Source organism: Cyrtonyx montezumae, unplaced genomic scaffold, assembly GCF_038088225.1.
Source record: "Cyrtonyx montezumae isolate F1298 unplaced genomic scaffold, pur_monq_1.0 scaffold_11, whole genome shotgun sequence".
NCBI classification, from domain to species: domain Eukaryota; kingdom Metazoa; phylum Chordata; class Aves; order Galliformes; family Odontophoridae; genus Cyrtonyx; species Cyrtonyx montezumae.
The window spans coordinates 16033779-16177288 of record NW_027071837.1 but is presented as its reverse complement, the minus strand read 5'-3'; the positions used below and the strand labels follow the sequence as shown (position 1 = coordinate 16177288).

At 43.6% G+C, this 143510-nt stretch overlaps 5 protein-coding genes across 6 annotated transcripts; 3 read left to right on the top strand and 2 right to left on the bottom strand.

Moving 5' to 3' along the window:
- The first annotated feature begins 4397 nt into the window (after positions 1–4397).
- ESX1 (ESX homeobox 1) lies at positions 4398–11640 on the top strand. The gene is given in 4 exon segments (XM_065729831.1): positions 4398–4744; positions 4818–4863; positions 9588–9874; positions 10815–11640. Coding segments are annotated over 4 exon segments (897 nt in total). The 3' UTR covers positions 11032–11640.
- A 24644-nt stretch (positions 11641–36284) lies between these two features.
- Positions 36285–45096, bottom strand: FAM199X (family with sequence similarity 199, X-linked). Its single transcript, XM_065729685.1, has 6 exons — positions 44870–45096; positions 41977–42196; positions 39662–39811; positions 39162–39323; positions 37667–37927; positions 36285–37315 (listed from the first exon to the last, which is right to left on the bottom strand). Exons 1-6 carry the CDS (start codon positions 45049–45051, stop codon positions 37145–37147), a joined length of 1146 nt encoding a protein of 381 aa, XP_065585757.1. The 5' UTR covers positions 45052–45096; the 3' UTR covers positions 36285–37144.
- Positions 45097–45219: 123 nt separating this feature from the next.
- COMMD5 (COMM domain containing 5) lies at positions 45220–64076 on the top strand. The gene is made up of 7 exons (XM_065729721.1): positions 45220–45414; positions 48425–48585; positions 49699–49727; positions 53520–53570; positions 57605–57700; positions 59408–59483; positions 63669–64076. Exons 1-7 carry the CDS (start codon positions 45237–45239, stop codon positions 63768–63770), a joined length of 693 nt encoding a protein of 230 aa, XP_065585793.1. The 5' UTR covers positions 45220–45236; the 3' UTR covers positions 63771–64076.
- Positions 64077–67775: 3699 nt separating this feature from the next.
- Positions 67776–83196, top strand: LONRF3 (LON peptidase N-terminal domain and ring finger 3). 2 transcript variants are annotated; one of them, XM_065729699.1, is made up of 13 exons: positions 67776–68355; positions 68965–69083; positions 69635–69757; positions 71737–71892; positions 73159–73402; positions 74037–74127; positions 76909–77023; positions 77422–77543; positions 78061–78219; positions 79209–79371; positions 79844–79993; positions 80649–80809; positions 83084–83196. In XM_065729699.1, exons 1-12 carry the CDS (start codon positions 67776–67778, stop codon positions 80805–80807), a joined length of 2181 nt encoding a protein of 726 aa, XP_065585771.1. In that variant the 3' UTR covers positions 80808–80809; positions 83084–83196. The 2 variants fall into 2 exon arrangements, with proteins under 2 accessions (XP_065585771.1, XP_065585770.1); XM_065729698.1 differs by lacking the exon at positions 83084–83196 and having other exon boundaries at positions 80649–81094.
- Positions 83197–102022: 18826 nt separating this feature from the next.
- On the bottom strand, positions 102023–136498 carry KIAA1210 (KIAA1210 ortholog). The gene is made up of 12 exons (XM_065729830.1): positions 136409–136498; positions 124344–124420; positions 119646–119814; positions 117992–118121; positions 115314–115472; positions 113946–114011; positions 111711–111920; positions 110839–110941; positions 107779–109323; positions 106881–107032; positions 106168–106270; positions 102023–102602 (listed from the first exon to the last, which is right to left on the bottom strand). The coding sequence occupies exons 1-12, from the start codon at positions 136441–136443 to the stop codon at positions 102430–102432; spliced, it is 2922 nt and encodes a 973-aa protein (XP_065585902.1). The 5' UTR covers positions 136444–136498; the 3' UTR covers positions 102023–102429.
- Positions 136499–143510: the final 7012 nt, after the last annotated feature.

Here is a 143510-nt window from a genome sequence, read left to right as displayed (position 1 = left end):
AGCAGTGAGTTCACTTTCTGCTCCCAAACCATTCAAACTCTTAATTTTTAGTGTTATCAATGTATATAGTTACAATGGAAAAAGGAATCTCAAACCCAGGCAGTTAAAGGTTGTTGCTGACTCTGCCATGAAAAGCTAAAATCCCATTACAGCAGAGTACTCACACAAGTGTTAAGGTCCATTGACTTTTCATCTACAGGAGTTTTAATTACCAATTTTAACACAAGCATCAGACACAGCAACTTGAATAAGTTCACACACTGCTGGGTAAAGATGGACTATAACCAGATGATTTCTGGGAGGAGATGAATTAGACAGAGCCCTCTGACTCACACATTCCTCTTGGATAAGGTGAGATGCTGTAGGTATTTAGCCTTGCTCAAATCCCACAGCTTACTTAGAACATGGATGAGGGATGAGCTCTGCTCAGCTCAGTCTTCCGCTTGGCTGTTTTCTCTTGAAAATTCACTCAGTAGCAGCGTGACCCGCTAGCAGGCCAACACAGATTAGACCTGAATCGCTTTGCATCTGTACTATAATGTTGCATATTAGCAACCACCGTCAGACAGGCGTCAGACAGCCCAGAGCCCAGTCACACTCAGTAACTCAATAAATCCAGCAGAGGGAGTCCCCAACTCACCCAGTGACCAAATGCGAGGCTCTCAGTCCTTTGCCTTAAAGCTGGTTCAAAAGGCAAGAATCAGACAAAGAAAAATCAGACAAAATTTCTGCAAGCCAGAAAACAGTGCAGAGGCCTCACTACAGCTGAATACAGTAGAGCTCCTGGCAGATGAGGAATGCTTTGCTTAGTTTTTGACTGGAGAATGGATGCACACACACTGTGAGTTTCCACAGTTACGCCTACTAGAAAAGTGTTCATATGTTATAAAGTTGGTGGCATTAAAGTTGGTGGCATCTAACAGTTCACCCAGGGCAGCACACACACAGAGCACCACAGTGCTTCTCAGGTATCATTCCATCCCTCCATGCCTTGCTTCCCCATGTAAAACGTCAGCTCTAGCAAAAAGTGCCATAAAGAAAAAGGACGAAGCAGTAACCCTCCAGCTGTGGGAGAGGGACAGAAATAAAACAGCTTGTTTAAGAGCCTCTGCACCTCACCAGACAACTCGTTTTCTTCGAGGTGTTGTGTCTTTGGTCCCTGTTTGCAAAACACAAGTGAGTTGAATGAGCCACAGCACTGCCATGCTCGGGAAGAATCGAGTATCCATTCTTTATCTGCATAAAGGAACCCTGGAAGACCAGTCAGCACTGAAGAACAACATCTGGTAGAAGACGTTTTCTAAAAAAAAAAAAAGAGAGAGAGAAAAAAGTAAGAGAAAAACTATTTTTTTCTTTTTTTTTTTTTTTTACTTTTTCCTTGGACCTCTGGTCCTTCCCTAAGCTCTACCAGATTTTTCAGTTTATCTCCATAAAAGCAAGTCTAAAACCTCCTAGAAGATAAAATATGTATTCTTTTTACTCCCAGAAGAGACGAGAGCCTCGCATAACCCCGTGACCCCAGCAGGGCTGCCTTCAGCAGACCCAGTAATTATTGCCATGCTGTAACAATAGTGCCAGAGCTGCCCATGCAGCAAAGAGCTCTACATTTTTAACCTACCAGGTTTGAGAAATAGTCCGTTGTGCCAGCTACTGGAAGAACACTTAGTGCATCATGTTTAGGTTGTTCAAGGTCTCTCTCACAATACTTAATCATGTAATTCCAACAGGCACCTCTTACAACTTCTTGCACACCAGCCCTACATGAACAATCCCCTTCAAGAACCAAATACACCAAGAAAAGACTGAAGCTCCCTTTATTTCCCATCTAAAACAAAAGGCCTGCAAAGGGAGAACAGCTCTAAAATTCAGACAGCAAAACAGATTTGGACAGTGACACAACAGCGGGCTGCTCCAGGCTGGCTGGTCACAAAGCACACAGTGACAGCAGTGTCCATCATCCCAACACAATGGCTTCTCTGGAGGGAGCCAGCAGTACCACCATTACCATTTGTTTCCCAACCAATAATTTTTACCGTGCTCTTAAATATGCAGCACACAACGGGAAGCAGATTTGCCTTACACTGCGCACACATTCTTTCCAAGCAGTCAGGTATGCCTCGTCAGCAAAAAGCAGTTGCATTATTTTCAGAAGTTATTAAGTGAAATGGGAAACCAGAATACTGTGATGCTATTACAAAACATTTACTGCACTCAAGCACCACTGGTGTAAGAGCTAACAGCTGACTTCAGGCAATCCAGCTAAGCCAAGCAGGGCTCTGTCCCATGAAGTTCAGTCTTCAAGTTCTTCAGTGTTAGGAAATCACCACATAGCCTAGATTTAAACCCATAAAAAGAAGCACCGACCTTCCAGTTCACCCAGACCCTCAAAAAGCTGCATATAACACACATAACTAAATAGCAGTTCAACTAATAACAATGTGAAACAATATGGAGAGGTACCTTGGTATTAAAGATGCTCAGCACCCTTCAGGATCTAGTTCCTAAGGCATCAAGTTGACTCAGAGCTCTCCTCAGAGCCACTTCTGCTTTATCCAAGTTCTGCACTGAAGTAACTGAAGAATGCTGACACTCATGATGTGCCCTTAAAACAAACCAAGAAATATTTCACACACAGCAGGTAACAGGACCCTCTTAAAGTTCCAGCACTGCTGTCATCTCCAAACATACGCATACGCTGCCTTTCATCTTTGCAACACTTTCAAACAAGGATAACTCTGTAATTTCTCTCACACATTTTACCTTGGGAGCCAGAGAAAAGCAAGAAAGCAATAACAGCAAGGTTGGTTAAACATAAAATTATGAAAATATCACTTAAATCACACTTTTTCAGGGCATTTTTCAATGGTGTTGGGCAGCGAGTTAGGAACAGGTTCCCCAGCTCACAACAGGACACAATACAGCTGCAAGAAGTCTAACCAGCAGTGTAAATGGGACTTGGCTGGAGACAACCCAAAAAATCCAAGCAGGAAAGATTAATTTCTAACTGAGAAATAATGGCTCAAACATATTCATCCTTGAAAGGTTCCAGGAATAGCATGATTCACCTAATTGTAAAGAGAGAATGGTATAAAACTAACCCAATAGAACGAAGCACCTTGTAGTGATGTGCAAAAACTCAAATCAGGACTGACTGCCTCATCCAGCCATCAGTGAGAAATGCTATTTTTACCCCAATTTCCAAAGAGAAAGCACAAGTAAAACTTAACTGAAAGATGAAAAATAGCTTTCTGATAAAGAGCTCTGCTGAGGACACTGCAGAAAAATTCCTTCACAAAGATCAGCCTGTGTTGGATGGCTGTTGCTAAACTAGCAAGAAGATAACAGGGCTTTATCTGCTGTTTTGGGTGGCCTTGGATTTGATTTGTTTGGTACAAAGCAGTGGTAAAACACAGCCACTTTTGGCTTTAGGAGATTTCACTGGAGTTCCATCATCTGGTCTCCAAGGTGCAGGATCTTCTCTCTGGGCAAGCAGATGTGTGCACATACAGGCTGGAAGGAAGGTTATGCAGGTGTCGCACACACGACGCATTCACTGTTAAGGGGCAGATCCCTTTTCCTGCTGGCCGTGCTGCTTTGGATGCACACAGGATCCGGATGGCTTTTTGGGCTGCGAGGGCACAGTGCTGGCTCATGCCCAGCTGCCAACCACCAGTACCCACAGGTGCACAGCCCCAGAGAGGTGAGAGAAAAGAGGGGGACAACAGAGCAAGGTGTGGCTTTGTGGGCTACGAAGCCAGGAGGAACCAACAGCTGACTCAGTGACACGTGAGGGTCACAAGCTCAGGAAGCACCGACAGCTTCCCAGAGGCAGGGAGCCCAGAACCCCACAAGCGATGCTGTTCAAGGGTTGGTTTAATAGCTAAGCTTCATTCCTGATAAGTTTGGCTTCAACTTTCAGCCACTGTTTTTTGGATGCGATTTTCTTTGCTGCGTTCCCCGTAAGCCCCCCAGGAAACGGCATTTCACTCTCATCCTCCAAAACCTCGACCTCGGGTGCGCGTCTCCAGCAGCAAGAGCACGGAGCAGCTGCGGGAAGCGGTTCCTCCAGTCGAGGAACCTTTACACACTGAAGACCCCTCGCACGCTTTTGCTCGCTTTCCCGGCGCTTTCCAAACCAGCGCGCTCAAAGTTCAGTAGAAACGACGGAGCCGAAGCCCGGCAGCCGCCCTCCTCCTGCGGAGCGGAGCCCGCTCCCCTCGCACTCCCGCAGCCTGTGGGCACCTGCCCGGCCCGGCTCTTCGCCCGCCCGGGTCCCGGCGCGTCCCACCCCCGGCCCTGACGCCGGCGCGTTAATGAAATGCTAATGCCGGTGCGCGGAGCCGGGCGCTGCCCGCGCCTTTAAAACGCAGCGCGGTGCCGCTCCGCCGCCCGCCGCCATGCAGAGCGCGGCCCCGCCGCCGCTGCACCTCCTCACCTCGTACTTCATCGACGGCATCCTGGGCCGCGGCCCCGCGGCGGGGCGGCACGGTGCGGGGCGGCGGGGCGGGCGGAGGGGTGAGGGCTCCTTCCGGCCGCGCTCACCGCCCGCTTCTGTCCCCCCCTCAGGCGAGGAGCCCGGCCCCGCGGAGGAACCGGCGGCGTCGGAGCGAGCGGAGGGGAGCGGAGCAGCGCCGGCAGCGCTGAAAAGGAAACAGCGGCGGTACCGCACCACCTTCAGCACCTTCCAGCTGGAGGAGCTGGAGCGCGCCTTCCGCAAGTCGCACTACCCCGACGTGTTCACCAGGTAGCGGCGCGGGCGGAGGGCCGGGAGCCCCGGGGCGGTGCGGAGCGGTGGCTAACGGTGCGCTGCCCCGCAGGGAGGAGCTGGCTCTGCGCCTGGAGCTGACGGAGGCCCGCGTGCAGGTGGGTGGCGGCCGCGGGGCCGGGGAGCGCCGCGCTGTCCTCCCGGTGCCCGGAGGCGGACGGCGGCGTCGCTCGGCGGTCGCGTCCCGGGGTCTGAACGCAGGTACCGTGTCCCGAGCGCTGGGAGAGCGGTGTGAAAAAGCGTTACCGCGAGCGAGGTGGTGAGGGAAGCTCGCCCGTTCAGCTTAACTCGTTACGACGGGCGCGGGGGCATTCGGGGAGCAAGGAGGGGATGGTGCAGCCCAGCGCGGCCGGGGTGGAAGCAGCGCCCGTAGAACGCGACGGAGCGCCCCGCAAACGCTCCGCCAGTTCCCCTGACCCAGAGCACTCACGTGGAGTGCTTCCTTGAGAAGTGGCTCATTCGGGTACTAGCGTGAGGTAGAAGCCTCTTTTTGTACAAAAACGAAGTGCTTTGGTGTTGGTTTTTCCTTTTGAACACCTTTCGAACACTGTGAAGGCCTACAAAGTGCTCAGAACCGAAACTGTACTGCATGTGGTTGTGCGGTGTATCGCGCTGAGTGAGCTCCTCTTCCAGCACAGCCCTTATTCCCGAAGGGGCTGACACAGGGGGACAGCCCAGCTAATGACACTTAGCTGTGGTGCTGCCCATGCCAGGCCATTACTTGTATATCTTGGCATTACTTCAGTCACTGGCTCTGCAGTGGTCCGTGCTGGCTGACAGCAGTAGGGCTCTATTTCTTCCTTTTTTTTTTTTTTCCTTAGCTTTTTATTTTAACATAAGGTCCTTAGAAGTATTAACAGCAGTACACAGATGACCCATCTGAGAACAGCTGGATGAACTATTTGTATTTGTGGTGTGGACTTGGAGGAAATGACGTGCTCTTCCCTCTCCCACTACCAATCTCTGCAAGTTCCAGAAATACCCCAGTATCCAGCAATGACACACAGCACCAACAGGTGGAAAAGCTGTTATCTTACCCTGTCACTGTCACATTCACTTCATAGATGCTCACTCTGTAGTTCATTTGACTGGTGAAGGAGTGGTGCAGTGGTAGATGGCAAGGAGGAACTCATCTCCTAGTGTCTCATCTAAAAGACATGGAAATGTTTAGGTCTGAAGCAGTCACAGCAGCACTGACATGGAACATATCTGCAGTTGATGTTGGAAGAAATGACAGAGAGCTTTACCTACGTACTCCTTGTCTGATTCAGATCCTAACAAGTCTCCTGGGCACCCAGTCAGCACAGTTTGCTTAGGGTAAACTTCCAGGGCACAGTGCTTCTGCTTGTGTGGGTGCTCTCGTCCTGTGGTGGACAGGAGACAACTAAGCCTGCAGGTAAGAGCATGCATAGAGATGGCAATGTACCATAAGTTACAAGCTACGCAAAAAGTGATAAAGTTAATTTATTCCAGTGTAACTCCAGGAAACTAATCTTATTAAATGCAGTCAGACCTTTTATTCACCTCAGTGTTTTCAAATTGAGGTCCACTTCTCTGGGAATACTCCCCTGAAAAGCTGAAATAGGTCCAAGCCATTGTGTTGTCCTTCACTCTTATATCTTTGAGGCTTATGTGAAAATAAAGAAGGAAGAAAAATATCCATTAATGTATTCTCATTTCAGCATTGCTTCAAAGAGATCAGCCCCCATTATTTGCTTCTGCAGAGGAAGGGAAGAGCTAGCAGCAAGAATCTTTGCATTCTTTCATACCTGGGAAGAGGAGTGGTGTGAAAAAAGCATTTTTCTAATCTGAACACCTGTGTTGGGAAGCTCCTCAGCACCACTTACATCTGTTCTTGCCATTCAGCTCATAATTCATGTTGCTGCTATGGGAAGAGAATAAGTTGTTAAAGGAATATTTTGTTTTCTTAACATGTAGACCAAACCATTACTTGGGTGTTTTAGCTCTGAAAACTAGATCAGTGTTCAAACACAAGCTTACGAGTGTCACTGATCTAAGTGCCCTCGTGGTATTTTCTGATTAGGGTCCTGTATTTGGATGCAGCAGAAACACAATATGGGTAGTCAGCTCTGTATGTCTTTCTAATCATTGCGAGGTATTACATCAATTAAATATATACATTTAAAGAAAATTACAAGAACGCCAGCCAATTTTACATGCTTACCTTCAATTAAATCTCTTACATCAGGTATGTGCAGTGCTGGCAATTACAAAAATGATCTGGATGACTTTGTGTACAGTTATCTTTCTTTGAGAACTACCCCAGTACTTCAGGGATGCATCTTTTTCCCCCACTGCTGCACTCACACCATAAAGATCTCAAGCCCGGTAAAGCAGTTCCTCTTACATTTAGGTTGGCACTTGAAATATTTATGAAAACAGTAAAGGCAAGTTAAACCTTTCAAAAGAAGCAAAGGAGAATAGCTTAATAAAAGCTTCAAGATGACTAATCTGAATGATAATGACTATAATATGCACTTTGTGTACGAGGCGTGCCTGTGCCCCCTTTATCACTTCAGTTGATGAGCATGTACCAGCTCGGAGTTGAAAGCCAGCTTTTTTCCTGAAGGTAATCATTAGATATCTATGCTGATATTTCCTTCCACTTCAATAAATACAAAATCTGAGAGATAACTAAAAAAGTTTAGTTGTAAACTCCAAACCATCTGTAATAATAAGTTTGAGTCATCAGATGGATCTGCTTAAGGACAGAAGAAGCAGAGCCCACCTTTCATCTTCTTTATGAAGAGACTGAAGAGCAATGCTAAGATTTAGTAAGGGAAGGAGTGCCTTTGCAGCACATTACTTCCTTTTTGGGAAGGCTTTATTTGCATGTGTGCAGCAGAGAGATCACTGCCTTTGTAATTAGATTATTATAACAAAAAATGCTAACACTTTTCAGTTCATGATCTGTAAAATCTCAGCTAAGCTCCTATTAAAAATACTTGGGAATACACTTGCAAATATAAGAGTACTGGTTAAAAAGTAGCATGAAGTAGCCTGTTAGTAGTGGTGAAGCTCATCTTTCCTCCAGCCCTCCTCCAGCAGTCAGAGCCTTCTCCTGTTCCTCTGCTTCAGATACTCCTCCGTAGGACTTGTAGCCATTGCAGTAGCACTTCATCTGGCTTTCAGAATCCCACAGCAAGTGTAGACATCATTGACATGCATAAGAACATCAGTATGAGGACAGCAAGGCCGTGGCATCCTGCAGTACCCTGCTTTGCAGGTGCTTTCCTTCCAAGCACCTGAAGGTCAGTGAGTCACTGTGAATGGTTATTTGCCATTTCTGATTATTAAAGTGGAGCTGGGAACCTCCAAAACCTGATTTTGGATGCTCTACAATAGAAACCTAGAACTCTTAATACTCCTTGACTGAAAGATAATTGCAGATAGAATAATCAGCTATTAAAAAGCACACATCCACAAAAATACAGAGATTTTTATAGTAGATTGTCAGTATAGAATGACTATGTCAGAGGCTCATACCAAAGGAATAACTAAAATAAGCATCTGCTAATCTCTGCAATGTATGATTCTTAGGATTAATTTAGTGACAGTTAGATTCTTATTCTGAAGATAACCACACTGCATGGTGAATGACCTTCATCTTTAAAATCCACCTTTGTCTTCCATTGGAAGTACATTTCAGAAAGCCCCAATTCCATGCAGTAGAAGACAGTCTAAGAACTCTCATTCCTCCTGTTACCATTCTCTACTAAATGCACTATCCTGATCAGAACATCCAGCTATTACATGCAGATACTGGATTGCAACAACAATTCTACACAATTTCTTCACAAACTAATGACTTCCTTCCAAGTTCAGATCCATTTCAGAATCCAGCTGGAGTGGCCCTCAAAGCAGAGGGGACTCAAAGACCTGAGCAGATGAGTACATTTGGATTTTGAGTGTGTGGCATATGCTTACAATTTATTTAATTTTTTTATTTTATTTTTTAAAAGCTGATTCTTTTTCAGGCTGATGCTCCTCACCCTGCTCTTTGCTACCATCCTGGGTCAGCACAGTAAATGCTAAAGAATAACAGTGTGAACAATCAGTTCCCTGATCTATAGATTGGACTGACAAAATTCTTTAAAAGATGCTAAAATAATGACTAATCAGGCTCAAAGAGCATACAGACTCAACAGCTTACTGCACAAAACCAGTCCTAGCTAGAGCTCCATTAGGAACAGCTCCATCCCCTGTTCTAATACAGTTTGCTAGATTTTCTACTTCACTATCTACTGGCTTCCACTACAATGTGATTAATCACTGCCATAACTATCTGTTGTTTACATTCACGGTCGATAACAAAAGCTTCTCGCTTTACTTCTAAATCTCCTGTATAAAAATGGAAGGCCTGGTCATCAAGATAAAAGCACACACTGTATATGTGGCCTTGTTACTCTTACGGTCATTATTTAAGGTGCTTTTTGAGGTATCCCTACAGAAACAGTCACTTTTTGAAAGGCTTCATTGAAATTTAACATTTTCAGTAAATATCTTAGGAAGAATAATCATTTCAATAGCTGAACACAAGTTCTAAGGTGATAGGTTTATATATTACCGTGACTTGAAATCACGTGGAACTATTCAGTCAGAGCTAGAGATATCAGATTTTCAGTATTTATAACCAATTTATTTATTAATAAACCCACTAAGGTATTTATGACTAGATCTTTAATATTAAGACGTGTTTAAAAGCAAATATTTTGCCATCTTTATGACTGCATGCAGCAGCAGCTGGTAAGATAAATTGCAGAGAAAGTTTAGCTAATCCCTTTATCATTTCTTATTCAAGGTCTGGTTCCAAAATAGAAGGGCAAAGTGGAGGAAACGTGAAAAAACTGAAGTTCTGGGGACTGTTCCAGGAATCTCCTTAACACACCCACTCGGACTGTTTTTGGATGTTCCCCTGAGCCATTCTCCCATCCTCGATCACACGTGGAGGTCCATGCCTTTCTCAACATTGGCTGTGCCATCCATGTCTCCGGCCTTTACTTCTTCAACCTTAGGCCCATTTGGCCTCAGCAGCCTTACCTGGACTTCTCTCTTCAGAAATCCCATTTTAAATCCACACTTTGGAAGGTACTGACCCTTTCTCCCCCCCCCCCCCCCAATGTCAAAACTGTTGAAAAATATTGTGTATTAGTTTGATACTCACACATGTTCTCAAACAAATGTGCCCTCAGAGAAATAAGTTCACTGAAGTAGGGCTAGTGTTCCTGTGTGAGAGAGAAAACAAGATTTACTTTCAAGTCACATTAATGAAAACTTAACTCATAACTGCTGTCAGTAGAAGAGCTGTGAGATGTTGGCCTCGCTGAATTTCAGTCCTCACATAGGCTGCTGTAATCTGGGAGGCTTCATCTCCATCCTTACCTTGCCTGCTGACGCAGGTCACGCATCATAAAGATGTGACTGCAGACAGACACTGCTTCCAGGAGATGTGCCAGCATACAAGTTGAAGTCCTTTCTTCACAGGATGTCACAGGGCAGTCCTTAAGATATGAAAAAGCATGTTTGTTGTGTGTGTGTATGGGCGTGTGTATAAACATGCAAACATAGAAGGCAGTGCTCTCCTGTTGAAGCTACAGCCTGTGCCATAGCTCTGCATCAGCAGGCAGAGCCACGCAGACAAACGCTGCAGTTCACATGACATAACTCCTCTGCACAAACTGGCTGCATAAACAGCTTCATACATTGGTCTTTGAGATGATTTGTTGCTTTCACAGAGCAGGTTTGTTCAGAAAGGATTCAGCAGTCCTTAATATTCCAGGTCAGTATTCTAGGTATCTGTGTGCTGTCTCCGATCAGCTCTTATCGCGATTAGAAGTGTTTGCTGGTTTAAAAGCAAGGTGTTTTGTTGCAAAATAAAGCTAAAATATATTCTGCAAAACAAATGGAAACATTTGGAAGAAAGTGGTGATTTTAGCAAATCATTTCCTAGTACTCCTAGCAATTCAATAAGTACTTGTTCTGCAAAACGCTTCTTAGTTTGGATAATATCGATTTCTTTCAAATACAGGTTTCTCAGTGCTTTAAATCCTCTCGTGACAACAGCTTCAGTACTCATGAAAGCCCCCGGGCCCCCGTCAGACCCTGCTCTCACTGCCTTCACTGATCCAGCAGCAGTTGAAAGGAAAACATCGAGCATTGCAGCACTGAGGCTCAGAGCGAAGGAACATTCAGCACAAATCCCTCAGTAAAACCTCATCTCAAACACTAACAAAGAACTTTGTTAGGAGCTCTCCCACAGGCTACAGCCACAGAAGGGAATGCTTTCTCCAGCAAGCATTGCCTCTTAGAGACACTTAAAGAAGGATAACACGCACCCAGCTGCAGTCCCTCCACCTGTAACGGGCAACATGGAATGGGCAGAAAGGAAACAGCATTGCTAAAAATTGTTTTCCTTCATCACAACGTGAAATCATACAGCAAGTTGACTTCTGTCATCATTTCTACCTACATTCAATTTCTGACAATATAGAAGAAAAAAAAAAACGACCCAACCCAGGAACTGTCTCATCTTTATAACTCAGGCTGACGTGAAACTGAAGCTGTGAAAGCCCCAGGGTCACTGGGTGCTGGTCCAAGGGTTCTGAATTCTTTGCAGGAATCACTTCAGTCTTAGAAGTGATTCTTAACTCAGGAGGAACTCTCACATACAGTGTGTAAGAACCAGTACATAGTATGTTCTTAACTTTGAAACCATGCTTCACGTTGAAGTACAGATGCCAGTGAGATCTCCCGTGTTAGGCTTAGCAGGAAGGAGCTGTCAAGTATTTTCAGTATAGGCTTTTGATTCAGAACCAGGTTTGTATAAAGCATATTTTCTTTCAAACTAAAAAAAACAGTTTACGTTCAGTGGCAATGATTTAATAATTAAAACATTTTAAAATCCTTTGTATATGAAAACTGTGTCCTGTGAAAATAGGCTGTTAATGTGCAGTAAATGCTGTGTAGTTCTTCATGTGCAGTTCTACATATCAGTAAGTAGCTAATGGTTGTAAATATGAGGTTACTAAATACTTCTAGCATGACTAGTGGCACATGTTATATTACCAGCCCACTAAGTTAGCAGGTTACTTGTGCATTGCCATGTCTCACGCCTTGAGTAGATTGAGAATTTAAGTGAAAACTAAATGTGAAATGTTAAATTCTTCCTTGAACCGATTCTAGCATAGCTATAAGCAGAGGCCCTGCTGACCACGTGTCCATAGCTCAGCAAAATCCTGGACTCGTTTTCTGGCCTCAGACTGAGTTTTCAGCTGAAGTTTCCCATCCACAAAATGGGACTGAGAACAGCTATCCTATCTCTTGGTCTGCTGCGCGTGAAGCGAGGATAAGCATCATCCTCATTTTGCAGCTTACTTGCCTACCTCACAGGGCTGTTGTGAGGACTGATTAAACCATCATGACAGTGCAAATGGTAGTTATGTAAGTGCTAATTGTTGCTTAGCAATCATCAGAAAGGCCGACAGCTGAGGACACCTGCAGGTTACCTTGCCTACACCTGCAGCAGCAGTCCTAGCAAGCTGCATTTCTGTGGGTCGATGGAACAACATGGAGTGCTCCCACACTGTCTGGTTCCTAAAAACCATTCACAAGCACTAAATTCAGAGGAAATATTTTGTATACTTATAAGTTCATAAGTTCATGTGATCCAAGCAGAGATGGTCAGAGATCTACTCCTCCATCTGAACTGCCACAAGTCCATGGGGCCAGATGGGATCCACCCAAGGGTGCTGAGGGAGCTAGCAGAGGTGATTGCCGAGCCACTTTCTGCCATCTATCAGCATTCCTGGTTATCTGGAGAGGTCCCACAAGATTGGAGGCTTGCCGATGTGACTCCCATCTACAAGAAAGGCCGTAAGGAAGACCCGGGGAACTACAGGCCTGTCAGCCTGACCTCGGTATCAGGGAAAGTTATGGAACAGATAATCTTGAGGGAAATCACACGACACGTGCATGGCAATAAAGGGATCAGACCCAGCCAGCACGGGTTCACCAGGGGCAGGTCGTGCTTGTCCAACCTCATCTCCTATGACTGGGTGACCAGACAGGTAGATGAGGGAAAGGCTGTTGATGTAGTCTACCTGGACTTCAGCAAGGCCTTCGACACGGTCTCCCACAGTATTCTCCTAAGGAAACTGGCAGCCCGTGGTGTGGACAGGTTCACTCTTCTCTGGGTGGAGAACTGGCTGGAGGGCCGTGCCCAGAGGGTAGTGGTTAATGGAGTTAAGTCCAGCTGGCGTCCTGTTACGAGTGGTGTCCCCCAAGGGTCAGTTTTGGGGCCCATCTTGTTTAATATCTTTATTGATGACCTAGACGAGGGAATTGAGTGTACTCTCAGTAAGTTTGCAGATGACACCAAGTTGGGAGGATGTGTCAAACTGCCTGAGGGTAGGGAGGCCCTTCAGAGGGATTTGGATAGGCTGAACAGCTGGGCTGAGCAAAATGGGATGAGGTTCAATAAGACCAAGTGCCGGGTGCTGCACTTTAGCCACAATAACCCCATGCAATGCTATTTTGTATACTTCAGAACTTCCTTCTCACAGCAACTCTAGGACTACTCTTGAAGGTATCAGAGATGCTTTCTAGGCTGCAGTTTGAGTGCAAAGCTCCAGGCAGCCAATGACTGCTGCTTTAGACTTCTCTGAGCTTGTTGTTCTTGCTCAGAAACCTAAACACAGTTTGCTGCATCAGGTAGATCCATTTTTCATTTCCTCTGAACTGCTCTGATTGCCCTCGAGCTATAAGCAAGCACAATTTCTGGATTCATAGAACTCATTGTAGCTCTCACTGGGAGAAGGCGGTGGCATTTTACTGTTAGGAGAAGCAAACTTTCTTCCCAAAGTACACTTTTGCTGCTCAGCCTGCTTGGAAAGCGACGTAACCAAGACCTCTCACAACAAGTCTGTGTGTCTTCCTTCACAACACCTATTCATTTCCACCAAACCACTCCTATCGCCCACTTTGCCCACTGGCAACACAACACAGTACCCACTCAAGCAATGGGTATTTTCCACGTGAACCTTTTAGGTAGGTTAATGGTTTGAAAGCTCGTTACACAGTTCACATTCAGTTTTGTGCATCGTTTTTCCTTGCCAGTGTCCCTCTTGCAATACGAGGAGGTTCCATAGGACAGCAGACTGTGCCATTCTTTCATTCAAAGCAGCATGAACTGCCATGCATTCACCGTGAGCCATTCAGGAAAGATCTTTACAGTAAAAATAAAAGCTAGCTATTTCTGCCAGATTACATTTCTAGACAAATTTGCTAGAAGCAGCACATGAAAAATAACTGCTGAAGGCTGTCCTTCGTAATCATCAGAAACTTCATCGCTAATTACAGAGTCAATAAAATGTACCCAACAAAAATAAACTAACTTACAAGGTAAAATTCATGGAATTTTAGCAGTTAAGTTCCAAGATAACTTACCTGACAATGTTTTTTCTACTAGCTATGGGTGCAAATGATTTAGGAGACAGCAGTTTGTGTGCTTCCTTGCACCACAGCTCATAGCAGACCCAGACCCAGCTGCAGTACACACAGCCACTTTCACGAATGCCACAGACCCCTCACTGGAAACGATGGGGTTGGACAGCAGAGTTGGTCCCCAAACCCCTGCTGGACTGATCTGGTGATGCTCTGTACAGATTCTCCCTACAGGAAGGCACAAACCTCCCCCTAGGACACCCTCCTCTCCTGCTGCAGCACTGTGCTCTTGAGCCGTTTGGGTGCAAGAGGTCTGCAGGCATTAGTAGAGCACACAGCTTGCCAATGCTTCACCTGGGTACAGTTTGAAATGCAGAGATGTTTTCTTTAACCTGATTTCAAGATTTTCTCCTATAACGAGTCCTTCCAAGAAATTTCCATTCTTTCATGAGAATTGAAAATCCAGCTGTGAGAGCTAATGGTATTATGAAAACACATACGCAGTGCAACACTTGAAATCACTGTAAGAAGAACCGAAGTGCACCTGTAACCAGGGATCAACAAGCTTCCCAATACTGCTATTTTGAACAGAACATCTATCACACCAAGAGGAAAGATTCCTTATTCAGAAATGCTCCCCCATTTTAAATGTAGATAAAAAGATACAGCTAAAATTACTGTGAACATAGCATTGAAATGACACTGAAGAAACACTGGGGAGAATTTAATTGGAACACCTTTGGTCTTGTTTCATAGCTACAGATGGGCCAACGCTCCTACCACAGACTGAGCAGGACATTTGCTTTCCTGCCTTTTCCCAGTGTGACCAGGCCTGCAATGTTACAGAGAGGCTCTCACACACCATTATTTGCAGACACTTCATTTTGCCTTACGGGATAACAATTTCACTGCAATTTAGGCAAAGCTTGCACGGATCTGGATTAAGACCAGAGGATTTTTTGGCAGGGTTGCAGCCTAATTCTTCTCCCCGCGACATCAACGCAGGCCCTTGGCACAGGCTCCAACTGAAGCAGGCCTAGAGCCCTGCTCTTCACTATTATTATTGGGTTTGCCTGATTTTCCTGAAAGCAAAAAACTGGGGGAGGATTTTCAAAGCAGCACAGAAGATCTGAGCGCACCACCGCCCCTCTTCTCCCTTTCTACAAGCTTTACCCGCTGTGAGAAAAACTCCGTTGCTGAATTAAGCCTCTTGCCACTACCCTCCATGTTTGAATTTGTTAAGGTGTTTTGTGTGACGATTCTGCAGGATACTGATATCTCTTCAAGGAGCACTCACTACATTTCTGACATATTTCTGTCGCAGTTTGCACGTTTGGCTCAATTGCAAGCTCTGTTTTGTTTGTTTTTTCTTCTCTGCCCCGAGTTCAGTTCTAATAGCATCGGGTGTTGGGTAAATTTCTGTATTTCCAGTGGCATAATATCATCAGAACCTTGCCTACAAAGAAAGAGCAATTTTGTTGGGGGAGGAAAAAAAAAAAGGGAATAATAGGCCAGGTGTTTGAAGAAAAGACAAAAGAAACAGGCACAGTAGGGTGTTCTGACTCACAAATCTGTATTGAGAAAGAAGTATTCATGAAGAAAATTAATTTAAGAAGTATGTAGTTCGGGTTTTGAGCCCGTAGTTCCTTTCAAAAACAGATTAGCGATTAAAAACTTTTTTAGTCTAGCAATCTCTTAAACAATTAGCACAGTAATTGGAAAGGGACTACAAATTCAAATCTAGATAGACATAAAAGAGTTTCCCCATAGAGCTTTGCCTTGGTTTTGTGGGTAACTGGCATGCACCTGCCTTCACCATCAGTAGGGCTGAAATACTGAAAAAGTACTTTGAATAGGGATAGAAATGCCCCGAACAGTAATACCATACAAATTACTTAATTCATGTAAAGCAGTGGTAATTGTATTGATTATGAATGTGTGAGTGATTCCTTTATTTCAGGTTATACGAGACATCATATAACATAAACCAGCAGCTTGTAACGGGGACCTCACTGCAAATGTACCAACCATAGGGGGTGTGATGTTACTTTTCTCCTTATTCTGAGGGATAAATCTGATGTGCTGCCACTTGGAAAGAGAGATCTGCTAACTTTAAACAGGTAAATAAGACTCTCTCTACTTCATAGATCACTTACAGAATACTTAGAGGCTTCCTGTCTGTAAAAGTCTTTTCCAGACCTGTAATAATCCTGATCAAGTTGCTTACCCTGCAAAAGTTGCCTGAAATGAAAAGGAAGATAAGGGAAAAAGATTCCCAACTTGAGATGTTTTTCCCCAAGTCTAAACTCTCTATTTTTATTTTCCTATTATTGAGGATTTTAGCAAATTATTCATTTTCAACACTTCCGTTATAGGCCATGGATCACAACTAGATGCATCTTAGGCTGCCAGAAGAAGAAAAAATATATTTTAAAAAAAGATTGTGCAAACCCAGCTAGCAGGTTGTGTTACACCCATCCATGCCCATGTGGAACCACCCACAAGCACACAGCCTTACATCAGTGCACCCATGACCTTAATTAAAGCCTCCACAGACACACACAGAGTATGACAGTGAAATTAAGCTTGAGCCATTGTCAGCATGAAGGACAGATCTGAGCTTCTCATCTCACACTGCAAATTTCTCCTAAAAGAGATGTGCAAGTGCACAAGCCATTTCTACTGCAGGGAAACTGAAGCCATATGCAGGGGTGGGGAGGAGAGCAAGGAAACTCAGGTTGCAGAGCTGCCACTGAGGGTCCAGTAAGGCTACTGCCCTACTGAAGTTTCCTTGAGCACTTGGATCAAATCCTGCTAGTAAAAAGAAATAAAAATAAAACACAACAGGAATATAAAAGCTTTCTAAACATGGCATGAAATCATGAAATCGTGTCATTTGTTGGAACTTAAAGGTCCCAACCCAATTCCATGACAGCGTCGGGCTGATCCCAGCCAACTGCCGGGCACCCACCGGCTGCTCGCTCTCTCTCCTCATCCTCAAGGGAGCAGGGGAAGCAAAGCTGGGCACGGGGGCTGTGGGCAGCCCAGGACAGCTCCTCTTTGGCTGCTCCTTCCTCCACATTGCTGCACCTGGGGCCTCCGTGGGCTGCAGCCACCACAGAACACTCCAGCAGCGGCCGCTTCATCTCAAACTCACCTTCTTCCTTCACCACACAGCCACACTGCTCCCCCCCATCACTAATGTATTTGTTTTACTTACAAACGCAGGGACAAACTGCATACAAGACACTTGGTCAAGCAGTATGGCAAGGCACAGTTCCCAGAGGGGCGATGCCCTGCATGAAGTTTGTTGGCCGCACCAGTGCTTCTCATATTCCAGCTGGAGAGGAACTGCTCCATGAAGGCAAGTGGGAAGCTGCTGAAAGATCAGAACAACAAGCTGCAAAGTCACACTGATGGAGCAGCAAAACTTTTACATTAAAATAGATACACATTGGAATGGAAGATTGTGGGGTTTTTATTATTATTTTAGAAAAGCTCCCTTATCAGTAATGATCTGCAGAAAAACTAGGACAAAATACTTGATGTAGCTGTCCAGATAAAAACTTAAGTCTTTGGCGTGAGCTGCATAGTGACATTATTGTGAACTAAAGCAGAAGCAGACAAGACAGCTTGAATTACAGTTTCATCTGGTTCAGAAGGGTTGCTAGTAAAATGCATTTAGGTGATCTCCTAAAGAAAAGAATACATTGCATTTCATAAGTACCCAGTCACAGCTAGAGATCTTGACAAAAGTTGACTTTCACACGCAATTAAACAAAATAATTTCAGTTTTCTAGTTTCATACAAGCTGATCCACAGACTGCCCTATCTCCGGGGTTATTTTGTACTGATAAAAAATCAAGAGATTAATGTTTGTGAAAGAAGACAAGAAAGGACAACATTATTATAGCCTTATTTTCTATATATTCCAAAGAGAATACAGGAAAATAAGTGAAGCAAGTGGCCATGTTAATGTATGAGAAGAGCCTGGAGACGGTCTCTCATCAGTAAGTTATCAGAAACAGCAAAGTCTTACTTCTGCTGGCGTGTTCTCAAACTGATCTAGTGGAGAAGTTGCTGACTGAAGCAACAAAACTTTTTGCTGGTGTTTTAGCAGCGGCACTGTAAGCTTCCACCCTCTAACTAAGAAAAGACAGAGAAGGAGCAGGGGGCTGCACATGGAGGACAGAGGAGGAGATGCAGGAGTTCACACACTGCTCCCAGCTGCGCCGTGGGGCTCCTGCTTGGAGAGCCCAGTTCTCCAAACAAGCAATCCTCCTAAGGAGAGCAGAAGGGAGTGCTAAGGACAGCCAAGGCACAGCACCAAGGACATGAAAACAGCAGCTCCAGGCACTACTAGAACATACAGGAAAGACTTGATTTTAAAAGCAAGTACTCAACCTGCATCTCAGTTTCTCATCCCAAGCCCAAGTGACCACAGGAGAGAACCCCACTGGTTGTTTCCAGCACAGACATGCTGGAATGAACACCTCGTTAAGCTGCCATTTCAAGAGCGGTTACTCTTGCAAACATTTAAGACAAATATGTGCCTGTGTTGCACATCCACAGCTTCCACAAGTTGGCTTTCAGCTTCAGTTGAGGTCGCTGCCAGGAGGTGTGTAGATGTGGTACTGAGGGACATGGTTTAGTGGGCAACATCAGTGGTAGGTGGACAGTTGGACTCGGTGATCTTAGAATCACAGGTTGGAAAAGAGCTCCATGAGCTGGCCAGCAGCAGACAAGGTACAGGAACTTCAGTTACACCATAAAGACACCAATCATAGCCTGGAGGAAATGAAGGAATACTTCACTGTGAGCGGGGACTTGAAAAAGTCCTTTAGTTCACTGCTACACCCCTGATCTGCAGGCTCCTGTGAATTTATAAGTTAATTCTGAAGCTTTCAGTTGTGAAACCTTCCAGTCTGTAAAGTGAAAATGTTGGAAACCATAATGCTCATCTGAACCAAACACCTTCTCCCCAAGGGAAGAGGAAATCAGCACACGCTTGACCAGTAATTTATTAATGCAAGTCAAGATACACTTCTCACACATGACAGGCAAAGAAAACAGGGTGATACCTCAAGAAACAATACAAATATTCACCTTCCTATGTCAACAGAGGTTTTCAATATTTAACATTCATGAGGCACTCAAAAAGCATCCTCCTTTTGTGATCAAAATTAAGCATTATTATTAGTAGCGTTTGTGTTCTCTGTCATCAGACCCTCTGAATCACAGAGGCATACTGACGCAGTTATTTACAGCCTCAACACGGAAGTGTTCAGCTTATGGAAGAACACTTGGATCCAACAGAAAGAAATGAAGTTATTCCCATCCTGCTTTTGACAGGGCAGTGTCCACTCACTGTTACATGTCCCTGGCATCCCCAGTAACACAGTGCTTTTCATAAGATCTACACACCAGTAATGACCAAGATAGAAAGACAAAAAGCCCAACAAACAAGAACGAGCTCCACACACGCCAGGCATTAGCACCTCACTGTGTATCACCTTAATTAGAGCTAAAAAGGCCAACCTGTCAGTGAGAGCTGTGCTGAAATCAACCTTCCCGAGCCCAAGGGATTACACATCGCAGGGTTCAGAGAAGCTAACAATCTCTACCATACCTGTAGTAACCACAGAAGCAGTGATTTTGCTTCCCCCCTCTCTTAAATGGACACCTCCACAATTTAGAAGTAGCAGTTCCCTGTGTTTCCCCTGGAACCGCCTTTGTGCCACGACACACAGAACACGACCATTCCCTTCAGAGCTTGTCAATTTTTAATATAACTGCATTATTGATCAGTTACATTACGCCTTGCAGAATGTATTTTAAAAAGGTATTTTCATAAATGGAACCGAAATCGTGGTCACACAACAATAAGAAAACATGCCAGCGACAAACATTGCAGTCTTAGATCCTTCCTACCTAGCCCAGAAGGCAGGGAAAGGGGATCATTATAACCTGGCCTCTCCTCTTCCTTTACAGTTTAAAAAGCAGTGCAGACAGACTTAGCAGTTTGGCAGACATGCATCGAAATATATTCAGTCCTCTGCAACTATTTTAATATGGAAAGGTCTCATACACATTGCAATGGATTCACAGCAGGCCCTTCAGAAATATTGTACCTTTAGTACCTTTGAGTAAACAGGGGACTTGAGAAGGAGAAAAATGAATACAACAAGCAATCCAAACAAATTCTAAAATAATTTCACGAATGGTTTCCCTTTCAGGAGGATAAAAAACTCTGGCTACTCTCTAAAACGCTCTCAACTGATAGCTTACTTATTAGACAAAAATTAGTGTCCATTCAGCCATGAAAGAGACAAGCCATTACATAGCATAAGAGATCAAACTGACATCAGCTACTGTACGTCTTCACACTTACTACATAATCAAAGTAAACTTTGCTATATGTGTCTGATCTAATGTACCTGTCAGTTATCTCTGTCTCTGCTTAGATGAGTCTGTGTGTCACCTATATACGTGGGACAAAACAAATAAATAAATTGCAATGTTATCTCTTCAAGCTGCTCACACAGCCAGGGGAGAGCGCTTAGTATTCAGTAATGGAGTTAGGAGTAATTTACTGAGAGATAATTTCTTTTGGACCTAAAATCTCCTGCCTCCCGTAGTGCAGACAAATAGAACTATCTAACAGGAAATGGGGCATGATAATACCGCTCTTTAAATAGAGCTAACAAAATGGAAATACAATAGGCATTACAAAATACACAGCTAACAGTTATCCAAACCTTTGATGTTTTTATAGCTATTTATTGCAAGAAGGAATATTAGCTGCTCCAGCCCATTTTAATACAAGAAAGTTTAACGTACTTTTTTAAAACTCTTTTAAAAGAGCTAAAACTAAAGTTGTAGTCCAGAGCATCTGGGGAAAGTTAAGACAAGAAGGGAAAGCCATCTTGCTGATGAAACAAAGATTGGGCAGTCAGCTCCAGCACTGGTGTTACCTCAAGGTCCGTAGCTGTAAAAGCACCCATTACTTCATTGCCCAGAATTAACCTCCTCACACCTGAGCAGATGCAGCAGGTGCAGTGCCTGGGACGCTCACCCGGGCCTTGAAAACCTAACTCTAATCATGACACATCCCTGCAACTCCCACACCTCGAGGGAGATGCGTGCCAGTGCTCTCCAGTGCCAGGAGCACCCAAGCCTCAGCACTGCCAGGAGCACCCAGCACTTCAGGAGGCAGCACCCAGGGCGCCCTGCTGCTCGCCAGGATCCATCTGTCCTGTCTAAATGAGGAAGGGCCCCAACAGCAGAAATGGCAAAATCAAGAGCGAAGGGGCCCTTCTCACTGCAGCACTGTTTCTGTACCATCTCTGCTGCTCTGGGAGAAGTTGTAGACTTCAGAGAGCAGCAAGCTCTGTCGTGGAACTGCACATCCAGTTCCTAAGGAGATCTGGTTCAGCACACTCCTTTCACTTGCCTTCCTGGTTTCTTTGCAGGGAGCACAGTCCATCCACTACTGCAGAGCGAGTAAATGAGCTTTTTTCACAACATAGGCAACATTAATACAGTAGACATTCTCACTGCAATAGCAGTTAACTTTTCCTCACCTTCTACTTAAGCCATATTTGTGGCACCAGTTCCTGAACTCCAAAAGGAACAGAGCAACAAGTCTGGAGGGCTGGGAACGGCAGCCCAGCTCAGAGTGATGGGAGGGTTTCTTCCCCTAAGAGCTCATCGTGCAACACATCTTTATCTCTTACCTGCAGCCCCAGTGGCAACAATCAAGGTTGTCTTAGACAATTAACATCTGTCAAATTGCTTTTATTTTTTATTAGGGTTTTTATTTTTATTATTTCCATTCCTGTTTAACCAATAACATTAATATATATTGTTTCACCATATTCCCTGCACTGACTGCATCAAAATCAGCCTGGTTCTGCCCTCCTTTTTAGTTTTTTCTGTCCCTTTCTTCCTCTAACCCAAAAAGAGAAATTATCCAGAAACGAAATTGTTGCTGTAATGGAACTGCCCAAACCTGGCTTCACTCTGTGTCCTAAGGACAAGTTCAATCACCTGACCCCCAGAATGCTGCTTTAAGATCAAAATCTCCGGGGTGCTTATGCTGAACTTCTTTCTAGAGCATCTCTTCTGTCAGTGTGGTTGGTGTCACTTCCTTCTCAGGAAACTTTTTCAGTATAACAAAACATTTATTGGAGCCAAATTCTCTATGAAGTAGAAGGGGAAATTCTCTTCAGTGGAAGGTATTTTAAATATTTCACTTTCCAAGTAGCTCTGTGAAGACAGGGAAGAAATACATGACTTAAACACAAGGAGTCACTGACCCAAAAGTGATTAGCATTAGCTTAAAGCTTTCAGACCCTTTTTCATCATATTGATTCTAAGCAGAATAAATCCGTAAATGATAATAGGGCTCAATTTAGATTACCTACAGCAAGTGCTGCTTTTCAGCTCTCATCAGACAATCGTGCTATTCAATCAGCTCCATTCTATATGTACAAAGCAAATTAATGTGTATAAAACAGTCATAATTCAGGCCAGTTTTCAACAAAAGACCATTTTACGTAGCACACAACTACCTCTTATCGACATGCTTTTAATTGAACCGATAATGTCATGGCCGTATTCTACCTAATTATAGCAGAAACTGCATACATCTTTCAAAACACCGACCATTTCTTCCCCTCTGTAAAGTTCCCAGAGCCTTTACCAGGTTCTCAGTTAAGTCTGGACTTGCTTAGAAACAGCAGAAGGACAGAAGACACTTCTGTACACAGCGCAGCCAAGCGATGTCTCAAGGACAATTACATTAGCACAAGACCTATTCCTATGCCTTGAAGCCAGAGCCTGCAAACATGGCTCTCAGAAACAAGTCAGACTATCCAGCATGGAGAACTAACAGAGGCCTCCAGCCTGCAAGAGGGTTTTCTCAAGTAACTCATTTCTGTTTCAAGAGGAAGCTTTAATTTCTTTGTTTGTGCTGCTGAGATTAGCAAGGAACAGGCAAGTCCCAGGAAGCCAGGACAGTCCTTCTTTAAAGTGTAAACACTTGGGACAACAGAAACAGCGATGGCAGAAAACGAAGAATTAAAAGGTGAGCCCTGGCACCTCAAGACATTGCCCAATGGAATTCCCTCTCTGATGGGCAGTAGTGCCAGGAGTTAAGGAGGGCAGATGCACCTCTGTCTGTGCCATTTCAACCTGGATGGTTTAGCACAGCAGGGGATCAGAGGCGATGGAGCAGCACAGAGCACAGATAGCAACGTCAGAATGGAAATGAAATAAGTCCAGACCTCACTGTGGGCAGGAAAAATCCTGCTGACAATTTCCAGTCTTCACAAAAAGACCTCAAACCAAGACAACAGCACACGTCCTTCAAGAACACACAGGCCATACCATACATACATACCACACATACAGGAGCAGAAATCAGCTATGCTGTTAGTATTCCAGTACGGGGAGGATTCCACCTCTAGAACATACACTGACCACGAGTCATTTAATTACCAGGATCTTGTGACAAGTTTGTGCTCTTGTGACAAGTTAGTACACCACTGTGCTTGGGATCCCTACCTCAAGTTCTGCCTAAAGCATTCTCCCCATTAACCAGCCACCCCAAGCAGAGGTGGAGGTGAGCAACACGAATGCAGCCACTCGTACACACACACAGCAGCTAGCAGCCAGGAATGCCATGCAGAAAGGCAACTTCTTTAGCAGCAGAGAAACACACCTCCTGATTGACACACACAAAAGAAATCCAAAGTGTAAAAGGTTCAGCTGTGCCTCCTGCTGTATGAGCACACTGGCCTGGCATTCAGATTAGCAGCTGAAGCGTGCTCCTGCTCGGTGCAAGGGCTCTGCGAGTGATGACCTTCTTTTCCTCTTTCAGCACTTTTCCTTTCTCAAGAAATCCATCAGGCACTGCAATTGAAGTCCACAGCCCAAGCAAATGGAAGTTTAATCTCTACGGGGAAATACTTAAGAAGTATATGAAATGTATTTACTGAAGATTTCACTAATTCAAATAAATCAAGTTAAAATTATAGACTAGACTGGCTACTGTCAGCTTTCTGAAAACCTCTCATTCAAAAAAAAAAAAGCAAACAAAAATGGCAAGTTCGTTTGTCCTTTGTTTTGTGACTGGAGCAGAGCTGCCATCGCTGCTGTGGTGGAAGACATCAGTATTTAACTACTTGAAGAAATTCACATTACCACAGTGCCTTTTTAAATTGCTGTACTTATGTCCGCCACATAAGTTGCTATTAGCAACTGTATAAAAAAAACTTACATTACTGTCTTGAACACACTGATCATTTATTGTATTAAATTCTTCTGAGTTGCATTCACTCAATATTTGAAATAAAATTAAAATGTTACCCCTGAAATACTACTGCTGCTTTCAACACAAATATTCTTCACTGCAACTGACCTTCCAAGCTAACAGAGCTGACAAGTAACTGTCACAGCAAAAAGTAAAACAAATCTCTGCGAGAATGTTGACTTGGAGCTTACATTTCGTCTTCCAGTACACTGTGAAGATCCCAATACTGAAGTGACTGAGATTTCTCTGAAGCATGTGCTTGTACCTGTTTGCCCTCCAGAATGGTATTCCTTCACATATCACTCTTCCAAATCTGTATCTCCATCAGGATCTGAAGTAGTACCATTTAGATGCTATGTATTTTAAGAGTTCCTCTAGATCAAACACCAAGATACGTTGGCATAAATACTTAAGTAATGCTTCTGTAAGAATAAGAGAGCCCACCTGATCTTTACAACAAAACTTAAAATGTCTGCTTCAGTGAATAGAAAACCTAACTATCATTGAGATCTGGTGGGCAGAGCCTTCCACTCAGTTAAACAACATACTAGTGAAATACCAACCAAAGTACCTGCTTGTGAAGCAGTTACACATCACTAACAGAGTGGCAACGTGGCACAAATAGGACTTGGTAACACAACTGCAGACCCCCATTTACCATACTCTTTATGCAACATGATCAAATGAGCACCTTGAACAAGAAAAGGTGTGATCCTGTAGTGCCATGGTGTAAATAAAAAAAGGAACGTATACAAAACATAAAGGAAGGAGGATGGAGGGTCCTGCTTCCCATTCTGCTCAGTATTTGGCAGGTTCCTGGTTAGCTCACAGCACCTTCAGTTCCCCCTATCTGTGAGAAGGGGCAAAACCATCTCCCAGGCTGGCAAGGACAGGTACACGGGATCAGCCAGCTTCTGTACACAAGCATTAGGGCTCTATGCATCAAGAGTATTTAAATACACCCACCCAGCTTCATTTGACTAACACAAGTTAAAGAAGATCCTCAGACAATGAAGCTCTTTCCTTGACCTTGTCACAAAATACCTACCTTTGCTCTCTATCAATTCATGCCTAAAAACAGAACTTCTCAAGGCTTCCCTTTGTGAAGTTCCAAATCTCTGTCCACTCCAGCACAAGGACAGAACCCTTGGCAACAAGCTCCAACATCAACGTTGACTGACAGTACGTCAGTCAGCAGGACACGGCTCTTCAATAAATCACCACGGTGGGTGAGAAACAAGGGAAGTGACAAGAAAAAGCCTGAATGACTGAAACATTGCTGACACAGGGCTTCCAGGTTTGAGTTTAAAGCAGGAAATCCTACTGAATGTTATTAAATAAGCACCAAAATTCTTCTCTCTCTCATTATCAAGCAGTCTTACCCAGGCCACCTTCAAAAATCCAAAATGATCCCTCTCAACTTTTCCTTATTTTTCTGACAGTACTGTAAAACAGCTGTCTAGATGAGTAGATCCCTCCTGCTCCACTTAATTTTCTTGTCTCAGCAGACAAGACCCTGGATTTCTGTGCTTTTCTGCTTGCAAGAACTGCTGTTCTCTTCTGGAACAAAAGACCTAAATTCAACTCAGTCATTACGTTCATCTTTCTAATGCATTCCAGGTCTCTGGAGACAGCTTTGACAAATTTAGCTTCTTCTCCACGGTGCGTTCTGTTGCCTCGGGTTTCCAAACCCAAATTAAATAGTTAACAATTTACATACACATTGAGTACCAGTATCTTTGAGCCACGTTAGCCATCAGGTCACAAGTGGCTCTAAAGAGGCTTCAGTCAAACAAATGAATGTTAGGCTGAATGGTTTAGCTTGCTTCATCTAAACAGATCCAGCGTGTTCACACTGACCATCGCTACACTGTGCAGAAAGCGGGCAGCCTGTGCTGTGAAGTTGAAGAGGCCTCCCACAGAAGCTGCAAACAAGACTGTTTTAAATTCAAGGTTTATCACACGGATATGGTTTTCTTCTGATGTATTATCCAAGGTTGGAAGCTTTCTATGTAGGTATCACTTTTATTAAAGCTTCAGTGATATCATTTGCAGAAATATGTTTCTTCCTTTAAAGATAAGTTTCAGCCTCTGGCATCACAAGAAACCCTGAGAGCTCATCTCTAGATCTATAACCAGAGGTCAGCTATATTATCTATTCATGCAAATATGAGTGGTTTTTCAAGTAATTTCCTGATGTAGAGATCTAACTCGGTTAGATCTTTTCCAGGTAAGCAATACAGACACGTATTTTCCATCCCCTCTAAATATCCTGGGTATTCATGTTGCTCATTAACCAAAGTTTCCCAAGATTTTTCTCTCCTTCTCAGATCCATCTTTCCTCCTCATATGATTCCATGATCTAGTATTATCATCTTATCATATCACCAATATCTCACCTTACCAATATACAAAGCTGAGCAAAATGATCATTTTGGATAAAACAGCACCAAGCTAGGTCGGTGTTTATAACTTCTCTTTTTCCTGTACTCACAGAGCTGGCTTGCTCTGCACACTCCACGTTCTGTTTTGTTGGGAAGTATCTCTAAAAGTCCTCAACAAAATCAGGAATCTGTCTTGCAAGTAGCTACAGTTCTTTTCAGTGCTGCCTTATGCTATGCAGTGTGCTGCTCAGCTGGAGTATTTTCTGTGTGACAGAAAACATGAACTATACCACGCCTTCTGTCTGCTCTCCTATGTGGCACAAGTGTAACCTACCTATAGATCCTATACAGAGTGATTTCCCCAGTATTTGAGTATTTTTAATAATGCTACCTAATCAGGGCATATCTAGCCAAGCAAAATCTTTCTGGACTTATGCCTTGAAACACAACATCCAATTATTCTAAGATAAATCACCCAACTCTTACAGGTTTAGTCTCGCTGGGAAATCTGAATGGTGTTGGCGTTCTTAAGAACAGAATTCTTCTTTAGGCACATTCACAGTACTGTGTCAAATACAGAAATGCTCACAAGAGCATGTCACCTTCAAGGTCTTCACTTTGGCAACGAGCAGAAGCTCTGGTTAAGGTCTTGGTGCCACAGTGCTGACTGCTGTAGAGAAACATCTGAAGAAAGAGACTTTATATTGAACACAATAGCTGAAATATAGAAGAGGAACAGCAAAAGCACACTGCCAGCAGGTAAGGCTTGGAGCATGGCGACACTCATGAGACATAAGGCATCTCCTTTCCAGAACAAGTGCTCTATTTGCTGGACTAGGGAAGGAGATCCTCACCATTACAGCACTGTTGAATAAGGAAGGCTGTTAAAAAGTTCTTAATGTATTATTTCCTGTATTTGAGCAATGCAAGCGATAGCAAAGTGTCATTCTTTTTAGACTTCTTTACTCTGACACAAGCAAACGTGAAAGGTCTACCACATTTCTTAACACAAAGCCATTACGAAGAGGTTTCCTAAAGATGATGACTATCACTTTCCATAAACACTTTGTCAGTGCAATTTTAGAAAATTATTCTGAAGGCATCCAACTAGAAATGTAATAACAACATGGGAAACTGAAGCATTCAAGTAATGGGCAACAGTTGGGTTTACTCTACAAAACATTGCGAGTATTGTTAACATACAAAGACAACTCAAATTAAAAAAACGAAAACACAGAAGCAACTAGAATCAATATTATTTTCAGGGTTAAATTAATTTGCTTTTGTGGTTACACAAACACTACTGTAAATGCTTTGGCTTGATCAAATAGAATAGTTAGTTTTAAAAGAAGGGAACATTTATCCAAAAAAAATTCTTCTTTTGTTTAGTCTAACCTCTGTTTTAGATAAATTGGCATCGTAGGTCCTTTAGCAACAGCACTGCTCAGCTGTATTCCCAATCCCACATTGACAACCTGGCAATTCTCTGAACGCAGAGAAGATAAATGGAGTTAATGCCACTAAACAAACATGACATTTTTGTTGTACTGTGATCACAGATGAGTCACTAAGTAAAATGATTAATCACAAATCAATGTTACTAGGCTCATTTAGAGATGATTCTCCCTTTGCAAGGCAGGTAGAAGCTCTAAATTTATAGGCTAATGAGTTTATTCTAGCTGTAGCAGTCTTGTTATTGGTCTTAAGCATCAGAGTCCGCAGGAAATTTGTGTGCAATTAAGCTAAAGTGATGACCTCCTTATACACAGTTTGGCACTTTTTTATCAGATAGTGTATTGTACAAATATATAAATGAATTGAAGCATTACACAGAAATTACAGCTAATGCAATACTAAGAAAAACAGACATATTCCAGAATTTTAATACATATGCCAGTAAGGTACCCAGACCATAAATTACACTCATTTTATCTGTCTGCAAATGGGTTTATCAGTCCACAAATGGGTTTGTACTGAGATTTTAGACTGCTTCGTTTTCGGTTGACTAACACCTGTAACTTCTACAAACAGTTTTATGATCTAAATTGTTTCAGGAGGAAGTACACGGATTTGTGGAGGAACATGTTTATAAGTCATACATATAATGTGAACGCTATTTGGTAAATAAATTCACCTTATTAACTATTTAAGAGAAAAATAAATGTTCTTCCGAGCTTCATAAAGACTTGTTAGAACCATCATTTTCCTCACCTTGAATTTGATGAAATTAAATACTTGCATGAGCTTGCACGTGTTATGTATCTGCCTCCTAAATCTGCCAATATAAATCATTTCTGGAGCAATCATTTCCAATCTAAAATGGATAATCTTCCGAGGCAACAGATCTTACCAATCCCACAACTGAACGGGACATGGTACTGCCAGACAGGAAGAGCTGGCTCAATATCAGATATAGTTTAAAGAATGTTAAATGAATATGTGACAATTTGATCAACTAATGATTCCTTTCTGAGAACAAAGTTGATCACTGAAATTGAATGCAGGAGACATTGTGTCTGAAAACTGACCTAAACTATATCCAGAGTTGTGCACACAAGAAAGTTAGCCAGCTGTTTAAAGGAACTTGCTTCAACTTGATTCTTCCTTAGTTCCTAGTTCAAAAAAAACAAGACAAGAAAGTGAAACAGAACCCCATGATTAATAATTCTTTACACTAAATAAAGGAAGCAGGGAATAAATCAAGTGCTTTTTAACTACCTAAGCTAATACCAAAAAAAAAAGAATTACCTAAATAAGTAGGAAGGTCTATGATTAATTAAAAACATCTTTTCAGTAACTCCTACACTGTCTTTATAAACTGCCATGCCATACTTGATATTTATTTATCTTCAGAAAATATAGACAGAAACTTGGTAACAAGAAAAACAAAACAGTTATGGTGGTTTTAGGGAGTATATAGGTCACCATTGGAGGTCTGTAACTACAACTGTTCCCCAGGGGTTGCTGCAGGGTCTGGTCTTGTTCAGCATCTTCATCAGCAACCTGGATGAAGGGATAGAGTCCACCCTCAGCAAGTTTGGTGATGGTGCAAAAGCTGGGAGGGGTGGCTGTGCTGCCATCCAACAAGACCTGAGCAGATGGAAGAACTGGGCACAGATGAACCTGATGAGGTTCAACAAGAGCAAGTGTAGTCATGCACCTGGAGAGAAATAACAGCACACATCAGTATAAGTCAGGGGCTGACCTGCTGCAGAGAAGGAACTGGGTGTCCTGGTGGACAACAGCTTGGCCATGGGCAGTGTTCCCTGGTGGCCAAGGCCTATGGGATCCTGGGATGTATTAAGAGCATGTCCAGCAGAGCAAGGGAGGTGATCCTCCCCCTCTACTCTGACCTGGTGAGGCCACATTTGGAGCACTGTGTCCAGATCTGAAGTCCTCACTTCAAAATGGACAGGGATCTCCTAGAAAGATTCCAGCAGAGGGCCACAAAGACGAAGGACCTGGAGCATCTCTCCTGTGTGAGGAAAGGCTAAGAGACCTGGGGCTGTTCAGCCTAGGGAAGGCTGAGAGGGATCTCATCGCTGTTGACAAATATCTAAAGTGTGGGACTCAAGCCTATGGGGGCAGACTCTTTTTGGTGGCAAGCAATGATTGAACAAGAGGCAATGGGCAGAAACTGGAACACAAAAAGTACCACTGCAGAACAGCTCCAGCTGAAGCAGTGCTTTCCTCTGCTCCAAAGGAAGCCCCAGAGCCCTGTTCAGAAGGTATTATTCTACAAAATAACAACACAACTATCTTCTACCTGCTGCCTCCCAGTGCCAGGTAGGTATCCACACGACAAGAATCAGTGCACTAAGAGCTGCCTGCTCATTTTCAATCAGCGCTTAGTCTTACCAGATGCCAAACCCACAGCCCGCACTGAGGAATGCTGAACACACAACACATCGGGACGTTTAAGCAGTGGCACAGTATGCAATCACCTTCCTGCCCAGAGGTCTATTTCCCTAGTTGCTGGAAATCTTCTTACAGTAAAACTTATTAAAAGACACAGCCTCTTATTGAACCTAAATTAGTACAAAATTTAATTCCTCTTTTTTTTAATTTATTTAAACTGGACATAAAGTAAGAAAAAAAATCATTTGTCGCAAGCAAGGCTGGCAGCTGGATTCTCAAAAGCTACAGTGCTCCCTCTAGTGGGAACGAGGAAGTTATCTTCACCAATAGCACATCAAGCTGGCAGTCAGATCCTACAGACACATCCATAAACGTTTCTTTTGCCAGGTAAACCACCCAGAAATACAGCAGGTACTTACACCCAAGCAGTAGTGGAAGGACTCTACAGCAGAGTTAAACTACCACACTTCAGCTTCAGGAAAGCAGTCTGCGTTGTAAGAGACGTAAGCTGTCGCACAAGTGATGCTGCCAATGCGAGCCTGTGCAAAAGAGCATACAATGAGACTGCAGATCAGAAATGCAGATTGGAATTTAAATTCCAACTCAGCACCAGCAAAAACTATTTAGAAGAGATTCATGTTCTGCAAGAGAGTGGGGAAAACAAAGTCTATCTAACAGGACACAAGATACTAAAGATCACATATAAAGGATCTCAGGGAACCAAATTATAACCACTTCTGTACTAGTAAATGTTTGGATCAATTGTACAGTTCAGGCCAGTTGCAAGAGAAGGCTGAAGATGCAAGATCATATCCAATGCCATATTTTCCTATCAATTTAATAAAGGCTATTCATCAACCACTTTACTTTGCCAATGTGAAAATTTTGGTTCAGCTTGTGCCCAGGTAGTGTCTGGCCACCAAGCAAGATTCCTTCTTTGCAGTGAAACTTGTTATACTTGAGAAGGAAAAATGAAGAATCATTTAAGCAGCAATAACGACAGCTCCACAACACACAGTATTTGTGACCACAACCTCACCTGACAGTCAAACCAGAAAATCCATTCCTGAGGTAACAGTTGCATAGCTGAGCAATGAGCTGCTGCTGCAGGACTTCCTGGGGAAGCTCAGCACTCCACAGCACAGCAGCTGAGACCATGTGGTTCAGAAAACACAAGCAGCAGTGTCTGTGCAGTTTCCAGGCACCATTCACACAGCAACAAAACCTTAGTGTGAGTGAGCAACACGAAGGGCCAAGGACCTCGGAAGCATTTCAATTTATTTAGTTGCAAAATACTTAGCACCCACCTTTGGGTGAAAGCATCATATAAGCACGGATGTTGAGTGAAGGCAAAGCATCACAAGAGCAGTCCTTTCTGCAGCTGCATTCTGCAGTCTCCCAGTCACACACTCCACAATCACCAGTTGTTGATGTTCTGACAAGATTTGCTGTGGTATGTGGTATTTCCATCCCCACCCACTCTCTACCATCCCATAATAGGTACAGAACTAGGCTGGCAAAGTAATGGAGAATTCCAGCTTTCTCAACACTGAGGGACAGCAGTAAAGCAGCTATTCACACCTTTTCTGGATTTTTCTGCTTGTTTCCTGGGGGGGGGGGGAAGGAAGAGGAATTTTTATAAAATATACACATGAAACTCCAAGGTTGAACTCCCTTTCAAATTTTCCTCTGCAAAGACAACACAGAACACACAGGCTGACAAGAGCATCCTCACTGCAGCCTACTCAAACACTGCTCATTGCACAAAGCCAGCACCACGTCCTGCCTGCTGTGCACCTCCAGTTTGTGGTATCTCTGCCATTCCTGCTTCGCTGTAGAAAACATGAACTGATTTACATTACAGAGACAAACACTCATCACACAGATGCCTTTAAGAGCACAATAGGTTATGAGATTATAAGACAGTCTCATCAGGGATTTTAAATATTACAGGACAGGCTTAATTGAGAGCAACAGCAGAAGGAAATCCATTCATGGCTGCCAACAGCAGTGATCAGGTTTCCTGTGTCCAGCCCCACACCTCTACAGCATACAGTATATTTTTTAAGAATCCTCTGGCACAGAAATCAGTAACAAAAGAGTTTTCAACACAAGAACTTGCATCACATAATTTGTACCTTTTTTTTCCCCTAAGAAAGGATTCTGATCAGGTTTTATGGACAAACTACAGGAGGGACTGGTTGGGCTCCTGTCAAAGAAGGGCTGACAAGCTACCTTTTATTTCTCTCTCTATGAATAATGAGTATACGAGCCTGATGTATGAATAACCCTGTTATGAACAAGATATCATGTAGTTTAATGAGCATATCTTTGCTGTGTCATCAGTTTTAATTCCAAGTACTCCAATATGCACATGACTATTTTCAAACACAACAAAAACTCAAAGTAAACAGCATCAGTCAGCATGGCAGCTACTGGTGAGTCCTTCACAACTTCAGAAAAATCTCTATAAACATTGTGGAAGGTAGATACAGAATGTACATAGAACAGTTCTCTATACAAAAGTGCATTTTAGCAATAAAATTAGCAAAGAACCTGAAAAAAAGCTTCAATTTAAGCAGTACCATTTACTCTAATCTACACCATCCACCTCTTCCCCCACCTCCAAAAAAAACCCAAAAAAACCACACCTCACTTTCTCCTTGCTTTGGTTATTAACTATATTCAAGGCTTCAACATCACTTTTTTTGTTTTTTAATTGAAGAATTTATTTATAATTTGGAAATATTTTAAAGTTAGCCAGATGAGAACGCAAGTATGATTAATCAGAGTTAACAGTCAAAACAGACAAGCTTTGAATATTATTAACATTTGCTCTTGGGAGATTAATGAGTTAACTCTGCATGGAAAACAGCACACTGACTAGGTCCTTTCTGTGCCCAAGAACTGCAAGATTCATAAGCTCAAGAATTTTAAATCAACAAATCTAACATCAGCCTTGAAAAACTGGCTTGTAAGAATAAACCTCAAGACCCCCAGAACAGTCAGGTTTATTAGTATTTATAGACCAATGCATCAACTGAATTCAAAGCTCAAAGAGTGTTAAGAGAAAACAAATGGCTTTAGGCCATTCAGCATAGATGAATAGTAAATATTGCCATTTTATATGCTTCTATACTATATATGCGCTCTGTTGTAAATGCATATGAATAAATTCAAACAGTTCTTTCCCCCCCTCCCCCCTCCCCTCAGAGAATGATCTTCACAGGTTTCAAACCACAATATGAAAACTAAAAGTTAAACCTAGGAAAGCCTTGCAAACACTTTGCTTGTTCTGTTAGTAAGCACCTCATACTCAGCATATGATCTTTTCACCAGCTTCCCACAAAGAAAAATAGTTCATGTTTTAACAGAGACAAAGGGTGACATTAGATACACACACAGATCAGACAGGTTTGTCAGGCAGCTAGCTTTCTTCCTCATATTTAAAACTATATTAGAAAAAAATGTTATCTATTGTATACAGTCTTATTGCAATCAGACTTTCAGTGCTCCTTCTAAGCCTTTTTAGAGAAAAAGTTACTATGGAAGCAAACCATTAATGCTACAGAGCTTAAATAATTCCATTTGTATTACAGTGGGTACAAAGCACATAGCTACACAGCTTCAGTACCATGGAGCAATACAACTATTATTTTCCTGCGTGTGTCTGTTCTGCTTTTAAAGATGACTCTTTTCTTCAATGAATTAAAAGCAGAATTCCGTTTTGTTTTTAAAACACACTACAAAACAAGTCTGAACTTTAACAGTCTGTTGTTGTTCTGCAGCTATCTGAACTCTGCAAGCTGTAGATAGCCCCTTGTAAAACAAAGCAGCAGCTACAATGGCTTACACTTGAATCAGCAAGATGAGGTTTAACCATTTCAACCGACTAAGGTGACAGAAATCCAATACAAACTTTAAGCATACAGTATTCTGCAGAGTCTGAGAAAACATCTCTCCTCTCACCCCTACCTAAAATTAGGGTGTCATTTTTAACTAAGGATGCAAATGAAAAAAGTGCATGTAGAATTATCTGATACACTCTGAATCCCACAGCTACTCCTAGTGCGATTCTCAGAGATGCCAAGTACTTAGCACAGAGGTGAGGAAGCAGTTATGAGTGTTCTGATCAGAGCATTCCCAGTTCTGTGTTGTTGGGTTAAAATCACTCTGGAGCCACGAGATTATAGAGCTCTAAGTTATTAACATGGCACCCCTGTAAACCCACACTTCTCTATCCATTTGTCTGAACTGAAGCAATGGAAGTACCCAGCTGGAGATGACCTACCCCAACCAGCTACCGTGGCACCCAGGCACTTCTCTCCAACACAGCAGGTGAGTAATTGGAATAATTTAATCACTTTGATTAATTTATACTTACTTGCTTACACCAAAATCAAGATGGAAACACCATCCTCCCTCATTTAATAACCCTCAGGAAGCTAGTAGACAGGTATCTCATCAAAACAAGGGGCTCTCAAACTCTGAAGGGCTAATGAAACAGAACGACACTTTCAAATGCCACCATCCTGTATTTATACACCAACTTTGTATGCTGCTAAGAACTTCTTAGTTCTGTTTCTACAGAAGGAAGAGAGGTATCAACCAGTTACAGTGCAGTGCAAGTGAATACTGAAACAGTCACTCCTGATTAACAACCAAATAATGGGCAGTACAGAGTAGCTAACATCCAAGATTAAAATGACGTTACGTATCTTTTTATTGATGTCCAAATCTGGCAGCAATGAGAGTGACTAAGTTCACATGTACTAGTTAGATTATGGACCTCACTTGTATTTCACTGAAGCCCTTTCAGAAGCCATTGTTCAGATATTTTATTGGTTTGCTTATTTCAGGGCTATATGAATGCCACCTCTGAAATGAACGTATTTCAGCTGTCACCACAAACAAGTGTGCGTAAGACATACAAAATGAGTGAGTAACCCCAAACCTATATAAAGTGGATCGTGCAATTCTGCAGGATTGGGCTATATGCTGCATTTACAGGCACCTGTGGCCACACTAAACTCATTAATTAATGAGAGCAAAAAGAAAGCAGTAATGCATCAGGATTAAGAAAAATAATAATAATTAAAAAAAATCACCTTCCTGAACTAAGAACTAGAAAATACTTTTATAACCCCTTACGTTTCACACTGAAATTCAGAAGTACTGATTTTATCTCAGGTGCTGGGGGAAAGAACATTGTAATCAGCAGTTCCAAGGTAAGGACAGAAGTCACTTTACAGAGAGACACGATGAGGAAACAGGTCAAAACTACTATTTACCTCCCTGCCTGTAAATCCCAATTTTAAGAGATACTTCAAAAGCAGGATTCTGAAGCACATACAGAATGGTGCAACAACCCACATGGAAGACTCATCCTCAGCTGGGTGGCAAAGGGAGTAAGCATATAATTAGAAAAGACATAGCTGTGTCTATGCCTAAGCTCTCTTGCCCACAAGATAAATTATTTCTAAATTTCTATCTCAATTAAAGGAAAAAAGACACCGCAGTTGTGTGCGTCCTGTTTGCAAATCCGTTCCCAGTAGCATTTTAACTATTCTAAGAAGTGTCCTAGACAACTTTATTGGAGATTAAAGTATTCTTAATGAATAAAGGTACTTCATTTGAATCTCTTTACAGCAATACTCAGGATGTACTGGTCAACCTTTACTATTGATTAGACTAAGACACTGAGCAGCAAAATCACTTTTTAAAGACTAAGTTTGCAAGTTTGTATTTTTTGTCTTTTTCTTTAACTGCTTCCTAAACAACTATTCAATTAGACATTATTTATGTATACAGATTTTCTGAATTAGAAGCCCTGCTTCTTACTCTATGTAGTTTGAGGTAATCAGCAACTACTAGAAACAGGATTTATCACAGCATTTTGACTCTGTATGATCCAACAGAAAGACATAGAATTAAAGTCTGTTTGGTTTTCTTCCCCCCCAAGCTAAACAACTTTCCTCTAACAATAGGAAAGAAACAAAATAAGCAAAGTTTAATAACACAAACTAAGTGAAAACAAAAAAAACTGGAATATAGGACTGCATACTTAGCGTCATCCAAAAGCATCCCTACAAATACGCCTTGCATGTTAGCCAAGTTCAGCTTTCCTTAACAACTATCTGTTCAGCAGCTTTTCAGAAGTCAATTAAGTTTCTGAAGTCTTAGTTGCAAAATTAAGTCTCAAAAAGCTGAAGTTACTCAACTCTTAGAACATCTTTAAAAAATTATACTTGAGGAAAGACCTGGTTTATACTGTTAACATTAATCAAAATTTGGTCAAGAAATACGTGTAAACAATAATACATTTAAGGCTTAGAAAGAACACTGATAAATTCACCCCTGTCACATTAAAACATCCACATCTCCTTCATGGTCCTCCTCAGTCACTTTTAAAGAGAGCACTTCTTCATTAAGAAATAATCCACTCAGTCTTTCCTTACGAGCTTGTCTTTGCTCTTTCAGCTGTCTCTTGCGTAAGGCCTTTTGTTGTAACTTGCGTTGCTTGGAGCGTTTCTGTCAAAATACAGAAAACAGACAAAAATAAGGTTCTGTTCTGCATGTCAGAAACTGCCTTTAGTGTTGGAAAATATGTTAAACAGTATAATAAGGTCTGCTCTGAAAAATAACTGAATAAAGTTAAATGAGTAAGCCCTCATTGAGCTCACCTTACTAAAAAGGTAATCAGAAGACCTACTGTACACAGTCACGATGGAAGGAATGGCCAGCACTGATTTGGCTAAATAACTTCAGCAGATCCAGTTACTGAACACATTCTTGCAGCACAGATGCCCCAGTTAGCATCAATTAATTGACAGTAGTAAGATACAAAGCTTAACACATATGTACATAATCAGAAACTTTTACTTTTGAATCCCGGATTCTTTCCGCAGCACTTGTAGACAAATTGCTATCACTGTGGGCTCGACTCATGTTGGCACTTGAATTTGAAGCAGAGTTAGCAACACTCGAACCACTGCTGCTTGCTGAGCTGACCATGCTGGCACTGCTGCTGCTGACACTGGCACCGCTCACACCACTGGTACTGGCACAACTGTAGCTGCTCCTCTTCCAGTTTTCCCTTGCAGATCGTTGACGAGGTCCATGCTCCTTGATGTAGTTTCTCACCTTTGGAAAAGATGAGGCAGAATTACTAAAGCTTGATAAATACTGCACTCCTTTGTATGTAAAAGAAACGAAATTTGCCTACCAATACATGAACAAATTTGCCTAGTCTCTAAGAACATTTTGCTGCAGCTGCTTAAATCTCAAGCCACCTTGCAATCATCAAGAGAACTAATTCACCAAGAACCATTCATTAACTTCATTGCAGAAGGAAGAAAAACAGAACCTTGTTACTTAATTGTCTCCCCTTCTGCACATTCCCCAGTTTTCAAGTTACAGCAATTAAATGAAACAGCAACAAATGTAAGTTCAACTGAACTGAACTGTTTATCTAAGGTATTAAAACACCTTATTTTGCTACATACAAACAAAGTGGCAGTAGGAAAAGTAGTACTTTAAGATGATACTTTTAAATGTCTGAAGCACGAAGTCATCAAAATCCATCCCAGCAGTGATTGTTTACCCTTTTCCATCTTTACATTCATCACAATCACAAATGCAGAACAAAACACAGGAGTTCCCAACCACACAACACAACAGGCTAAGAAGGCAGCAGCATATCCCTACCACACCAACCAGTTGGCATTCTTGTTATAATCTGTATTTTGTAACACCTTTAATATGAAAAGATATAAACCAACTTATTTTAAGTTTACAGAAGGAGGGAATTACTTCTTCTCTAATTCCTTTGAATCTTAAACACTAGTTTAACTTGCTGACTCAACATAATCTCCTCAATCAGTCGATGGTCTTGAAGTGGAATAAGCTTTGACATAAGCAGTACTGGTTCCACAGCATAAGTCATTGCACATGCCAATATTTCAGAATAACACATATTGAGACTACACAATCAAAGAGTCTTTCATGTAAGTTTAATTATATGTTTTTGAATTTGTTTCCTTCTTGACAATGTTGTGCAATAGTGTACTTCACAGAATCACAGAATCACAGAACTGTAGGGGGTTGGAAGGGACCTCTAGAGATCACTGAGTCCAACCCCTCTGCCAAAGCAGCTCCATAGCCCAGGTTGCACAGGTAGGCATCCGGGTGGGTCCTGAACATTTCCAGAATTCACCATTAGGGAGAAATTGAGTACTGTGTCTAATTTTTAGCTGACTTCCTTGTATGTAATGATGATACAGAAGAATTGTTCACGATGCTAAGATTTTGCAAGACACATCAGATGCCAGAGGGATTGAAAAAAACAAAAAAGGCATATATACAAATCTTAACTCACCTGTTTCAATTTTTCATCTGTGAGACAGTTTAGTTCAATAATGAATTCACTATCTGTAGGTGATATCTGAGCAGTAGGATCAATAATTTTGATAATGTCAAGTTGCTCTCGAAGACCCATCTCCGTACTGACTTTGCGACTTAAATATTCAATATATTCAACCTACAGCCCAAAGAAAAGCAAGTTATTTTTGAAGTGTATTAATTAGAACAGAAAAAAGAAGGAAAAAAAAGGGAAGGACCAACAGAATAAAATGTTCTCAAATATTACTTCCTATGATCCTCAGTTCACTGCAAATCTGCAAAAACTCAAAGTGAAAGTTTGACAAGTTAAACTGCCTATTACAGATGCAGAAGACAAGAATTAAATTCAAGAACCAAATGATACTGCACGTAGCTGTGTTTACACCTACAACAACCACTATGTCTTTTAAGATGTTGCACCGATTGGAAGTTCTTCTGCATCTCACAGTTCCTACGTATGCAAACAGTTAATTTCACCTGTTCATCATTCGTCATTGCACTCCATGGAAGTTCATCAAGATTCCTATGCTTGTTTTTCTTTTTCGGAAGCAGACAAGGAGAGCTTGGAATGCTAGGTATAACATCAGAAAGTACATCACTCCCACTTGTAATGTCACTGCCAGGCAGCTTGTAATATGCAAGAGAAAGAATAAAACCTCAGAATACAGTAGGCACATTTAAAATCATTCCAACACTATTAACAACTCAAAACATAAAATCAAATTAGCAAAGCATCATTTATCTGTATACTCTAAAAGCTTCCTAATAATTACTCAAAAATCTATAGTATCTGCAAGAACAGCAAACTCAAATCACGTAACTCTCAACACAGACCTCTTTTTTTTTGTTTGTTTTAATTACATTTAAATAAAGAACAGAATGATGTGGTATTTCAGTATTTCCCTTTTCCACCACTGTAAATCACCCATTACATTCTAAAACCAAACCTCTCATTATAAAGCATATTCTTACTTTAGGAAAGATCACTTCAGAGTAGGTCCATAATTTATACCACATCCCATAATTACATGATACAATTGGAATTAAATTTGCCATTTTCTTGGAAGCAGCTGAAAGACTTTAGCTAACTTCATGTGTACAAGTGACATCTAATTTCTGAATGCACTTCCAGTTGAGGTGTGACAGCTGGATTACTCACACTCAGACTCTGACAGATAACTGTACAGAGCTACAAAAGTCTTTCAAAAACACTACAAGTCCAATCTGTTATATCTCTTAAAAAAATGCTTGTTCAAAAAAGCACTGCTTAGCTGACAACACGTGTGATTAGTAACTGAGATGTGAGAAATTTCTTCTTTTCAAAACAATCCCCCAGTTTATCAGGCATCTAAAATTTCACAACTTGGTTCAACGCTGAATCATTGAGATCCAAGCAAAGTTGCTCCTACAGGCTGCACTATGCACCTGCGACTTCGAAGCCTACATACAGAGACTAACAGACTAAAACAGTAAGAAATTCAGAGCAAATTTCAGTCCATGTTATCTCATGTTTATCTGCATCCTTCAGAACAGAATTCGTACTTCCTGGAAAGCTGCATCCTTAGTCCCTATGCTTACAAGATACTGTGTCTAAGCTTTATGACAAAATGTATAAGTATTCTTTGGTGCACTCTGATGCAGAATATTTCCTATTTCAAAGTCATGTGCACATCAGAAGTTGATTTAAGTCTAAATAAAATAAAAAGACTTGGGTGCTGGAGTATTGCAACCAGGCCTGAGACCCCTGCACAAGAAGCACTGGAACATGAACAGAAAAAGGGTCACAGGGATACTCAGAGGGCTGGAGCACCTCTCATATGAAAACAGGCTGAGGAAGTTGGGCTTGCTTAGCTTGGAGAAGAAGGCTCTGGGGAGACCTCACTGCAGCCTTCCAGTGCTTGAGAGGAGCTTATAAACAGGAGGGAGACTGACTTATTGATTGGTCTAACAGTGACAGGACATGGGAAATCAAACTAAATCAAAAGAGGGGGAGATTTAGATTAGTTATTAAGGGGGAAATTTTTCACTCAGAGGCTGGTGAGGCACTGGCACTGCTGCCCAGAGAAGCTGCAGACTTCTCATCCATGTAGGTGCTCAAGGCCAGGCTGGATAGGGCCTGAGCAACCTACTGGTGGGGGAGGGAGCAACCAGCAGACACAAGGGGGTCAGAACTGGGTGGGCTTTAAGGTCCCTTCCTACCCAACCCATTCTGTGATATCATTAGAAGTCTGATAAACCAAATAATAAGACTGAAGATACCTGAATGAGACCAGGTCATATACAGACTAGAAAGAAAGCAGATTACAATCCAGGGAAGACAAAGAGAGCTCCTATAGTTAACAGACACTGAAGAGATGGAAATAGCCTATAGCAAGACTTCTGCACTTTATCAAGCTGCCAGCTCGATTTCCATGGAAGACTCAAGATGACAAAAATCACTGAAACCAGACATCAATAGCCAGATCTAAAACACTTTCAGGGCCGATCTTCAAGACGTAACTCGTAGCTGTGAGGTTATGTCCTATATGTTGGTCACAAAGAAACCACAATATATAATCACTCATCTTTGGAAAGCCAACTTTCAGACTCCCCTCCAGACTATGTATTCTGAGATAAAATAGAACAATAGAATGAAACATTTCCCTTATTGCCAAGGATTCAGATATCTGCTCTTAGGTTTAAAGAATTATCAAGGAAAGAAAAACATGGAAGATTCTTCACTGAAAGCTAAACCCAGCACTTCATAACCTATACTGAATCTTAACATTTACAGAGGAACATTTACAGTTTACCTGCCATTCAAACTCACTGTCTGACCAATCCCAGTATGTGCTGATAGACGAAGAGACATCACTGCACACACTGCCTTCAGGGAACAAGTCAAAAGAGGTGAACTCCTGGTCATCCAACAAAGAATAGCAGTCATCTTGGTCACCAACTGAAACTGAAGAGAACAGCTCCTCACTGCACTCGGAGCTGGCGACACTAGTTCCACAAGAAGTCAAGTTCCATCTGTAAAACAGGACAGAACAAACAGAAAGAAGCAACACTATTGGCATCGTGTGTCCAGGAAGACATTTAACTCTCCCGCAGCTTAAAATCTATCTCCACTCTGCTTGCCAGTGGCATGACTACACATTGAAATACATCTTAATTATTTAAATGGAAGTCATATTTTTTTATACTTTAAAAAGTCCATAAACTACACAAAAAAGCAAGGTAAAAATCCAAACAGTATATTTCTACCTTGATGGTAAAATGTTCACGCTTTCCATCCCAGAGTGCTGGATCCCATGATATGTATATTTTTGCCCTTTTTATATCTAATATACTAAAGATACCATTTCCTAAAACTAACATATAAATTGAAATGAGAAAAACTTAAGGAGAAAATCAAACTTTTGGAAAATACTCACTAATTTACATTCCAACTAAGGACTAAGAGAAGTAATTCTAGGATGAAGATTCCAAACAAAACTAATATTCAATTGGGAGATGTAATACAGATATTACTGAGGTTTCATTATTCACCATTTTCAATTCTGAATGGCAAAAACAGACAGACATGTCCAATGAACATGCTGCTGGAACAAGTGCAAGATAAAACCCTGACATTTGAAAATGCTGCTATGCCAAATCTAAACACCATTTTCCTCATGATTTCTTTAAAAAGCGAGTTAATGTTGCTGCTGAAGTAAAAAACTGAGACTTCACAGAATGTATTTCCTGGGAGTAAGCCAGGATTTAACAAGCTCATGAAACCAGCCTCCATATCTGGATTTATTTTACACATTGGTGAAAACTAGGTCGAGACAACTATGAGTCAGCACAGCACTGCAGTACAGCCAAAACTATTTGCAAAGAGCTTCTAAAACTCACCATACAAATGAACACAGTAATTCTCATTCCATCAGTAAACACGCTTCAATCTGGCTAAATAGAGAAACACTTTCCCATCCAACTGCAAAAGCTGAGCGGCACCATAATGCAGACAGGCTGCTCTCCACCATCATGATTTAAGCTGCATAGCTGGCTGGCTGATTGCAGTGGACTCACTTCCACATCAATTTGGCCAGCACTGAATTTATCTGACACTGAAGACATTTCATGAACTTCCATTTTAGAAGATTCAGGAGATCCTACTCTCCCTTTTTGCAACCCTTATCCATGTGCTATGTCACCCTGGTACAGACTTTTGAGGCAGGGTAATCAATTGGTATATAATAGAAAAGGAGAGAGGTGATAGCATAATTCTGTGCACCACAACAGTTGCAATATTCATTAAATGCTGAGGAAAGGAAGGAGAGCAGACAGTTTCTAGACCTACCAGGACACAGGGTGAGGTACATGGACTACCACCAATCAACCATGCAAGAGCATTCCAGGTATGCAGTAGCATTCCTGCAGGTACAGGCAGTCACCTCACAAACTGGGAGCCTACTCTAATTGCTGGGATAAACTGGGTGAGAAGGAGGGGGCTACTACTTCACAATTACTTGTGACTCTAAAACATGGAAAACCCTTGGGAGCAACAGTTTAACCAGGCAAGGCTGGGCATGCCTTCACCAACCAATGCAATACTGACTCAAACTGTCTTCAGAACCTGCATTTGTAAAATGAATAAAACTGGAGAAGAAAGTCAGAAAGTGACGCAGCACTGGCACAGCTGCACAGAGAGGTGGTGGGGTCTCCTTCTCAGGAGACGTTCAGGACCCACCTGGATGCCTACTTGTGCAACCTGGGCTAGGGAGCTGCTTTGACAGGGAGGTTGGACTTAATGATCTCTAGAGGTCCCTTCCAGCCCCCTACAGTTCTGTGATTCTGTGAAGAATCCACAAAAAAGAGAAACATGCAAAACAAATGCATGGTATCCCCCAAACCAGCATTTAGTCCACTAATACCAAGCATCTCACTATTCCTGTCACTATTAGGTCTTAGGATAAAAGCACTGTATCATGACAACTATTTGATCAATGTTTCTCACTCTGAACCATTTGAAGAACCAATAATTAACAGCTCATCCTTTTGAAAAGCACTTCTCAAGTGTTATTTCACACTTCACATGAACGCTTCACATAAATTCAGTTGAGAGATTGTCTGTTTGTTACCCTGTAGTAGAAACACTAACAACCAGTGGCAGCATTTTGTAACTCTGGAATGGGAACTAAAACTAATCCCACACACCTGTCAAAGACTGAAGTCTCACAAATGACTCTCATAAAAGCAACTGCTATACTCAAATTTTGTTCTATGCATATACAGATATGGAGTTAGGTTTTCAGGCAAGCAGGACTGCTTGGTTGTTAGTTTACTAGTACAACTGGCATTTCTCATTTTGACAACTTCAGAATAGGCCATCTCTACAAATTACAGACCAAAGGATTTGCCCTTCATTAGCAGCACGGTATAGGAATGCTGCAGTCACCGAGCTCCTGACTCACCCACAACCTCTGCAGGCGTGCTGGTGTCCACGCCTGTGCTGACTTTAATTACAACCACAGCTCTCCCCAAGTGTCCACCCACAGCACTTTCAAAATACTCAGGAAGAACCCATACCCCTCAAAGAGCGACGGAGCCCGCACCGGTTACCGCTCGCAGAGGCCAGACCTGCGCGGCCCTCCCCCCCGGGCCCACGCACCGCACAACCACAGCCCCCGGAGCAGCACCCCGCCCCTCCCCCCGCACCTATTGGAGTGGAAGCGGTGCAGCGGGTCGGTGCGGTGGCAGGACGAGAGCTGGCAGCCGAAGTCGCTGACGTCCAAGCAGCCCTCCTCGCTCAGACTCCCGCCCCGCGACGGGTGCTGGTGCGATAGAAGCGGACACGGCTCGTCGGGGGCCAGGAACTTCTCGTACAGCTCCTCGCTCATGGCGGCGGCGGGCGGGCACCTCACGCACGCAGCGTCCGAACCGCAGGCACCGCCATGAGCGGCCGCTGGCAGGAAGTGCCCGGACGTCTACTTCCGCCGCGCCGCCGCGGCACAGCGCCCCCTGTCGCGCCGGAGGCCGAGCGGCGGCCCACGCGTGGGACAGCGCCGGGCGGGGCCGCGCTGCCATGGCGGCGGCGGCGGTGGGCAGAGCGGCGGGAGCGGTGTACGGGCACGGCGAGAGCGGAGGCGGCGGCGGCGGTGGCGGCGGAGGCTTCCTGGGGCCGCGGGTGCCGGCCGAGGTGGAGGCGATGGCCCGCGGCCTGCAGGATGTAGGCAAGGAGACCTTCCGCCGCTTGCTGAAAGGTACGGCCCGGCCCTGGGGCTTCTCCCGCAGTGAAAGGGGTGCGGCGCGGCGGCCTGCACCGCAGCGAGCGGCGGGAAGCAGCGCTCTGCCCTCTGTGCCGGGCTGCGGCCGAGGCCCGATGCCATTCTCTGCGTTTCGGTGCCGTAATATTGCCCCAAGCGATATACGGTGTCCCCCAAGCTCGTCGTCGCAAGGCCGCAGCCACGGGGAGGCTGCGGGCCCCGGGGAGCTGGTCGTCGTGTGCCCGAGAGGTTGTGACCCTCTCAAGGTGTTTGTATTTTTTCCCTTGTTCAGCTGAGCAAAGCTTTGTGTGCTGAATGATGGCAGGACAATCGAAGGGACAAGCTGATTGTAGATTCGTAGAATCGTGGGATGGCCTGGGGTGAAAAGGACCTCAAAAGATCATCAGTTTCAAACTCTCTGCCGTGGGTAGGGTTGCCAACCACTACACCAGGCTGCCCGAAGCCACGTCCAGCCTTGCCTTGAGTGCCTCCAGGGATGGGGCAGCTGCAACCTCTCTGGGCAGCCTGTTCCAGTGCATCACTGCCCTCTGAATGAAAAACTTCCTCCTAACATCTAACCTTAAATCTCCCCTGATTTAGTTAAAAACCATTGCCCCTTGTCCTATCACTGTCAACCCAGTTGTTCCCTCTCCTGTTTATGCGCTCCCTGGGCAGAACATGTTAGTGGCTTTCTGAGGTGAGCTCACTCAGAATCAGAATCACTTAGAGCCATAAGGGTGGAAGGGACCTCAGGAGCTCCCCCATCCACTCCCCCAATGCAGTTATTTACAGCAGTGGCACAGCAACACATACAGGTAGGTTTGAATGTTTCTGGAGAAGGAGACCCCCACCTCTTTGGGCAGCTGTGCCAGAGTTGTGCCACTCAAAGTAAAAAAGATTTTCCTCACATTCATATGGAACTTCCTTTATTCCCTTGTTCTGTTGCTTCACATTACTGAAAAGTGTCTGGCCCCATCAACTTGACTCCTGAACTTGAGATATTTATAAAGAGTGAGGGGATCTCACAGCCTCCTCCAGGCTGAGCTGGAAGCTCTCAGCCTTTCACCGTAAGCAAGATGCTCCAGGCCCCTCAGCATCTTTTTGGCCCTTCACTGGACTCTCTCTTGAAGTTCCTTTTTTGAACTGAGGTGCCCAGAACAGGACACAATGCTCCAGATGTGGCCTCACCATGGCAGAGCAGAGGGGGAGGATCACCATTGTCATAACAGAGCAGCGTAGGCAGGATTTCCTTATGGCAACGGAAAGAGATAAAGGTGATTATGCAGTATTTGAGACAAATACGTAGACGTGGAACTGTATTTGCTGCATAGCACTGGGGCAGTGGAGAGCCAAAACTTGTATCGGTGCCAGGAAGCCTGACCGTCTCCTAAACCCTGTGCTGGTTTGCTGGAATGATCGGCCACGTTTTGGTGTGCAGTACCTGCCTGCTGCCCTAGGGGGAGCGAAAAGTCCCTCGGATCTCAAGGTAGGGCTCGTAAACATTGCCGTGTTGGGTCATTACATGCCCGTGTCCGCTGCCGCCAGGTTGAGTCCCCGGCTGCTGTAGGGCTGGCAGAGCTATCCATGCGTCTTCTGTTCTTGGTGGTCGCTGGTTAACGGCTTGCAGAAAGCTGGAGGTTATCCGGCACAGGAAGGCTGTCTTTGAAGATGATGGATTTCAGCAGGCTATGTGGAAACTGCTCCGGTGCTCACACCAAGTTCTTTCTGAGGCTGTAGCTGTCAGTTTATCGCCAAATAATAATGCAAAAAAGTAGATGCTGCTTCATGTGCCTGTGTAGTTAAAGACACCATTCTCTCAGGGTCATCCAGTATTGTAGACTCTGCTAAAACTGAAGTTTGTGACCACAGGTATCACCTCCTAGGAGCAAGTGGCTTAGCAGAGACACTTCTTTGGGATGTTTTTCAGATTGTTTGTTGTCTGCCTGACTGTTAGAAATGCTGGAGCAGCTGACATTTCTGAGTTCCTTGCACTGCTCTGAGTAAAAAATGCCTTGTATTCTAGGGCAAATAGAGTAGTTTTTAAAGGAAGTCACGGATTTTTAACCAGTTGTTAAGGTTGGTCTGTAGAAAGAAGACATATTGTCCCAGAAGCTATCTAGGCAAATTGAAGCTGTATTTTAATAGGTAAGTGTAGACAGTTATCTGTGTCCTGCTGAGCATGGGGTGTAGTGAGGAGGCCTCAGTGCTGATATGCATTTGGCTTTTTCAGCAATTGGATCTTCTTCCTTTGTTCAAAAGAAGTGTGTCTTAGAGCAGGGCCTTTTTCAGACAACATGAAAAGTTTGGTACTAGCACCTTGCCCATCTTAGCTAATCTGAGCCAAATGTGCACTGTGATGGCACTGGGCAAACTGAGTGTGCCATGTGAATGGTTCAGGGCTCATCACTGCCACACTGGTTGCTAGCATGTAATGTTGTTAAATGTGGTTTAACAGTCATTTCCCTCAAAGCTTATATTGTTGGCAGTTGTGTAGACTGCAAGACTTGGAGGTTTAGTTTTGCTTCCTTGCTCATTTAATCCTTAGTCTCTGCTGCTATTGGAAGATAAATTATGTGAAAAGTTGGAAAATAATGTTGAAATGTTACTCTCTCAGCGTTTTCAAGTCTGTGTATAAGGAGTGTAATTAAGCTGTAAACAGACTTCTGATGTGAACAACTTTGATGATTGAAGTTCAGGGCAGGCTTGAACTCATAAGCAATTAATTTTTATTAATCTTCATTCCATTATCCCACTGGACTAACTATTCCACAGTTAAAACATCTTCAGTTTCAAAATCCAAAAGCTTAGTATGTTGAAGTTCTGTTAATGAAATGAGTGGTGGAGGATGATCAGACAGATGTCTTCTACAGAGACCTGGAGTGACAGTTTCGTAGCTGGAAGAATGTCAGCACACTGAATCAAGTGAAATCATGGGTACAGGAGATGTTCACTGTCTCCAGGTCTTCCACTTTTTTAAAGGGATCTTGCATTGCTTTCTTATTCACAGTCACTGTTAATGCATTGGAAGGAAAAGACTGCAAAGAATCTGTCAAGCTGATTGCAGAAAGCACCAACCTCTCCGAAGAGCAGCTTGCTTTCCTCATTTCTGGCATGTATACCCTTCTCCGAGAAGCACTGAGACTCCCTTTAGCAACTTTCAAACAAGAAGTAAGTTCTGGGAGGACCCACAGCCTTAATCAGTTACAATTGTGCCACATGTGAGTTGCCATCTAAATGCTGTTTGCCAGAGAGAAGAGCCCCACATGAAATGTGTCTCCAAGTTGAAGTAGTTATCAGAAACTGTTAGAAGCATAGAGATCTTTTTTTTTTTCTTGTATAGATTTACAGTGAGCTTTAATACAGTATTTATTAATTCTGTGGGAAGGAGGTTACTGTATCTTTTTCTGCTTCAGCATCTTGTTTGCTATGCATGTTTATTTTCCCTCTAAAATTAAAACTCCTAAAGAAACCTTTGCAAAATGTTATTTCATTGGCATCAGCTCTCTTTCCTACCCTGTGTGTTCACATGTACTGTGCATTCTGTTTACCCTTACAGACAAACAATACAAGAAATGTTATGTCTTCATAGCTCCACCGTAAGGGAAGGAAGGATTTACAGTCAGAATAATATAGCAGGAGCTGGGAGCTAGTGCTATTTCTGTTTATGCTGTGGATGTTCTCTGTGCATGTGCATATACCTGCCATGGTCCTGATTCATATTCCCTTTTCATGGCTGTTTTCTTTTTTTTTGTGTGTGTGTTACATTGCCTTATATTTTTCTGATTTATTTTTTATGTGAACAAACCTCTTCTGAGCTTCTGACATCTCTGTCTGGTTAAGAGACTGTGTCCCTACTCACCCAAGCATACTCCAGGAAGGAGTGAAACAGTGCTTTTAGTATTCAGAGCTCATTTTTTCCCACTGCCTTTATGTTGTCATAGTTTAAACAAGTTACTACAAGGCATATGTGAGAATAATCGTGTAATTACTCTGAAGACAGATAGTGTAGTGAATAGCTCCATAAAAGAAATGGCAGGGATGCAGCTTTCAAAGCATCAAGTCTTCCAGGAGATTTAGGCCTTTAAAATTAATTTCTCACAACTTAACTGAATGCTTCTGGAAATTCTTCCAATGAGTAACGTGTCATTTTGAAACTACTGGGATTTGAGACTAAAACTTCGGGTGAGGGATAGCAAGCAAGCAACTGCTATTAATTTACTTGATAAGAAATCATCTTCCATGAGTGTATCCTGTAAAATTTCACCTTCTTTGTTGTTCTAGGTTTTTAAGGAAGACCTGAAGGAGCTCAGGTATGCCTGTTAATGCCTGTTTTTTTCCACCTGTTTGTTTTTCATAACTTTTACGTAACTGCCTTCCCAAGTCAACTTTTTTACACAACAAAGTTGGTATAGAAGTTACCTGTAAATAACACATAACACATCTGTTGCCAAATGTCATACGAAGCCAGAGGAAAAAAACAGGTGTTGTGTAAGACTTGATTTAGCACCGAGCATGAGCAGTAAATTTTGCATGCTGAGGAGATTGGTCTAATTTAGTCTGTAATGTAGGTTATGCAAATGTGAGTGACCTTCTCTTTGCCATCCCATCCTTGCCCTGCAATATTTTTTAACATGTTTGGTAAGATAGCGGTAACATTTCAGAAGCTAAGAAACTGCCCTACTTTTTTTCTTCTTTGAAAGGCCAATGATATAACACTCAAGAACTCCTACCACCTTGTTCAGCTATGATCTCTCCTGCCGATTACCCAACAAAGCATAACGTTTGTTACATCAGCCTGTTCAGAGTATCTCTGAATAGAAGTTCATATTCTAAAAGCCAGGCTCAGATTCTAATGATCTTTACAGGTTTTCCCAATTTCTGTAGTTGGCAGTAATGAGCAGAACCGTAGTTGATGCTTTCATCTGTAGAACAACTTCTGCACCAAGATCAAAATATTTTTAAATATGAATTTCCTACAGTTCTTCTCATCTGATTGCTACCTAGGATATAGAGGTTCCTACTTCCTTCTTTTCTCATGCTTATTTGTCTGTTAACCTGCAGATTGGTTGCTTCCTCACAACAGTCATAAGTGTAAGTGACTTTATGAGCAACTTCAGGTAGCTCGGATTTAGATGGATGTGGTTGGTGAGGTGTAATCGAGGCCCAGTTGAACGGTGACTTGCTTGTTGGTACAGTTTTGTCTGGAGGACAGAGCTGGAGTTTGACTTTGTCTTGTGAGCTAAAATGCAAGCTGCTTCCTCCAGCACATTGCAGAGTTCACACCCAGGTTAAAGTAGGTCAGGAAGAAACTGATGAATTTCTTTTGACCCAGTGGGAGTTGGTGTTTTTTGAGGTGCATACAGAATGTGTTCCGTGTGATTATGGAATAATGAGGGGCTCTAAAACCTCTGTGGCAGTTTTCTGGGGATGTGTGAATAATCCTCTATTGAACAGTGGAAAAAGTAGGTATACAGGAGTGACAGAGGTCACTGACTGGGCTGGCTGTGTGCTCTGCATCCAGAAATAAAGATTCCTGAGCCTATGTCCTTGTCAGCTGACCGTGCTTTAATATGTCTTACACTTTTGTACTTGCTTTTCAAACTTTATGGATTACTCGTGGAAATACAAAAACAGCTTTCAATTTGAATGATCTTTTTCCTCTCTGTTGTATTTTGTTAAATCTTCTGTTATTTTGGTTAACATGACTGATATGGGAGCAATAGTTCAGGTATTTGCATTTGTGATGCTTGCACTTACATGTTTCCTGTGCTGCTCATTGTGGCATATAGGCTTCCATGACTGTTGGAGGTTATTTGGCCTCTGTCAGTCTCTTGTCTTTAGAGTAGCTTCCCTCACCTTGTGGCTGAGCTTGCAGAAGAATAAACAGCTCATTCTGCTGTCAAGTTGTGGCACTTAGTAAGTGTTACCACCTTCACCACCTTTGATTTTTCTAGGAAATGTCATCTCCTGTGCTTCCCAATACAGCTGGTCCTGATCATGGAGTGTTTGCATCTACTAATTACATTCAGACACATGTCCTCCTGCAGTGACTCCTGCAGGTCATCCTGTGATCACGTGCAGAAAGAACATCAGTAATTAGCTGAGAAGCAGTGTCCTGGCATTCATGGCACCCACTGTTTGGGCAGGTATTTTGCATTTTAAGGCAGAAAAAATGCTTATTTCCTATTTTAATTTCGTTTGCAAATGTATCTTCTTTTGAGAGGATTGAGATCTGAGCTGGGTTACCTGTTGTCACTTCTCACACATTCTAGTTTGTCCTTTTCAGTGAAGCTGAGAATTGGCCTGTCTAATCCCATCCACACGAAGTCTTGTAGTTCTCAATTTCCTGGTGGTGCAGCTGGTACTGGCTTCTAGTTTTACTGGAAAGAGAGATGCTGGGAGACGTGCCCACTTGTGATGAATTAGATTGGTACTACTGGTTCCATGGGGTTGCCAGCCCATACTCATATGTTTTTTTGTCCTGACTGACTCAGTCAGTGAGAATGAAATCATGCTAAATTTTGGATGCTATTTTTTTCTTCCTTTAATAACTCTGTGGTTCAGGACAATAACATGGGATTGTGACATCCTTACACTGGATCTTATTCTCAGAATTTTCCTTTGAAAACTGATTATCATCTGTAACTCAGACCTGAGCTGTGCTGTGTTCTGTGTCTAAACTGCTTAGTATGTGATAAGCTGCTTGAGTTGGGAACAGAATTTTCAGCAAAATCAACTGCAGGGCAAAAATAACACAAGCGTAAAGGTAGCATTAATGCTTCTATTTTAGTAACCTGCAGTCTTACAGTCAAGCAAATATTGTGATAGTTATCACAGTAATTGTATTATAACCCCCTTTCTTCAGCTCTTCTGCTGCATTCAGAGGCTATTTCGTCATCATTGGGATGGATTAAGTGATTCGCTCGCACAGGTAGTATAGGTAATGCTTGCAGAAAGTCTCATCTCTTTGGACAGACATATGCAACTAAAAAATCAGTCTAATCTCCCCACCTCAGTTCCTGGTTTGCCTCAGCTGACTGGCTTTCTAGTATGAAAAGTATGGCTTTCTAGAGTTTTATCCAAGAACCATTTAAAAACCTGTTTTAACCCCACTTTTTCCTAAAAGGTTTCAAACTCAAATAACTGCCGTTTCACTTTCCCACTGTGTGAGTTGATGAGTAGTCTTTTGTGGGTTTTTTTTTCCCCACACTTCAAGCCCTTTAGGACAGGTAACTTCTTTGTTTGCTTTGATTATCTCTGATAGACTGCTGTGTATCTCAAGGCAGTGGTGAGTAATGTCTCAGGGCACTGATTCATGCCCGATTTAACTGTGGCAGCTGAAGCAGTTACTTCTTCCACTGGTCCAGTATGCCTCTCTGTAGGAGGTTACTGTCTCTGTGCAAAGGCAGCTGAATGGATAATGTTTGCTCTGCAGTCTTTGCAGTTCACAGCCTGATATATTGAACTGGAAATTAACAGCAGCTTATTTGTAAAGCAGCATCAGCATCAGAGGAACAGTAAAGTAGTGGAGTGCAAAAGGCAGATGGAGTGAGTGAGTCTGTTCAGCTTGTTTTAATGGTCTCAACAAATTTATCCTTGTCCTCCTCGTGTTAGATATGTTCCTTTTGTAAGTACTCTTAGCTGCAAGGGCTTCTGTTTTTACTTTCCAGGGAGCAAGTCATTCTGTCTTCTTTTCATTGCACTTTTCAGGTGAAAGTGAAATGAAATGTTTAGGCTTGGGATGTTTAGAAGGACACGTTGTCAGTCTGCCTTCTGTGCTTGTCAGAGCCATCAGTAAAACTTCCTTACTAAGAGAAATTAGGCAAATACAGGGTTCTTCTGAAACTCACTGTTGCCATTTTAGGTAGCACAGGAAGTTGGAGCACAGCTTTTAGGGTTCTTGTAAAAGCAGCTTGTCCTTCTGAGAGCCTAGACTGAGTCAATACTGAAGTGCTTACATAAGAGATGATGGCAATTTTAAGCAATGCAAAATGGAAAATGTTGATACTATTTTTGTGTTCTGCGATAGGTTTTTTGCAGCTAAGCCCATATATTTGTGGTTACAAAACACTTATCTATTTTCTACTGCTCTTTTCTTTAAGGATACCAGAAGATTTCATCACAGACTTTTCCAGTATTGTCTTTGGTAACAGGTCAGTATTTTCATGTGTCATGCATTGTGCAACCCTGCAGGTACACATTCCAGGCCTGTTGAAGAAACACCAAAATTCTCTAAACTCACAAGAGGAAGGTTTGTCCCATTGTTTGGATTCAGTATAAGTATCCATCATGCATTGCTGTGTGTGCAGTAAGTAGCTTTCGTGCCATTTTTCCTTTTTTATCTATGATCATCACCAGTTTTTATACTGCTCTGTATCCTGTAAAATGCATCATTACCTACAGATGATTACAGAATTAAGCATTCTTATCATCATTATCATTGCAAGTTCGAGCAGAAGTGAAAGACTTGCTTTGTTGAGAAACAAGCATCCTTCTACGTGCTGTGGTTTGTAGAATGATGTCTTTCTCAGACATCATTTAATCATATCTTAATGTACAGTTAGATTCACACTGAGTGATTTGATGGTATATATGAGATATCATCTGTTCTGCTAGCTGTTGCTCATTCACCAAACTGTGTACCTCCTTACCTTCACACTGTGTACCAGTCAGAAACTTTTTGAAAAGGCTCTCTCTGCTGTTCCTTATAGGAATTCCCTTTTCTCTGTATGTTCTCTACTCAATTGTATCTGTCTTCCTCTGTGTGCTGACATTGCTTGAACTTCCTGCATATGCAAAGCTTTCCTCCTTGGGAGGTGAGGTCACTCAGCACACAGCATCACCAGCCTAGAGCTGTTTCAGATATACTGACAATCATTGTTGTGGTCTCCCACTTCCCCTCACAAGGGTCTGAATGCTGCTACCAACATTTAAAGTACTTTTAATTTCCTTAGTTAAAATCTTGATTTAAAACAAGTGGTTCTTGGAGTAAAAATAAATTCAGCCTTCTCATCTTTTCTTTGTTATTCTGTTCGAATTATAGGTGTGAGAGAATGCAAAATTCATGGTTGCAAAGTGGGAATATTGTTTGCAGTGGAGAAAGAAGTTAAATTTGGATGTCACTTGAAGCATGCATGATTGTCTGTTTTCTGCTGTGAAATCACGATGCTGGAAAATTTAGCTTTTTCTCATTTCAAATCTGTGATTATCCAGTGTAATCTTGCTCTGCATTATGAGATCAGAGCAGAGCACCTCGGATTTGATTTCTAGACAGATCTGCTTTTATAATCTTAAGTGTAGTAGTGAATCATGCCTATGCCTATTGAGTTGTAAATGTATATGACTGTGATGGTAAGAGAAGTATTAAGCATTAGAATCTGATTGAAAATTTGGTATGAGCTAGATAACCAGAAAAATCAGTTTCAGAGTTTTTAATACTTTTTCTGGCATCTTATCCTAATTTTGACATTTTGTTCGTTAAACAACTCTGAGGTGCTGGAAATTTAATGTTTATATTTGTGTCTCCATCAAACTATACTGAAAGGGAAATAAAACGTCGCACATTCACACCATAAAATAAGCATATGAAATCAAAAGTTTTTTTTAAGAGAAAGTATAGCCATAACTTCTCCCACTTAGAATGTTTATAATTAATGTACTGCATCTTTTTTTAGATAGCATAGCTTTAGCTTCTACCAGGAGTGAGCATTCTGTGTGCTACTTGACACACACTAGCTCATACATTTTCTCTGTTCAGTGGCATGCTGGGCTCTATGGGTACGTGCATCAGAAACCATCCCAAATTTGTCTTCAGTTTTGATATTGTTATGCCAGTTGCTGCTCCAGATTCTTAAATCTTACATCTTCAATTACTCTGTTTCATCCTTTGAATGGTGACGTTTGTGTCAGCAGGCATTCCATTTTGGATGTTCTATAGTTGATCCATATTGCTTTACTCATTCTAACTTCTGTCGTAGGCACCATATGTGTGGTGACAGTATTGCAGCTGCTGGCATGGAGAGTTTATGAAGTGTAGTTACATGCCATAGGTAGTGGATACAAGGTCCGTTGAGTCTTATCTGCTCCATTTTGTTATTCCTCTTGGAAGATGATGGTTTGATTAAGGGCTTTTGCAGTATCTGTGTGTATGGTGGCTACTGTGCACATTGTCAGCCTTACAGGATTCTTGCAGTTGTAATCCTCTCCAACCAGGGAAAGTGCTGACAGAAGTGGAATCTGAGCTATAAAAACTGTGACTCTGAGGAGCTGGTATTGAAGTGCAGTCCAGTTTGGCCACAGAAATGACATAATATAACAGTCTGTGTTTGGACACTGCTGACCTTTCCCGTCACTGCTGACTGTCTTCCCGTCACATCTTCCTGCTATCCCTGTTCATTCTTTGCCCGCTGCTGCTGCTGGACTGAATGGACTGTCCTCCATTGAAGGGAGTCAGCATGTCTTAAGGATGCAGCAGCAGTGTGGCTGTTTTTAGGCATTTCCCAAATTAAGCAATACTCTGGCAGCAGCTCACCACTGAGGGAAAGGGCTGTTCTTGTTTAATCCTGCTAATAACCATTCTAGACCATGGCTCCTTATGGTTGCACCCAGCTGTGTGACCTACTTCCTATTCAGTACTGTACAGTGTGTAGGAACCAGCTGATCTATTTTCTCTGCTTGTCACTTTGTTGTACTGTTTGGGATATGTGTCACTTCTGACCAGCACTGCTCTCCCCAAAAAAGGATCAATTCTTTGTTATACTGAAGAGTATTGGAGGATCTTAGCCTATCAGTATTTGGTACTTTATCCATAATCATTAATCTTTCTCAGCAGTTTCTAAAAGGACCAGCTCACTTGAACAAAAGAATGCGTTCCTACAGTCCCTGATTTGTTCAGAGAGGATTCCTTTCTGATATAAAGTCTGTAATTAGATTATGTCTAGCACTGTGGGTAAAGGATAAAGTGATGTTCCTTATCCTGCCCTTAGCTGGAGTGGCTTTGAAATGTACCGTAAATAACTACCAGAGAAGTGTGGTACTTTGACAAAAAATAAACATGTAAGTAACACTTACCCCAAGTCTGTCCTCCTAATGGACTAGCTGAACGATCTCTTTCTGAAGGTATTCTCTCAGTATATCTAAAAATATTTGCTTGTTATGTCTTTGTATTAGATTTGGCTTGTTTACTCACCTACAGTTTAAGATGCTATTACAATTTTAAAGACTGTCAACCTCCTGAAGTTTAATCGATGTCAAGCTACATTTCCTCACAGAATGAAACTGAGGTTTGACGAGCCTGATTCTTCCTGTAATATAAGCCATGAGGAAAGGCCTGCCCTTCTCAAAGAGTAGTCTAGACAGAAGTCATGGAGGTTGTGCTAGGATTGGTGCGTATATTACATAAGGAATTTGGAGTTTGTGAAGTTTGCTGGATTAGCAAGAACCACTGTGTGATTTTATTTTATAATGTGCTTCAGAGTGCACTCTAATATCATTATATTTAAAACACTGCTGTGAGCTCTGTGAGCTAATACTAGGTGTTTTCTGCTGAAGGAGCACAATGAGCTTGTTCCAGCTTTTTGGCTTGAGTCATGTCTTCTGTTCCTGCTTGCTTGTTCCTGCTGGATTTGCATTAAGGTGTATCTGTAGGTCCCTTTCTCTACTGCATGAGAATTGAAATAATGGATATGCCAGCCACCGTATGACTCTTACTAGTAAGATGACCTTAGTTTACTGGAATTACACAGAGTAGCTCTGTCTCTGTGTTGGTTTTTTTTTTTAACAGCTACCATAGTAGTTAAACATAAGAAAAATGGGTAATCTGATGATAACCATCTTAAACACCCAGCTCATTCAGACCTGTTAGGTTATCTGTGTGGGTTACTGGGCTCTGGCACAGGGTGCCCAGAGAGGTTGTGGAGTCTCCCTCCTTTGAGAGGAGAGCTTACCTGGCTATGCTCCTGGGCAGTCTGCCCTAGGTAGTTTTTCTTGAGCAGGGGATTGGGCCATATAACCTCTAGAGTTGCCTGCCAATCTCAACCATTCCATAAAATCTCTCTAAATGAAGAGAGATCTACAACAAGAAAGAAATTCCAGTCAGATTTGTTCTGAGGAATCTTATTCTCCCTTTAGTTTGTTGTTGCTTTTGTGAATTTGCATTTCAGTCTCCTGTTTCTTATTTGCTCTGTAGGCGTCCTGTTTCTGAAGGCACAGCTCTGACACAAGCAAGTAGGCTGCCAAACATCCAGGACTTCAGGTGGAGAGTGGACGTAGCTATATCCACGAGGTAAAAAAGGATCCTGCATGATCATGGAAGAGATTTGGACCGAGACTGACTTCCTGTGCTGCCTAAAATATTAATGATGTTAAAGTGTGTCTTGCTGCATTAAATATTAAGACACAGAGGCATTTTTTGTATGTCAACACTGTATGTCAGTTGATATACAAAAGGTTACTGTTACATGCACTTATGGGCAGGCTGTGGCCTGCATTGTCTTCTGCTAATGATATTGTTTTATGCTGCTTATTTGTTTAATCTCTAAAACTGTGCTAGATATTTAACTTCAGGTTTTGGATTCTCGTTATTCTAAAACTCGATTAGATCTGATACAGCTTCATAGTTCTCCTTGATGGTGGAAGCAATTAGGTGGATTGAGCCACAAGCAGCCAGCCAAGTTCTCAGTTTCATTGGGGAAGGGGAAGGAAATTGTCTATTCAGCTTCTCAAGTAGGCTATCATTTATGTTTAGCTTGTGTTAAATAAAATGACTTTCCATACCCTTACAGTCTGCTGTAGGTTTGGCAGGCTTCAGAAGAGAACTTTCACATTGCCATAGTTATGCAACTGATCATTGATCTGCCTCCTGATTTCTTTCACAGAACAGGAATAAAAGCCTTTGTGTGACCATCCTGTCTATGCCTGCAGTGAATGACTTCTTGCTGCCTGCCACGGCAGAGGCAGTTATGAGATGGATCTTTGGCTAGGGACAGAAAATAGAAACCTTTTGTGCTTTTCCTGATTTTTTTTTCGGGCTCACCAAGACTAACCAGGGTGAAAGAAATTAGAAGATGACCCAGTATTTGTCAGTGGCTTAAATTGTTAGCACGAGTGACTTTTTGTTGTGTTCCTGCATTGGAGGATCTGAGAGAGTGTCCAGTTTTACTGCCGACATAGTTGAGAGAATAAGTGACTGGGGAGAATCTTTCTGAAAACAAGAAATAGTTCTCCTAAGTGCGAATTGTGATGGCCACAAGCTGCAAGTTCAAGTGACTCTCAGATGAGCAGTGCTGTAAGCACTGTTCTCACAACGCAGAAAAATCTGTACCTATAAGAAAACAAAATGTACAGATAAATATCCCCAGGCGCAACTCTTGCAAGCTTCAGGCAAATTCTGTGATTGCTTTCTAAACAACACAGGAGCAATGCATTACCCTTTTCTGTTTTCCTTCTTATTTTCCTTTACAGTCATCCTCCCCATGGGAATACTTGTTTATCATCCATTAGCAGCCTCTGTGGAGAGGCATGGCTTCTGGCTGTAACACCTGTCAGTACCTGAGCGGGTTTTGGCAGCATCCATTGATGAATGCTGCACGACTCATTTCCCCTCTTTGGGTCACCGTGTAAAATAGATAGCAACCCACAAATTTAGGACAAAGACTGGGGGAGCTTGGTTCCTCAGATGAGATGGCAGTTGGAAGAATGAAGGAATGGGAAGGGTTAATACAACATAGAAAGCTGTACTAAAAAAACTATGTGACTTGGTCAGCTCTTAGGCCAGTCATGATTTGCTGTTAGTACTTTTTTTAGTTTAATTGTGAGGTAAGTTTGACAGGACTCCCATGTCCATGACTTTCTGGCCAGCCAGGTACATGACTGTAATAAAAATTACTTGTATAAAGGCTATAGGAACACTTTAAATTGTTATTGTACAGTGCTATACTTGTTGTACTGCTGATGCTTATTGTCATAATACTAATAATGTACTTAATTTCAGTTCACTGGCCCGTGCTCTTCAACCATCCATTTTAATGCTGATGAAGCTTTCAGATGGGACAGCTCATCGCTTTGAAGTAAGTCTGATTGCCATAACAAATAAGAAAGAAAGCACTTAAAGTTCTTTTTAGGAAGTTGAATTAGTATTTAAAACATGAAAGCTTTTGTAAACAAAGCAGCATCATTTGTTTTCCTCTGTGTCCACTGCAACCGTACACAGTGTGATCTTGGTTGGCAACCAGATCATACCTTGTTCCTATGCACATTTTGCTGAGAGCTCATTTGTTAGAAGAATATTAGTTATATTCGTTACTGGAAATTACTGTTGCATAATATCTAGATTGTTTAAAAATTATAGTTTTGGTATCAACCTTCAGACCTGAGGATGCTTTTTAGAGGAGGAAAATTACTGGGGTAGTTTATATAAGATGCGATGTACAACTAAACCTCCTGCCTGGTAAAACATTCTCTTCTGTGGCAGAGGTAGTTTTGTTTTCTTTAGCACAGATCTCACTGCTAGGAAGAAAGTAAAAAGCTTCTTTGTTTTTTACCTGAGAATTAGTCAGTGGCAGTATTTCTGATACAATATGTAATGGCTTGCAAAAAAAAAAAAACAAAGGATACATTCTTCCATATTTTAACCTTTGAGAAGGAATGCTGTTTGCTCTATAAATAGCATGGTACTGCGTACAGGAGTTTGGTGCATAACAGTCATTGTCACATTTGAACTGCTGAAGGATTCTGGCTTCAGTTCACATAGTAGCAGTAGTCTGGAAGAAGCACCGAAGCACTGTGGGCAGAGAGTTGGATTGATTTTGGTGTAATGTTTCACAATACAACTGTTGAGGAAGTTATAAACTCTGTGCTACGTTGGCAGGTGTTGAGGGTTTCACTTCACCCCAGTGTGGACAGTCCTTCTCAGAGCAGCCTGTAAGCCCACTCTTGAGATCTTCCATGGTATTTAAGTGGTGCCTTGGGGTTCAGGTTGATTCTTCTCAGCAGGATGAGTTTCACTTAAGAGAATAAAACTTAGTACCTACTCTTAATTGTTACGATCTGGGGCTTTGTTTCTGTTCTGCAGTAGAGATGTGTTGCTGTGCCTGGCTGGTGTGTGCAGAAGTGTAGATACCTAATACCAAACTGTATGCCTCCTTCTTAAAGTCAGCTTTTTGCTGCTGCCAAGATCTGAATACCAAAGATCTGGCTGTGAATAGGATTTCTGTCTGATGAGTGATCTTCCTGTGGATAGTAGCTCTTTGATACAAAAGCAAATGCAAGTAAACGTAGCCCTCATCTCTTTAGTTTTCTTTCATCCCAGCAAGTACTGGATACCCTGTTAACCATCAGTGATTATGTGAAATGATATGACCAGAAGATAATCCCATCACGAACAAATCATAAAAGTGTATGTCACAGGAAGAAGTTGTCCTGGTTGGTCTCCTGGGCTTTATTTTGTTTTTCTAAGCACAGTGTGTTTTCTGACAATGGATTTAAAAAAAAAAGGGAACTGAAGCAGTTTGATTTTTGTGGTATATATGTTGCTGTCCCCAGAGAGCAGAGCTCAGTGCTGCCCTCGGCTCCCTGCGAGGAGCTGTGGCCACCACAGGGCCTCCTCTCAGCCCCCCCTACTCTGGGCTCAACAAACCCACTCCTCATACATCTTCCCCTCCATCTGGATATGATCAGATGCTGGATTCCTCTCATGCAGTTGATACCTGCTGCAGTGGGCGGGGTGACGAGGGAACTCTGTCAACTGTGTCTTCAGTGTAGACAAAGTAGAGTAAATTAGCCAGTGCACTGCAGAGCAGCCTGGGGCTGCACCAGTGCAGGCACAGGCATTTGTGCCCTGTGCTAATGTTAATCTCTGCCCCTCATTCTATGCCTGGGCTCAGATGTGTTCTCAGAAGGGTCTTGACAATAGACTTCCTTCCGTTTGGCTTCTCAAGCTTGAAATGCTGTAGGAAAGTCCTCCAGTCTTCTTGCCTCCTCTCAGCCCTCCTTGCAGTGACTCTCATCCTCGTAAAGTCATAATTTATGGGTGCCAGGTTTGCATGATCCACAGAGAGCGGACATTAGGCTTCCCTAACCTGATTTTACCTCTTAGCCTTTGAAAAGCTGATCTCCTTAGCTCGGAAGCTTGTGCTTAAACAAATGCCTGCTATCAGTTTGTCCAGTTACTTTCATAGCATTTGCCACACTGAATGGCAGAACATTGTTTTTTGCTCCTCTTTGAAGATGTTACCTCATTAGCTTCTTAATCAGTAGTCTAATTTATGAAACTAACTGTAAACTTACAGTCAGTGCAGACAGCTGTAAGTTCTCTTCTGTGCTGTAGCTGTTACTCACCATTAATCCCTTGTAAAACCAGGTTTTAACCAGGATAGGTGGTGAGACAGGGAAGCGTATTCAGTTTGAATGGAAGATTGCTGCATTAGTTAAAGAGCCTTTTTGTGGTAATATTCTCATATAAATGGCACTTCAGTTCTTTAGACTCACCTCCACCATGTCTGTATCACCTGATGCAAGTGTTTAGTTGAATTAAATAGTTTTTAAATGAATTTGAAATAAGTTTTTAAATAAGTTAAATAAATAAGTTTTCTAAACTGAAAGCCTCTTGTTTTGGATGTGCCATTTGCAAATTGAATATGTATTGAGTCCCACATAAAAGCGTATGGGCTCAAAGAATTTGTGTTTGAGACTTGACAGCATCTTTGTAAGTCGTGTATATATATACATTGCTTCAGAAATTGAATCTAGCTTAATCCTCTCTTCTAGTTGGCATCCACAAAACCTCCTCAGTATGGCATACCAGGGTAACAGGGAAGTTTAATTTTGAGATGCAACAAATTGAAAATGTGACTCATGTAAAATCAAGGGCTGGATTTTTATAGCCCAAGCATTGCCTCCCATAACTCTTGCAGCATTCCAAAAGGAAATTTACCCAAATAGTCAGAATTGTTATGGTTGTGACCATGCCATAGAGATAACTTATTTAGAGAAGATGGCAGGGTAGCGTGTGTTTATGTAGGTTAGATATTTTGGATTTGCTTATTTACTTTGAAAACTTTGACCTCACAGTGTCAGAGGGATTTGATGGCAGCAGTTCTTTCATTGCCATATTTCTTTAGCCTAAAAAAAGTGTATGGTCTGATGTCCCCATCTGGGTTAAAAATGCAGAGTTAGGGCAGGTCCTGAGCTAGCTAAGCCAGTGGTTTCAGTACTTGGCTTTCTGTGCACTTTTACTGCACCCATCCAGTTCACACTGCTTGCTGAAACATTCATGTGTTGCTTGTGATAACTGGATGTGTTAGTGTGACTGATATTCCCATGTTAGTTGCAAGCATTGTATGAGTGAGGAGCTGGGAGTTTCCTTTATGGAGAGTTGCACTATCTTGAAGTCAGCACTCCAATTTCTGTTAATTCAGTAGTGATTTCTAGTCAACTAGCAGGAGGTCTTCTGTCGTACTGGCTTTAGTTAATCTTGGCCATCTTTAAGTTGCCATAACTTTTCTCTAGTGTTGTGATTACATCTGTTTTCTCTTCTTTGTAAAATGAGAATGTTCCATGGCTGCTTTCCAGGTTGAATTCTGTCCTCTTATGTCATAGCAAAAATAATTAGCTCTTGGGTGGCCCTTCTTCAGCTGTAGCATTCAAGTGCTTTAAGGGCAAATGGAGCTGATGGTTTTGACAGAAATTAGTAACAGACCTGGGTTCAAATGAAAAGGCCCTCAAATCATGAACCCTGACAATCTGCTGAACTGCCCTTCTGTTTTGTAATGGAGAGTCAGCAGTGGGAAATGACTGCTTTGGAAACTGTAGAATAGCTTGTAGGTCTGGATGGATGTTTATTGTTTTAAAATGTAAGGAAATATCAGACAAAAAAAAAACCCAAAAAAACGAAAAGAAACACTGTTTCAGTAACTGAGAAGAGCACCTAGAGCTTCACAATACCTTCTTAGACTTAACGTTTTCATATGAGGCCTCAGCACTCTGCAGGAGTTTAGTGTTACTGCGATCCAGCTCATGGTACATACATGAGATACCCACTGTTATTTGGCAGCAGAAGCTTTCCTTTCATTCATACGTTATGAAAACAAGTGGGCTCTGTGAGATTTATTCACCCACAATGCTTTGTCTTAAGTCTATTATTTATTTATGTATTTATTTGGATGATTGATTACAAAGAGAGATTGGGCTGATGCCCCATAGGCATGCCCACCCTAATGCCTACCATGATTTCTAAAGGGAGCCTTCTGTTTCAGGTGCCAGTTGCGAAGTTTCAAGAGCTGAGATACAACGTTGCCCTTATACTGAAGGAAATGAATGATCTGGAGAAAAGGAGCATACTTAAAATCCAGGACTGAATTCTGAATCGGGATGTTAACAGAACGGATCTGAAACCATCAGTGAATTTTGTGGAGGGTAAAGTGGGGGACCGTCGGCACTTTGCCTGTCTTATAACTGCCATGTAGCACTCATTATGTCTGCTGTAAATATTTTTTTCAATTCAGATGTTGAAAGCACAAGCTCTTTTCTTAAGACTTAGAAAAAAAAAACAAAAAATATATTGATGAAAAAGTATAATCCTATTTGCAAGCGTTTTTTGCATGATTCATCAAAACATTTTTTAAATAACTGTCTTAATAAATGTAAGAACCATTCCTTCCTGATTATGATTCATCACTCTAATTATTTTTGAAAGCCTGCAACTGGAACCACAATCAGTGTATATCAGAAGAAAGCCTTGCAACGTGTCAAGTAAAAAACACAGTAGCGACAACTATTGTGCTGTAGTATGACAAATGTGAATTTGATTGAGTTTGGCATAAGTAAAATTGCTGTCTGACTTCTTGATAAGTGACTCAGGTATAGGTACGTATATTTAAAAGCTAATTTTGAAGAAAATTGGGAGTCTGGGGATCAAGAAAGAAGTATGGATTGAAGTAATTCAGTGGAATTACCGAAAAGGAAATGTGTTATCTGTCTTTTCCTGGATGATCAGTATGCACTGAACAGGAGTAACCTTGTAGATTTCTAAGTGGGGATGCCTGCTTTGTTTCACCTATTTCCCATGTTTGTCAGCTGATCACCTGAGTCTTACTACAGGGCAGAAACCCCTGGCACTGGGATGATAGTGGCAGAAGGTGGTAGCCTTGTAGATCACTACAGATAATATACTCTTCAGGGGCACAAGCCAGACCCCAGGATGAGGAAGTAGAGCCCCTGGGATGAAAGTCAGAGCTAAAAGAATATCCAAACAATAGCTATGTCAAAAAAAAAAAAAAGAGTTGAGCATGGGCTGAAGGTTCCATTGCCCCATTTGTAAAGCTTGTAAGAACTCCCTTAACTGGAAGCGTATGTTTTGAGTCTCACTTAAACTCAGTGGGACCACAAATATGTCCCTAAGGGCTTTGCTAAGAAGGGATGCATTCCTGAGTCAGTGTCTGAAAGAGTTTTCCCCAGAGAGCAAAGACATGGAGGCTGAACAACAGCTGGACAGTACAGCTCATGGGCTACGGCTAGGTGCATCCAGCTGTCACAGGTAGTTCAGAACACATACCCCATGCCATTGTTAAGCACTGGTTATTCTAGCTGCTTTCCCAGGTTCTGTCTCAGTAGTGCCACTCATACTTCTCTCATTCAATTTGTGTAGAACTTGTTTTTATCACCCTGCTGAAAAAAATCTACTGAATGTAGCACTGTGGATTCGGGAAAGCTTTCACACTTCCACCGGTGTTTCTGTAGGAAAGGATGGCATGGCTCTTGGATTTTACCAATCACAGCAGCCATAAGATATTATTGCCCTGCTTTTTAAGAGGAGGCTTCTTTGATAGCAGTCCATACCAACATACAGACAGCTAAACAGTCGCAATCTTGAAAGCCTCTCAAACCTATACATGAAGTGTCCTGTAGTGTCACAGGAACATGTCAGTCACGACTCTGAACTGCTCAAAAGCCACATGTTCTGTTTGCAGTCTTTGTAGGCCACTCATCAACTTCCCAGTTTGATTCACATGCCTTAAGTGCTCTATGTAGCTCACACCAAAGCAAATAAAAACAAACTAGCCCCTACAGCTTCAAGAGGACTGTGGATTGCACTAATTTGGTGTTGGATTTTTAGTTTTGCTTTGTGATGTTTGTTCATCTTTTTACTGGAATTACATCAGCACAAAGTGTTAGACTGACAGGTTATCTTTTCACCAGGATGGCTGGTGGGGGTGGCTGGTGGGCAGTCCCTCTGTTCTGATAAAATAAACTTCCAGTTGGTGAATTATGTAGTAAATATTTGTTCGACGATGAAATATCTTCTTGTTTTGGTACCAAAATGCTCTGGAATTTGAATTCCACTGAACTTCTCATGGGAGCCTTGTCATTTCGTTGCAGAATAAAAACAACCTTCTAAAGCTCTGGGTATGTCTGAGCAGAACTGATCCTACCGGGTTCGGTTACGCTTCAGGGACGCGGTGTGAATCCCACATTCCTTAGCACACAGGGAAAGATTCAGTTTGAATGGGATGCTCACCATGGGCATCCCGAGCTCTTGTCAAGCTCATCACTTGTCAGCCATCAGTTAGGAGGTCTCAGAGTGAGGTGCAGATTTTAGCTCCAGAAGAGGGCTGAAGAATGTAGTAATGCTCTTACCCTGTTACACCAGCCATTAACTGCTGGAAGAAAACCAGTATTGTGCTCATCGTCATTAAAGGAAGAAATTAAACCTCCCTTTGTAGAAAAATCATAGAAAGGCGATGTGCTTTTGCAGAGTGAGTCACCTCCTAGCTGTAACTTCTTCTTAAGTGAAGGGTAAATCAGCTCTCAATCTCACAAGCAATGCAGGTGGATAGAGGTTTGCTTTCCTCTTCTTTTTCTGTTTTCTCGTCAAGCAACTTCACACCCCACTGCTGTTCCAAATCCATGGATGTCTACGCATGTGAGCATAGGAACGTAACATACAACAAAACAAAGCATGCCCAGGCTGACTGTGTGCCTTCAGCACATGCAGCTGTCTTTGCTGGGGCAGTCTGTGCAGAGCTGAGCTGAGCTGGCTGTCGGAGTGAGGTACGCAGTCGTGCTTGTGAGAAGTAAAGCAGTACCTTGGCTTTAAGGTACTGTTAAGTTAGTGACTGTCGGGCGTTGTCGTGTGCTGTAAATAGAAGCCATGGAACTTCCTTTCAGAGCACAAATCTGATTACATTGTCGATGATAATCTATTTCCATTCCCCATCCTGAATTCGTGCGCTGCTAGCAAACCTCCCCTTCTAGCACGGCTCTTATCTCTTTAAGTGTCTGCTATGTAACTATGTAAATACTGTTGGCATATCCCCGATAGAGATTGTCATCGCATCGCTACTGGTAACCAGCGGTTATGTCACTTTCCCTCGCTTGAATAGGCTTTGACTCATAGTGGTTTTCAGGACAATGGTTATAAAATAACACACAGAGGGGCTGCCGAGACGGTCGTTTTGCAATAGAGACGACTGTCGACCTCGAGTAAACATTCTTCCTTTTGTTCTTTTATAACACCAGGCTTTCTCGCATGGAAGTCGCAACGCAAGCTGTCTGTGTGCGGGTAGCATCACTTTGCTGGGGAAAACGCCTGCCGCTGCGCGCCAGCTCCTGCTGGTTGTCCTGCAGCGTCGCTCCACCCCAACCGCGGGCAGTCCAGCGGCCCGTTCCCGGAACCGCCCGGTGCCAGTCTGGGCTGTGCTGACAGGCCGGGCCGAGCCGGGAGCGGGAGGAACGACTGACGCCAGCAGTTATTCAACCAACCTTTTCCTTTGTTTATTCGAAGGACTAGCCGGGGAACTTTGTGTATAGAGAAACGCGTGCGTATGTATAGCTATACCCAAGGGAGGGAAGCCCAGTTTTCGGCAGGTGCAAAAAGCATCCGAGCAGCGCGGGCAGACGGGCGCACGGGGCCGTCATCCCTCCCCCGCCCGAGCGCCGTGCCGGCTGGCGGTGCGAAAGCTGCGGGCTCCCGTCGAGAGAGCGACGAACCGCGGCTCCGGCAGCGCCGGGGGCACCTGAGGAGCGCGGGCGGAGCCCGGGGCGAGGCGGGGACGGACCGCCCGACGCGGGACGGCGGCCGCGGCGCACGGAGGAGCCGCGGGGCGCGGCCCCCGTCGCCGGACCGGGCCGGGCCGTCGGCGGCGGTTACAAAACCAGGCGGTTTTGTAACAACCTGCGGGAGCTGCCCAATGAGCGCGGGCGCGCCGCGTCACGTGCCCGCCTTTATATAAGCGGCGGCGGGCCGGGGCGCTCCCGGCGCGGGGCGGCAGCAGCATGGGCCGGCGGGGCCGCGCCGCGCCCGCGGCGCCACAGCACGCGCGGCCCGGCCGCCCGCCCCGATCGCGCTGAGGGCTCCGCCCGCCATGGGCTCCCGCCCGGAGCCGCTGCAGGCGCAGAACTCGGAGGCGGCGAGCGGCAGCCGCTGCCCCGAGTGGCGGGCGCTGCTGGGGCGGGCCGACGCGCTGGCGTTCGGCGGGCGGCTGCACGAGGCGCTGCCGCTGTACCAGCTCGCGTCCCGGCAGCGGCAGCTGCGCGCCGAGCAGCTGGAGAAGCTGGTGGAGTGCCTGGCGCGGGGCGTGCGGCTGAAGGAGGGGCTGCCCGCCGGGAGCGGCGCCCCGCAGCCCCGGGACTGGGGGGACTGGGACGGCTGCCGCTGCCGCAAGTGCCAGGGCTTCCTCTTCGAGCCCGTGTCGCTGCCGTGCGGACACACCTTCTGCAAAAAGTGCCTGGAGAGGGACCGCGCGGCCGCGGCGCGCTGCGTGCTGTGCCGCGAGGAGGGCGGCGGGCGGCTGCCGCGGGTCAACGTCATCCTCAGCAACCTGCTGGGAAAGTGGTTCCCGCGCCAGGTGCGGGCCTCGCAGCTCCGCCACGAGGGGAACCTGCTGTACCGGGAGAAGAAGCTGCACGCCGCCCTGCAGAAGTACGACGAGGCGCTCAGCTTAGGTAACGCCCGAGGATGCCGGGTCCCGGGGCGGGCGGGCGGCGGGGGCAGCTCCGGCCCGGAGCGGAACTGGGTCAGGAGAGCGGCGGTTGCGTAAGGCGGCAGCCCGCGGCCCGGCCGCCCCCCGTTCCCCCCCCCCCACCCCCCCGGGCGCCGTTGTGTAACCGCAGGGCGGGAGCGGGGCCGCCGCCCCCCGGGGCTCCCCGGCGCCGCGCTCCTCGGCGGGGTGGGACGGGATGCAGGGCTCGCGGCGCGGAGCTCCGGGCGCGGCCGCCTCCCTCTGCGCGGTGCCGCGGGGTCCCGCCCCGTGCGGCCGCTGTCCGCTCCTAAAGTTGCGCGGTTAAGGCTTTACGGCTCCGGGGTCCCCCCGCCCGGTGTTGGTTTATGCAATGTGCCCGCGGTTATGTAATGCGCCGCCGCCGTTCCGCTGGAGTTGCACAAAAGGGGTTTCCGTATTTCGTTTACTACGGAGTTATTTCGGGACCGCTTATGTTGGGTTCCTGGATGATTTGGGAGGCGCGACGTGTGTTTAAAAATAAGGTTCTAAGGAATAAAGCTTGCGTAACTGTTTTTAAACTGGGTTAATCGACCAACTTTTCTGTTCCCTGCAGCTCCCAATGACCACTTGCTATACAGCAACCGGTCCCAGATTAACTCGACTCTGAAGGCTTGTGAGGATGCCCTGCACGATGCCGAGACAGCATGCAGGCTGCAGCCCTACTGGCTGAAAGTGAGTCCTGAGCCCCGGCGTACTGTGCTCACAGACCTCGGTGCTGCCCTGGATAGAGAACCATTCCTTGCTCAGAGCTGCTCAGGTGCTCCCGTAGCTCACAGGCACTGAGCTGTGATGTCCTGGAGCTCTGTGAGGTGAAGGAAGAGCAGTATTTCTGCAGGGGGAGCTGGCACTGCTGTTTATAACCCACAGCGATCTCGAGTCTGTCTCTAGAAACTGAGTGCTGTGCTTCTGTCTTGATAGAAGGAAGTCATCACTTGTTAAGATTTCAATGTGAAGATTTTTGCAAGAGCAGATGGGTTCAGGGGCTGTGGGAATTGTATCTGCCAGAGAACACCACAGCTCTCCTGCTAGGGCTCTCAGGTGTAGGGCCTCATGGTTGTGCTGTAAAACATGGGCACTGGTGGTGTCATGGGCTGAGGGGCTGTGTCACTGAGCTCTCCCTGCTTGACTCTTCTTTGGAAGATCTGTCACTCAATCTTGTTCTTGTTTCTTATCCTCACAACAGAAGGAACAAAGGTTGTAACGATGGCTGTGTTTCATTGCAGGGTCACTTAAGGAAAGGCCAGGCATTGGCTAATCTAGGGAAAACAGAAGAAGCTTTAAGAGAGTTTCTGTTCTGCCTTGCTCTGGACACTGGGAACAAGACAGCCAAGTCTGAGGCTCAGAAGGTACAGTCCCCAAATCATCCAAACTGTTGTTTTCTGTGATCTATCATAGAGAGTAAGGGTGTTTTCTCCTTCCTTTCCCCTCATTACTGCAGAGAGTTGTGGGGAGGGGTGTCCTGGCTGCTGCTCGTGTCTTGGGCCCTTCCTTGAAGATAGGGAGGTAGCAAGAGTATGGGAACTAAGCAGAGAGATACTGTGTAGGAACAGTTACAGTGTTTGCAGCAGCAAACTTGAAGTAAAGGTAAATTGCTAATAATCAGCACCCACAGACTTCTGCAGTTTATCAAATTTCAGTGAGCAAGGGGGAGTTGGTACAGAGCATTGCGTGGGGCTGGGGATGCTGAGCCAACACGCAGCGCCCTGAGTGCTCTGCTGGGAGCAGCTGCTCTCCTCTGCCACAGCTACACTATGACCGCAGCAGGGAGGGAAGCACTCAGCAAAGAGCTGCTTTAAAATAGTTTGTAAGGGTTGCTGCTAATTATTAATGCTAAAACCAAGAAAGCAGATCTGCTGGGAGCCTTTCTTCAGTCGCAGCCAAAGCTGCCGTGTGCGTTCTTAAAGGGGTTTTGTACAGTCTGCTGGTGCTGCGTTGCCCACCTCTTGGGTAATAGCACTACTACCATGGATGGATGCTTGACAGTTGATCTCTTTCGTTGGTGCAGCTGAAAGGCTTTGCACCACAGCAGCGATAGCCTGTGATAATAAAAACGTAATTGTTCTGGCTTCGTTGCTCTGCGTGTTCTTTCACAGCAGTGCACCCAGCTTTGTGCTCAGAGTGCTGTGACTTGGGAAGCTCTGAAAGCTCTGTGGCACTCCTGCAGTGAAGCACTGCTTTATGGAAGTAGCTGGGGATATAAGCTGGGATGGCTACGGTGCAGTTTAAAGTGGTTTTATCTCACTTTGCTTAGGGTTCCATGTCCTGTGATTTTTTTTGGTCATGTTTTGGGGTTTGATAGGACTTTTTTTTCCCCCTGCAGTGTGTTCCATGCCAACTTTCACTGTCATTTTATCACGATTTGTTTTTGTAGTCATGCTGGGAGAGTTGCTGTGTGTTAGAGCAAGAAGAGCAGAACAAACAGATGTGTTTCTAAATTCAGACCCCAAACAGCTTTGTCTGAGGCACCCAGTTTCAAGCAGTGGGGATCTGAGAAAAGCCCGGCTGCTTACAGCCAACAGAATGACTTGTGCACTCATCAGACAGGGTTCATCCATGATGCAATGTCCTCCTGGGCCTTTTCCAAGGCTGTTTGCATAACAGTGACATACTGCTTTTTACCAGATTCTTTGGGTGCAGCTGTGATGTTCGGCCCCTGCCGGCTGCCTGTCCGTGGTGTGGGATGGGAGCTGTCCTCAGACTGTGGTAGGACCACCTCAGCACTGTGCTGAGGTTTGTTTTTCGAGGTGTGTGGGTTTCCCACCGTCTGTTTCTTTGATGATCACCTGAGATGTGGCAGCAAGCTGCTGCTCGGTGCAGGCTCACCCGTTTTCTGATGGTGAACGAAGGAATGGCATTTTTCTGCTGCCCGTGCTTCTATACCCTCATATAAATGAACTGGAAGTAGTTCCAACTTAGTGTTATTGGTACAGTGTAAGTGCACGTGGATGAAACCTGTGAGATGAGTGTTTTCTGTGCACCTTAAACTCTGCTGGAAGTTTCTGATGTGCAGAACAAAATAAATCAAAACCAACAAAAACACCATGCTTGGGACTTGTGGTGGGCTCTGAGCCAGAGGACCAAGGTGTGTGGAACCAGAGGGTGGTCCCTGATTTCTGGGCTCACTGAGCTCCCAGAATGTCTTTGTCTGTGGGGCCTGCACTGCACCAGCTTTGCCCTTTTTCTCTCATTCCCATCTAAAGGGCTGTTTAAAAGGGTTTCAAAAAACCAAAAAGGGTATTTCTGTCAGCTACTCCTTTACTTGCTTTGTCATGTAAGGGTTGCAAGGAAGGAACTAAGCAGTGAAGTATTCTGTTTTATATCACAGCTTCTACTTAGTTTGTTTTCACTCATCCCGGGAAATGCTCAGGAACACTTACCCGATATCCTGCAGCTGTTGTCACATCACTCTAGATTAAAGGGGAACCTCCTAAGTTCAGTGGGATCTGGAGGCGCCAGCCATGCCCTGCAGAGGTTGCTCAAGGTAATGAATGAGTCTGCTGTGTGGTTCTTCTTTTTGCTGTGTGTTCTGTGTTCACGTGGGGAGCCCTTTTATCTCTGGGAGATGGGATGATGTGTTTTCTCACTTACTGCCTTACAGGGCATAGAAAGCAATGTGGACCTGCTGAAGTCTCTTGAACTGATTATTTTACAAACTGTATGTGGGTGTTGAGCTGACTGCAGCCCATCCATGCAGCTGGCAGGAGAGCAGGGCCTCTGCCATGTGGGTTGGGTTGCCCTTCAAGGCCTCAATGCCCAAATTTACGGTTTTGGCTTGAACAACTGTAATTGTATGTCAGGAAAAAAAATCATTTTGTGTTCAGGTTCTATGCACTGAGACCATTGTGTGCTAGCTAAGGTATTTTACGCTGCTCTACAAGTTTGTTCTCACAGCTAGAGTGCTGAGAACAGCTGGAGAGGTTTAAGTTTGTGGGTTTGGGTAAGGACTGCTTTTCCTTCATTAAAACTTGAGCTTTGGGGATAGGATCTGCCTATACCATACCTGTAGGAGAAAATTTCACTGGTCCTTGGAAACAAATGGTGGGTTTTGTTGAGCCTTGCTGAGCTCGAGGAAGATAAGCAGTGCCTTCTAGAAGGGCTGTTCTGGGAGGAGATCCTCCCACAGGACCCTGTCACAAAGTCAGCCTTTTGAGGGACAGCTCACTTATCTTTCTGCATGTTAAATGTCACTGCAGTATCTGCTTTCGGGTTCATGTGGGGAGTGGATGTGACAGGCAGATAGGTGATGTCCCGTGGCTGCTCTGTGCCACACCAGGAGCAGCAGCAGTGGTTTGATCCTCTGCTAAAGGCATTTTGCTTTACAGAACAAAGCGTTGTGTTTCCTCATGTCAGTTTGGTGTTGATACTGCTTCCTTAGAATAAAACTCATATAGTTCTGGTCGTTTTGATGGTTGGCACCACCCTTACGGTATAAACAGTATTTATTGTTACTTAGCAATGTATTAAACCTGAGACTCAGACAGATATCTGCCTCAATTGAGTTCCAAGAGCAAGTGATAAAGCCACACGTGAGGGCTTAAAGTGCTGAGTGGCACCAGAGGGCGGGTGTTGTCTGCATCCACGTGATATTAAAGTCATGCCCTTACAGAGCAATTCTCAAACTGCTGTTCCTGAGCTACAAAGTCCTTTCTGGTGAGCCACAGCATGAAGGGCTCGACAGGTTTGTGTGTTTTTTCCTTACCACATGGATGAAGATGGATGTTCTAATGTCCGCCCTCTGTTTGAGCAGGTAAACGTGGAGCAGAAGAAGGGTTTTCCCATTCAAGAGGAACCAAACCTAACTACTTCTGTCAGTTTAAGAAAGTCTATACAAATCACGGAGAGTAGAAAGGACTGCTCAGAGGAGGAGAACCAGCCCACCTCTGTGCCAGAGCCCGCCTTCCTCGTGTCAGAGAAGCGTGGCCTCCTGAAAAGGAAGGGCTGCTCAGAGGAGGCGAGGAGCATGGAGGTGCCTTGCAAGCTCCTGAAGAAAGGTATGTGGAACTGAGGTACCGTCAGTGGAATCTTTGCTTCCATCAAAGCTGAGGAAGAGTATCCAGATTGCAGTTCATTTTTGATGCCTTCTCGTTAGTTTAATCAGGGCATCATGTGGAACACTTCTCGTAGAAGCGACTGTTAGTTTAAAAAGCTAGGGGGGCCAGGTGCTTGTTTGCTGGCAGAACTCTGGATCTTGTAAGTAACATTAATGCCATGTGTGCTTTTGCAACCTTCTGGATCAGTTAAAAAGTTTAAAAGCATGAGTTCTGTTTGCAGGAACACCTGAGGTGCAGCCTTTTTTCATCACATGGGATGTATTTACAGTGATGGGGCAGAAAAACTTATTCCTCTGTTGGACTTCTGGCACAGAGTGTTTTGATGATAATGCAGCACTAAATTCAGTGCTCTGTAAGTTGGCATAGTGTCAGTGCAGTTAAGGACAGGTGGCTTATTTGCTCCGGAGCCGGATGTGATGCTGTGTGCAGGAAGTACTGCAGTGGTGCTCAGTGGTTCAGCAGCTTGCACGTCGATGTTTAAATGCAGGCTGGTGATTGTAGTTACGTGGGCTGGTTATGCTTTTGTAGCAGGGTCCAAGCATATAGTAATGTGTCTTCTTATTGTTGTTGCTAGATACAGTCGACACTAAGGGAAGTAGCACTGGGCAACATACTCCATTTGAATCTGTGGATCCATCAGATCTGGATTGCTCCTTGTGTATGAGGTATCCATTATTTCCCTGTGGATGTCCTGAGTTTATAGTGCCTGAAACCAGTTTTTATTAGAATTATTTTTCTGGTAATGTATTTCTTCACCATGGTGTTCAGAACCAGAGGTTAACGGTTGGGCTGCTCCAGGTAGCAGTGGGAGGGACATGAGGTCATGGTGAGGGTTGAGCACATTAATGGAAGTGTCAGATTTCCTCCTCCCACCAGTTACACACACCCATCCACTGGTGCAGTGCACACAGCCACAGATTTCTCCTCTGGCATTTATAGTCATGTAATGATGTCACATAGTGCATGAAATAGCTAATGAATATTACGAACACACCAGGTTTGCATGTAAAATATTCTTGCTGTCACAACAGGTGGGTCTTAGGAGCATGTCTTCCCTCTTGTGAAAGAGATGTTGAATTCCTCTGTTACTGAGTCTCGTGATCTCTTCAGACAGCAATGATGTGATTTAAAAGCAAACAGAACTCCTGAGTTGTCATCTATTTTACTGATGGCTTTGCTTTATTAAAAAAAAGTAAAAATAGGGTTTTGTTAGTGACTTCTAGAAGGAAATAGAGAAGATGTTTCACAAGGGTCTTGATTTCTGCATTGTGTCACTCCTGTTTGCCTCAGTTTTACCAGCAGTTTATGATTCATCTTGCACCATATTATTTGAAAAGCAGGTGGCCTCTTTGTGGGTGTTTTTCTGAAGGGCTGTGACTGGGCAAACGAGGCTCTGCTGTGCTTCACTGTCTGCTGGTAGAGAGGATTCCCTCCTTTTGTTCCAAGGAAACAACTTTGAAAGGAGAATCTGCAAAGATTTGTTTCTGCTTGGGATAAATCAGATGTGCCCTTCTCCCTCCATCTGCCCACAGCTGAAATGTGCTCCCAAAGTGTACACAGCTGTCAAAACACTGGTGCTGCTAAGAGCAGAACTTTCCTCTCACAGAAAGCCACACAGTGGGTCTGAGCTGCTTCTCATGGGCATGTGTTTAGGATCATGTCCACAAAATGCTTTTCAGATGCTCTTAATGAAATTAATTCCTTGTCCTCTGTTAAATCAGAAACAGGCAGACTGCCATGCACTCCTTAAAGCACTGAGCTCGAGCACTGCTGTGTCTGTGTCTGTCAGTGCACACACAGGGCCCCATGTCCAGAGGGCAGCAGCTCCGTAGCACTGTAACAATGAGGGCGGTCTGTCACTAGTTTCTCATCATCCTATTAATGCACATAGGTCATAATTATTTCCTGCCACGTTCTTCAAGAGTATTTGAGGGATTTAGATCCAGAGACGCTTTGGACTAATTACCCAGTAACCCACTGACCTGCTCACGGGGAGCTGCTATTAGCCTACTTGTCTGGTGGAGCGGCCCAAACGTTATCGGTCTGCATTGGCTCCAGGAGCAAGCAGAGGATAAGTAATGCTCAAAGCAACGCAGGGAGAAGTGAGGAAGCATTGCTCACAGAAATGGATGCTTGTTTTCTGCTGTTAAGTAGAAAGCTGCTGGTGGGGGCAGAGCAGGATCACACGTCTCAACAGGAATTGATTGTCTTCAGACCCAGTAACAGCTACTAAATAATTACATACACAAACCAGTGCTCACTGAACAGTGCAGGGTCTGACATTGTTTATAGTTCAAACAATAGCATAGTGCAGTGAGGTTTCTGATCATGAAGCAGCCAACAAGGGTTTTCAACCGTGCAGTCCGTTTGCAGTAGTAGGTGTGGCATTTTGGATGGTACTTTGTGTTCTTTTGTTCAAGTGTCACTATTTACAGTAACTAATGACATTAATAAGGTGGCTGTGGCAGCCTTGTAAGGAGCTAGTTATGTGTATAAGTCATCTTGCTAAGGATACTAATAAATGTGGGTTTATACATTTATAATGTCCACCTGTATAATGGAACTTAGTTTGCTGCTTTCCTGAACTTGATAAATTAGAAGAGTACTAATTTGAGACCCTACAATGCTTAGACAATATGCTGTGAAATATATGCCAAACAATTGCCTTTCTAGCTTGGAATGCTTTGTATTTAAATAAAAAAAAAGAGAACTCAAAAGTATTTACATCTCTCAGAGATGCTGTCCAGGCAACCTCGCTTTGCAATATTGCATAACAGTAATAAGCAAAAAATCTGTGTGAAAGCGTGTCACAGAGAGGTGCTTGAGATGAGCAGGTTAGACACCGAGCTGTTTTAAAATCCTGGCCTCCTAGGCTGAAATATCCATCTAGCTGAAATGTGAACTTAATACAATTGCTCTTCCAGACAAGCAGTTTAAAGGTTAAAAGCTGCCTATTCCAACAGAACTGCTTTCCCAATCCAGATTAGAGTTGGTAATAATCTTTTTTTTTTTGTAATCACTTATGTGGCCTACTGCTGCAAAATAGCTGTTTTGTGCTTTGCTCTGCACATCCAAGTAACCACGTGGGTTCCACACCACCAGTTGTGTAAGTGTTGCTCAATTTCATTAGACAAAGTGGATGGTCCAGCTTCTTTTTCTGTTCATTACTTGTATTGAATACAACGGAGCCTGGTTCTGGAGCTTCAGACATCCCAAGCTCTGAAATCTGAGCTCAGGGGCTGCCTTTCACATTAGGCAGCAGTAACACTGTAAGCTGAATAAAGACAAGAGTTGGATGAAGAAATGAAAAACAAGGAACAACTTTATCTCTGGAGCAGTCAGTAGCTGAATTAGTGGATAAATGCAGCTTTTTTTGGTAACATCTTTTTTTATTGCTTTGGTACACGATATTGTTGTCTTCTTGTTTTTGGATTTCCCAAATCCAGGCTCTTCTATGAACCTGTCACCACGCCTTGTGGACACACCTTCTGTCTCAAATGTCTTGAGAGATGCCTGGATCACAACCCCAAATGTCCCCTGTGCAAAGAAGGGCTCTCGGAGGTAATGAAGCTCGGATGTTCTCAGCATAAATTCAGGAGCTCTGGATAGGATCAAGGAGCACCTTCAGGAAACCCTCCAAACTCGAAATTGAGTTTTACATACTTAAGATGACTTCAGATGTCTTCGTGTGACGTGCAGAGCTCAGATGTTCAGGCATTATGGCCAGTCCTGTACTTGGGAAGCCTGGGAAGGGAGGGTCTTCAGGTTATTGGAGATAATGCCCCTAGTGTCAGGAGTAGTTCAATAACAACTCCAGTTGTGGTATGAGCTTAAAAGGTTTTGATGTACTGCAGGCATAAGAAAATGGAGCTATCAAATGAGTGCCGTGTGCATATTTTGAAATGAGAGACACTATCTGTAACTGCATGTGGGTTTTTTTTGTTTGTTTCTTGCTGCAGTGCTTGGCTATGAGGAAATACTGCAAAACAGTGCTAATGGAGGAGTTAATAGCTAGATATCTTCCGGAGGAACTCACTGAAAGAAGAAAGATTTATGAAGAGGAAATAGCAGAGCTTTCCAAGTATGTAATCCATTTCCTTAAAATCTTCTTCTGATATGACTGCTGTTAGCTAATGAATGGCTCCTGCTGCTGCAGGACACAAACTGAGACCACACAGTGGCTTGGGCTGGGAGGGAGCTGCCAGCATCTGGGTCCTGCTGCTGCCGTGGGCTGGGTGCCACCCAGTAGATGCTGGTAACAGAGCTTCATCCTTCATATCAACGAGTTAAAGAGAATGGGGCCCTGGTGAAATCATCTGGTTTTTATGCTTCCTCAAAGTGCACTGTGTTAAACAATAAAAAGAAGAAGAAATCTGGGATGTTGCTGTACAGACAAGCTGTAAAGCAGTGTGGTTGCTCTTTGTGTCCCTCCATGAAAGCCACAGAGCAAGGCAGTGGGTGGGGAGCAGTCTCACAGGCTGAGGGTTGGAAGTTACTGAGTAGGGAAAATTCTAAAGAACATTTTTGCATAAAATGGATGTGTTTTATACCTTGTCAATGTTTTGGTAAAATGTCATCTGGTTTGTGCTTTCTTGCAGCCTAAATAAGAATGTTCCTATATTTGTGTGCACAATGGCTTATCCTACGGTCCCATGTCCTTTGCACATCTTTGAGCCCTGTTATCGCCTGATGATTCGAAGGTGCATGGAGACTGGTACCAAACAATTTGGGATGTGCATTAGTGACCCTGTGAAGGGGTGAGTGAGCAGCATGCTTGGACCATCTGGTCTACCCCATTCAGTCCGGAGCAAGGATTTTTGGAGAGAGATGCAGAAGGGTTTGTGCTGTGGTCGTCTCTGATAGTTCTTTGGTAGAGAAAGTTTCTCTGCCAGTTAAAGAGATGGAGAAAACTGAAGTTGGTCTTCTGAGTGGATGGATTCTGCCTAATGCAGCTGCCTGTTCCTCTTGGAGCACATGGAGCTAGTGGGTTCTTGCATGAAGTTGAGCCTCAGACGTATTAAAATACACAGAAAGGAAGTGTGTTTTCTACTGTTCTGAAATCTGTGTAGTGCTTTGTCACACACAGTCAAATTTAAACTGCAGTGAGGTATGGTGTGGGGTGTGTATTTTAAAAACTGGGAAAATAGCTAAACCACTGGGATACTCTTCTGTCTTCAGTGTAGAGCAGGACCTTCCTTAGGGCTGGCTATTTGCATTAAGCCATTGCAGGCAGTCTTTAGGAGCTTGGACCTTAATATCTACATTCAGCTTTCATCCCTTTTGTTGTAGTGAGTGTACCCACAAGGTATATACAACATAGAAAGTATGACATACACAAAATCCCTATCTTCACTGTGTCATCTGTTGAAAATGCAGGGAAGCTTTTATTTATAGCTTTTATGGTCGTTCTGTGATTCTAATATTGTTAATTGCACTTGTTCTATAGAAAATGTCTGACCTTGCTGGAGTTACAGAGGAGGTGTGTTTCTGAGCTGTGTAACTTCCATAGGGAGCAGTCTGTGTTCCAAAGCATGTAGTTAGTGTTAATCAGATCAGACAGCCTGAATATTCCTGATAGTTTAGAAAACAATTGTTGAATAATTTGAGCTATTGCAGATCAGTACTGTAACAATAGAAATGAGCTGACAGTGGTAAATCTTTGTGGTGGGCACTGGCTGTGAGTTCTTTGGAGCTGAAGGTGGAGAGAGTAAGACTTGTTTACTTGCTTTTGTTCTGATTTAAATAGGTTTGCAGATTATGGCTGTATTCTGGAGATAAGAAATGTTGAATTCTTTGCTGATGGTCGCTCTGTTGTAGACAGCATTGGCAAGAGGAGATTTAAGGTGATACAGCACAGCCAGCGTGATGGCTACAACACAGCAGATATCGAGTACATCGAGGATCAAAAGGTGAGTGCAGCAGTATTTAAACTGACATCTGAATTCTGAGCTCATATTTTTCGTTAACGTCTTTGGTTTAGTAGAAACTGTTCCACAATTCTGTGGTATTTACTAACTGCTCATGGCTAAAGCTGGGAGATGTCATAGTTCTGTAATAGAGGAGGTGCTAAATGAACTTGAGCTGTTTTCATAATCTTTTGTTCTGTGTTGCACGATGCTTATGAAAAAACGTTTCACATAGCAATCCTGCAGATGTGTGCCTTTGCTTTGGAACATGAGATGAAAAGTGAAGTAACGAATAATATGTTTTTAGGGAAGAGTAAGAAGAGCTAGCATTCATGATTTAACCTAAAATTCCCTTGGTAATTTTTGCTCTTTTCCTTTGTCTCTGCTCACCCCAGAAAACCCTGAAAATGAACGTGCCCTCTCTGGCAGGCAGGTCGTAGTAACAGTAACCTCCCCCCATCTTTACTCATTTCAGGTACAAGGACAAGACTATGCTGCACTGCTTGTTCTCCATGATTCAGTCTACGATCAGGCATATATGTGGTTTAATTCACTCAAGCAAGCACTCAAGAGTCGAATTCTCAGTCACTTTGGTCCAATGCCAGCTAAGGATCCTGACCCACAGGTATCTAGAATCAGTGGCTTACGTAACTATTAGACACACAGATAGCAAGGATAGCTGGGAAGCATTGTCTTCTGTGGTGAAAATGAGAGTACTTGTCACTTATCCTGCATAAGCAAAGTATTTGGGTTATGTTGCCATGTACCAGTAGTAGCACTGTTGTGAACAGAAAGCTCATACTTAATGTCAGTAACTTCCTGAGAATATTTAACCCACACAATTAATCCTAGGAGATGGAAATGCCTTTTTGCCTACTCTACTTCCCCAATTAAGTGAGTAAGAGAAAATAGGAAAGGAAACTCATTACTCTTGTTCAAGGACTGCAAATTACAGGGATCCTGAAAGAACAGAATGTAACAACAGAAGTTAAATATAAACAGGTATCATAGAGTACAAAGGAAGGACGCAGGTATCCCAGAGAACTGGATCAATACTGAGTTAAGGAAGAAACCCTATCCTGCAAACTTGCTTTTAGCAGAAGTGCAGCTGGGCTGTACTTTCTGTTTCAAAACAAGCTGCACTCAGAAGCTATGAGGTTAGTAATAGGGTACCCTCCCTTCTAGTCTGCTAGCAAGGTGCTGTGCTTTCAGAGAAAATCTGTCAGGCTAAGCCCTGACCATGTGCTTGTATTCCAACCTCTTCTTTCCCATTACTGCAGGCTAACCCTAATGGGCCAGCCTGGTGCTGGTGGGTCCTAGCTGTGCTTCCGCTTGAGAACAGAGCCCAGCTCCCTTTCCTTGCCATGAAATCCCTCAAAGACCGCTTGAATGGCATCAGACGTGTCCTTACGTTCATGTCTCGTACCAGATCACGGTGACGGTGAGAAGGAGAGCTACGAAGTCTCCCACAGTACTTGACTGTAGAGTGTCTCTTGTAACTTCATCTAACTGCAATAATGTCTTACAGATTTGTGTCAGGATGTTTCCAGCCTGAATTTCAAAGAAAAAAAGTGAAAAGGAGCAAGGGATGTTTATGGATACTTTAATAGTTTCCATTTGGAACTCAGTTTCTGAGATGATTATTCAATTACTGCACTGCTAAATTAATAACAAATGTGATAGAGCAGAAAGTGATCGTTTGCCATAAACCTTTTAAAAAGCTTAAGAGGTTTTTTTAATTTATTTTTTTTTGTAGTGGGTGAAGGGTGAACTGTGCAGTTTAATGTGAAGCTGACTTAATAATGTTGATGCATTATTTCAGTGAACTGCGAGGTCTTCTCCAAATGGTTCAGGTTTTATATAGCATTGTGTATAACAATGTTCATGACTTCCGTTTGATAATTTATTTTTGCACTACGATTTTTTTGTTTCAAAATGTGTGTTATTTATGTGTTCATCTTCTATAGGAAAGTGAGCTGCTCTATTTATAGTGTTTTTATCCTGTATGTACAACTTGGGGGGGGGGGGGGGATGATGATTTTAGCAGTGCACAAAGGACTGCTTTGATCATTTTTCAGCTATTTCTGTTCAAATACTTGGAATGTTTTTCTAGTTGTCCCCAGTCCTACTGTAGCCTAAGAAGGTCTTTTTTCTCCCAAAACAGCCTGCCGTGATGTCTTTGAGTACACAGACTGAGAGCTCATGCACAGTTTTTGGAGCTTGACACTGCTTGTAACTAGGGCTCAGATAGCACAGTGCAGCCAAGCGCATCCTTAACCGTGAGCGCGGGTGTTGAAGTGCTTGGCTAAGTCAAGGCATGGTTCAGTTGATGCCAGTGGGGATTTGCTGACAGATGGCTCAGCCTCCTAAAAACAAAACTGGAAGTATTGGTGTTCCATTGTAGATTGACAGAATTTTTTATTTTTTTATATCAACTTCTGGTCGCTGTTGAGATTAGCTTCACTTCTGGAGTGTCTGGGAGTTGGTTTTGGAGTGTGTGTATGTGGATGGAGGGGGGGTTATTTTGAACTGTAGGACTAACAGGAGAGTTTGTACCACATCAGAAGGAATATATTGTAATAAATGCTATTTATTTCACCCTAATCTTCAGGTTTCTGTTAGCTTCAAATCTCTGCCCAGCTGCTACGTTCCTCTTAGCAGAGATGGGGTAGCGTTTTTCTTAGGAATTAACTACTATTAGCAACAAGTGAATTTTTGGATGATTGCTTCTAGCTATGGAGCAGGTAAAAGCAAGGCAAAGATGAGACTAATGTTAATGTGTTGAGTTGTTTGTGGGTTTGCTTTTTTGCTTTGTTTAAATCAACAGTTAATTTTTTTTTTGCCCCTTCTACTGCTTTCTGCCTCCCAGTTTCTGGAGGTGGTCCTCTTTGGGGCCAACTTTGACTTTCAAAGGAAAAAAAGAACAAAAAAGCCAAACTGTTGTGGAATGCTACGATTTTCATTGTTATTTCAACCCAGGATAGCACCAGTTGGCCATTCCATGCCTTTATGGAACAATGCAGTAGAGCTTAGTGTCAGTTTTCCATGTGTGGTGTTTTCCCATTTTTCATTCTTTCATCAGGAATATGCGTTGAGAGAAATTTCTGTACTGTTTTGTTCCCATCATATCTTTTATTCCCCCTCTTGTTAAATTCTATAGGACTTTCCCATAAGGGTACCAAAGGAAGGATGGAAGACAAACACATTTCAGCTTTGTTATGCAAATGGATATGTATCCCGTGTTTGCAATTAGCTGCTCTAGAAATGCTACAGCTCCTTTCCATACTGCTAGATTGCTGCACTGCTTCTGGCATCTTCTGTAGGTGGTGCTTTCCATGCTTCTCTATGAACAACATATAGAATACATGCTCTGAACAACAACTGTATGGTGGCTGAGACCCGCTATGACATTTGAATTCATAAATCAAAAGCAGTTCCTACTTGTTTGGAAATGAAACTGCATTAAATGCAATTCTTCCTTAAACCATTATGTATTATGCATAATATGAGGAGTCCACATTGCTCCTATAGAAAGCTAGCACTTAATTCCTTGCATCTGTGAGAAAAAGATCTAATATCTATTTCATACTGTTTTCTCATTGATCTTGTTGTTCTTTTCCTGCATGTCTTCTTCATACTCATTATTTTGTTGATTCAGAAATTGCCATGGAAAGAATCCTTGATTCTGTGAGTGAACATTGTCTTTCTTTATTAGACTTGAGTAAAGCTGCCAGAATTTCCTAAGCAGGAATCTGCATGTACATGCACTGTGTTTTGAACCCCCAGAGCATTTGGTGCGGCTTGGAAACACGAGCTACTGCCTGCAGTGCACACAGGTGACCTGTGAGCACACAGCAAAATGACTCCATCAAGAAGTTCAGACTGGGACTGCTCCGTGGCCACACATCCTAGGTTAGTGGGTAGTTCAAGCACTCCTTCAGAGGAAAAAAAGATTCTGAAACAAGTTTCCTAGAGAATGCAAGCCTACCCAGTAAAAGCTGGACAAGGAGTAGCCTTAGCCTTCAGTGGCTCGACATGGTGGTTTCAGTAATGAGCTTTACAAACACAACTTTTAGCTACACCATGCTGTGGGTGATTTTTGTATTAATTGACATGAAGTTGTAAATGCAGCATTTGTTACAGACATAAATAAACAACTGAGCGGACTCAAAAACCTTCAGCTATAAGAACTGCATTGGTTGCATCTAACTGGGGCTGGCATTTTACTGATGCTTCGTTGTGTTCTAGGCACCTGTTCTATTTCAACCACTCTTGCTTTTATTAACAAAGGAAAAAAAAGGAAGAAGTGCTTCTTGGATTTACGTTTCCTCTGTGGTGCAAGTAGTGATGACACTTTTGTCGTGAAGCCCAAAGTAATGCATAGGCTTCCTGCTACTACCTTCAGGGAAGGTCATTTCCTTTGACTCTAGGTCGGTGAGTTAGGATTACTAAAATCAGAAATTATTCAATTTATGGGAATGTGATCAGTCTCTGTTTTTCCTCTGTGATGGAGAGTGAAGCTGATAATAGAATGATCCAAAGCAGTGCTGTTCTGCTGGGTATGGTGGTGAGCCATCCAGGCAGCTGGAGACCTCCTGGAAGGGTCAGGATTGCATTTGTGAGATATGCTTTATTCATTCAAGATATCTTCACATTTCTGTAGATGGAATATTTAACAAAATGCATGAAATAGCAGAGGCTGTATCTTTTCCATTTTTCTCTGCACATGTATAGCTTCTAATTAAACTAACAAGTTTTCTGGAGGATATTGCACCAATTCTCATTTTCCCATGTGTAGACAGACTCCTGTAGTAACACTGACTTAGGCTGCCTTGTGTAGGAGCTGCTTCTCTGAGAACAGCCGTTGTCTTGGCATGCAGAGCTCTGGCAGTACACCTGAGGCACAGCTGGATTATCTAGTTACACTGTGCTGTCTGACAGCGAGTCCAACACAGCTGTAGGATGTAGTTGATTAGTGTAAATAGTTAAATGATAAATTGGTGCAATGCAATCGAATTGGCTGCAGTTCCAGTTGATGCTAGAGCAGTGTTAGTTGTACAGTCCTCTTTCTTTTTTTAACTTTGTGCTGATCTCTTCCATGAGCGTTAGCAATAAGAGACAAGCTGTCGTGTCACATGGATGACGTGTGCTTCCCTCCTGTGTGGCTGCTTGTGAGCAGAACACCTGAACCACATATTTCCTCACCCAAAGCTTATTTTAATTAAAATAAAGTCATTGGGATTTGTATGCAGCCAGGTCTGGTTTCACCTGCACTGTAGAAAACGCTTTATGAAATGAAGTCTTAATTTAGATGGTCTCTCGTTTAATCCTGCTTGGTGCTGAAGTTCTGCTGGTGTTTAAGTTAGTGACAGACAGGAGCTGTACTGAAATGCAGTGCTTAGGAATGGAGAACACATTCACAAGCCTACTTGTAAAAAATAAATGTCAATTACTGCAGTTTTCTTATGCGTACCAGCCCCCACTAGATCTGTATGCACTTAGAGCAGTGCTCTGCTGTCCTGTGTTAGGTGAAAGCGAAACGGGCTGAGCTCGTGTTGTTAGCTTCCCAGCCTGACTTGTAAGTGGTGTGGTACATCCTTAAGATGTGGTCTGGGGCTTAGTCCAAAGCAGCTGCATGTCTTAGAGCTGCAGCAAGGTGGTTGTTAAGCAAAGTCACTGTTCTGGGATGCTTTGTTAAATAAATGTGATCTGGGTACAAGAATGAATCTGCTTTGTCAGGGCTAAAATGATGGGTAATACTACAAATAACAGTAATTAAAAAATGGAGCTATTATGTTGACTTAATCATCCAGGTGTCATGTGGAGTGCTTACCAAGGGTGGTGTTTCCTAAGGTCTAAAGTAACCCTCACATAGAAGTGCCTGTATTCTGTTATTGCCATTCTTGAGCTTTTTAAGAGAGTCACAGCCATATATTTTATAAATATAAGCATATGCACCTTTCAATCTTTAAATTTGCAGAACAAAGGTTTACAGAGCAGAAGTGTAGCAAAACCAATGTACTAGCTTCTGTAATTCCCCAGTGGGGGATGGAGAAGTACAAAAATGGGGAGGAACAGACTATCTGTATAAGATGTCTTAATTTGGCACCGTATACTTGACCAATTTAATTCCATCAAGCTATGTGGTTATAAGAGTGCCGGAAATATCTCTCTCAAGCCATTCTAAATAAAAAGCTCTTTGTGGACCTGTATCTTCCATTTGTTTGTAAAACATCTTTTTTTGTGCACTGTAACGAACTTGAAATGAAACTCTCATATCACTGAACAGAGTGCTGTTCAGCTACCTCGACGTAAGGTTGAAGTACTTCATTTTTTTTTCCAGATTTGTTCACATTGTCATATAAAATATTAAAAACAAATCATAGTCCAAAGATCCTGTATTTGTTTGTAGATGTACTTACAATTGTGTTGTACCAACAAAGTCTGTGTGAAGCGTTGTTTGCTGATTAAAAGTTTTGTGTTCTTTATTCTTTGGCTTGCATAATGAGGAATGTCAGGTGTGAACCACTGTGCCACGTGAGCTGCTTTTGTAAGTGTCTTAGAAAGAGGAACAAAGATCACAGCCTAGATCGTACAGCCACGATGTGAGGGAAGGAGCCTGCAGGAAGGATGGCAGCTGCCCAAAGCTCAGCCTTTGGAAGGGACCCCTCAGAGCACTTTCCCTCTTCGCTGTAGGAGAGTAAGGGCAATGGGAAGCTCTGAGCCTGGCTTCCAGCACTGTGTGCTTTGCTGCCTCCTGTGCTGTTTGCTGTAGGGAGTTGCCTCTGTGATTGGAAACAATAGCCAGGCTGCCTTCCATGTGCAGCCAGGAAGAGTGAGCCCTAGCTGCTTGTTAAGCTGGGCCCTTGAAACCATGAGAACATGATGTTCAGTAAGGACCCCCTCAGCTCGAAGTTCCATAGCACTTTTGAAGTCTTCAGCTTACACAAAAAGCTGGAGAAGAGGACTTTTATTCATAAACCCAACAGTGAGGGAGCAGTTCCACACTTTATCATACTGAAAACATGGAAGAGTCACCAAACTTCAGCTTTTAGAGATTACGGGCTGCTCCTTCACCTTGTCAGCGAAGCAAGCTGCATGCAGTGGCTGTGCTCCAATCCCGTCACCTATAGCACCAGAGACTGCTTTGCTGCTCTCTTACATAAGCTTGCTCAGGTCCTGCATTTATTTTAGAATCCGGGGCACAGCCTGAAGGCTGTATTTAGTAAGCCAACAGCTAATTATGTCAGGGCTGCAGTTTTCTATAATAAAAATACGAATCTGAGCAGGGAAGTATTTTGGTTGAAGCACTTTTCCATTAGAAAACAGCCAAAGCTGAAGTTTTGCTTGGGAAAATAGTGGGTAAATTTTGGTTCTCGGTCTTAATTCTGAAAGTCCTCATTGAGTGTGGCTTTTAGTTGTGGTCTAAAGCAGAAAAAAATCGGTAGCGAATATATTTCCCGACTCTGGCACGCTTTAGAAGATATCTATGAATGGACTCCTGAAGCATTCTGAAGTCGATTTCATATTGTTTCACGGTAAAATGATCATAAAAAAAGGGGCAAACATAATCTCTATGGTGTAAAGCAGTTCCTGGTCAAGGTCTGCCCTCCGTCGGCCCTCGCTCACACACGGCCATGATGGCCGGGCCGGGACCAGGGCTGGGCCCAATGCAGTGCCTGGCTGCTCTGCCCCTGCTCTGGCATTGAGCTGTACTGCACTTTTAGTTCTCATAACAGAGAGTCACGGAGTCCTGAGGCATCTATCGATGCGCTGCGGTTCTCTGTAAGGCTGTTAAAGCACTGTGGTGTTCCCGTCTCCAGACGTGAGGCACGCTGCCCGCCGCCATCTTGGTGTGCGCCGCCATCTTGGTGTGCACGGAGGAAGAGCAGAAGCTTCGTTTGTGAAGGGCTGTGGGGCTGAGCTTTGTTGCCACTGTCGTTCTTAAATCTGTGTTGTTTTCAAACCCAGCAAATTTTCTATCAACAGCCACTCCAGAATTCCAGAAATCACAGAGTAGTACAGACGAAACAGTGCTTCCTCGCGGGCAGTGCTGTCACCAGGCCTTCTTCCCCAGCTGTATTTTAACTAGCTGCTCAGCAAACCTCTTATTGATGCCAAAAATGAACTACCTGAGAACCAGAGCACCATCGAAGAGCAGGGTTTGCTACGTGTAGCCCTCAGCTGCCAAACACCGAACAGATTACCTTTTCTGATGGATGGCTTTCAGGTTGTGAAGGGAAAAGTGACAGCCTGAGCAGCTTTGTGCCAGCATAGCATCTTCTCTCGCAGTACATCTGCTCTTGACTTATAACTCCATACATGAAAGGAGAATTAAGCTATTTATGTAAGTGACTTTATTTATGTAACTGACTTACGCTGTATGATGTGATGAAAAAGGAAAAAAAGAAAAGAACATGTGGCACTTTTTGTCTTTTCTACGAGCTGCAGGAAGATTCTGTAAAAGTAATACCAGTAATAAATGGTTTTCCCTTTGCGTTTGATGAGATGTTCAGCTTCATCCGCTTGGAGGCTTTAGCACGCATAGGAAATGTGGTAATAGTGGCACAATAATGTGAAAGGATTTTAGCAGGTCTGCAGACAGTCGAGAAAATCTGAATTCGGAACATCACCATTTCAACTGTGAGCTTGTTCAACAAAGCAATTAGCATTCAGTCTCTTCCACGGATGACTCAGTGATTTGCACTGTGACTATTAGTACTGAACGTACCATCTGAAGTTCGTTTTGAAGGATTACTGAAGCATTCACGATTTAAAAACCATTTCTGCAAGTTTTTTTTTTTTTTTTTTAATCAATGAGAAGCCCAAGCTTCACCAAGGCTAAAGAACATACAGAAGCACTTGCAGCATAGCTGAATTAATTTTCTTTATGCTCGATGATGTTTTTCACTCCTGAGTAAACGCTGGCTATATAATATTTGGGAAATCAGGGTCAGTAGAGTAAATGTTTCTGTAGCAATTTGGCAGACACACCTTTCATAACTCATAAACTCACTCCTGGAAAGGCACAACTGGGTCGCAGAAGTGCATGGTGGGATGCTGCTTTCCAGTTATGCAACCAGGGTAACTAGAGGTTAGAGAAAGCACTTGAATAATGAGCTTTTTGCCAGAAAGAAGGGAAGAGAAAAACACAGTGTTTTTAATGCTGGCTTCTGAGCAGCAGCTCCTAATGTGTCTGGTTAGGAGTCATCAAACCGAAATAGAACCGGATGCGTCACAACTTTGAAGAACAGCAGTTCACATCTCCAAAGAAAAATACATCTGCTTGTATTCCAAAAGCAAATCCTACCCGCTCTGCGATTCCCACTGATGATGCTAGAGCCACTGGCAGCACACTGCTCAGCTTTTCTCCCAGCCCATGTCGCTGCCTTCATCGCTCCCCTCTGCTCTTTTTGCCATCTATCTCCATCATCCAGCAACACTGTTGCCCTGAAGGAGTCTCACATGTTATGTGCACCATTTTTATCACACAGAGCTGAACTCTTCTATGGCCCTGACAGCTCATAGCTCCTTCATTTCTCCCACATTTTCTTCCCTGCTTCTATGCACTTTACTGGATTATTTCTTAATAAATATAATGAGTGCGGAATTCTCACATTGTTTCTTAGAGAGAAAAGAAGAGAGAAAGGAAGTTGTCTTTCTGTGTTACGAAGATTTTCCAAGGTTTGGAAGGCTAGGATATGGCCCGAGGGCACCCATTAACATATTAACTATCAAACAGCTGCCATCCAGACTGGGGATATTAGTTACAAAAAGTGAATCCTGCACTGCAAAGGGGATAAATAAAACAGTGCTTTTAACCACTATTATATCGCCTGTTACAGCTGCACACCAGATAAATATATTAATCAAAATGACCTCATTTTAGGCATGAGTAGCAGTGTGTTATATAACCATGTTAAGTATGCTGTTTTATTTCCCTCCCGCCAAGGAGAAACGGTGTTTGTCTTACAAGGGTTCCAAATAAGTCTGGTTATAAAGTGGTGGGGGAAAGAACAGGAGGAAGAGACGAAAGCAGGGGAATTAGTAAGCAAAATGACTCATTCCCTGAGAGCAGAGGTGATGCTATGCTCCACTGTTAAATACTAGATGCTCTGTAGGAAGCTGATGTTGTCATAAGCAGTCAACATTTCTCAGGATGGGAAAAACAGCTATGTTAGAAGGTCAGAAGTGCCTTCTTTTCAGACCTCTCAACCAGTGACCTCTGCTTGCAGCGCTCCTTGTTCTGTTTCCAAAGCTGCTGGGGAAGGCTGCCCCAGAAGCGAGGGGTTTGCACCATCCCCTGCCCTTCTTTTTGTTCTTCAGGGGAAAGTGGCATTCATTTAATTATTGTCTGGTGCCACTAATCATGCTTTTAACGAGCACCCTGAAAAGTAGACTACATCCTCCCCCACACATAACAAGGCCGAAACTCATCTGGATTGGCGCTGCACTGCAGCAAAAAGGGCCGAGAGGCGTACATTTTTGCAATATAAGATCACTCAGGCAGAGAACTCTGATAAGCGCTGAAAATGTGAAAAACAAATGGCAGGGTATGCATTTCCCATTTGCTTAATACACACACATAAAAGAAACACTGTGTAGGCTTCACTGCAGCATGCCAGTGCGTCCAAAACTCAAAGGTTAGTTACATAAATGATAAGGCGTGGGCTTAAATGCTTCATTCAGCTTGTTAATTACTTGCTTTGTGGTCCGAGCCAACGTTCTGAAACAGGTTCATCCAATACTGTGTTGCTTCCTCTGCATTTTCAGTTAGTGTATGAGGCTGAAGTGCTGGGAACAATTAGTTGCAATACGTTGGGAGAGTCGCTTTTCTTTTCAAGCGATTCACAGAACAAACTTACTCAAACTCATCCAGAGATGCTCTTTAAATGTCTTCCCTGTTTCAGAGAACAACGAAATCTACATCTTGGAACATTCTTTTTAAACAGGAGAATTGCTGGCTGCCATGAGCATATCTGTATTATTGACATTTTATGTTTCGTTAGTTCCTTCTTAGTGCCCTTTTTAAACATGAGAAGATGAATGGCAGTGCGTTAGGGAACTGAGACACACATACTCACCGTATCTCTGACAGGAATGTTATAGAAGCTCTGTCTTAATAGTAGATGGAAATAAATAGTTCCATCTTCGCTTCAGTGAGCTGAGACACCAGCTTGGTCGATACCACGGGGAAGAACAATTGGTTATTGCAAAATGGCCTGTCCTAAGAAAGGCAGACCTACTCTTATTTCATAATGTGCAGGTAGAAACCAGGGATTTAGAATTCCGTATTCCCATGGCAATAAATCATAGTGTATCTGGAGCAGACTGTAATTACACCACAAGGCATCCACTCAAGGTTGCACCTGGGAACCCCATCTAAGATTTACTTCAAACAACAGATTTGTTTTAAAAGCAGAACTGGGTAACTTGCCTCGATTTCATCGGGATACGTTTGCAGACATCTTGATTTCCAGCTCAGAATGTTAGATGTTAAATGAACACCAATATGTTTTAACAGCTACAATGAAGTGGAAGCAAATGTTGCAGAAGATTTTGACTCCCAACCTTGTAAGAGACAGTAACACACCCTTCCAACCTCACCTTCCTATTTCTACATGAAGGCAGAATCTTTTTCCTCTATAATATGGTTGCCAGTTAGAGATTTCTGAGTCACAAACGCAGATCAGCATTTGGATCTGAATTACAAGTCTTGAAAACTGGAAGTTGGCTGAAAGAGAAACCTCATCTAGTCAAACCTATGGACCAACTGCAAAATTCAGATTGCAGCTACAAATCTGAGCTGAAGCGGTCTGGCTCTGTGCAGTGCTGTAGCAAAGGTGATGAGATGTGTCCCTTTGCCAGTCTACATATAACCTTCCTTCCACATCATTCTCTGGATATTGGAGGAATGTTGTTCCCAAAGTTACGCATTCCTTTTGCTCCCACGTTTCAGATTATTTTCTCTGCTGGCACTGGCTTGCTTTACTTTCCTCCCTTTGTTCTTTCCTGCCCATGGGCCGTATCATATCCTTCCATCAATATTTCAGCAGAACAACTCCCAGTTGGAATCAGTATGGATCTCTGCTTAAAAATTGATAGCACAATATGGCCCCACATTTCTGTACCCATGCACCTGTTCCTCTTAAGCTGCAGTCCCTCTGTCCTGAATACTTCCATTCTTCAGATTGTTCAGAACACCAGAGTATTCTTAGCTGTATTTAAACTATCAAATGAATACAACTTCTAAATTAGAACGCACATAAAAATGCCTTTTTTTGTTACCAAGCAAAGCTTGACTGCACAGTTTAGCAGATCTCACCATACAGATCACTTTTGTCTTCAGGCTAAACATTGTTTCTTCAAATTGAAGATGAAAACCGCAATTAAATATAGGCCACAGATGTTCAGGATGCAAAGGACAAAAATATAGGTTTCGTAACTTGATAGTTATGCAACCAGTTGCTTTTCACGTATTAAAACAAACACTAAATTTTATGCTCTTATTTGCCATTAGTTTAAAAACACACATTAAAAAAAAAACACCTATGAACGGTCTTTAGAATTGTAAGAATTTTAAGAAAAAATGGTTCTGAACAATTTTAATAATTGCAAATAATTTTTCCTCAAGATGTTCGTTGTTTTCTAACTTAACTTCAGACTCCCCAGTACTCAGACATCCAGCTCTCCATAATGCCAAGGATATAAGCTCTAATCATGTTTCAGACCTGGTCAAGGCAAGATTATTTTCCAATGGAATTCCCTTTACTTACTGAATTTCATTGTGAGCATCTGCCTCGACAGCCAGAGCCCTCCCTGGGTCTGCAGCAGTGCACCTCTTACCCAACACGGCACACCAGGCTGACAGCAGTGGGATGGAGATGATGGGATTTAATCCCTTCACAGATACAAACGAATGGGGGACTAAGCACCTTCTGCACTTACATAAAAATCCTTTTCTTCAACTTAGCTTCCCTCTAGTAAATCACACATTAATTCTTTTACACGAAGAAGCAAACCAGCAAAATGTTTGCTGACTGTAAATGCATAAATGAGAGAATGTTCTTACAACCACTGATTCTTATAGCCTGGTTTTTTAGGGAGGCTTCGCTTACAAAATTGCACTGCCTGCCCACCACCTTTGTTAAGTTTGGAACCAGGGGACTGGTTTTCAACCGATTTTGCAGAAATTTCTGCCACCTCCTCTATATGACAGCAAACTTGCATTTGCAGATTTGACTTCTCACATTCTCAGGAGACACTTGGACACTTTGGCAATAGGAGCACTGTTCACAGAATGAGAAATACGAACAGAAAGGCTTGTTATCTCAAAAATAAATCATTAATAAACCACAGAGTAGGAAGATAACCAGTCTTCCAGAGCTGGCAAAGGCAGCCGTTCCCTAGACTAGTGATGAATGAGACAGCATGTGGAGAGCTCAAACTGTGCTTTACATCAGAGTGTGAATCTGCAGAGCTGACATGCTTTGGTTTTGAAGCTAAAGAAGTTTAACTTAGACGCAGCCCAGGGCCTCACAATGCCGTTTGGCAGTCATAGAATTACCAAATGATTGATGGCTTGGAAGGGACCTTCAGGATCACCTGGGTCTATCTGCCCTGCTGTAGGCAGGGACTCCTCCCACTGGAGCAGGTTGCTCACAGCCCCATCCAGCCTGGCCTTGAATGCTTCCACATAGGGGGCATCCACAATCCCTCTGGACAACCTGTTCCAGTGTCTCACCACCCTCACAGTAAAGCATTTCCTCCTAATACCTAGTCTATATCTATCCTCTTCCAGTTTAAAGCCATTTCCCCTCATCCCGTTGCTACATGCCCTTATAAGAAGTCCCTCCCCAGTCATTTTAGAAGCAGAACTGCTCTTAGGAGAACGCAGATAAGAAGAGCTAAGAGCTTCAGATTTCTTAGAGCAAAATCCATACCAAGATCTCAAAGTGCTCTTGATCCTTCTGCAAGGTCTGGAACATGGCACAAACATGACACCTAATCAATGTGAGTTACAGCTGCTGGTAGAAAAACCCAACGTGAATTTCTGCTCATTCTGAGATGCACAGCGTCCTAAGGGCAGGATCAGATGTTCCCAACCCCTGAAGAAAATCTTCATCCATCTCCAAAAACTGACACAAGTTGGTTGGGTTTGTCAGGTTCATCCAAGATACGCAATTTGGGTCATACGAGTCAAGAGCTGAGTTCTACCGGTAACGTGGAGAGGCAGACTGAGACGTGGCTCTAAGAACCAGTTGGAATCAGGCAGGCCAGTTCCTCCCCACAGCACAAAGCAAACCTCTCACAGCTTCTAAATGAAGCACAAAGTCCTTAATGCAGTTCCTAAATGAAAAGTGGCATCTCAGTGGGCTGCCTCGGTGGATTAATTTGAAATGCATAATTCAATATAGACCCACATAAACCTTTATGAATAGAAATAAGGGTTATGTAAGCATGTTCTTACAGCATATACTGCAAACTCCTCGGTGTAGCTACCATTTGTGTGCTTCAGGTATTCAGCTGTCAGCTGACCGATTCAAAGAGAACCAAAAGAATGGCAGGCCTACCTCGAACCCATCGGCCACGTGGGAGATCAAGCATTCCCCAGAAATCCATTCCTTCTGAACCAGTAACAGTTTACTTCAGTGTGCTACAAGTAATAATAAAAAGGTCAGATTAGTTTGATGATGCCAGAAATACTGTCATCTTTTTTAGGCAGGGATTAATGCTGCCTCCAAGCAAGGTAAATCCCTTTCTCATTGAATGCCTGCAGAACTGACCTGAAAACGATTAGCAGCTTCACTGCTTGAAAATATGGTGAAAGGGTTACTATAATTTATTATTGAACATAATCAGATTAATTAAAGCAAGAACGTCAGGCTTGAGCTAATGGTAGCAATAATGATGGCTGCATGTTGATAGTAACAGCCACGATGCTCCTGAGCTGTATGTAAACAGAGCGGCCGGAATGAACATGGATCGTAAGAGCTAGAAAGTGGCAGGGTTAAGAACAAAAATAAAAACCCCTCCAAGCATTCCCAAGCCTTGAGGAGTTTCAAATCCAGATGTGGACCAGAGCATTGCATCCGATTCACAGCTCCACAACCCCAGAACTAAAGCATTTGTTTTGGTCTCACCTGGTGAGAGCTTGGTGGGAAAAGAATGTTGATGAGAAACCCAAAGAAGCCAACAGAGATTGTTTTTGTAAGAAACATCCACTGGTTACCTGTCAGGTGCTGCGGGGGCTGCCTAGGAAGCATGGATATATTTTTTCAAACATTATTTCACTGTAGAGTGCCAAACTGTGTGAATCTGGGACAATTTCTCCCAAATTCAGCACATTTCTGGCATACACAGGAGAAGATTTGACCCTAAGTTCTATGCTGAGATTTATATTTGACCAACACAGAAACAAAAAAGCCTGATTATAATCTTATTTAGACCAGACTAATTCCATTGGCTTTAGTAGATTTGTTCCTGACTGGCAGAGTTGCTCCTAAGATTTGAAAGAAAGCCTGGAGTGCCATTTAGCATTGAAATCCTTCTTGTTATATTACATTTCCTTGGAAAATTACATCAAGTCTGTTCTTGCTTAAGTCACTCCCAGAGAGAAAACCTCTTTGCAGCAGAACTGTGGTTACAGATCCATGCTGTTAATAAAAAATAAATGCAATAGTATCGCAAGAATACCAGTTCTGCCTGGGAAAATTGTTGGGTTTATCTGTTCAGGCAACACAAAGGAGTCTGTGAATCCGTGCCTCTAGAGCTCCCATTATCAGACTGAGCATCACTGCAAGGCACAGGAATGGGATGTTCCAGCAGCTCTGTCTCCACGCACTGCTAGCATGGCTGGCTCAACGTCTTTCACATGGCAGAAGCCATGAGAAACACATTTTAAGGACAAGGCTATTATGGAATGTCCTTGGTTGCATCAGCACAGCAAGGAAACCACTGGGGGAAGAGGGACCAAAAGCTGAGGCTGTGTGCCTGCAAGGCAGCAGCACGGCAGCATCTGACCCTGGGTGGGAGAGCTGTGGGCTCCAGGCAGCCTGAGCTCCCTGCAGTGTGCTCCACCCCGCTGTCTGCCATGCCTCCAACCTCCCAGGGACACAGGCTGTCTCTCCAAAGGAGTGGCAGACTAAAAATGAATTGGTCCTGGCAGTATGTCTGTACCGTCTCATTTTCAGCTGTGCCTCCAAAGGAGAAATCCAGATGAACAAGGGTGGAAAAAATATAAAACATCATTACAAGTGGCACTTTGCTGTCAGCTCCAGCAAGTCCAGTGGAGTCACAAACAAGACTACAGCTACATGTGAACAGCTACAGCTGGCCAAATCGGTGCGTGCAGGCATGTGGCCACCTGTGCTGCAGGAAAACCACCGCACCAAGTTGATTGAACATACCATGAAGGACACCAGAGACTATGCCAGGACAGCTCCTGGCAGCAGCTCACTCAGATGTCTGTGCTGAAGCTGCACAAACAGCCCTCGTGAAGCACTGCAGCAGGAGCTTCTGCCTGGAAGGACAGCAAAGGGTCGCACAGAGCGGCATGCCTGCTGGCATAGAGGCAAGCACGCTGCATAGAGCAGCTACTCTGTTTGGATTGTAAAGGCTCCCAGAAGCAACTTATCAAACCTGGTACCCTGCAGGCCCTGCTGTAGGAGCCAAAGCCATCTCCTAGAGATCTGAGGCTGATCACAGCCCCACAGCCATGCTGGCCTGGCTTCCAGCTGTGGATTCGCACCCAACTTCCCAGCATCCAGCAGTGGCTGGGCTCGAGATGGCAACACCATTTATGTTATGCTCTGAAACTATTAGACAAGTAGCAAGTGAAATATGATGTTGATATGTCTAGCACTTTATATGCAATGTAAATATTCCAGTTGATTGTTCTATCTCCATACGTAGCACTTCTTCACAGCCGGAGCTCATTTTTATAAACAAAGTGAGGCATGGAGACACTTGTTTTCATAAGGGATCATAACACTAAGACTGCTTATGTAATAAATCATCCTGTCAAAATGGAAAACACAGAAAATGAAGCTCTGTTTTCAAGCACCTCTGGTTTCCTTCCGTACAAATATAGATCACATCACTGATCTGTGAGTAGAGGTCTGTTGGCCTATGAAGTGCTGTAGTGGAAATGCTGACTAACAGCCTGAGGCAGTGATGGAGCACCTGGTGGGAAGGCAGGGCCAACACGGGGAGCTCAGGTGCATGCAGTGTACCTGTAACTGCGAGGGCTGGAGCCAGGATCCACTGCCTCCCAGACCTCATTTAAGGGTTGGCAGTGGAGGTGAGGGTATCTTGCTGGAGATCTCTGCCTACCTGAGGCCCTCCAAAGGTAAGCAGCTTTTTTTTGTTTCTGTGTAGCTGTTGCATCTGGGCAGGTCCTCTCTTGCTGCTGTGCTTTCCATTGTGTTAAAGTGTTCTTCTAAAATGGATCAAATATTTTCCTCTTCTTTGCAACATGTATAATTCAGGCTCCAAGCTGAGTAAGTGCCTGTTGTGTTTAAAATGCAGATCTGGTTTTACGCAGATATATCCTAATTCATGCATCTCCTTGTAACAGAAAAATCACTTTATTTACTCCCATATAAGTAAAACACACTTTCACAGCTGACAAAGCCCAGGGAAGTTGTTTCCTTCTGTGTGTATGACATGCTGACCCTCTGGAGGACACATCTCCCCTCCTCCTGCTTCTCAATGACTGTTGCTTTCTTCACTTGCCCACGTCACCAGCGATGTATGTAGCTGGTACTTAGGCCAGCAGGAGTGACGCATTTGTAGAAGGCAGCCAGCAATGCCTCTTGCTTGCTAGCTCTGCCAGTGCCAATGGCACCATTAAGGAAGGCTGCGAGGAGCTCTATGGAAACACAACACAGCCCCAGGACTTCGACCCTTTCCCATACATTGCTGCTGTTGCTACAATGGCCTTATTGTGTCATTTGGAAAAAGTTACCTCAGTGCTTCAGAAACGTATTCCTGAGAAACGTGGAAAGCTTCTCATTTCAAAAAGCTCAACCTCACCCTGCTGTGTTTAAAAAAAACAAAAAAAAAAGCAAAAACAAAAAGACCTGCGAATTAAAATGAATTTGGAGGCCAGAATAAGACAGAAGGGAAAATTTAACGGAGTACTAACTGAAATTGCTTAACAAAATAGGCTGAGGTGATTCAAAACAGAGCAGCTTTGCTGCTACTGAAAGTACGTGAACTTGCACTTGTTAGCTTTTCACTGGATCACTGTAAAACCTGCCTTACTAGGAAACTTCTTAAGGAAGAAGTGGATTTGATCCCATACGTGGCAAGCTAAAACGTTTAGGGGGAGAAACTTTCCATATGTTTCTTTAAAGGAGCTCTTCTGAGGCAGAGAGAAGAAAGCATAAGGGATTCAGGTATGGAACAACCTTCTGTATTGGAATGTTTGTACCAACCCCTCATTTCTGCTTTTTCATTTCTATTTCAGGCAAAATTATATTAATGAAATAATCCACAACTTCAGCAGTTTTCATACTTGTTTTTTGATCAGCTTGGCTCGCAGATCAGAGGAGTTGGCGGTCAATAATCCTGTTTACATCAAAGGCCTGGAGATTTTTCTGAACAGCTACTAAAATAGTGAGGAGTTATTATTGTTCCTATTGTGTCAGGAGGGATTTAAACTATTTCTGTAATCAATAATCTGCCCCTCAAGGCAGGGGCAGCTGCAGGTCTTTGGTCAGCTCCCTTCTCAGGAGCTGTGCCTTTGACTCGCAGGCTGTGCAGCACTCCAGCATCTCACCCTGAGCCTTTTGTTTCTTGAATCAAACTGTCATTCTTTACAGACTTGCTTCTGTCCAACCATGGCCCTTCATCCAGCTGCAAATACCTGAGCAACTTTTTTGTTCGGTACAGATGCATGGTTTTGTGTTCCAAGTTCAGAATCTGCGGTTTATTTTACCTGCTTATTTTTATAAAATATACTAAAAACCGTTTAAGAACAGCAGTGTAAGTAAAATTGAGAACAGCAGTAGCCCATAATAAATGATACTGGGTACAAACCAAAGTGGGTACAGAATGGAAGTGTATCAAGCAAGGCCAGAATCCTAACCAGATGATGGGATTCCCTGAACATGAGAGGTTTTGCTCCATTAATCACTGGCATTTTGGTGGTGAATGATAAGATGTGTTTGTCAAATCAGTGTAAGCCTAATGTAAGCGCAGGTAGGCTACCGTGCAGCAGAGGATCAGGTGAAGAGGGCAGTGTGTCTGGCTCTGCAGGCAGCTCCATGCCTCTCTGGTTGCTAGAATCCCTGCAGTTACAGTTCTGAAGGACAAGGTATCATCTCATCCTGATGTCTTTCCTGTATTGATCTTCAGAGCACTTAACCGAACTAATGGGATGAGGGCTCAACCTTTCCAAGCTGAGAACTTCTACTGTAATGCACGTATATAGAATAGGTTTAAAATATTAAATTGCAGCACTTAAAAGGACAGCCTATTGCTACTTAGGGGGACTCTCTGTCCAAGCATAACATAGGAAGCAGGACAGTATTGTTTCCAGAATGGTTAGTTATTCCTTGCTATTCTAAGACCTTCCTCCTAACCATGGTCATTGAAATGAGTACTGGCTCTTCAGTTGTATCTGAAGTCTAGAGTTTTTGATTCTTAGGGTATATTTAAGGAGTGGTGCTGGTACTGTGTAGCAGTACTGGTACTGGAGATCTCTGAATCGTCTTTTTCATTTGAAAAGATGAATTCCTACTTGTCTGCAAACCCAGTTAACTGTAAGTTGATTCATAGCTGGGTAACAGCACAATGACTTGGGCTAGAAGAGACTCCTTTACAGATTGCTGTTACAGTAAGAGGAACTTCCACAATCTCCATCTAGGTGCATGTCAAGTTGCTGTTTGTATCTCTGGTGTCTCTTGTAAAATCATCAGATCCTCTATCGGGATGGGATGGAGATTAACCTCTAGCCAGGCAGCAGTTGTTCTCAGCAACAGAGTTAAAATTCTGAACTGTGATCCCTTTTTGCATGTGGCCAGGTATCTTCCTGCATGGCTCCCTTCACAACTGAGTTCAGTACCTTTCCCTGTTGGTGTCACCTGTTCTCAGTGGCTCCTTGTGACAAAATAGTATTTTTTTTCTATACCTCATAGCTCTAAAACCTCCATCATATCACAAAGAGCAATACACCTCGCTGTGACCCCTCTTCTCTGCTCTCACAAAAGCTTCCACTGTGATACTGCACGATGGAAATCTGCTTTTTGCAGCACCCGGAACCCCTCTGCTCTCCTTGGGGATGGCACTAGCACCCTCTGCTGTTGGACAGGAGCACCAAAGGCAGCTGAAACCCACAGCCAGCCGTGCCGGGCATCCCGGGCTCAGCTCTCTCCTTTGCCCGAGGCCCAGAGCCACAGAACCCCGCGGTTCCACTTTTGGCAGTGTGACCTCGCAGTGACTTTGAGGCAGCTTATTTCCAAAAGCAGCGATTGTAAATGATCGTGGTGTTCTCTTTTTTAACCCTCCAGAATGAGCTTATTATGGTAATTATCTGTACTCGTCCATCACCTACCATCTACAACTGGGCAATGGGAAGTCAGAGCCTCAGCAATACAACGATCAGCTTTTATAAATGCGTTGATAGATCACTGATGTTTCAGTGTTTATCTTAAAAGCTCATCTTGTGGTTACGTGAGTCTAGCTCCAATTTCTTCCTCACTATGCTTTTTTGTCCTCTTGGCTGCAGGGAGAAACTGGAATAAATTAACTTCAGAAAACCAGGAGGCAAGTAAAGACCAAATGCAGCATCACACGATTCTCCCTTTCTTCTTTCTAAAAACAACCCCAAGCAGTCTTACAGTGTCTGGTGAGTAACTCTGAAGCCCTTTAAATGAGTGTTCACAAGGTCTCTTGTGACCACAGCAGTGCAAGCTACCCGTGACCTACAGGAGCTGCAGCAGCTCCAGAGCAAAAGGAGCCATCAGCCCTCTGATGATATTTAACATTCTTAAATAGATTTAGAAAGCCTTATTAGTATGACCATCTGTGCTGATTAGTCCCAGACCACACAAAATCATCCCAAGATCACTGTCCAAGCAGTGTATCCATAGAGTGTGTATTTAATGCAAATACCTCTTGGTTTTTTTCCTTAATGAATGAGGGCCATCTATTGCTCACTGTTTCCAAGGAATTGCATCATCACCATTGACAACCACATTTAATGGTGAAATAAAAATGAGAGTTGAGTATAAAAAGGGGTTCCTTCAAAGACAACAATTACAAAAGCATATGTATATACCAAACAGAAAGGAAACAATATTGAGATCAAAAGTAAAAACAGGGAGGGAGATTCTAATATCCCTTGCAGTACTTGAGGGGAAGGACCACAATCCACACTAAGCAAAGAGAAGAGTTTGATGATAGAGAAATGTGTATTTTACATGGGGTCAGTAAGCATTTCATGGGGTGGCAGCTGAGCAGAACTTCGGGAATCAAAGCTGAGTGCGTTCATCTACATTATACTCAAAAGCTTCAGAGAAACACAGATGCTTCAGATCTTTGCCAGAGAAGAAATGACTATTAAAATAGAGAAAGCAAGTAGTAAAATAGGCCTGGATTAACAAACCAGCACTGGAACTCTTTTTTGTGTAGTACAAAGCAAACAGGATCTATAGCTTCAGTGAGCCTACTTGGGTAAGTTTTCACCTACGTAAAATTGTCTGGAATCTAACTCCTATTTAATACTGTTTTCAATTATTATTATTATCTACATGTTTAATTTCAGGCTAAGACTGGAAGTCTGAAGTCTTTCTAATGAGCTAATTTTTTGTTTTGCAATTAATCCTTTAACTTTTTCCTCAAAAATATGCACCACCTATCCAACTAAAAACTGCCCTTTGGCCAAGTCAGCCTTCAAGTTTTGCACTGACTGTAAACAAGGGTTATGAATGTGCAATGCTGCAAAAAACAAACAAACAAAAAAAAAAACAAAACAAGAAGGACCAGTAAGTGCCATTGTCTTTTAAGCAACTAACAGAATTTTACAAAGCTTTTCTGTTCCCTCTAATGATGGCATTTTTAAACTGATGTTGGGTTACCAGATAAAGACAGACGATGCACAGGGGACAGTGGCTGCCCTTCATCACACAGCCATGAGACAGTAAAGAATGGAGTGGCCTTGCTTGAAAACATGGTATTGCTTTCCAGGTAGCAAATCATCTCCATCCCTATCCCACTCTTAAGAGAGAGAGTTTGCTGACGAACCTCAAAAAAAAAAAAAAAAAAAAAGCAATCTCTCTTTGTTGTAATTAAAGGAAGGAGGGGTTGGTGGGTTTTTTGGGTTTTGGTTTTTTTTCTTTCTAGACTATTCCACATTTCCTACCCAAAAGCAGAGTTTATGTCAGAGAGAGGTGTTTTTTCTAGCATGTGGGAGAGAAAAGGAGGCATGTGGCTCTGGGCCATTCCAGCAGACATCACTGAGCAAAGCACAAGACTCACAGCAGTGCAATTTCAAACTACGCAAAAGTCAAAATTACTCCAACTCACAGTGCTGTTTGGATCCTGCAGCTATCACAAATAGGTCCATTAGCAATCAGAAGCAAATGCAGACTGCCCATCTTAGAGCATTACACACAAGTGCGATGACATCAATGCCCGTGAGTCACGATGATGTGTCAGTGTACAGCATCAAATCTATTTTATAGCATACATTAATTCCTTAGCCAGAACCACATTGCACAGAACACTAAATTGTTCACGGAAATTTAAAAACATATTTAGCAAGGGAAATGTTTCAAAAGCCTGAAGCATGTCTTCTTAGAAAATCAGTGTCTTTTAGTCAAACATGACATAACGATCAGGTTTTCCTAGTCGTTGGTAGTAGAAAATGCTCTGCTTGCTAACACTTCAAAATTAAGCCCTGGATGGTATTTCTTCACTGTATATTTACATACAGCAGTCCAAGCAAAAGTTCTAAGGCTCTTATTTCTCAAAAAAAATGATCACAGTGAAGAAGGATTTAAATGGAGTTAATGCAGCTAGTGACATTACAAAAAAGGATGCTCATGTCATTTGCTACTGTACAATCTGGGGCATTTCACTCCATGCTTTGGCTTTCTTCTTGGCCAGGGATAGCCAGGGTGGTTCAGCAGGACTGCATGGTGTCATTGGCAGGTTAGGAGAGTGTCTCGTTTCCTTTTCTACAGCAGGAATCACAGATGCTCCTTGTGCAATAGGTCCAACTTTACCTGCCAAAAAGAAGATATGCATCACTCATCAGAAGGCTAGAGAGGTAAAAACTCAGGTTCTGCCAATAATACTTCCTTCTCTGGAAAGAAACAGCCCAGAATGTCTCTGACTCAAGAATAAAAGTCAGATAAATAGCTAAACTGGATATCACCAGCACCATCTGGTCCTGCTACAATGAAGGCTAGCTACTGCAAAGGACAAATTTCTATCAAGCTTTTCGTTGATAAAGCTGTCTCCAAAAGAATCTTCTCCTCAGTCCTAACATCAACTGTCTAACCCCTGACATACAAAGATGTTCTTCAGAATTCTCTGAACCTGGAGACTACAGCCCCAGGTATTTCTATAATACATCTAGGATAACTCATTTCTTAATCTTTTCAAACTCTTACTTGCCATGACAGTGCCTAGCAAGGAGTGCCACAGGCTTCTTCTGCTCTGTGACTGGCAAGAATATCTAGGAATAAGACTACTGAGTGTGAAGGAAAATGGAAACAAGATATTTGCAGGGCAAGGATCACTCCTGGCTCACTGGGAGCTTAAAAGAAACTGGTGTATGGTTTTCAATTCTGCTCCAGCAATATTGTTAAATATTAGGTAGAGGTCAAATGCAAGAAGGTGGGACTCTGGTGGAGCTAGGTGCTCCTCTTAATTGCAGCGCAAGCCTGTCATCCTCACAAAGGACAGATGACTGCAGACAGGACTCCCTGTATGACTTCGAGTTACTGTTTAGAAAAGGGATCCTCCTTCCACCTTCTTTGAGGATTTTTGAGATTCATGACATCAGACAGCCTGGCATGGCTGTGTACAGCATCAAATCATGGGGCTTCACAGGTGTAGCTCACATTTCTCAAAATATGGGTCACAAGTCTTTCAACATTGTGCTCTCTCCATCCTTTTCAACTCATATAGGACTTTATGTCTAAGTCAAGCTGGGAAAACACAAACATTTCCTCAATACCCCATTAGCCTGTGTGTGGCATGTAGCAGGCAAGATGAGGCTGCAGTGCTCCAGCACAAGATCAGAGGCCACGTAGGGACTTGAGCAATGCTAAGTACAGGAAGCTTGATTCTGCATGCACTTAAATCAATGAAAAATGCCTATCAGCTCCATCAGACACACTCCAGATCAAAGCCAAGGAAGTTCCACATCTCCATGCAGGAGTCTCACAACCCTGGCTCACTGCTATCCTTGCAGGAGGTGAGCTCTACTTAGGAATACTGGAGGAAGTGTACTACCCTTTAAAAACAGGCTGCAGCTCTACGTGCACAGCACATTTTTTTGGAAGCATCTGAGAGGATATAAGAATTTAAGCATACTGAAATTTGCAAATTGCATTTTCATTTTTCAGGAGACAAACCTCACCATGCTTAGGGTAAAGTGGAAGAGAGAAGAGGCAAGGTAGATAGTCTTCCCATGGCTATGGGAACATGTGGGCATGGGCTGTCACACAGCAAAATGAACCAGTCGTGCTCAGTTATGTAAGTATCTGATTTCTTGGAATTGGTTTCCCAACTTAGCTGACATTGAGCTGTCCTGGCTTTTGCTGCTGCGTACAGAATGTGCAGAATTGCACACAAAGCCTGGGCCATCTATCATGGGAGAAGAAAACTGCTTATAGTTGACATAAACAAAAAAAAGCAAAATCCAAATAAATATCTCCTCTGGATACTATATCCTTTCCACCAGCAGCACCTTCAGCTGGGTAAACTGCTGGCTGTGCTAGCGGGAACTGAATCAGAAGAGGAGAGTTCACACTTAGGCTTCCTGACTTCCTACTCGTGTGCTGATTGTGCTGAATGTTTCCTAAGCATGGTTTTCTGAGCAGTTAAGGAGCGATGTTTTCTGTAAACATCAGCGCTGGTTAGAGTTCTCTGTGATATTCCAAGAGCAGAAGACTATCCCTAAAATGCTGTCCCTGGAGGGGAGAAAACAGCCCTCAGTTATTAGGAAACTGGGTCAGTTCTTGGGAAGAGGTGATGCAGAAAAACGTTAATTCTGCTGCAAGGCCCACAGGCAGGATGAGTTCTAGTAGATGAGTAGCAGCATGCTTTGTGTAGTTCTGGGCTTCTGCTGAAGGCTGCGTGGCTTCCAAGACTTGTATGATTCAACACAGAAATGCCATTTAATCTGTGCAAAAGCACTTTGCACCTAAAACCATGAGATGAAGTTGGCCTGGAACAGAATCCTTTCTAAAAATGATGGTATTTTCATCTCCCCCCCCCCATAGTTTGGATAGCAAGTGCCATGAGCCCCTATGCTGGTGCACATCCTCAGCTGGTCAGCTGCCTGGAGTAAGGGAGAAAGCTCATTTTGTAGCACTTGAAAAGGGACAAAAGGTCTATAAACAGCTACTGCAGGGATGAGGCAGGGATGTAACCCCTTAGTATCTCTAATAACAACAATTCTGGGTGCTGTGGATTGTAAGGGGAAGGTGGCCTCATAGTGACAGTGTCAGCAACAGGAATCTGGATCACAGCCACTTCTCTGACATACTGAGGCATTTCTTATCTTCCTAGGCAGCGTCTGAAATCAATAGTTTTCAGCTCACATAAGATGCTCGTACAGCTGAAGAGCTGGCTTATCTGTACCTAGCTGAAGTGTGCTTGGCACCACACCGAGGAGGAATTAGCTTCAGCACAGCAGTAGCCCTGGAAAAGCCATCTGAGTCACAACCTCTGAGTCACACTCTTCCCCTGCATTTCTCATACAGAGAATCAGAGCTAATAGGGCGGGAGAAGGGCTGTTCAGCCTCTGCTCTCCCAGGGGTGGAACTCTTACCTATATTATTCCTGATGGGTGTTTACCTAACCTCTTCTTAAACACATCCAGCAATGGAAACTGCAGACTCCCTGTATAAGGACCGTATCCTATTCCATACTTCAGTACTCTTTATTGTTAGGAAGTTTTTCAGCCTCCCCAGTGCACTCTAAGCTCATGCAGGGCTGGAGCTTCCTCTCTGCAGCAAATTAAGTCCTTCTGTAGACTAAACAACTCCACTCCCATCAGTATTTCCTGGCTGACTGGAGGTCTAGAAGACCCGATCTTTTTGCTGCTCTCTTCTGGACACTATCCAACTTTGACTGCTCCCTGGAAAATATTTTTTAGTATTGATCTTTGCCAGTAATAAATCACTATCCTGTTTATATGCCATTCCATGGATTGGCAGTGGAGGTGAAAGTGCATTACTTGCTTTCTCTGCTGAGTGAGCAAGCCAGTACATATAGAACTTAAACACATGACCTAATACATATATGACTTACATTCAAACTACAGTCTGAACAAGCCTTACAAAAAGTATGCTGATTATTCAATAGCATAGAATCATTAAGAATGGAAAAGACCTCTAAGATCATGTAGCCCAACCAGCCACCTACCACCAATAATGCCCACTAAGCCACGTCCCTTAGAACCACATCTACGTGGTTCTTGAGCACCTCCAGGGATGGCGACTCAACCACCTCCTTGTGCAGCTTGTTCACTCTCCATCCCCTACCACTCTTACCACTTACTGGTTATTTATATAATTGCAGCCATTGTGTAAATTTGTGGCTGAAAGAGAATACCTGCTGCTGCACACACACTGGTCTTCACTTGTGGTTTCTTCTCCTCAGTCTTCAAGCTAGAAGACGTGTTCTTCTGTATGTTCTCACTACCACAGATGACTTGCTACAAAAGGAGGAAGAGAAAAAGAGAATGCAAATAAGAAACTGGCCAGACAGCTGCCTTCAAAGTTTGCCATTAGAGCTCTGGTAGCATCTCCAAACCTAACTATGGAAATGCAGAAAAAGCCAGACAGGAATAGTTAGGGAGGGAGAGGGCAAGGAGGAAGATATAAATACAGGGTCACTGCACATGCAATCAAATTGTCCTCTCTTTCTCACTGAGTGGGAATTGAAGGCTTGCACAGGAAATATATGCAAGAGCCAGCGGAGAAGCCAGACCTTCAGTACAGCTTCTGTAGTGAATCAGAAGCACTGGAGCAGAGCAGTGAACACTGCTTGTAGGGCACCAGTAGTGAGAAAGCTAGCAGCTCTTGGGCTACATAAATACAACCTAGGCAATGGGCAAGACCTGAAAGGTTCAGATTTGAATAACGCAAGAGAACAGATAACTCAGCTTTGAAACAATCACTGATTCACACAGTGCAGTCACACATGTGATCATTCATTTGCATCAGCTGTCTAACTCAGTACATTTTTTTAAATATGTCTCTGAGTAGTGCTAACAACCTGCATCAAGATGACATCAAGATGGCACTGAGCACTTGGTACGCTACCTCCTCTTGATCAACTTTGCTCGAGGTTTGCTCTTCAGCTTTCTGTTCTTTGGCAAGAGGGTGGCCCTGGAAACCCTTTTGTTTTAGTTTTGCCACGGAGATCCAAACCGGCTCAGAGGAAGCAGTTTCCAAATGTAGAGAGGATACTTTTTCTATAAAATAAGTATTTTTGGAATAAAGAAGAGATTTAGGTCAAGTCAACCTAAAGCTAGAGTATTTTGTTTTTTAAATCCTTCTGCTTCTGTAATACCCTTTGAACACTGTGGAGATAGATAGAATTACCTTCCCTGATGATCCTGTCCTTGGCAATAACCATTTTTCTGTTTATTCTGGAGTTTTTTTACCTGACTCTGCTTCCGTTTAAGTCAGTGGCAGAACTCCCACTGAGACCACTGAGAACCGGATTTTGCCTTCGAAACAATATCCTTACATCACAGATTAAATGAGTAAGATAACCATTATTTTTTCATGTAGGCTGTAAAACACAGCCTGCCTTTCTCTTTTTGAGTATTTTAAACTACGTGACTGTAGGAAAAAAAACAATCATAGTGCAACTCCTAGTTAAGGCTTGAACTGCTGCAGTCTGAAAAATTAAGTGCAGAAGAGCAGCACCTTTTACAAAGTTGTGTTAAAACTCCAACTGTATGCAGAAATAGGTCGTACCAGAAATGATCTGGATGCCCTTAAGCTATTATTCTGATATTATTCTTGCTGGAACACACCCCTCATTAAGACAAGCCAAGAATTCTCTTGACTGGACAAATCATCAAGCTACGAGGTGATAACAAACCCAAGGCTGAATGTGGTCCTCTTCAAGAGGATTTTATCTTTTGTTTGTCAAAGGTTTTACATGGCTGCCATTTTCTGCAGTGTTTGAATGAAAGTACAGCATAAATACCTGAAGGTTTAGTACCACTTTGCTTCTTTGTCCCTTCTTCTGAGCTTGTCTTGGCAGGCCTTTTGTCTCCTAGGTCGGTTTGTTTTAAAAATGATGTTGTGCTGACAGGAAGGCTTGGAGGTGGCTTCCCAATGCCCACAGGCTTCTGATCCTCCTTGACTGCAGCAGAAGCAGCAGGAGGAGCTGAGGGGAGCTGCTTTGGAGACCCAGCACGGCTTTCACTCTGGTACTTCAGTAAAGAAGATGTTCTCCTTAGTTTGACCCCAAACGGATTTTCAACATTCTGTGCTTCACGGTCAGCCCACTCCAGGGAAAAATTCAAGTGCAATTCACCATCCTTACAATCTCGATCAAACCTGTTGGAGCTGATTTGTATAGAATCCTGGATGACTGCGTGTTCTTTTGTTATTCCTTCATATAACTCTGGTCTTACAGGGGAGGTTGGGGAACTTCTGGTATAGGAATCTTCCTTTGAATTTGAACCCCCTGAGAGAGATCTTTGCCACGCAGGTGCAATGGTAAACCTAACTGGTTTTGCAGTGGCAGTCTTTAGTGGACTTAGTATATTTTCTTCTGAGGACTGACTATCTTTCTCTGGTTTCCTGTGAGAAGCTGTACTGCTTACCTGGTACTCCTTACAGTCATCATTAGAAGAGACAGTACACGTCAGTCCGGCCAAACTTGAAGAGGCCAGACTTTCAATGGGATGCTTTTCAGAAGCGTAAGATGTGCAGGTCTGCTGAGGACGGTTATCCTTTGAAAGAGAAGGTATTTCTGCTTTAAAAGACACTTCCACGTTGCTGGGAGGCAGCATGCAACCTGCTTCTAACACAGATGCAGCAGTGTCTATTTTTTTTTCTGCGTTGCCTTTGGATGGATGAAATTCTGTATCTTCAAAAGTTTCATTTTTTGTCATTTTGTCATTGTCATTTTTTGTTGCTGAGCTGTTTTCAGACTTCAAAACCACTGTCTTGACATCAGAAGACGACTCTGAATCAGCTACAGCAACTTGTGAAGTGCTCAGAGCAGTATCTAAGACAGACTGGTTGGAACAGCTCTCATCAGTACCCAGACAAGCTTCTACTTTGCCAATAAATACTGCACCCTCCTTCTCCTTGTCTTTGACATTGTGGTCCACAGACTTCGAAGAGGACCTTTGTTCAACATCTGCCAACATAGTTATGCTCTCCATTTCCATAGCACTGCTAAACAAGTCAGCTGCTAGTACACCAGGAAGCACAGCTCCTGCTAGAATTTGTTGAGATTTTGGAACTGCAGGTACTTCCATATTGGGGTTTCGCTGATGTAATTTCAGTTCCCCAGCAGCCCCATCCGAACAGTGCTGTTCCTCCAGGCTCACCAGAGGACATTTGGGTCTCGGAAGGGAAGCAGCTGCAGCACAGTGATGGTCCATGTCTGGAAGGCACTCATCTTCTTGCAGCAGAGTACAAGAGTCTTCCACCACAAGTGTGGAACTGCAGGAGTCAGGGTCAGCATCACCAGAACCACCTCCCTTTGCATCATATCCTACATGGGTTGATAAGTCTATATTAAACAAAAGAGAAGAGTGTGCACTTCAAGGTTCAAGCACCATCTACATTAGTAATTCACACCAGACATGCAGTCATTCAGCAGTATTTCCCCACATTTGGCTGCCATTATCTGAGAAAAATGGCTGTCAAAAGCATATTTTAAAAAGTTATTTTTTATTGTGAAGTTAAAAAATGCTTGTCTGCTTCAGGTGTACCAACAACTGGCAGTTTAGCTCTTTTCCATGCACATCCCTGTTTGTAAGGCTAACATGCAAATTTCTGGATACCTGGATTCCCTAGATATTTCTCTATGTGTACTCCAAAAACAGCTGTCTAGAATGACTCGGAGGATATTTTTTTGTATTGGAGCAGAACTCTCAGCATCAGGTAGCTCTGCCTCCTTGAGCTGCAGCAGGGCTGCTGGACACCTGGATGGCAGAGGGATGTCTGCACATGGAGTAACTCTGATGTGTCAGACTGTGAAGCAGTCCAAGGGACAGCTGCAGGGACAGGTAATCCATATACACAGTGAGATAAGCAGTTCCTCTGGGGCTAGTGTTACGCTTTATCAACTGTACAGCGTAGGTACAGTAAATAATAAAATCCTCCCTGAGCACCAGAGACCCACCAACCTGCTCTGATATCAGGAAATTAGGGATAGAAATACAACAGCAAGATACCATCACAAATGACACGTTCAAGTGCAGACTCAGACACAATCTGTGTACAGCAGACTCAAATTAGTGCGATAGAGATGCCCAGCTAGCAGGCAGCTGATATCTGCGTGCTCCGTCTGATGTCACTCCTGCAAATCAGCAGGAATCCTCAGTGCTTTGCATGCAAATGACAGACACTAATCTCTTGAGCTAGAGACACTTAACATCCCACAGGGTCAGGCCCTGAGTCTGCCCTGAAAACAAGATGCAGCGTTCCCACTACACTATAGCATTGCCACCAGTCAGTGCACTTGTAATATAGTGCTAAGTAAAAACGTATGTTACTTTGCAGAAATTTCAGTTGTTTTTACAAGTTAGATTACAGTTGCTTTACCACAGGTAATTAGCTGTCATTCACATGACAAGAGAGGAGGCAGGAGAGGAAGATCCAGTAAACAAGCCAATTAATGTCACCTCACACATGTAACATACAATTACAGAAGCACAGAATCATAGGATCACAGGATGGCCTGGGTTGGAGCAATGCTGAGGTTAAGTTTTCTTCTGAGATTCAGGGAACTCATCCCCAGCCAATGTGAACTAGCCAGCCGTGTAGCACTGGTACTTCTGGACCTGCTACATTCACCTCACTTATTTTTCCATGCTGTCCTCAAAGATCACCATTTCAGCACCACAGCGTTGACTGAAAAGCTTGATGTTTTCATTATCACACCTCAGCAGCCAGGACTGGTTTTAAAGTATAAAATCAAGAAATTGCCTGCTCTGAAAGAACTCTCAGCCCAAATAGGCCATGTTAGCCTATTATAGAAGAGTTCAAGCCACTGTTTTGGAAGTTCATAAGTTTGCATTACCTTCCCAATTGCTCTTATGCTGGTCACTCTCAAGCAATTCCATTGGATTTCCCTTCCTTTCTGGAGTTGCATGAAAGCATGCTTCTTTTTCTATGTGTTCCACCTAATGAAGTGCAGAAAGATGTTTTAATTAAAGAATAATGCACAAAAAATCTATTTTATACTTGCACGTGCATCTTTCTGAATACACAAAACATATAGAAACAAAACCTGTCTACTTTAATATACCAACACTGCAGGTCATGTGTTATTCCAGTTAAGAAGCTTGAAATCATTCACGTTTTAAACTGTCCAAGGCAGCCCCTGAACTCTCTAAAACTTCAGGGACACTCTGAGATTCAAATATTCTGAGAGAATGAACACCCAAGCCACCTGGTGGCACAGAACAGACAGAGGCATCACCACCACTTCTGTACCTCTGGCACCCAGAGACAGCACAAGGCTTCCTGTAGTCTTTTGTTTTCATCCATCTCAACAAATTCCCACAAGCAAAAGCACAACCCTCCCTATGACACTTCCTTTGGCATACAAAGAATTACACCAAAGTTAATCTGAAATTGTTTGCAGAAGTAGGCTTGGGCTTCTTTAAAACTGGAAACAAGCTTTTCAAACGACGGGGATGTTTTGGAGAGTAACATGCATCTTTTTTTGACTAAATAATGAAAACAACTTAGTTGCACTTTTATTCAGCACCTATTATGTTCAATTAATTTCTTTCTGGGTTGGTGAAAAATAGGGGGTTTGCCACCCATTGCCAGAAGGGATAAAATGAAGGAAGGGGAGAAGGAAAGAAGGAAAAAAAAAGGAAAAAAAGTACATAAAATCACATCCATTTCCTTCTGCACAGAGGTCCTTTTCCAGAAGAGACTCACCTGGCTTTGCTGGCTCTTGTTGGTAAAGCCCCTCTGTTTCCGGGGGTTGATGGCAATGCGGTGCCGGGCTGCAGAGGTGTCCAGGCAGCCGAGGGGGCAGGCAGGGATGGTGAAGTCAACGGGAAGGGAACTGCTGCCCCGTGAGCCCGTGGGCCCCGAAGCAGCAGAGGCTGAAGGACTGATGGGCCTGGAGGAACCTCCAGAAGGTACCTGTAAAACACAGACGTGTCACTATACATTTTGCTCTGAAACATCATCATCCCTCTGCTAGCTTACTCTGTTTCAGATACCTAAAGAGGCTGCATCTTTGGACATAAATCCTTACATTAAGAGCACGCTAATGTAATTTCTGCATAGAGATTCCTCAGTTCTGTGAGTTCACAGCTGTAACACAGAAGTGAGAACGCCCAAAGCTGCCCCTTCCCAGTTACTGTCTGAGAAGCCATTTGCAATATATACATGCACCAGCAGGAGACACTGGTGCAGTTTTTATAGCTGCCTTTTCTTCCAGATAATGAGACACAAGGCAGGAATGTGCTATTAAAAAGCCACAATAGTAGGGGTATTTTCTCCTCATTCTTTCTACTTCTGAGAAAGTTACCGCAACCGCTTTGTTCTTAGTATCACTCTTCCAGAATAAAACCCAGTGCTTCTCTCCAACACGAAAGGAAAGCTCATTTCCTTATTCTCTGTGCCATTGTAGGCCTGAGACAAATTACAACGTTTGAGATTCTGCTCATGAAAGTTTTACACATTGTGAAAAGACGAGGAACACATCTAGTAAAAGGGTTATTTCTGTAACTCTACAAGATTAATGTTATGCTAAGCCTGAAAAGATAACATTCAAGTTCTTCTGCCTTTGAATTATAGAATCATGATTCTGCGTATTTCATACACAAAACATCGAAAATTAGCATCTGAGCCACTGCTGTTATAGATGGCAAATGTATACAGCCTATTCCACTGAGGATATTCAGGATATTTTTTCCTGTGAGCGCTGACTGACCATTGGTACCTTCTCTCACCAGCAGTGGAGCAGGGTCAGGCTCTGTGCGCTGTGTTGGTGTGTAAGGTAAATTTGGTTTTCATGCAGTGATGGGATGCTGCACAGACTGCTGTGAGGCACATTTCCTACAAAGTGTTTGTGCCAAAAAGTTTTTCTCGCCCACAGAAGCAGAGATTCTGCCTTGGTTTTATTCACACCGAGCTGAAGGTGCCGCTGAGGTAGTTACATTTCTGTCAAGGCTCTCAGGCAAAGCAGCATCAGTGCTGGTCAATGTCTCTGTGAAGTCACCTGATGCTGGTTTTGATAGCCTCAGATTAATTCCCAGTTAACCAGAAAGCAGGTATTTATAAATGCACTGGGAACTGACACCAATGACATATCAGGGTTTTTCACACAGAATGAAGGTCTTGGGAAGCCCAGTAACGTAACAGAGGACAAAGACGTTCAGCAAGTATCCTCTGCATCAAAATCAAGGCAACAGTAAAGTGTAAACCACCACACTGTGTGTAGCTTCATGCTGCTTAGGATCAAATCCTCTTTTTCCTCTAATAAATACCAAAATATTGAGAGCTTGGGGTGGGGAGGAACTCCAACCTGCAGGGACAGTCGGGGAGAAAAGCAGCAAAGCAGCTCTCAAAAGTAGGACCTCGATAAATTTTGCCAGGCTAGTCAAGGAATAGAATGTGTTGGCCTGACAGCAGAACTTGCTGCTTCTGATGGTCACTTGTTACCCAGAGTCAACAGCAAATCGATGCAGACCTTTTCCTGAGGAATACGTGGTGTAAAAGGGACAGATCCTGCATTTACCGCCAGTGATGAGAAGCAGGCCATTGCTTGCAAGCTGCTGGTGGGCAGCTGTTATTAAGCTGAAAGTGCTTCTGGATATTTGGGCACTGGGTCATGGAAGAAGAAATGAAGTGCTTTGCTGTCCTCCCATCTTTTCCAGTTTTCTGCTGCATAACTTCACAGACTCACACTGTGTTAGAGCTGACCATGCTGTTCACACAAACCCCTTACCAGCAGATTTCTGCCTTTCTTTATTTGGCTCTTACTGAAAACCCTGTGAGAAACTATTCCAATTCTTTTGGCACCACTCTGGACTGTTCATGAACAGTTTGCTACAACAAACTCTAACCCAGGATAGATGAAATGAGTATTGTAATGGCTCTGTACAGACATCACACACGCTGTCTCAGGAAAGTTAATTAGCAGGAAGAGTAGCTATTTACCTGTTCATCTTCACTGTCTGTCCCGCCTAAACTCAAAGAGCTATGACGTTGAACAGGGTTGGAGGACTGTGGGATAAAATAAGGAAGAGGGTAAGCCAAGGGAAGGATCACAACTAATTACCTGGGACTGGGTGTGCAGCATTAATTATGAAAAAATACAAGAGGAAAGTTATAGGAAGGGTGACTGCAAAGTCCCTGCCTCACAGAGCACCTCTCCTTTGTTCACTGGAAACCAGACATGACATAGGGAACTTTGAGCTGCTACGAGATATGCCTTGAAGGTTGACCTCAAGGAACCAAAACGCTCTGCTGGGTGCACATGCGAAGTGCAACATAATGAGGAACCGAACCAACATTTTTAAAATGTATTTTAGTTTTTTGCTAATTAAGAACTCTGAATTTACAAACGCTTGCGTATTCACTCAAATCCAAAACCATGCATCTGCTGCAGAAAGGCAATTCATAAGAAAGATGATAACTCCAAGTCTCTCTTAGAGTCCAATCAACACCTATTCTCATCACAGTCATTAGATTCTCACTTGCCTGTCAACTCAATTAACACTGCCCTGATTCTGAGCTTTTTCATTCTGAAACCAGTAATTAAGATTCTTCTGCAGTCCCGTTACCTTTGTTTTCCTCATTGGCTTTAAAAAAAAAACAACATGAATCTCTACCTCTTTCATAGTGCAGGAAACTGCCAATCTCTCCAGCTCTCTGGTGCTCAAACACATGCACTGTGCAGACTTCCCATGTATCTCAGCTTGTTCTCATACTGGGAGCAGAACAGTCACACTGACACAACATTCACCCCTGAATACTTTTATTATGCTTTCTGCCCCATGGACCTGCCAGGAGACACTGCCTCGCCCAAAGTGTTCAGAGTTGTCATATCAACTGACTTTTTCTTCTCTTTCCTTTATGATATAGGTTGCTGCCCCAGAAGAGGTCTACATAAAGCCCAGAAAATTGTACTAGTATCTCTCACAGTGACAAGTCCACCATGCTCACGGGTAACTCATTCTAGTTCTGACTGATTGGTACCATCACAGGTGTCTGGCAGTAGAAAGAGCTTTAAACCATAAGACAGTTCATTAGTGCAAACAGACTTTAAAGAACCAAAAAATTACGCTCGTTCCTCATCCACAAACGTGTGCCTGAAATGGATAACTCCAGTGGTGTTCTACACAAACATTGTGTCTAAATACCACAGGACAGCATAAAATAAATGGAATAAAAAATGGCATCAAAAAAACATATTTTTGCAAGTGCGAAGGTTTTATCACAAGTGAACAGAAAGGCCTTTCCATTCCTCAAGAAGATTTTATTTTTTCAGTGCAGAAGGTCACTAAAGTGATGCAACAACTGTACCTTGCTTGGTGGCTCAGTCAGAACTTCATGAAGGGTTGAAATATCTGGAGGGCTTCTAGGTAATCCATCATCCTCTGAAACTGTGCCAGTATCTTCCGTTTTCTTTCCAGTTATAACAAGAGGAGGAGATCCAAGCCTGATGTTTTGCTGCAGCTGAAGCTGTGGTTAAAGAGCAATTTAGACTTTCAATGGCATTATCTATGTTTTGGAAACTTTTATCCCAGTTACTCCTATTACACACGAGGAGTTTTTATTTAACAAAAATATTGGAAGGAACAAGCTGTTCACTGATAAAAAAAACCCATTAATTAAATTTTATTTAATTCCATCCATCAAGGAACCATCGTTAGAAAAGACTTCTGTGCAAAACGATAATCAAAATCAGTTATTATCAAAGGCAAATTTCACCAGGCAAGAAAATTCATAGCTAATTATCACTAAGTTTAAATCTAAACTCAAAACTTTTATTAAACTTAAATTTAAACTTTTCTCTCAGGTTTAAACATTCTGTGAATGGTTCCAGGTGCCAGGACACCCAAACAGTCCCACAAAGGACTGTGAGTCGGCCCTCCACAACCTGAGGCTTCTGAGGACAACTCTTGTTCACAAAGCCCTTCCAAATCCCATCAGCTTGTCACCGTCCTCTGCTGCACAAACAGGTGAGCCCCACTTCTTACAGAAAGAGAACTTTATTCAGTTTCTGGTCCACTCTAATGAGCTGCTTGTTTGTTTGCCCTAGCATCACATCCTGGTTCTGTCTATAGCAAGAATGATAACAACAGTAAGGAACAACTTTGTTTGTAAAGGAGTATGGAGATTCTCTTCCAAGCCTGCACAAAAGAATGCTCTGGCAGGCCCTGACCCTCGAAAAGAAAACAAAGTCTGTAACCTCACAAGGAGCCAGATGTTCCCTCAAACTAAAAAAGCTCCAAACTCAGGAAACACCATTACTAAAACTCTTGGCTTTAGTCTTTCAACTATGTCAAAGCTGGAACACAGACAAGGTCTGAACAGAATCTGTGTGCTTCGACTAAAAAGGCCTCATTTGAATATTCCCAGGATAAACACACAGACCTCTTTTTCTCTGGTTCTTTGCTTACTGAACTAACCTTGGAAATTCTACACCTAAATTTTATGCTGATCTGAAAGCTATACATTCACTTCTATCTCTTTAAAACAGATTTAAGCAGCTGTCATTCAGTGGGATTCGTTTGGAACATAACTCCAATAGCTCAAGCAGTTTCACAGGGTAGCACAGTGCCATCCTTAACCTCCAGGCCCACAATTTAAATGACTTTCCTTCCCTCTTACCCTCATCAATCAAATAAGTATCACCGATACAGTGTGCACAAGTAGGACTGATGACAAACTGGACAAAGATTGCATTATATGGGCAAAAAGTACGATATACAACATATACGTGCATTTAATGGGAAGAAAAACACAACCAGTCTTATTCTCCTCTCTCTTCACAGCTTCCATCTCTGATTTACTGAATTTACTGCACGCAGACAGTAAAGTGGTAGGTGAGAAACTCTGAATTTACAGTCTTTCTTCTACTAGTAGAAGTTAATCTATGCTGCTAAGAAAATATCTGCTTTTGTTAGTGCTTGGCTTTTAATCTGACGAGAGTCAAATACACAAAACCAAGCTCTCTCTTAAGGCTACAAAAATAGTGCTGGCAGTTTTAAGTTACCATGCAGGATGACGCATGGATGAGGAGAGGGCGCAGGGAGCTTGAGATAGCATGAAAAGAGCTTTTTTTCTTCAATGAAGTTCTGTCACACACAAACATGACCTCCCCCTGCTGCTCCTATTGTTATGCAAAAAATACCCTGAATTGAAGGCTGGCTTATTTTGCAGTCTTATGAGGGAACAAGTCTCTCTGTGCATCTTCTGTTTCTTAGCATGTGATGCAGTTGTGTTTTGCAACACGAAGCTCACACTGGGCAAAGGAAGAATTTCAATGGCTTGGCTGCCTCATCAACAAGTTTGTTTTGGTCTCTGGAAAAACCTTAAACTTCTATCTCCGTGCTCTGAGCTTGGTAACTATTTGAATGCAATTTGTGTAGCCAACAGATGATAAGGGAGCTGTCAAGGAGGGATCGGTATGTGCTTTGGAAGAAGGAAATGACCTAGCAGAATACAGTATCCTCTGCTGGCACAGAACGGAAGAATAATGATATAAATAAAGCTGTTGCTAATAATGACCTGACATATCCATCGTCCCACACACTTACACAGCCCCTGGTGCTAACATGTACTGCAAAAAACAAAACAAAACAAAAAAAACCTCAACAACTCCAAAAAACACCCTTTATAAAAAGTAACAGATTAAGGGATGCTCTGCAGCACAAATAAGTGGCCTTAACCCAAAAACAGCAGCTATGAACTAAGAATGGGAACTCCATTGGAAGAAGACTTACTCATTAAGGAAAGATTCAGTTCACAGGCTCTTGGACACACGTCAATTGCACAGTGTGGGACCTGGACAAGGCTGAAAACATCAGGACTGCTCAGAGATGCAGCTTCCAACAAGCAGAACAGATCCAAACGTAGCAATTATGTTTTGGATGCTTCAACCAACATAAATACACAGCAGAGGCAACAAGCAGCAGAGTTTCCTAGGAGACAACTAACAGAAGGCAGCACCATGAATGAGAGAAAGACGTTCTCACCTGCAAAGTTTTCACTCTTCCAGGTATGCATTCCTGAGATGACGTGTCATCTGCTGCACTTCCTGATACGGACTCAAAAATGAAGACACTGTCATGGGACAAGGCTTTGTTTCCCATGTTTCCCTTGGGCCTACAAGGAAGGAATAATGGTCAGTGCCATAGGTACAGTTCTCCAATACTTCTGTTGCATGGCGATCTTAAGAGAAAACAGGGTGGGATTCATCTCACTTAACTGCAAGCTGAGGTAGTCATTGCTAGCTCCTTCCACACCTAGGAGGAAAGAGGAAAAACTTTCTAGGGCATTAATTGAATGGAAGTGACTATTTTAGGATGTGCTAAATGACCTGTCTGCCTCTGGAGCAGACAGCTGATTTTAAGCCAGATCCCTCCTATGGGCTGATAGGTTAAGCTCAGCCATTCCTAAACCTTTGGGACCAGGTTAGCTGAGTCACTACAATTCCCCTTACCCTAGGGAGGGATTGTATAGTCACTTACTCTGTTAATACTAAGCTAACAAATGAAAGAAACGAATCATTGTTTCCCTGAATCCAAATCATTTTTATGATGCAGTTGCATAAGTACAACAGAGAGAGTGGAGAATGGTAGGACAAGGAGGCACAGGGACCCATAAGTCACTCCACCAGGAGAAACCAGTGGTGTCCAGCTGCACCTAATGTCTTATTCAGTGATATAGTGCATTTGGCCATCCAGTGTCCCTTCCAGCAACACACTGCAAACCCTGGGAGGTGGCCACTGTACTGCCACACTTGGTCAGTCCGAAGTTCCACAGTCCAAGGCCTAAGATACTCAAAGAGAAGCCTGAGTAGCTCACTTGTAAGAGGGGAGGGCTGGAAAGCAACCAAGTTACAGCCTGCAAGATCTGATCCCTGACACCCCTGGTGAGAGACATAACTGTTCGGAGGGTTGTCCAATACCAGAAACAGAGCCAAGCAATCCAAGTGTTGTTGTATCACTGATGGTCTATGGCTATAGGTGAAACAGTATTACCAGTGCAAGTTAATAGTTTCTATTTAACTAACTGAAAAAAGGACAATTTTCTGAACTGACTCCATTCAGAGAGCAGGGAATTATCCTGGACACAAACCTCACTCATGTGCACAGCCCTTCCAGGTGGCTGACACAAAACTAGAGGCCTTCTGTTGCTCGCTGCACCTAGATGGTTGTGCAAGAAAGTTAAACTAAGCAGCATTCTCATACTGAGAACACATAATGCTTTCTTTTCACTTATCCCAACCAGAGGGCACAAATTATGCTAAAAAATAGCAACTTGACTTGGCTCGTATTCCCTGCACTGCAGTATTCAATCATTCTCTTCTTGTAAAGCTGATGATTATCAGACCTTCCAGGACAGATTTCAAAGACTAGAACCAATCAAAACAATCCGGGCTGTATTCAGTTTTACAGTCTATGAGGTTGGATCACCCCTGCCCCAGGCTGCCCTCCCCCTCTCCTCCATGTTGGCTTTTGAAGCAAGTAGCAAAGAAAGAGGAAATTCCTGGAATTCCTTCATCAGCATTAGGGCTTGTTTTGCACAAACTTGGACGGAGGCTGCTCCTAAGGGGCCAACTTGTGCTTTCATCCTATTGCAGCAATTCTGCTTTTATTTATTTCTTTTCCTTCCCCACCAGCTTACCCAGCCTCCTTTGGTGAATGAAGTGCGTTACTGTCGAGCACACAGATGCTGACATCCTTGATGGACTGGCTAGGTTTTAAGTTACTCTCCCCCCTGGGAGGTGGAGGCTCTTTCCTTTTCTTCTTGGCAAAGAAGTTCTTGAAAGTCTGAAATCTGGATTTTTTCTTTCCTGCAACATGAGAAAAATGAAAATTTACAGAAGCTGGAGGTGTCACTTAGACTAGAGAAAGTTTTCTCTTAAATTCTGGAGGAAGCCTGTGGAGAGCCACGGAGCAGGAGCAACCCATTCAGTTCTAATCAGCTGCTTTGTAAATAATTCAGAGCTGGAGTCCTGTGAAAGGTGAAGCTTCAGTTCTTAGATGCACTGCCTATAAAGCAACACTGGCCTTCTGCTGACAATGGTGCTGCCTACTTAGGTTCCAGTTTATGAAAAATGCACCTTATATAGGGAACACTATTATCTACAACTGAACAGTGATAACACAAATCATACTTAGTGCAGTTTCGATAAAACAATAAATATTTTAAAATCTTTAACCCTGAATGTCTTTACTTAGCTTTCTTTGTTTCTGCATTTTCTTTACTCAGTGCTGTAAGGACACAAAGACCACTGCCCCAAAATAAAATCAACTCCTCCAAGGTCAGTGGAACAAGATGAAATTAAGACACTCATCTGCCAAACCCTCAAACACAGCTCTCAGAACATAGCCACAAAACTGCTCAGCTGATTTCAGATTTTCCATTGTTGTTGAAGTGAAATACGAAAAGAGCAGCATACAGCATAAGAAACATAATGGATGTCTTTCATTTTGACTAAACTATTTTATCATCATTATCTATATTTTCTTTCTTTAGCACAAGAGCTGCATTTTATTTGTTGCTGACTCGTACACTGAAGGGTCGGTTTGGAGTGGTCTGTGCCAAGCTATTGTGCTAAGACCCTTCTGACAGACATAAATGCATATGCAGAGCAGTAACATCACTGCGTATCAGAGCCAAATTCATTGTTCAATTAATACTTTGCAGCAGTTGGCATAATAAATGTTCACAGCTGGAGGATTCCTGAATAAGCAAGGCATTCTTTCCACAGTTATTGTCTTCTCCCAGCGAAGATTTAGCCGGTAACGCTCTGTCTCAACGTGTGCCCTGTACGTGTAGGGCTTTCTGCCAACAAGCCTTATCAGGGCTGAAGCTGTGCCACCACACAGCTGCACCACGCACCACACAGAAGCCACTTTGAGAAGTAAACAATGCTGAGATGGACTCCCCCATCCCCTTGCAGCTCTCAGGGCCAGTGCCAGCAGCATGCATTGTGACACACAAGGATACGGCCAACGAGGAAGACCTGTGCTTTACTTTTCCACTGCCTTGGGCTGTCACTGGGACCGAGCTATCCTTCAGATGGTACTGTGTAAAACTGCCAACAGATTCCCACTCACCCAATGATGAGATGTGGAGCTCCCATGGAGGATTTATCAGCAGAAGATCTCAAAAGCTGCTTATCAGGCAGAAAGTGAACGACGTAGCCATGGAAAACAAACAGGATATACTGACTCCCTCAGAATCCAGAGCGGAGCCCCAGGCCTTTGGATTTAAGACTCTCAAGGAGCTCAATGAGTTTCAAATTAGGCCCAGAGAGAGATGGTAAGAGAAGACAGATCACACAGCAGTCAGAAGAGCATTGTGCCCACAGAGAACACGATCACATTGACCGAGACTTAAGAGTCTTTAAAAATGCCTCTCCATATTATGTCATTCATGTCAGCAGTTACACAGCTTACATAGTATTCTCCCAGCAAATCTGACAAAGGGGAATTCAATTATTTTAGACGAGCAAAACAAAAGAGTAAACACTTTCATGAAGCAGTGCCCCAAAGTTACCAGTCCAAGCACATTCTGATGCCTCAAAGAGCAGTCCTACACTGGGCAGCCATCAGTGGTATGGACAGTGAGAATACTAATGATGAGCTTAATTAGATGCTAGTATTTCCAGAAGCAGCAAGTGAATGTTTGGAAAACAAACAAAAAAGAACCAACTGCCACCAACAAGTGATCCTAAAAGCATCTAAGGGAAAGACATAAAACAAACAAATATTAAGACCTACCACAAAAGAGAACATTGCTAGGGTACTACTGCTAACACTTGTTAAATCAAAAATGGTGCTAACTTTAGAACAGAGCCTATGGAAAGGATTTGAGACCACTGCCAATTAGTAATCCTCAGCTGGCATGGGACAATACCTGGGTGCTGGTGCACAACACACAGTCCTTCAATGCAGACACATCAGTTACTTCAGTGCCTCCTCTGGACTCTAATGTATTACCAATGTCAGGGCACACCCCTCCAGTGATAATTCCTCTTCAGCTGCATTCTGCTCAGATGCATACCTTCAGCTGCTTCAGAGTGGGCAACATAACATTTCTCTGCAGCTCCAGATGGGCACTTGCCACTTTAAGACATGAGAAAGATCACTACTAAATTGTGCTTCAAGGAGATGAAAATCATGGGGCATCTGAAGAAGACACCATTCAGAAGGATGGTGTTGGCATCAGTGTCCTGATGCAAACACGCGTGCATGGGTTCTGCACACTGCTAACAGCAGTGGCACGTCTCATTTACAGGTGTCTGCAATTCAGTGTGCTGTGATAAGGCCAATGTATCATTAAATTGAGAGAGCACTCTACGACAATTCAAATAACATTATGTGCAAAGATCTTACTGCTTAAAATGGAAGAAAGCTGTTGCACAACAAAAGTCTAGTCAAAACAGGGCGAGAAAACCCAAACTCAGACGATTGCAAATTCCCCACTCACCCACTGATGGATGCTGACTCATCATTTCCAGTTGCTTACAGTTCCCAAAATTCCATTTAAGGCATTAAAAATAAAATATTATATTTAAAGGCTACTGTCCTAGCAAGCAAAAGCCTTCCTGAAAATGAAAATGAATTGCCTATTCTAACTGATTTAGCTCATTAGCCTCTAAGAGGAAAGGAGCAAAGATAAGCATCTGCTTTCTCTGTACAATTTATTCTGTGCTTTTTTTGTTTTGTTTGTGCACTGCCTCTTTCTTTGCTTCTCCTGTGCACTGAAAGAATCAACACTCTCTGCTCACTGCACAGTTCCTTTCTGTAACAACACAGAAGATAAGAAGATGCTCTTTCCAGTGCAAAATTGAGACTGTAAAAAGCAGAGGGAATAACTGATTTGGGAGCTCAAAGATCATATTCAAATGAAACAGTTCATTCAGCAATACTCTGTTCTCTCTTCCTAAGGTGCGGTCAGGGCACACTTTCTGTTTGTTTTTTTCTCCAAGTCCAATTAGTATTTATTTTCACTGATGAAAATACAGGATTAAAAACCAAGAAACCAACCAAGCAAGCAGACAAGATTGTCAGAAGATGCCATTATTCTAGCTTCATTACAAACACTCAGCATTGCTAGACAAGCAATAAAATCATGAAACTCAGCAAGGCGAGTGTTGGATGCTGGTAGTTTGTGGACAGTTACACTGTCACAACTTGAAAGGAGCAGCTCAAGAAATTAATCCAATTGACTTGACTGTGAAGGCTGGAATTTCAGCCCCCTAAAGCCTGTGGATCACTGAAAGCTATGAAGAAGAAGAGGTGAGACAACTCTACCTGGGATGTAAACAGAGGATCTTACATTTTTAAAAGGCAAGATAGGCTTTTTCAGGTCCATTCAAGTGTTCCTTGAATAATTCTGTAATACCACAGCAACTTTTAATTTTTTTGAGGTTTGGTTCAGTTGGAGACAGAAATACTGCTGATTTCTCAGAGCCAACGTTGAGGACAGCAAAGCACTTCCTGCCTTTCTTGTCACCAGGATCAGTTTCCTGAACACTAACTAGCAAACTAGCACAGAATCTGCATATGTGGATTTTCTCACAAGGTCACCAGTGTATCACAAACAGCAGCAGTCAATGTGGTAAACTACATTACAAATTTAGGAAACCCCCTTATCCACCTGCCATGCAAGGTTCAACTACAAGTCCCTTTGCCATTTGCTTCTCTCTTCTATCAATATTCTGCAGGCAGCAGATCTATTTCTAAAGGAAGAAACAAGATGACTTTTGAAACACTGAAGATGATTGCAAAACTTTAGCCAAAGGAAAAAAAAAACGTGGTACAGTAGCCACTTCTGTATGTCTCAGCTTTCGTAGTATTCTCTGTATTTGCTTAGCTCCTCAACACCAGACTGAACATTAGTAAATGGGATTTGCTCTAATTAAGACAACTCTAGTGTAAGGTATTTCCCCTTCCTTCAGATTACTGCATTCACTCACGGCCATTTGCACCAACCCATGCCACTAGTTGACAAGATCAGTAACAAACATCTGTCTGTGCCAGGGCCAGAGTGTAAGGCTGCAGTGAGGCACACACAGCTCCCACAGACAGCCCCAACACAACAGAGCACTACAGCACACACAACAGCCAGCTCTTCAAGGTCTACAGTCCCCTTCTCTGAAAATCCAAGGCAGAACCAGAAAATAACCAGAAAATGTCTCTTCAGTAGTGGACATTAAGTGCCCTTCCTATAAGATTGCCAGCTGACAAAGTCACAGAGAAAAAACTTGAAACAGAACAGCAAACCAGGTCCCTGCAGATGGTCCTTCAACCTGAAGAGAACAAATCTTGGCTTCCAAATCAGTTATACAGCTGGAGAATTCCTGCTTACCTGAGTATTCTTCGGCCGTCTCCCCTGGTTCAGGTGACTGCATGACATCTGTTGGCCCCGTAGCCATGATATAGTCACTGAAATGGAGATGAAAGTATTAATTAAATTTTAGTCCACCTTCCCTGCAGACTATGATCCCAAGTTGCATGAAGAAAGAGCGTGGCTGGATCCCTGCTAAAGCTGCATTCCCAAATGCTCATCACAAACAGGGCTCACACACTTATTTTGTACCTCAGCCACAGAACTCTTCCTCCTTTTTCATTAGCACTTCTTTCTCCTGCCAGAACTAACAGAGCAGTCTCACTTGGTGCCAGCACCTCTTTCTTTTTAAGAATCTGGGATCAAAGTTTGCATCTAATGAAAACGTGACCAGTGAGGTCCGTCATGCTCCCCAGTGCCAGAATCACAAATCTTTATGCACGCTGTTTGCTACAGACTGGCAGCTCCATGCACAGCTCCACGTACAAAGCATCCCGAGTAAGAGCTCTGCCACCAGGGTTGGCATATTACAGTGCCTCACAGCAGGCAGCCTGTCAGCATTATTAAAATTAGTTAAGCATCAGCACTGAACCATCATCCTGGGCTATGCTACATTTGTGGAAACCAATAGATCAAATTTATTTTGGATCCAGTGCAATCAGCTTTTAGCCACAAGCTTTGAAACCTTATCGCAAGCTGGGCTATTGATCAACCACATTAGCTGATGGCATCATCTTCCTCTCTGATGAAAACAAAAGTTCAGCCTAGTTTTAAGATCATTCAATGTTCACTGGCTCCACTTTGTATTTTCCAAGGCTCCTAAATGGGCGTCTGTCAGAAACAAAGGAACGAAGCAGCAGACCGCAAGAGTTACAGTACAAATGTCAAGCAACAATGGCAACGTGACAGTCCAGCACAGCAGCTCATAAACACTGCCCTTTGTTGGGGAAGATCCCGAAGTGATACCCTTACACAGCAAGCAGTTCCAACCTGCTGTGGCAGGACGGAAAGAGGAAGAAATCTTTACAAACAAATGAAAATACCCACAGACAAATCCTGCCTGCTTTTCTGCGTGGTCGGACAATTTTCCACTTCAAAGCAGTACACTACTGCCAGCTTCAGTTGCTTAGGTATCTACTTGGCTGATCAGGAAACGATTGTATTTCTTCTCTATCAGCCACACCTCCGATCTGTCATGCCAAAGAGCACCAGCGCTTCTCCGATCCCACGGATAGCCCAGCACCTCAAAGAACCTCAGGGAAAGATGAGGCAATGGGTCTGGCAATGGGCTGTGGCTTTCTTCTGCTTCAGTTCATCTTTAGCAGAGGACACAGGAGTGTATTAATGCGCTGTCAGTCCAAACAATCTCATCGCACCTTGCAAAAACACGACGAAAGTCATTGCAGGGTCCAGGACTGATTATACCTTTTCTAAATAAGAAGCACTGAGGATGGTTTTGAAACGACTGTCAAACAATATTCAGAAGCAATCATAAGTAAGACTTATAAGATTTTTTTCTTTTGGACAGTGATAATCACCCAACATTTCTCCCTTTTCCCCCCAGGTCTCATCAGCTATCCATGGAAATGTCTGCATCTCCTGCGCATTTCAACTCAGATGGTCACCTGCACACCTTCTCATACAGATTGTTTTAAGAAGAAATTTGGATCCATTCTTTCCCCTCCACTTTATGCACCCTGCACACTGACGTTAAGATTTTCCTTTAGGGAAAGGAAAACGCATTTGAATTAAAGCATCAAGGAAGCACTCAATGAATGTACAAGGGCAAACTGGCAAGCCCCCACACTTGGGCTTATTTTCACAGAATGTGAGAGGCACTGACACTTGGCTCATTTGCACCTCTGACTTCTGATTTACCCACCTTTAATGCAATGAAAACACTGCAAAATGCTGATTCGAAATCCAGCTTTGTTTTTGCTGGCTCTACGTTTATTTAAATCACTCCATCATCTCAGCTGCTCCCGCCAGTCCCTCTGGACACTTGGACTGCTGTGCTTATTACAAGTGCAAGCATTTATTTCCATTTGGTGCATCTTTTATACCAGTAGAACTACAATTGCAGGGCACTTTAGCTCCGAGGCAATCTCTTCACAGGCAAATCAGCTCCTGCATTAACTCAATTTTATAGCTGAGCTCTCTGGGGCATATGGAGGTCAAGCGTCAATTACAAGGGCGCATTGCCTGTCTGCAGAAGTGCCCTCACTTAGGACCCAATGGTGCCTCTGTGGACCTGATCACAGCATCATTGTTCCAGTGAACCAGACAATGACTTGAGGTGAGGAAAACCTCTCAGGTTTTTCCACACCGTTAGTTTAACAAGCACTTAGAAGACAAATATATATATATATGTGTGTGTGTGTATATATTTACAGCAAAAGCGTAAGTTACATCATTAAAAGCTAAATGAAGCAGCTGAAGGAAAGTTACCATTTAGATGGCATTTAGATGTCAAATTCTGGTGGCAGTGTGTTTTGCTTTACAGGAGAAAAGTCAGCAACATTTCTATGCAACTCTAGCCTGGGGATTAATGTAATGGAGAGAAAGAGGACAAAAACTCATCAATACAGATCCATGTGAGTGCACAGGCATTAACTGGTTGAACCCTCAGACATTGACCACTGCCCGCCCTTAATGACAGCTGCCAGACACAGTGCTGCATGTGGCCAGGATGTATTGATACCACACGTCTAGTTTGATCAGCTGCACTAACCACGTGCACCCTGCACGCTCCCCCAGAGCACCACACCATGAGACAGAAATACTGCATGCTCATTGATTTTTAGTGAGAGAAGTATCGGGTGAAATAAATGGACCTTTGGAGCAGTATTTTGTTGCTTGTCAGGCAAGGAGATGCTAGGGGACAGCTGGGAGTCAAGCAGAGGAGGCAATACCACCCCCACAAGGTTGCAGAACTGTCTTTATCTCAAAGCAGGCAGCAGGAGCTAGCTGGCAGCCGATGCTACACTCGTCTGGTGTGGTGGTTTGGATCTGGGCTCCCTGGTATCCCATACCCAGCTTCCATCCATAACCCTACTGCAATGCATTCACCTGGAGCTTTTCAACTCGTGAGAGGAACCAACCAGTCTGGAGAGAAAGCACTGCCACGAACAAGAGAAGCAGCCTCGCCACTCTTTCACCATCTGCAGCAACTAGCAGATAGTTGGAATGCTCTGTGGTGACTGGACACAAGAAATGCGACTCCAGGAGACTGCTCTGACCATTCCCTTTTCTCTGCTAGGTACATCACTTGAATATGTGTATCACATGGGTGGAAAATGATAAAAGAAATGACAACTCCCTTCCATTCCATTCTTAAGGACTCCTGGGAAATCAGCCCTGTAGAGAACCCAGGCTTCCCACACTTAGTGATGACCCAAGGCAAAGAGAAAAGCTCTGCTCAGTCTCACAGAAGGACACATTTCCTTGCCAGGACACATGTCCCTTGACATTTTGCACTGCTCAGCCCAGGGGAATGCGTGCCCCCACCCGAGCCTCCAGGCTGCCAGCCATGGCCAGCATTCCCCAGTACCCGGCTCTCTTCTGGGCACTGGGCCTCACAAAGGAGCAGGATGTAAGATGGTTCTGTATTCAGGTTACCTTCCTCAGCAAAAGGTGATGGGTTAAATTTTTACTCTTCTAATTAAAGCACGTTAGAGGACTTTGTTCTGACAAAATGGGGCTGACTGCTTCCTTCCTGGGAACCCCACAAGCCTACTATCAATGGACTCATTAACCCACTGATAGTAGGTGCAGCAAAATCCTGTCTTCAGTTTCCCCTCTGCAGCCCCACTGAAGGGGATCTCTGGGTCAGTTACAAAGCAGAACCAGAGCCGGTGAGGTTTCTGTTCCTTCTGCATATCCCTCGAGTCTATCCAAAACAAGGACCCATTGGTCTCCATGCTCAGAGCCTGAACGTGACCCATCAGGAACACACTGAGCAGTGCAGGACCCCACCGACACCTCTGTTAAAAGCAGGCACTGACCTCACACAGCTCACCCCACTGAATGCAGTCCTCAAGAGCACAGTGCTCCTAGGACAAATTTCCCATCTCCAACCCACGAGGTGGTTTTGCCAGGCCCCAGCCAGCAACACCACATCCTGACCATGGCTGCTTTATGGAGGCACAAGAGAACAGCACAAACGGACGCTTACTTGGGGACTCTTGCTGCTGCCTCCACTGGTGACAGTGAGGGGTGAGGAGTCTACAAAGTTAATGAGTACTGCTCCCATCATTCTATGGAGAGAAGAAGAGCTTGAGAAAGTTTAAGGCCCTTTTCAAAGGATCACAAGTAATGCAGCGATAGCAGTCTTCAGGAAGTCGAGATAAGCAGCTTATCAATAGAGTGAAATTAGTAATAGAATGAAAACACTCCCCGAGGATCGAGTAGGGGGTCATAATTCCCCATAGCATCAGATAACAGTCAGCTGCTCCCCTCGAAGAGATATCCAGAGCAAACAATGTTCACATAAAGAGATGTATTCATGGCTTTCACCCTGTGCTCAGCCCACACTCGCTCCCCACGCCCCATCCCCACACCTCGGCTTCCCAGCAAAGGCTTGCCAGAAGACAGCTCCCAGTGGGCTGCACTCTACCTACGGTCTGCTTTGAGAAGCCTCTGTCTGATCGATTCTGAAGGATTTCTGCTATTCAGCAGTGCCTGAAGTAATATGTGCTGCCCTCCTGGTGCATGTGTGTGTAACACTAATGGAAAGCAGCTGGTGGGCTGAAGCTGAACAACAACAAAAAAAAAATTGCAGGAGGAAATGCCTTTCATACAGTCACAGGGGCTCAGTCTGTAATTGTGTGAGAAGCCAAAAGGATAAGAAGGGGGAGGGGCAAGTGACACAAACTATTTGTAAGCTACAAGAGAAAACACAGCAGCAATGTGCTGTCAGCAGCCCCAAACCAAGGGGGCTCGGTGCTCTACCCCTGCCCTGCTCCCCACGATGCCCTTCCTCTCAGCACTAAACCACCCGGCGTGGCCTCCCTGCACACGGGGACATGGCTGCAGCACACAGCTGTGTCTGCTTCAACCTGGGCAGGTACAAGCAGCTGAGCAGCCACCAGTTTGCTCTCAGCTCAGAGGTCCCACTGATGTCCAAGCTACTGCAGCTTTGTCACAGCTGGCATCTGTACCACACACAAGCTGCTGCCCTCACGCTCCTAATTACTCTGCAGTGCTCATTAGCAGGACATTGTGCTGTCATGTCAGTGTGGGGTTCCCTATTGCATGCTTGCATCAGCACAGACAGCAGCGCTAATATCCACCTGCTTGCCAGGAGCCAAGCCAAGAGCTGCTTCTCTGACTGATTTATAGCACAATCTTTCCAGTGCACTTTCTGATCTGTACAAATCAGGAGAAACAGAAGTGAACTCTGCTCACCCAGCCACACACCAAGCACATGCAGGGCTCAGCCAGCACTTTGGGCCCAGATGGACTCTCCAGCAGAGGAACGTACATTAACTGCCCCAGCTGAACTGTGCCAATTGGCATCAGCGTGGCAGTAAGTCAGTGCCTTTCCCATGTAGTAATTCTTCTTTATGCTACGGAACAGCTGGAAAGGGGATATTCCACTCTTCCTAATAAGAAGCAACAGAGGCAGCAGGCAGCCAGAGACAGCCAAAGGAAAGCACACACTGCAGGCAGCAGGAGCTCCCTCAGCACTACTGCCACGGGTACAGCCAGCGAGCTTGGGAAGGGCATCCATTGAACACAGAATCATTCAATAGACTGAGTAGGAAGGGACCTTTAAAGCCCATCCAGTCCAACTCCCCTGCAACAAACAGGGACACTGACAGCTCCATTGGGTGCTCAGAGCCTGGTCCAGCCTGCCCTTGGGTGTCTGCAGGTATGGGGCAACACCGCCTCTCTAGGCAACCTGTGCCAGTGCCCTATTACACTTATCATGAAAAACTTCTTTATTATACCCAATCTAAATCTCCTCTTTTAGTTTGAAACCGTTTCCCTTTGTCCAATCAACACAGACCCTGCTCAGAGCCTGTCCCCTTCCTTCTCACAGCCCCCCTAGATACTGCCAGGCTGCTCCCAGCTCTCCCAGCAGCCTTCCCTCCCCCGTGCTGCACAGCCCCAGCTCTCATCCCGTCCTCACACGGAGCTGTTCCATCCCTCCGACCATTTTTGTGGCCCTGCACCAGCAACGGTGCAACCAGAGGTTTTAACAAGTTGTCTAAGTGTTGCAGGGAAAAGAGGACTGAAACAATAGCCAGTGGAAGGCCAGCACTGAAACACAGGGCTCCAGGCCATCTCTAAGTCTTTACTTTTTTTTTCCAAAACAGTCCCTTATCCCTCTCTTTGTGGGTTGAAGAATAGCTTAAGGATGGGAAAAAAAGCATCAGATAGCTGACACTGTGTGGGACACACTGCTTTCAGGATGAATCAAGGAAGACATTTAATGTCCATACCAACAGAAATGTTCCAGAGTCACTGTGTCACAACACTCACTCCATGGATCCGTCTCCCCAGACCTTGCAGACAGCTCTAGGCTACAAAAGAGCAAATCAAACCAGGCTCTGCGGCTCTCAGCCCCAGCAGGGCACCCTGTGCAGCATAGGAGAGCCACTATTGCCATGGGAGGTGCTTCATAGATTCTCAGAATCATAAAATCATTAAGGTTGGAAAGACCGCTAAGATCATCTAGTCCAACCGTCAACCCATGTGTGTGACTGCTCTAGGCCACATCACTCTGTGCATCATGCACCCCTTTCCTGAGCACCCCCAGGAACAGTGACTCCACCACCTCTCTGGGCAGCTTGCTCCAATAACCCATAACCAATAATCCAGTGACCACTCTGCATAGAAGTTTTTCCTAATATCCAACCTGAACTTCTGCTGGCATAACTTTGAGCAGCCCCCAAGTCACTTCTGTCCCCAGGCTGCCGAGTGACTGTTCTCTTTAGAGCAGCCACTACTATAAGATTCCATCCACATACACTCCTCTAAAATAAATCCATCTGAGCCAATGTTGGTTTGCACCAATAGAGCACCAAGCTGCACTGAGGAAGACGGAGACATCAGGGAGGAGAGAGGGTACCCAAAATGGCAGAAATCCAGGAGGGTGACACCAAAGAGAGCAAGGACCACAAGATGGTACTGACAAGAGGATGTCATGGCAAAAGATCAGACAGGGACAGGCATTCTGTAAGATCTTATCTGGCTGAGTGCTGCAAGAAAGGAAGCAATGAGACGATTTGCATTTTATGAAGGAAAACAATGAAATTCCAACTACTAGAATATTCTTTTCACTCAGTGAGAGGAGGGGAAGTAATTTGCTAGAGTGAATCAGCAAACAACTCCTCTGCTCCCCAGGCAGGCTGTATTTTCCCCGGGTGCATGGACAGCTTGAGGATTAACGTGATGTCTGCAGCACGTACATCCCCCCACGCCTGAACCTCTGCAGGGATCTGCGCTGTGCTGCCGGGTGAGGGACACTTAAAAAGGCTGGCAAAAGCACACGGTTACATATTTCCCAGAATGAATAAGCATAAATGAATTCATCACGAATAAAAGTCAAACATTCAGTTCTCTAATTAGCAGCAGATCCTTGAAACTCTTGAGGCCAAAAGAAACAACCACAACAAAAATGTGGAGCTGGAACACAGCCTCAGCTGTGGCTGGACGGTCAGAAAGTAGAACCTTAGTCTGCAAAGCAACATTCCCGTGCTGCAGCTGGGCGTGCTGCTGCCTTCCTGACCATGACATGGCCACCAAGGTGCTATGGCACGGCGACAGGCCACACGAGACCACCAGTACCCTGGTACCTGCACACCCATAGGAGCGCAGCAGTACACAGCAGGACAGTGACACAGTTAAAGGAAGACTGTGTGGCCCAGGCCTTCCCTGCTCCGTGTACCTTGCGCTGGGAGCACCACACTGTTAGTGCAGTGCTGACTGCTCGCAGCATGACGAGCAGGGACAGCTCAGCATCTGCACGCAGAATCAGTCAGGATATGAACTGACTGACTGTAATTTGTATAAACAGGGACACCCACCATGCAGCCTTGGGGGGCCACCTGCTACCTCAGTCCAAATAATCGCTATTACCGCTACAATGGCGTATGAACAAATCAGAAAGCCTGCACTTAATGTTTGCTGTATTCAAAATGCTTGTTAAAACCTTGATGTGTAGCAGTTGGAACGACAATGGATTTAACTCAGAAGTGCACTCTTTGATGACTGTAGAGTGGGGCTTTTGGAAAGAGTCAGGGCATTTTGTGCTCAACTGGTTTTTTACAGCGGCAACCTGTAAGAGCAGAAAAATAAGAACCCAACCTTGGAATTGCCTTGGATTTTCTCCTGTTTCCCCTTCTCACGTTGCCCAGGTCTGGTTGGCAATCAGCTCCCACTGTCCCACACAGCTCAGGTAGGTTATCTGCTGGAAGCGTGGCGTGGAGCTAGTACCTTTTTGTCTGAAGTACCTATAGTCAGATTTCAGCTTCCAAGGCCAACTCTAGGCCTTTGCATCACAGCTATTAAACTTTCCAGACCTCTGTACAGGGAGGAAACGACAAATTAATCTCTCCCTTTGGCTGAAAGAGTATAAAGCCAGACCCTCTGAGCAGCACAAGGAGAGAACATGAGGCAGAATTACGAAAAGATGTTTTCAAGGGCTCAATCTGGCAAAAAAAAAGGTAGATCAAAAACTACAGCTAAATGGTGCAGAAGAGTGAAAATCACATTCAGCAGACTGTCCCAAGCCAAGAAGCTTCTGCTCCAGTGGAACAGCAGGACAGGCAGCATTAGGGGTGCTCGTGCATCAGACACTTGGTACTGTAGTGATAGGGAGGGGGCTTATGTACTGAAACCAACCATAGGGGCACAGCTTCATGGGACTCCTCTGCCTGCAGCCAGCAAATGCACTGCCTCACGTGGCTGCTTAGCCACTATGGCACACTTAGCCACTGAACAACACGCAGAGAGAAGTGTGAGTAGCAGGAGGAGGGCTGGTGAGCTGGAGAGACTCGCTGGCTGTATTAAGCTACAGCGGAACCACGCACAGGGATGAGTCAAAAGGAATGAATCAACAAACAGAAAGAGTTGATCTTTCTGTTAATAATACAGCACCATTGTACTAACTGCTCAACCGCCCGCGGTGCCATGGCCCTGCCACCTCCTGACTGCTTTTGTTCACCCTCACTATTATTCTTGTGTACAAAAACAGGGATTAAGTGTGAATGCTTTTAGGCACTGAGCTGAGCAAGTCTTCTGAGCTGAAGACAAAATGCTCACTGATGTCCAAATGCCAGTACATTGCCACGGAGAGGAGCAGGCTCATAGGCTGCACACCGAAAGATTCCCATTCAGTGCTTTGCCTCCTCTACCCACCACACAACATTTCCTGAAACCTAGTGTTGTCACCTCTGTCTGGACGCAGGGATTCTCTCTGCACTGGTGAGCTTGCTTTGCAGTTAACAGCCTGTGAGATGCTCCTCAGCTCAGCATGAGCTAGAGAGCAGAGAGTGGTGGGCAGTCCCCAGCCATAACCCTGCTGCAATGGTGTGGCTCCCAGAAGTGAGATGCTGCAGGAAGCAATAGAGCTGCTGACAGTCTGGAACTGCCCCGCTCCCTGCAGCTCCACGCTGCTACTTCAGCAGCACTTGGAGCTTTAAAGCACTCCCAGTTCCCTTGCAACAAAGCAGCACCACCTAATCCTGAAAACAAACTTCAGTTGATGGAACAGACATAATACTAGTCTACACCGACAGTGACTTCCACCTCAAACTACAAATATGCTGAAAATTTTCCAGTGCATTCTTTGATCAAGTGCTCTTCCCAAATGCTGAATGTGCCTTCAGAACAAGAGCGCACATCAGCATTTTTTACAGTTTTGGACCAAAAGAAAGAAATGAATTATCCCACTGGAAGTGCAGACCTTGGCATAGCAGAACACACTCAAATTGAAGCATACCCGTAATTCTGGGATCGCTTGTGAGAGGTACCATGGAATCTCCAGTGACTTCATGAAATTCAGACCAGTTAAATATGTTTCCTTGGAGTCTGTTATAGAAAGCAGCTCTGAGCTGGCAGGCGAAGCCTTCAGCCAAACACTTTATATAGCTTCTAACACACTATATTTGTCTTTGGAAATTGGCAGTTTGCACTGACCATCAGTGAATCTTACTGTTCAAGCAACAATTTTTTCAGCTCATAATTATGTGCCTGGCTAGTACCAACAGCAGAAGGCAGATATTAACAGATTCTTCTGCAGGCTTTAGAAAACTGCATCATATGTGCCCAAAGCTGATAGACTTTGCAACAGTAGGCCAGGACAGAGCATCACACAGCTCTGCAACAAGGATGAGCTACAAACTTACTGCAGGAACAACTTAAGATTAACGGGGTGGCTAATGCTGGCTAAAGAGAAGTAAGAAAACAGTCTGCAACTTACATTCAGCTGATTAGGACTGGTGCTGTTACATTACATTAGGGGCAGCAGCTCAGGGGGAGCTCTTTCCCAGTGTCAGTGCTGGCTTTCAGTGCTGGAGCTCTGGGCTGCTTTGGCTAAATCACTGCTTGTGCCAAAGCCAATTGCTTAAAACATAGAAAGCATTTCATTCACGAAGCAAACTAACTCCCACAGGTCCAACAACCACATGAGGATTTGGCCACTCCTGTGACACGTCTGACGCTGTCCAGAAGGACAAATGTTTCAGGTGAAACTCAAAAGGAACTTAATCCAAAATTAATTCCAGGCTCAAAACATCATTGTTGTTGAAATTAACGTCTGAGACTCATTTTAACAGCCAATAACCACTGCCAAAGCTGCATGTAAAATTTGTAATGAGTTCAAAGTATTAATAGTCACTAATCCACTTGGGAACACATCCCAGGGCTGAGACAACAGGATGAGGAACATAATCTACACGCATATCCAGTGTCAAGACCTAACCGAAGAATAACAAGAAAGAAGGGTTTGTTTAGAAAAAACATGCTGCCCTTTATTAACCAGGTGGATTTCCACAAGGAAGGAAGTGATCGTATGTCATACGAAAGAAGCTTCATCTCTCACCCTTTACAGCCTCTCCCTGCCTCCTATGATTGCATCCCCCCTCTGTTCTAAAGGTAGATTTGCTTTCCAAATCCTTGGATCCCTTCACATAGGCACAGTCACAAGTTTCAAAGGAGGATAAGAGCCAACATGGGATGGGAATGCTAACTGAAATCCAGAAAGAACAGGGAGCCTTTGAAAATTCATAGTTCCAGCAGAGTAAATTGAGACACCTGGTGTAAGGGATGCAGCCTTCAGGAGAGGTCCGAAGAGGAGCAGGCAGCTGCAGGCTTTACTTTTGAGCTGGTGCTTTTTCCTCCGCTATCCAAGCCTTCATCCATATCTTTCACTATCATCATTCATATCTTAGGCCTCAGGATACTATGTTGTTTGCTTTTTTTCACTGTTAATTTTCACCTTCTGTAATCCCGTATTGTATGCAAAAATAGAGCCCTCTACAGTCTGCTGATGCAAATCATCATCCAAACCCACTGCTCGGTTTTCGCAGCAGAAAATTTTCTTCCACTCCTCAGCTGGGAGAAGGGAATAGAAAAGCTGTCTTCGTGGTGATTTAAAGCACCAACACTAACGTGCATTGCCACATTCGCTTCTCCCTTTGCAGCCTGCTCTGCAATCAAAAGGATTTCTTGCAAATCAAATCTCTCAGCAGAGTGGAATTACAGAACAAACCTCAGGTTCGATATACAAAAACATTTAATATCAGATTTCTAGTTGAGTATTTTTTAAATCCAATGTGCATTTCTGTACTTGTTATTTGTTAATACATGAACAGTGCAGCCAGTCAATAAAGGACACTCTCCCATCGCTACAACTAGACTGCAAAGATTCATTCCCTTTTCAGTGTTTGCTGCTGGACATGTATATCTACGAAGGGGAAAAAGCTAATTTTCATCAGTCAGTATTGACATCTTGCACTTTGGTGCTCAGAAGGGCGCTTCGGTCCCAAGGCAGGAGCACGCTGTGCAGTGCTGCTGCGGTACCGGAGGGGCAGAGCGTACCCACCGTGCTGCAGGGGAGGGCTCCGCAGGGCACTTACTTTTCACTTCTCAGGCAACTGTAGAATCCAGCCATGGTCCTTCGCAGAGCTGTGTGGGCATTTCATTCACCCCTGTGCACGGATGCTAGCACAAAGACTCCGCAGCTCTGTGCCCTGCTCACCAAGTGCCCACACGCATGCACAAGAAAGGCAGCGTGCCGATGCAATTACTAGCCAGATAAAGTTCCCGATCTGAGGCCCTCAGACTCTGCTGAACCGGGTCCAGGGAGGGCTGTGCCTGCTCCATACATGGTTATGAGCTGTTAACTCCCCCTTTCCCTGCCTCCCTCCAGCTCTTGGTGAGCACGGCATCCTAAGTGTCAAATACCATATGGCATTTGGTTCTGTCCTCCCATGGGACTAATGAGGGGATTGGTTGTAATTAGGATATGAAGAAGCCCCGAAGAGATTATATTGTTACTGTTATTTTTTAAACAGACAAGCTACAGAAAATAGTCTCACCATCACCACGCAAACCCGCAGCCGCCCTCCAGCACACAAGGGGTGCGTGGGACCTTCCAGCACTGGCGTCAGCCCAACTCACTGTAAATCACAAGCCATTCTAACGTGCTGCTCCACACATTAGCAGCAAAAACTACATCCCTGCAGTAGCACAAGGCCAGGTGGGACGCTCTGCACTTTCAAGCAGCCACCACAACCGTATTTGAAAAATCCTGCCTGGCAGTGCCCTCTGATGACACACAGAGCAGCTGTGCCTTGCTACCTCAAGGAGACCTTCATGGGTGCAGAAGGAAAACAGCCATGGTTTAATGCTGGGAACATCCCCCCAGCAGCTCTGTTCAGGGGATGACCCAAGCCTGGGTACAGCACAGCTGCCCACGGGTCGGCAGTGCACCGCATTAAGTCCATATGGCACAGGTGCCCAACATTTTGGCTTGCCTGGGCCACACTGAGTGAACAGAAATTGCTGCCTTGGGTCACATACACAAAGATCGCTCCCCTGTTTATTTCCATGGCAACTACAACTGATATCAAAAGTGCAATGGCACAATTTGATAGAGCAAATTATCAGCGACAAAACACTATTTTTCAGTACAGTCACCACCACTAGCTCTGTGTTTTTACTAGTGATGAACAAGAGCCTGGACGCTGTGCTTGTCAAAACCTGCACCAGCAGAGGCGTCCCACTGTCACTGTCATCGCTGCTGAAACGCACTGCTCACTCCTCACCATGCTCACATCCACTGTTCTGTCTCTATCAACATTCAGCAAGTGTCCTTGGATGTCAGTGTCTAATGTGCATGACTTTTTCTAGAATATTAAGGGAAATATTTTTCCTTTTACACCTTTCCTGCAAGAGAGACACCAAGTTTGAGAAATGTCCCCCTGGTGCAAGGTCCCAGAACTGACTGCTGCTGCAGCTTCGTAACAGTGCAGAACAGGGCAACCTATGTATTATGAACCTTTGAACTCCATTTCTTAATTTTCTATAAAGTCCTGTACATAAGGGAAAGTGCTGACACCAATAATAAAAGTTATTGAGTGCAAGAGCCGTCACTAACAAACCAAATCATATTCTCATCTAGTTTTCCACTTAGCAAAAGAGAGAAAACTTCCACAGTGCCATCACGGAAGAAAAGTAAATCCAACCTGCCCTGAAGAAGATGTGTTCTCTCTTTGGAAGAGATGCAAAAACGCAGTAGCACAAGTTGACATGAGATGTCCTGAATGATTTCAGTCCAAACTCCAAATCCTAACTACAGATGAGCTACACGCCTTAGCCTCCATCCATTGAGAAGCCCACAGAAAAAAAAAAAAAAGAAAAAAAAGTCAAACCCAAGACTTTGGTTATAGGATATCACCCACTGAGAAAGAATTCGGAGAGATTACCAGGGAAACGTTCTCACTGGCTGAGTGTGCAAAACCTCGGACATGGGGCTGCATCTGAAGTCTGCCCAGCACTTAGCTCAAAAAACTCTGCCAAAAGAAACATTTCTAGTGAGAAACAAAGGAAACCTCATCAGAAATTCACATTTGTATTCAAAAGCAGAAAAGATCAAATGGCTTTCTACTGGGAAGGCCCAATCACAAAGGCAGTGGAAGGACGTAATCCTTTTGGAAGAATTTCGTAGTTTTAACCGGTATAGCGTAAGGCCCTCAAGCTTCAAAAGATCAGATTTTTACTAACATGAAGCAGATTCCCTGTCTCCCAACTACCTGAGACGATTTGCCTTCAGAATGTTTCCTGTCATTGTTCTTCTGTCTTTCATGTATTTGGTTTTGGTCTTGAAGTTACCTACTTGAATGAGAAATCTTCATCTGTTGGTGCTCATTTAGGTCAAACATAGTCTTGTTCCCAGGAACTGGCAGATTTACCCACACACACTGCAACACTTAGAAAGACCCTTTACTTTCCAAGAAGCACAGACTGGTAAACAGTCATTAAAAATAATTACCCCTCCTCGGGATCTACTCCTTTTTATTCTCTATCTCCATATCAGTCTCCAAGCCACTTCATGGCAGCATTTCTTATTCATGGCTCTGATTCTTCATCTCTAGCACGGCTCCAAATAGCTACACATTGAGCTTTCTGGGTAGAGATCCAAAACCTGAGATGTTGATAAATATCATAACTCCAAGTCCACAGTGCAAGTAAGCAGTTATGTGATGCTTATACAGGTCGTGCAGCCAAACAGGAGCCAAGCTGACATTAGCTTGTTCCTTGTCGAGTGCTAAATGAATGGGCTGCTTTGCTGCCAGTTAATTAATAAAAGCTGTTTTCAGCTTGGAAAGTAGATGAACACCAAATAACCACAGAATACAGACTTTGGCAAAATAAAGATTGTTCTTTAAAGATAGGGAAGAGAGCAAGTTTAGACACCTGGAAGCTGAATCAGATCTGGATTTCCTCTAAAGTCTGTGGCTTGGCCTGACTAAAGAAGCCCGTTCTAGCCCATTTCTATTTGAAAATGACAGCCTTCCCCCCTGACTTCTCCCAGCTCACTGCCAATGCTCTCCACAGCCCAACAACCTCAGCACTCCCTGTGATCAGTGCACATCCAAATCTGCCTTGCTTCATCCTCTCTGTCTGCAGGTGAAGCGAGCGCTCCAGGTGGCAAGGCGCCCTTCCTTGGGGTGATGCAGAGGTAGCAGCAGCACCTGTGAATCTCCCCGCGTTTCTTAATTTCTCCCAAGGGAAGGAGGAAGGCAAGTCTGAGCAAGGCCAGCAACCCAATCATCGAGACAGGCTGCACCAAGATATAATTCACAAAATCAGAAACTTATCAGTTTCATGGGCAGTTTCACCTGTGCTATTGCAAGAAAGATCTCTTTCAAAGTAAGTAACCAACAGCAACTAGTAATCCAACAAGGGAAACTCCAAATAAGCTGAAAACGCTGGCCTGTTTCCACAGCCACACACACGTACACAGGCTACACACCAGCAGTCCAACAGCAGAGGTGTTAGGAGCTACACACACAACAAGCAATGCAAAACATGTTTCATGTCCAACAGATCTACTGCTTTTCTTGCAGCTTCTTGCAGCTAAACCTCCCAGGACTAACTGTGTCCTTACCTCCCTGGCTCTCAGACTGCCAACACTTCATGCTTCTCCAAAAGCTAACTCCAAGCTGGCTTGAGCAGCATCAGGACACATGCACGGTGCAACAAAGCAGGGACGGATCAGATGACACGCAGTTGTGACACTTCACAACTAGCTGTGTTTAAACATGGATGTTAGATCATTTTTTAACAATTTTCAGGAGACAAAAGTTTTTGGTGAGTATTTCAGTGAGGGTAGGAATAGAAATCCTACAGTAAACTGGTAAACCATAGCGTTACAAAAGCCCAGCGTATGTTGGTGTCTCTGCCTTGATTTCCTGTTCAAAAGGCACGTGGTGGTCTCTCACTTTTAGCCTTCAGCCCCTACCAAAACACATCCTACTTTCCTCTCTCCCAGGCCCTAACAAAGTCAAGCTTTGGCTGGTAGGCTTTGCTGCTGCTGAGAAAAGCACAGTACCTGTCGGGGGAGAATTCAATGAAAAAGTAACACAGTCAATGTCTGGACATCAAACAAGCTGTGTGGGGCAAATCTGAGTCTAACTCCCAGCTCTCCAGTTGTTGTCATAGAGCAATGAAGCCTAGGTTCTTAGAAACAGAACCATACAACCATGAAGGTTGGAAAAGAGCTCCATGATCATCCAGTCCAACTGTCCACTTACCCCCAGTATTTCCCCACTAAACCATGTCCATTAGTACCACATCTCCGTGTTTCTCTAACCACAGTCAGTGACCCCACCACCTCCCCAGGCAGCCCGTTCCAGCACCGGACCACTCTGTCAGAGAAGAATTTTTTCCTAACATCCAACCAGAGGTTAACTGAGAGCTTTCAGACTAGTTTTTATGCTGAACTTGATCTTGCCTAAGTACTTAAAAAAATGTGCCGTTCGAGCTGAACCACAAGTAGAGCCCTCCTTCCATGATAACCTGCAACAAATCCCGCACTGAAATCAAACCACAGTAGTGCAAGTCGCTCTCACTGTGCCCCAGTGCTCCTTGCATTTGGCACATGGATCATTTAACCACGTCCTAGCATAAATGTGACCCTCAGGGGCACTTTCCCAAAGCGGAACGTGTTCATTTTTCTTACAAGTGGGATTCTTGGGCTGGCAAATGGGCCTGGCTTGGGAATTTCCAGCAAAAACTCTGCAATACTAAAGAAACAACAGACCGCGCACCACTGTTAAAAGCTGCACTACCAGAGCTTTGAACAACTGGGTTGGAATTGCCCACAGTATTCTGCAGAAAGCAAAGAAGTGCAGATAAGAGGATTTCTGCCTCTCAGAGTTTATACATCCATCTGTGATTAATATTAGAAGGAAAATGAGGGTCAAAGCCTATCTCTGAAAGTAGAGTACAGCCAGGGGCCTCCAACTGTGCATTATATCGGCTTCTTATTAATGCATTTGAGCCTGAAGAATTTGCCACAATACTTGCTTTGGAGTCTAATTACTGTATGTTGATCTAATTATGTCTGTTTTTACACTGTGTGCAGTGTCTGGGATTTGGGGGATTGCAGTGATCACTATTTCCTGTTGAAGGACTTTCTGCATGATCCTTCAAAAAAAAGAAAATTTCAAAGACTGCAGCAATACACGTAATCTCTGATTCTAGCGTTTGGCAATTCTGATTAGGCATAGTTTCTCACTATGTATGACAGTTTCTCACTAACATACTATCTTCAGTTCTGAGGAAGGAGCAAAGATAAACCTCGGTGTATTACTGAATTCTAAAATACAGCAAAAAAGGTACCAGTACACTACATGTGTCCTCCCCAGTCTGTGCCTCCTTTGTGTCTGCACAGTCAAACACGATCTCTTCCTGGATTATCTGGAGATGAAGGTCGGACCATGTGTCATTTAAAAGGTAATTTCCCTCAGATTTGCAGCGGGATCACAGACATAAACTCAGACCTCAGTGTCAGAAAACATCAAACGCCAAACAAACAATGCAGATGGAGGGAGAAGTGTTTGAGTGACATTTTACTGCACTGATTTGCATGTAAAAATGCATTATTTATAGAGCAATTAAGGACATCCCTGTGTACATAGCCAATATAGCAGGAAGTGCTGCCTCTCATGTGTCTGCTTTTTTTCCATCCATGATCATAAATCTAAAATTTAACATTATAATGAGTTTGAATGAAAAGCAGATTTTTGTTATTTTTATTTTTTGACACAGAGGAAGAGTTTGGTATTTCCTGTGAAAATACCAGCGTGGCCAACATTTTCTATACTGGAAAACTGTGGTTCTTTTGTCTTAAGTTTGGGAAGTGTGGAAGCTGAACAAAGGAGCTCTATTTCTACACGCTCTGACTTAAGAAAACATCGTGTTAAAAAACATTACGTTCCAGCAACACAACTTTTCCTTCTCGGTGTCCAGGCAGGCACCAATATGCAAGACCATCTGGAAAGAAATGTGAGAACACGGTACATAGCTTCAGGCACATGGATCACTGCCTAGTCTACATGTCGAACATCAGAGGTAACAGCTACTGAGTCTGAACAAATATCCCGAGACGCCTTGAATAATGACTGCAGTTCTCCACACCCCATGCTTCCCAAATTCCCCTCTAGGGATAGATCCAGTCAATGTCCTTGCAACATGCCAAGCTCCCCTGGAGACAGATCAGACCTACACTGCCAGTAACGCCTGTGCTGTGAATAAGCAATCAAGTTTAATGACTTCCCATGTATATTGGCTTCACACTAATGTAGGCCCACCTCTTCAACAGAATTACTCCTCATTTGTTTGCACAGGTATAATTAGGGACTCACATCTGGAAAAATGTTCTGAAAGCCATCAGCATCCTGAATTTCTACTGCCACTGAAATAAAAATTCAAAAGCCAAGGTCATCTCAGATACCATCTCATGGGCTGAAGTAATAATACGGGAAATCACGGAAGCACAGCTCTGAGGAAAAGGCCGTCTGCCTCCAGTGCCTGCAAACACGAGGCTAAAGATAAACTGCCCATTAACCTTCAAAGAAGGGCAGTGAGGTCCCAGAACGTCCTGCCTGCAGGCTTTATTGCTCCAAAGGGAAATGAAGAGAAAAATTAGTTAGAACTGCATACTGCTGAAATTTAACTCAAATTAGCAGGCAATGGTAATGTCTCTTTTCCTTTGTTAGCTTTCCTCTGCTTCAAGGCGTGCAAACAGTATCTGTTTCGTTTCACAAGCTGAAAAACAAGTAGAATGCCTTGAGTGATAATAAATTTACTCCCACCACTTTATCTGCAGGATTAATCACAACTGCTAGACCTGTGTCCTGCTGCACAGAATGCAGTCTTACTCCACGCTGCAGATACAGCTGGGAAACGGAGGCAGAGTAATTCAGTGACTCTTCCAGAAACCAGAAACCCAGACTGAACCCAAAGCTCCTGGTGCCTGGAACTGTGTTTTAGAGTCTTTTCCCATCCTCCCTCTCTCTTATAAGGACAGTCAGAAAGTCCCTACAAGAATAGGCACCCTATAAATATCTAAGATAACTTGAAGTTCACTAGCCAGGCTTCAGCTTGGGAACTCCCACAGAATCACTGGTATCAAAACGCTGAGTTAAACTAGAAATCAGTGACCCCACC

Excerpts from the sequence above, each read along its gene's own strand:
- KIAA1210 (XM_065729830.1), bottom strand. The coding sequence starts at position 136,443 with ATGGCTGGATTCTACAGTTGCCTGAGAAGTGAAAA. Across the intron at positions 119,815-124,343 it reads GACGGCCGAAGAATACTCAG|GAAAGAAAAAATCCAGATTT; the intron begins GTAAGCAGGAAT and ends CTCATGTTGCAG. Across the intron at positions 110,942-111,710 it reads ACAAGAGCCAGCAAAGCCAG|GTGGAACACATAGAAAAAGA; the intron begins GTGAGTCTCTTC and ends GCACTTCATTAG.
- LONRF3 (XM_065729699.1), top strand. The coding sequence starts at position 67,776 with ATGGGCTCCCGCCCGGAGCCGCTGCAGGCGCAGAACTCGGAGGCGGCG. Across the intron at positions 68,356-68,964 it reads CGACGAGGCGCTCAGCTTAG|CTCCCAATGACCACTTGCTA; the intron begins GTAACGCCCGAG and ends TGTTCCCTGCAG. Across the intron at positions 79,994-80,648 it reads CTAAGGATCCTGACCCACAG|GCTAACCCTAATGGGCCAGC; the intron begins GTATCTAGAATC and ends CCATTACTGCAG.
- FAM199X (XM_065729685.1), bottom strand. The coding sequence starts at position 45,051 with ATGAGCGAGGAGCTGTACGAGAAGTTCCTGGCCCCCGACGAGCCGTGT. Across the intron at positions 42,197-44,869 it reads CACCGCTTCCACTCCAATAG|ATGGAACTTGACTTCTTGTG; the intron begins GTGCGGGGGGAG and ends CCTGTTTTACAG. Across the intron at positions 37,316-37,666 it reads AAAGAATCCGGGATTCAAAA|AAACGCTCCAAGCAACGCAA; the intron begins GTAAAAGTTTCT and ends GTATTTTGACAG.
- COMMD5 (XM_065729721.1), top strand. The coding sequence starts at position 45,237 with ATGGCGGCGGCGGCGGTGGGCAGAGCGGCGGGAGCGGTGTACGGGCAC. Across the intron at positions 49,728-53,519 it reads GAAGACCTGAAGGAGCTCAG|GATACCAGAAGATTTCATCA; the intron begins GTATGCCTGTTA and ends CTTTTCTTTAAG. Across the intron at positions 53,571-57,604 it reads AGTATTGTCTTTGGTAACAG|GCGTCCTGTTTCTGAAGGCA; the intron begins GTCAGTATTTTC and ends TTTGCTCTGTAG.